Source organism: Malus domestica, chromosome 12, assembly GCF_042453785.1.
Source record: "Malus domestica chromosome 12, GDT2T_hap1".
In the NCBI taxonomy this organism is placed as follows: Eukaryota; Viridiplantae; Streptophyta; class Magnoliopsida; order Rosales; family Rosaceae; genus Malus; species Malus domestica.
In genome coordinates this window covers 7077158-7221336 of record NC_091672.1, presented here as the reverse complement: position 1 = coordinate 7221336, position 144179 = coordinate 7077158, and the positions used below count along the sequence as shown (strand labels likewise).

General features: G+C 37.5%; 11 protein-coding genes and 2 long non-coding RNA genes across 17 annotated transcripts in view; 10 read left to right on the top strand and 3 right to left on the bottom strand.

The window, feature by feature from the left end:
• Positions 1-6484, top strand: part of LOC103409506 (uncharacterized) — a 6790-nt gene extending 306 nt beyond the window's left edge. Inside the window, exons 1-13 of the mRNA XM_070809979.1 lie at positions 1-5; positions 87-191; positions 497-652; positions 1440-1556; positions 2077-2187; positions 2354-2416; positions 2700-2826; positions 4082-4164; positions 4555-4771; positions 4924-5051; positions 5619-5693; positions 5873-5993; positions 6208-6484. The exon at positions 1-5 is cut by the window's left edge and continues 306 nt beyond it. Of these exons, the coding sequence (XP_070666080.1) occupies positions 1-5; positions 87-191; positions 497-652; positions 1440-1556; positions 2077-2187; positions 2354-2416; positions 2700-2826; positions 4082-4164; positions 4555-4771; positions 4924-5051; positions 5619-5693; positions 5873-5993; positions 6208-6317 (1418 nt within the window). The 3' untranslated portion in view covers positions 6318-6484. The remainder of the gene's footprint in view (positions 6-86; positions 192-496; positions 653-1439; positions 1557-2076; positions 2188-2353; positions 2417-2699; positions 2827-4081; positions 4165-4554; positions 4772-4923; positions 5052-5618; positions 5694-5872; positions 5994-6207) is intronic.
• Positions 6485-7018: 534 nt separating this feature from the next.
• Positions 7019-11056, top strand: LOC103420209 (WD repeat-containing protein 55-like). 2 transcript variants are annotated; one of them, XM_070809978.1, is made up of 16 exons: positions 7019-7159; positions 7526-7809; positions 7912-7976; positions 8072-8159; positions 8267-8339; positions 8420-8526; positions 8631-8673; positions 8774-8830; positions 8957-9033; positions 9208-9256; positions 9346-9392; positions 9482-9555; positions 9792-9847; positions 9976-10096; positions 10203-10290; positions 10639-11056. In XM_070809978.1, exons 2-15 carry the CDS (start codon positions 7682-7684, stop codon positions 10283-10285), a joined length of 1068 nt encoding a protein of 355 aa, XP_070666079.1. In that variant the 5' UTR covers positions 7019-7159; positions 7526-7681; the 3' UTR covers positions 10286-10290; positions 10639-11056. The 2 variants fall into 2 exon arrangements, with proteins under 2 accessions (XP_070666079.1, XP_008356495.2); XM_008358273.4 differs by lacking the exon at positions 10639-11056 and having other exon boundaries at positions 10203-10533.
• Positions 11057-13382: 2326 nt separating this feature from the next.
• On the top strand, positions 13383-17320 carry LOC103437066 (receptor protein kinase-like protein ZAR1). The gene is made up of 2 exons (XM_029090456.2): positions 13383-14963; positions 16327-17320. The coding sequence occupies exons 1-2, from the start codon at positions 13646-13648 to the stop codon at positions 16962-16964; spliced, it is 1956 nt and encodes a 651-aa protein (XP_028946289.1). The 5' UTR covers positions 13383-13645; the 3' UTR covers positions 16965-17320.
• Positions 17321-34260: 16940 nt separating this feature from the next.
• LOC103437055 (transcription factor bHLH130-like) lies at positions 34261-37329 on the top strand. Its single transcript, XM_008375517.4, has 6 exons — positions 34261-35327; positions 36106-36209; positions 36293-36460; positions 36629-36694; positions 36789-36857; positions 36942-37329. The coding sequence occupies exons 1-6, from the start codon at positions 34772-34774 to the stop codon at positions 37047-37049; spliced, it is 1071 nt and encodes a 356-aa protein (XP_008373739.2). The 5' UTR covers positions 34261-34771; the 3' UTR covers positions 37050-37329.
• Positions 37330-40810: 3481 nt separating this feature from the next.
• LOC103437054 (ras-related protein RABA4d) lies at positions 40811-42998 on the top strand. Its single transcript, XM_008375516.4, has 2 exons — positions 40811-41297; positions 42277-42998. Exons 1-2 carry the CDS (start codon positions 40963-40965, stop codon positions 42719-42721), a joined length of 780 nt encoding a protein of 259 aa, XP_008373738.2. The 5' UTR covers positions 40811-40962; the 3' UTR covers positions 42722-42998.
• A 6536-nt stretch (positions 42999-49534) lies between these two features.
• On the top strand, positions 49535-51520 carry LOC139190196 (uncharacterized). Its single transcript, XR_011574268.1, has 2 exons — positions 49535-49821; positions 51115-51520. It is a non-coding gene; the product is annotated as an uncharacterized lncRNA (long non-coding RNA).
• A 25273-nt stretch (positions 51521-76793) lies between these two features.
• LOC103449698 (protein POLYCHOME-like) lies at positions 76794-79758 on the top strand. 2 transcript variants are annotated; one of them, XM_029090692.2, is made up of 3 exons: positions 76794-76914; positions 77404-77794; positions 78819-79758. In XM_029090692.2, exons 2-3 carry the CDS (start codon positions 77417-77419, stop codon positions 79200-79202), a joined length of 762 nt encoding a protein of 253 aa, XP_028946525.1. In that variant the 5' UTR covers positions 76794-76914; positions 77404-77416; the 3' UTR covers positions 79203-79758. The 2 variants fall into 2 exon arrangements, with proteins under 2 accessions (XP_028946525.1, XP_008387249.2); XM_008389027.4 differs by having other exon boundaries at positions 76815-77084.
• A 5822-nt stretch (positions 79759-85580) lies between these two features.
• Positions 85581-88842, top strand: LOC103449696 (uncharacterized). The gene is made up of 5 exons (XM_008389023.3): positions 85581-86413; positions 87099-87183; positions 87293-87462; positions 87706-87980; positions 88344-88842. Exons 1-5 carry the CDS (start codon positions 86038-86040, stop codon positions 88518-88520), a joined length of 1083 nt encoding a protein of 360 aa, XP_008387245.1. The 5' UTR covers positions 85581-86037; the 3' UTR covers positions 88521-88842.
• A 12998-nt stretch (positions 88843-101840) lies between these two features.
• On the top strand, positions 101841-104746 carry LOC103449697 (FT-interacting protein 1-like). 2 transcript variants are annotated; one of them, XM_070810003.1, is made up of 2 exons: positions 101841-101997; positions 102151-104746. In XM_070810003.1, exon 2 carries the CDS (start codon positions 102180-102182, stop codon positions 104565-104567), a length of 2388 nt encoding a protein of 795 aa, XP_070666104.1. In that variant the 5' UTR covers positions 101841-101997; positions 102151-102179; the 3' UTR covers positions 104568-104746. The 2 variants fall into 2 exon arrangements, with proteins under 2 accessions (XP_070666104.1, XP_008387247.3); XM_008389025.4 differs by having other exon boundaries at positions 101854-102052.
• A 916-nt stretch (positions 104747-105662) lies between these two features.
• LOC103423257 (uncharacterized) lies at positions 105663-107683 on the top strand. Of its 2 annotated transcripts, none has more exons than XR_011573747.1 (3): positions 105663-106463; positions 107182-107265; positions 107337-107683. It is a non-coding gene; the product is annotated as an uncharacterized lncRNA (long non-coding RNA). The 2 variants fall into 2 exon arrangements; XR_011573748.1 differs by having other exon boundaries at positions 106190-106463; positions 107399-107683.
• Positions 107684-113073: 5390 nt separating this feature from the next.
• LOC103449694 (large ribosomal subunit protein eL6-like) lies at positions 113074-115214 on the bottom strand. Its single transcript, XM_008389021.4, has 4 exons — positions 114791-115214; positions 114576-114682; positions 113675-113856; positions 113074-113394 (listed from the first exon to the last, which is right to left on the bottom strand). The coding sequence occupies exons 1-4, from the start codon at positions 115045-115047 to the stop codon at positions 113239-113241; spliced, it is 702 nt and encodes a 233-aa protein (XP_008387243.2). The 5' UTR covers positions 115048-115214; the 3' UTR covers positions 113074-113238.
• A 22881-nt stretch (positions 115215-138095) lies between these two features.
• On the bottom strand, positions 138096-139761 carry LOC139189796 (protein ALP1-like). Its single transcript, XM_070809022.1, has one exon. It carries the CDS (start codon positions 139509-139511, stop codon positions 138096-138098), a length of 1416 nt encoding a protein of 471 aa, XP_070665123.1. The 5' UTR covers positions 139512-139761.
• Positions 139762-140537: 776 nt separating this feature from the next.
• The window catches only part of LOC103415227 (bZIP transcription factor TGA10-like), an 8949-nt gene continuing 5307 nt past the window's right edge, over positions 140538-144179 (bottom strand). Inside the window, exon 11 of the mRNA XM_008353565.4 lies at positions 140538-140905. Coding sequence (XP_008351787.2) covers positions 140750-140905 — 156 coding nt within the window. The 3' untranslated portion in view covers positions 140538-140749. The remainder of the gene's footprint in view (positions 140906-144179) is intronic.

The window sequence follows — 144179 nt, the reverse complement described above, 5'->3', positions numbered from 1 at the left end:
TTGCTGTAAGCTAAGCTATTTGATTCCCTTTCTGATTCCGTTAAATTACTGCAATTCAATCTTCCGAGAAAGTTTGGTGTTTGCAGATTGTTGGGTTGGGAAAATCTGGGAGAGCTGCGGCCAGGCTTGCTCTTGCCAGAGGTGCTTCAGTTTTCGCCTTCGATCAGAACCCGAATCTGCGTCTTTTAGAGGTATGCCCAAAAATCCATTTGTCCCACTGATTGCATTGTGCATGTGTGTGCAGCTGTGTTTGTATTCATAAACAAGAAAGAGAAATTGGCTGAAATGATGAAAATACTAATCCCAATTGCTGAAACTATCAATGTTCTGGATTTTATTGATATGTCATGTATGTTTGAATTGATAATGTTGTTAATATTGATCCATATTTAAAATCCTCATTTCAGCAATTGGGATTTGTAAAACCCTCATTTCACCCAATTTCCCTGCCATCATCATGCATATTTCTAGTGGTTTAAGTTCTAGTTGGTTGCAGAAAGATCCGCTCTTCAAGAAGCAATATAACGGAATAGGTGGATTGAAAACAATCCTGGGTGAATTTGACGAGGAGCTACTTAATAATGCGGACAGGGTTGTGGTGTCCCCTGGAGTTCCCCTGCAAAACTATGGTCTTTCCTCTTTGTTGCAGTCGGTAAGTTAGTGCGTCATAATGTGTGCCTACCATGGAATGAATAAATCTAAAGACAATCTACCTATATGTTTAATTTTGAATAAGTTTAAGCTTTGGTGCAACCGTTGAATGAATAAATCGAAGACGACAAACCTGTTGGAATTTTTTTAGATCGACGGGCCCGGGGGGCTCCACTCTAACGACACCAATACTGTCCCCAACTTTACCACAAAAGGCCTCGTATTAGTTAGAGTGGAGTAATCCTGTTTAAAGTCATTGCTTTTCTTTACCTCCACTGATGTGGAACTGCTAACACGCCCCCTCACGTGTAACCCCATTTAGTGGTTCACACGTGGAGATTCACACATCGGCAATTGAAACTCAGAGGTTGGCTCCAATGGAGTCTAGACTTGTTTTCAATCTTTTCAGGAAGTGCCTCTTAAGAAGAAAGGCTGGCTCTAGGTTAAGAGTCCAAGCTTGTTTCCAAGCCCACACTTCCTTGTGACAAAACCTATTTAAAGTCATTGCTTTTCTTTACCCCCACCAATGCAAAACCTATAAGTTTAATTTTGAATAAGTTTAAGCTTTGGAGAAATATATACATTTACGTGCCTTGCTTTATGTATCATAACATTCCTTGGTTATACACGTGTGGACTGGTGGTGTACCGTTTCTGTAATCCGTTTTGAATGGATTCATTCAAGTAAAGGCATTGGACAATGCCTCATTTAGGGAAATATGCAGCCTTATTTAGTTTAGTTGTGGATTCCTGAGATTTTGTCATGAATTCTTTGCTGCTGAAATGCAGGGAAAGCAGGTAATGTCTGAGTTGGACTTTGCTGCTGAAATTCTCCCAAAAAGTGTAAAGATTTTAGCAGTGACAGGGACCAATGGAAAATCAACTGTAGTCACTTTTGCTGGACAGGTACTAGATCTTACTCTTTTTATTTATTTATGCTTACAACAACAACAAAGCCTTATCCCACTAAGTGGGGTCGAATTAATTTATGCTTATTCATGGTAATTTCAGTATCAACGTCTCATATTGTTACTGATAGCAACAGAAATCTGAACCGAAACACTTAATCTAAAGCCCAAATGAAAAATGGACAGTGAGAAAAATGCTATCATTTCTGAAGTTCACAGTATAACAACCTAAATGTGTTCCACCAATCCCCAAACTCCAAAAATGGATGAATAATCGTCAAATTCTTAGATAAGCTGCCTTGACATTGCTTCCAGCATGCATTGCTTTCAATTGGTACAAGTCCCTGTCTGCTGTCTATAGAAGCTGCAGCATCCATGCAAAGTTATGTTGGAATAAAGAGAGTTGTTAAGTAGAATACTAGGATAAATTTAGTTTCTTATATCATGAATTTATCCTGTTAAAAAATGGAGTCCTTACTATTCCTCTATAATTAATTTTTTTTCTCATATGAAGGTAGATGCTTAGTCATTTTGGAATCGAGACATTTGTTGGGGGTAACCTTGGTAACCCACTCTCAGAGGCTGCTTTCCAATGCTTACAGCCACCTTCTTCAAAACCCAAGTTTAAGGTATGTCCAATAGTCTGGGTGAATTGTGTTCCTGTGTTTGTGAAAGTGATTTTGCAATAGCATAGTTGAAAGTAATTGATTAACTAGAATTTTTGGCTCAACTTGAAATTTGAAGTAAATAGGAGGCACGTAACAGACATATACGGATGTTGCTACATTTTTCCAGGTTGCAGTTGTGGAGGTAAGCAGTTATCAAATGGAGATTCCCAGCAAGTACTTCTGCCCTTCTGTAAGTGCTTTTTTGAAAATTTGCTTTGTTGCACCCCCTTAAAGGTCGTACCCAGTGCACAAGGCTCCCGTTTTACGCAGGGTCTGGGAGAGGTGAATGTCGGCTAGCCTTACCCCCATTTATGGAGAGGCTGCTCCCAAGTCTCGAACCCGAGACCTACCGCTCATGGGCGAAGGCACTTGCCATCCAGCTTTTTTGAAAATTTGCTTTGTTGCACCCCCTTCCAGCTTTATAAATATTTCACACTTTATTTCCTCCTCCAATATAATATGCTTTTGTGTAGGTTGCTGTGGTGTTAAACCTTACACCTGATCATCTAGAAAGGCACGGAACAATGAGGGATTATGCACTGACTAAATGCCGGTTATTTTTTCACATGACTGGTGCCAAGCTTGGGCTTCTTTGTTTTGGTATGCACTTTGTCATTCTCTGAGTAAATGTATTTTGGGTCTAAAGAACTTTTCTGAAGTTATTCCTGACATCCATTGTTAGCAATTTACCCCATCATTGCAGTTTTATTAATAGGTTCCTATTAGATTATAGGTAAGGCACGAAAAAGTGAGTTTGTGTGGTTGGGTTAGACATCATGCATGATGACTAAACCCGTTTTTCTGATAGCAAGATTAAACTAGGAATGGAGAACCTGTGAAGTCGAATGCTTAGATTTTTTATTTTTTTTCCTCTTCTTTTTAAGAAACAAATTCTCAGGTTTCTATATAACTGATTTTAGAAAAGAAAATTGTTAGGTTCCTTAAAAATGACCTCAATGCAGACCCTGAAGGTATACGGATGTTGACATGTAGATGAACCTTGATCACAACAATACGTTTTACTTTCTTTCTTTGGCTTAAAAATCTACTTCTAAAAGTGATATTGGGATGACTTCTCTTTCCGATTAGCTGTGGTTTCTGTGATACTTAAAGAGAGGGTCTCCTAAGTCCATTGGATTATCTCCCGGAGTAATCCTATGGCCGCTCTTTCTTTGGCCCCATCCTGTTTGGAGAATGACCCTTATGCCAGCTTAATCAGTTATTCTCGCAGTTGAGATAAGATTCGGACTGCCACTCTCATCCATTCATTGAGTGATCCCTAGCTCTCACATTCAAGTGTTTGCTCGTCTTTTAGGCCGGTGATCTCAGGTCGGGGATAGGGAATGCAAGTTGGTCAATGTAGATCTATTTCGTGTCAGGTAGATTGTTATGTGTTGATGTTTCCATTAATTTCATACAGTTTGTTTGTTTGAGAGTTATGTACATCCCTTTGAGTCAAACTATATATGTTTCTATTTGGTTACACTGGACATCTTTGAAAGTACAAAGCACAAACGTTGTGAAATACTGCGTAGGATGCATGGAGGCTGGCAATTTTTAAAACCATGTGTAAAAGTCCTGGAAAATAGATGATGACCAGAACCTTTTCAGTTGGTTTCACTTTATCCTCATTCATCTGGTGTCTGTGTATGTATATGTGATTTGGGTGATACCATACCATTGTTGCTTATATGAGACTTGGTATATGTTTCTGACGGCTTTTCTTGCAATCTATTTCAGGAAACCAGTACTTAGATGAAGCAATTGTTGAAAGCTTGAATGAACTTAATCTTGCCTGGATAGGAGCCATTCCAGGGTATATGTTTCTGATGGCTTTTCCTGCAATCTATTTCAGGAAACCAGTACTTAGATGAAGCAATTATTGAAAGCTTGAATGAACTTAATCTTGCGTGGATAGGAGCCATTCCAGGTGTGAAAGTAAGAATTACTTCGCTTATTATTTTAGGAACTTTGCTGTTCAATTTTCAAGTAATGGACCATTATAAGTCCACATAACAATGTCAAATATTTGGAGAAATAAAGATAGAAGTCCAGCCCCACGTGAGATCAAGAGTTTGGAAAATTGTCTTATTTTGGATGGTCGTAGTGTTGCCATTTTATTTTAGAAACAGTGAATGAATTCTTTTTTTTTGGAAAGCTACGGCTCAAAGTCATTGGTGGTAAATTTTGGAATGAAACATAAACCATAATTTATATACAAGTCTAAATTTAGACTTCATTCATGTTTTCTCCTTTCTGCCTTTCTTCAGTTTTACTTTTAGTATCATATATGATTTTAATTTGGTAATGTGTATTAAAATTTGAAAGATTGACATGGAGACAAAAATTGCAAGCTTTGAAGTGCCTGCATTGGGAGTCAATTCACAACTACAATTGGGGGCAATGAAAACGATGGGGGGACACAACTTTCACAATGCTGCGGTGGCTGTTCTGTCTGTTGTTGGACTGAATGTTGGAGTTGATGTTGAAGCGATAGGTCCATGTATTGAAAAATTAAGGGCACCACCTCATCGTATGCAAATTGGTTAGTTGAAACAGATGCACCTCTCTAAGTAGTGAGCTATTTCTTTCTTCACTTGATCTTGATTGGAAATATGAAATCAAGGAGTTGGAGCATACCCTTTTTTCCCGTGGATCAAATTTATATCTTTTTCACTACTTAGTTTTGTTATGCAGTATGCAAGGATATCCATGGAGTAACCTGGGTCGATGACAGTAAGGCAACAAATGTGGAAGCAACATACGCAGGACTAATGGGTCTAAAGAAACAAAAGTCTGTGGTTCTACTTGGGGGCCTTGCGAAGGTTACAATTTATCCTAGTTGCTAAATGCTGCTTTAATCTTCATATTTGCTCAGTTGCCTTTGTTTTTTCTCCTTACATGAAAAGCTTAGAGTAGGATATCGCGTTCACCAGTCAAGTGGGGAGGAAAAGAGAGAAAATTAATTGGAGTTAGATTAATGAATTAACAGAGACATTATTTATAGTAGAAATGAAAATGCGAAGTTCTTTTATCATTTTACGCGTCAAGTTAATGTAAGAAATCTCTGTTTGTTGTGCTTGCCAAATACTCATTTGAGTACGCATTAGATAAGTCAAAATGGTTAGTGCATGTGCTAGTAGTGTTGCATCATTAGTACGTATTATGAATTGAAGAACTAGACTCTCACAGTCTCACTTTAAATTTAACTTTATTACGTTGAACTTTACTCGTAAATGAAATAATTACCTTAGATTTTAGGAGGAATTCCAATGAAATTTACATTATTTTAATAAAGTTAATGTACCTTTCTCGTTTATGTGATCTAACTTTGTTTTTTCTTCAAACAAAGTCACCGTTAAAAGTTGCATGATAATGTTTTTCTTTTGCAGGTGTTAGATGGACAAGAGTGTAATGGTTTTGAACGATTGATAGAACCTTTGAAGTACCAGAGATGTGTAATCACGGTATATTATCGTTTCCTCTTGATTTATACTTAGTTGCGCATATCAGTGCTTGTGCCTTCAAATCTCGTAGTGGTTTTCCAATATGAAACATAGTTTACCTGCATCTTGTGATAATTTTTTACCAATAAATTCTAAATATTCTCCCTGACTAATGCTAACTGTTGACCAATGTCTCGAAGTTTGGGTCTTCCGGAATGCTGATTAAGAAGACGCTGTCTGATAACGGTCTTAGCATTCCCTGCATCAGAGCCGTAAATCTTAAGGAAGCTGTCAACTGGGCTAGGAGTATGGCAGAACATGGTACGTACATCATTGCTCAAAAGTGCTAGAAAATCTGTTTGTCTATTTCCAGCCCATTTCTGTTTAATTGCGTATTAGCGGGTTCCAGTTATAAAATCTCTACGTTAAATGATTGGCATTGAGCATTGTTTTAAGAAATGTATTACCTTAAAATTTATGAATTTTAGCGACGCGAAGATATCAAGCTTATTTCATTATTCTCTGATTATCGCAGGGGACAGTATTGTATTAAGTCCAGGTTGTGCAAGCTTTGATGAATTTAGAAATTTTGAGCACAGAGGAATGTTTTTCCAGGACCTAGCATTCACATACGTATCTGGGTAAAATTTTCCAGCCAGGATGCATATTTCGTATCTGAGCTCGAAAATTTTTAATCCTTCGATCTGTACTAGTATTGTAAGGGGCATTTTCCCCAGCTGCTCTCTCCTTTAATGTATTTTTGGCAATGTTTTCGACAATTCATAAATCAATCTTTTTCTTTTGCCTCAGAACATTCTCGAATTGTTTACTTTAGAGTAAACTTCAAATTTAGCATTTATTATGAGAGTTGTCACGGTCTAGTGATATTCTTTTTTACTTGTAAGTGAGAGGTCTTTGGTTCGATTATCGTCAAAGTCAAATTTGAACCATATTATTGCTAGAGTAAACTTCATAGTTTCTCTCCGGATGGTAAAAGAATGGGGCAAAGCCAACGTAGATTACCTTAACATCTATTACGAGAGTTTTAGTCCAAATTAGGGGTGGGCATTGGAATGGGTTTACCAGCCAACCCACCCGGCATGAGTTGGTTTGTGTTGGATTTTAAAGCATTGAAACTTTACTTTTGGGTAAAAAATCCGTTTAGTGGGTGGGTTGGGTTGGGTTAAAGTATTATTAATCCGATTGAAACCGTTATATTTTGGATCAACTTGATTGGGTGTTCCAAAGTCCAAAACTATTGGACTGGATTCGAATGTGGGCCTTCAGTTATTATAGCCCAAACAGATCCCAGCCCAGTGGTTACGTCATGTGCCTTCGTTAAGTCCCCTCAAAACCCCTCCGCCTCTTCCCTTGTTGCCTGCCGCTGCACCTCTGCCTCTTCCTCCTTTTCCTCTCTCTTCGTCGGTCTCAGCGCCACAGACACCGCCGCCGCCTTCCCTCCTTCTCTCAGTCTCAGTCTTCACTGCGTAAGTCATGCTTCATCTTTTTCGGCAATAATCTTTTTCTTAATTTTCTGTGATTACTATTATTAAATTGAAAATTTTGAATTATTTTGCATAAATTGGAGGCCGAATTGATTGGAATTAATTGGATATGAACTATATTAATTTTTATGTTCGGGTTGCATGTTGAAATGATTACTCTCAGTTTATTTGATTATTTTTGGATTTAGAAATTTTCAACTTCAGTAAGCTCTCTCTTTTGTTGTGATTGAGTTTAAACATATTCTAGTTGAATTTATCTCAGTTTTGTGGTGAATTGTTCATATCTACTATTCGGGTTGGTTTCGACAACAGCTTTTAATGTCTGCATTTTCCTTTCTTTTTTCCCAGTAGAAAAGCAATCAAGTTTGTACTGGATTGAACTGAGGAAAATTTAGAGTTCAGACTGCAACTGTCGTACGGGCCTACGAACATTTTTGCTTGTATGAAGTACGCACTGATCGTTCGCTACATATAGTGAGAAAGAAAGAGGAAAGTAATAAAGGAATGGAGATAAATTTGGGGCACTTGGCGTTTGACATTGATTTTCATCCATCGCAGCACTTGGTGACTACAGGTCTTATCAATGGCGATCTTCACTTGTACCGATATGCATCTGATTCAGTACCTCAAAGGTCAATTTTCTTAAGTTTCTCCGTTATTTTTTCTTAATTACTTTTTGCATTCTTATATGATTATTATTACTATGATGATGATTGAGATGAATATGATATTAGGGTGTTGGAAGTTCATGCACACAGTGAATCTTGCAGAGCTGTTCGCTTCATCAACAATGGCCAAGGTATCATTGAGTTTTTACTTTTTAGTTATTTGATATTGTTACTATATCATAATTAGTTGTGCTAATAAGAAGTTACTGATGGATGATGATGTTAGCAATTTTGACGGGCTCTCCCGACTGTTCAATTCTTGCAACGGATGTGGAAACTGGTGCTGCTATTGCTCGCCTCGACGAGGCTCACGGGTCTCTCTCTCTCTCTCTTTCTCTCTCTCTCTCTGTGCTCTGCAATTAGTCAGCTCTCAAGAAATTCTCATTTAGATCATGACCTAACATTCCTTAATCAAATTCAGGTCTGCAGTCAATAAGCTTATAAACTTGACTGAGTCCACAGTTGCCTCTGGAGATGACGAAGGCTGTATTAAGGTCATTTTGTGTTTTGCTTGTGCTTCGTTTACCGTTATTTTCGTTGGTTTTGTCATTTTTTGACATTGCTTATTGGTCAGGTGTGGGATACCAGGCAACAGTCTTGCTGCAATACTTTTAAAGCTCATGAAGAGTACATTTCTGATATGACTTTTGCGGCTGATTCCATGAAACTCCTAGGAACTAGGTAGTCCTTCATGCACTTGTTTTTTTATTGTATTTCCCTTACTTTTGCGGCAAATGCAACCCTCAAGAGTTGTTCATTTATATTTGTTCTTTTGCATTGTTAAGTGGAGATGGGACTCTTTCTGTTTGCAATCTTCGAAGAAATAAAGTAAGGGTTTGTTCCTTTCTAGAACTGTTGTAAAATACAAGGTCAATGCTTATAGTGGATTACTAAAAGATTTCCAAATTTGGTTCTATGGTAATGACAGGTGCAAGCTCAATCTGAATTTTCAGAAGAGGAGCTACTGTCTGTGGTTATCATGAAGGTGGCATTGCTTTCTACCCCTTTGAATTTCTTCCCGTGATTTTATGATTTCATCAATATCATATATTTTTCCCTCTGCTTTTCTTCTCCTTTATTCCATGCCTTTTTCATTTGTTTTGTTGGTCAGAATGGTCGGAAAGTGGTTTGCAGCTCACACATTGGGAATCTGTTATTGTACTCATGGGGATCTTTCAAGGATTGCAGGTATTTGTTATTTTCATTTTTAATCATGTTTAAAAAGTTGAAATTCGTAATTGGTGGGGGTAACAATCCGGAAGAGATGTTGTCTTTAATCATGAAAGAAATACTTTCAACTTTATTGCTCCTCTCTCCTTCCCACGTCTGATTTTCCTTTCTGGATGACCCTTTGAATTCCAGTGATCGATTTGTTGATCTCTCTCCGAATTCTGTTGATGTTTTGTTGAAGGTGAGTTGGTCATATATACGTTTTACATTTGATGGCATTTAATTTTTGTACGAGTGTTAGTTGAATCATTTTAAAATTTCTTGTGTCAGCTTGATGAAGATAGGTTGATCGCTGGATCTGAAACTGGACTTATCAGGTGAAATAGCATGCAGAATTGATTCATTATATTTCATTGTTCTTTAACCTTTTTAGCATTAAGATTGATTTCATATAAATTTCTTTCAGCCTAGTTGGTATATTACCCAACAGAGTCATCCAACCTATTGCAGAGCACTCAGAATACCCGGTTGAGGGTCTCGGTAATGCATTCTTTTCTTTTTAGAGGGTTGAGTAACCAAAGTGTGTTTCGTAATTCCACTTTTATTGTTGAGCACATTATGTAACAGCGTATTATTCATAGAAAATACATTATGGTGGCAAACTCATTGCTGCTGAGTATAATATGGTCTCGTTGTTGAATCTTTACCATCAACCTAATGCAAATTTCTTATTTGTTTTGTGGTTGGTTAACAAGCTGTCTTGTTTCGTTTTGTAGCTTTTTCCCATGATAAAAAGTTTCTGGGCAGTATAGCACATGATCAGATGTTGAAGGTGTGTCTCTCTCTCCCCCTCTCTCTCAATGCTCTTTTATTAATCTGTCACGTTTATGATTTCAACCTACTTTCTTGTAATGATCTTAGTAGTTATACGAATTGACTCTTGACAATTGCTTAACGCAGCTGTGGGATATGGATGAGTTATTGCAAGGTTCGACGAAGCCTTCAAAGCCTCAAGCAGCTGTGGAGGACAGCGATAGTGATGATATGGATATGGATATTAATCCTCCAAAGTCGAACAAAGGTTTGTTTACATAATTAAAAGAATAGAAATTCGGTTTGGCTCCAAAACCAAGCACAATAGTCATTATCAAAAAGCATTATTTAACCGATGTTACTATCTTTTGCAGGGACAAAAAGGAAAAATGCAAGCAAAGATCGTGTTTCGGGAAGTTCAAATGATTTTTTTGCTGATTTACAGATGGAGGGTTGAATACGGTCTGTAAATTCCGGTACAACATTTTTCGTTGGAGCAAAATGCATATAGTTTCCCCTTACAATTGCTAGACCTGTTAATCAATTATTCCCATAACATGCTTTAGGGGATTATAAGATATTCAGTTTTTGTTTATGATCACTTTTATGATGTGAGGGAGGGAGGTTTTCAATTTAAGTATTTGTCCGAACCAATCTTTTGTATCTGAAGTTGTAAAAAATTCTCCGTCAGAGTTTTGCCATCAATTTGCATCCCCTCTCGAGCTCTGAATACCGGGGAAGATTATATGCTATGCACTTCAAGGCCTATCTGCTCCATGCATTTATTAACGACATTAATATTCCGAACAGACTGGTACGACATGACCGGACGTGGAGGTTAACTCGAGTTAATCCAATCAACAACAACCATGTCGAACGGGAATGAACACCGAGCATTAATCCTTTGAAATCAGGAAGCTATGTTTTGTATTGTTTTTGTAGGTGTTCAAGCTTGTATGAGAGCCAATACAATTAAGTGGGCAAAACCGAACAACAAGATTGGGTTGGGTTGGGATTTTGGGGATTGGATGGGCTCGGGTAACATATAAAACTGAACTTTTGATTTTCTCACTTGTTGGGTGGGGTTATGGTCCAACGCATCCTACTCATATCTGTGTTTGCACGGGGAAAAAGATTCTAGGTGTGTCTCTATAAGCGTTTTTATAAGAAACACGTTGAAATTTTACTCAAAGCCTATATAAAGCACATCGGGGTATTATCATTCTAATGCATCGATAAGTTTACAATAAGGGGTGTGGATAATAAGTTGGTGTCTGAGTTTGCCATTCACTATTTCGAACCTAAAACTCTTACTTACAAATGTAAAAGAATATTGTTAGATCATATTACTCATTCAAAGTAAATAAACATGTCATTAACTTGAAACTAAGCTTAACTTTGTTTATCATTTCTTAATATTATAAAGTAAAAAACACAATCAAGAAAATTCTGCATAAGGTTTTATTCTTTTCTGTCTTGAAATAAATTCTACAATAGTCCGATTTGAAATGGACAGGTGGAATCTGATTAGTAAACGTATCAACTATGGAGTATAAATAACAAATCATATCCCTATGTGTTATAATAAATGGATAAGTTTGCAAAGTGTTGAGATTAAAACAAAATTCTAAAAGATGTTAGACGTTAGTCGGATAATGGGTTGGGGCCTTACACCTAGACGGTTTAAGGAGAGTACCTAAGCAGGTCTAGATGTTTTTTCTTAATTTTCAAACGTCTATGAATTAATCAGAATAGTTACCAGCCGTTAGCACTTAAGCAGCGTTGGGCGAAATTTTTTAGAAAAGTGGATTAAAGCATATAAATCTAACCACCTACTAAAATGATGGATTTGTTGAAGTTTGAATTGAGACGAGGCATGAGCCAAACGAGTTTTGTCTTGTCACCCAAAGTTTGAGTGCACATGAGAAAACAGTATACACGGGAGACAGAGCGAGCTTTTGCTTGGATTCTCTTGGGCGGAATAGAATAATCCCAAGTCCCAACTATCAATTTTGAATCTCATAATTTCAGAATGAATTGACATAAATACCCCTGGTTGCTTGGTTAGTGGAAAGTGGAAAGTGAAAAGTGAGTCACAAAGCATGCCTATATGTAAAAATACAAAACAGTGTCATTGTCAAATGATTTTCTGACACCATCACTACATTACTCAACAGATCCTCTCCGGATTCTTTTGCTAAGGATTGTGAGGTTTTGTAAATCGTGTCCGTTCATCGTATATCGTGCGATCAATTTTTATCAGTTACTGTTTGTGTATAATTTTAAATAAAAATATATAAAATAATTTCTGATCGTACGATATACGATGAACGAACACGATTCATAGATCTTCGAGATCCTCATAAAAAGAATCCTGCGAGGATCTGGATTCCTAAATTACAAACCAGTCCCCCACACACACCCTGTTTTGGCTAAACCTTTCCCTTCCTCTTGTCACCAACGGGGGATGGTCAACTAAGCTTTCTTTTTCCCTTACAAAATTACAAAACTAAATCACAAAATTGTTCATTTTAAGGTTGATGTGGTTGAGATTTAATTAATAAACAAATCCTCAATTTCACTCTTAGCTTTTATATTTAGAGAGATTATATTCACACACCTCAAATTACTTCTTTCATACCCTTTTAATTTTTTAATATTTTTTTATCAAATGTTAGGGGTGTGTAGAAAATATTAAAAAAATTAAAAATGTGTGAGATAAGTACTTTGAGGCGTGTGAATATAATCTCTCTATATTTATACAAATATTTCATGGTAATGATTGTGTGTGGGGGCAGGGCGGGGCGGAGAGCGGGGCGCTAGCCAAGCCGCCTAAATTGAGCATCATGATATTTGGTATAAGTTTACAAATATTTCATGGTAATGATTTGGGGGGGGCCTAGCTAAGCAGCCTAATTGAACAACATAATATTTGGTATCGAACTTATTATTCAGTAGTTTCTAATTTTTAGATCAAGTTGTCGAAAGTAGTGATGATGTTAAACTTAATCAAATACATAAAATTCTGAGTGTCGCTTTGACCTTTATAACTGATTTGGGCACAACGGTCATGACAATTGCAAGTGGGAATATGATATAACATAATCCCATTGTCTTAAAAACAAATAAGCTAATAATAACAAAGGGAATAGTTGTATATCCAATCCCAAAATTCATAAATCTTCTCATTCCTCCCTCTCCTATTGCTTGTTTTGTTTGAAACTAACAAACTTTAATCACGTTTTAATTTGTTCTTAATTTTTCAAAAAGATTAACCACCAAATATTTTAAATATGATAGTACTTAGTTACTCACTAGTCAGTACTCTTTATACTTATTTTTCTATTTATCCCAATTAAAATGCCACATGATCTTTGTGTATTAAATTTGTAAGTTAAATAACGTGTAAGTTAATAATTGAATTATTACTTAAATGTTGATTAATTTATTTATTTATCATCGTAATACATTATTTAATTTCCGTACTATTGATTGATATTTTTTTAATTAGCTAAATCAGTGAGTATAGATAAAGGAAACCAAAAAAATTAAATAACAAATGTTAGACATTATGGGGATTTGCAGGTGCTACTGAGTGGTACAACAACACTGGTCAGAAAAATTCAAACCTCCCCTCGAATTACACAATTCTCCACAAATTCAAACTCAAGCTCTAAAACCCCTTCTTCTTCTTCCACCTTCTTCTTCTTCCTCCTCCTCCAGTCTCTCTGCAACTCCAAATGAACCAGTAGAGAGATAAATATATATAGAGAGAGAGAGTGGCATTGCCAATTTCCCAAAAATTGAAAGAAACAAAATGATGCTTCTTTTGCTGCATATTGCTCTATTTCTGGTTCCTGACGTGGTTCTCTGTCTCAACCCAGATGGGCTCTCCCTCCTCGCACTCAAATCCGCAATCGAAACCGACCCGACCGGGATCCTCGACTCCTGGTCGGAATCCGACCCCACTCCCTGCCACTGGCACGGCGTCGTCTGCACCCGCAACCGAGTCACCGACCTCCTCCTCGCCAACAAACGCCTCACCGGCTACATTCCCTCCGAGCTCGGCCACCTCGACTCGCTCAAGCGACTCAGCCTCTCCAACAACAACTTCTCCAAGCCCATACCTGCCCACCTCTTCAACGCCGCCGCCCTCATTACTCTGGACCTCTCCCACAACTCCCTCGTGGGCTCAGTCCCGGCCCAAATTGGAACCATCAAGGCACTGAAGCACCTCGACTTGTCCTCCAATTTCCTCAATGGTTCACTCCCCGAGTCTCTCGCCGAGCTTCCCTCCCTCGCTGGAACCCTGAACCTCTCTTACAACAATTTCTCCGGCGAAGTTCCGGCGTCGTACGGAAGGATTCCGGTGCTCGTGAGCCTGGACCTCCGGCACAACAACCTCACCGGAAAAGTGCCTCAGGTGGGCTCCCTGGCGAACCAGGGCCCCACCGCGTTTTCCGGAAACCCTAGCCTCTGCGGGTTTCCGTTGGATATTCCGTGCCCGGAAGCTCAAAACCCTAATTCCTCGAAAAGCGGAGGTCAGGATGTTCAGAAACCTGTCGACCCGGATCCGAGTCTAGTCAGCGGGGCGGAAGAGCGGGAAAATCGGAGCGGCGGTTCGGTGACGGTTCCGATAATTTCGGGCGTTTCGGTGGTGATCGGGGCTGTCTCGGTATCGGTGTGGCTGTTTCGGGTAAGAAGCAGGGCCAAGGAGGGCAAAACGGGAAAGGAGAAAGTAGTAAAGGAGGTAGCTGAAGTGGTGGTGGTGGAAGAGGGGGAAGGGCAAAATGGTAAATTCGTGGTGCTGGACGAGGGATTCGGGTTGGATTTGGAGGATTTGCTGAGGGCATCGGCGTACGTGGTGGGGAAGAGCAGGAGTGGGATTACGTACAGGGTGGTCGCCGGGAGTGGCGGGAAGGGACCTGGTGCGGCGCCGTCGGTTGTGGCGGTGAGGAGGCTGAGCGAGGGTGATGCCACGTGGCGGTTGAAGGAGTTTGAGGCTGAGGTGGAGGCGATAGGAAAGGTGGTCCACCCCAATATCGTGCGCCTGAGAGCATACTACTACGCGAGTGATGAGAAACTTCTGGTTACTGATTTCATTCGCAATGGCAGCTTGTACAATGCACTCCATGGTAAATTCACCCTCCCTTTTGTTTTTTAATTTATTTTCAAATCTTTGGTGTATTTTTTATCTGAATATAATATTTTGTATTTGATTAAATTAAATTTGCATATTCAAAAGTTCCAAAAATAAATCGTTATCTATGTATTAATCTTGTAAAAGCGGGACCTACATAATATAATATAATATAATAGGGGTTGAGGTGATCATGATCCCGGGTGTATTAAATATTAATTACTTGGGCTACAAGTTCGATGAAGGATATTATTTGTTTTATTTTGTTTTTGTTCTCAATGTTATTGTACGATGAATAATTTGCGTGACACGAGTATATTGTCACGATGATGTCCCCTTGTCAATAATACAAGAACACAATGAGATGTTTTTCTGAAAATCCTTGCATCATTGACATGGAATGTCACCGTGGTGGTATGTCCGAACCAAACAACTCCTTACCCTATTGTTGGCAGGCTAGCTATCTTTTCAGAGAACAAATTGGTAAAACTTTATAAAACATTTCAGACAATGATATGATGAGTCCCAAAAATTACTTAAAAAGTTAAAACCTTATAGATGCCATATGCAATCAATCAATTTTTGAAGTTGGCTACATAACATTTGAGTTTGATATCTTTTTTCTTCGTCCTTCCCTTAGGATTTGAAATCACTGTATTCTCATAAGCACGCATAACTGTTTTTCTTTACGTGTCATGTGACGAGAGAGATACTAGTAGGGGAATGCACCCGGTTGCGCCCGAAATTTCCCGTGACGTGCAATACTTTAGAATATTTACTTGTGTTACTGCTTATGTACTGAAAATATTGCAGTGTGTTTTGTCTCAACTGGTTCACAAATAGGTTAATCTCCTCAGAAATGCATGTTACCTAGACATTTATTCACTCTTCAAATCATACACTTTTGTTCCTATTAAATATCTGTGTGCTCAGATCCAAAGTTATTTAAGACTCCTTCAGCAAGACTGACAAGTTTTCAGAGTTTTTAATATGCAATTTCAAGTAATTTGGGCGCCACTGCAATTCTGGAGCAACATTTTTATAATTTGAAACAGCCTACACATATATACTGTATTTGTTTTGTGTCCTTTGGGAAGTGATTTTCGCAACCATTTTTCTCCCCTGCACACCCCTGTTATTTTTTGGCCGTGGGACTAAGTAAATCAAATGAGAGTTGAGGGACAAAAATGAACACGGGTGTGCGGAAGTTAGTTCTCTGTGTGTTTATTGCACAATGAAACATTCAGTTGATGAAGATTTTACCTCCAAATATTTTAACATCTGTTTTTCTCTTGCAATATAGTGACATAAGATGTTCAAATATGCTCAAACTTGTGTGGTCATGTAATTCATTGCAGGGGGACCATCCAACTCATTGCCGCCATTGCCGTGGACGGCAAGGTTAAAAATTGCTCAGGGGACTGCAAGGGGTTTGATGTACATACACGAACACAGCACTCGAAAGTATGTTCATGGAAACATTAAATCGACAAAGATCCTTCTCAATGATGATCTCCAACCTTACATATCCGGGTTCGGACTGGCACGACTTATGTTGGGTACCTCAAAGTTCACAACTTCAGCATCCAGAAGGCAGAACTCAAACGAATCCATAGTGGCCTCTGGTTTGGTTGTTCCAACTTCTTCAACCATTTACTTGGCACCCGAGGCTCGAATTTCTAGGAGCAAGTTCACTCAGAAATGTGATGTGTACTCCTTTGGAATTGTGCTCTTGGAGATCCTGACTGGTAGGTTGCCAGATGAGGGGCTCGAAAATGGTGGCAAGGGACTTGAGAGCCTAGTCAGGAAGACATTCAGAGATGAGCGCCCCTTGTCTGAGATCATAGACCCTGCACTTCTGCAAGAAGTTTATGCAAAGAAGCAAGTTGTTGAAGCGTTTCACATTGCCCTAAATTGCACCGAGCTTGACCCTGAACTGCGTCCTAGGATGAAAACCGTCTCCGAGAGTCTTGATCGCCTCAAATTGCAATGTTAATAGAAAGAAACAGAGAATGTAAAGCTGACTGCTCATCCGGAATTGGTTGTGGTGCTGAAAAATGGGTTCAGATGGGCGTTTCAATGTATGTTTTTGTCGAGTCGATCACTGTTAGGAAATCCATTAGCTTAATGGGTTGGATGTATCATGTGTTGTGTAGTTGAATTATTGCTTGTTTGAAGATGATAAATTCAACGGGGCCGGCGTGTTCTTAGGTTGCCGGCAGTCTGGTGGAACGGGACGAGAAGAGTATTTTCGGCCGTTTGTTTCTCTTCTTTAGGACTTGTTTTTGCCCTGTTCTCAATCCCTGCTTTTGCTCAGGTTGAAATTTCTAATGGTTAATGTTGATTAGCACCTGTGTTCTTCGTTATGTTTGCTAATTGCTAATGTGGTTTAGGGTAAAGGAAATAATTTTTTATTTTATTTTATGGAGTGGACTGTTAGGGGCACCAACTATCATCCTAAACTTTTTATACCAATTGATGTAGCACATAACATAACCGTTGTTTATACTTGTAAATAACTACAGTTCATAATAAGCTCATGAAATGCCACCACATGAGTTCGCATTGCACTTTTTTTGAAATTGTATCAATTCATACCTTTTGCCTCTTTAAACGTCTAATCATTCGTCAAGTCAATAGGTTATTTGTCAATATGGTGCAAATGTGGCTTCCACGTTAGCTTACATATGCATCTCACGCTCACATCATCATCATCAAGTTAACGAATGATCAATCCGACCAATGACATATATTGATACAATTTTAAAACATTATGGTGCTAAAAGAAAAAAATTCATATTTTACAGCTTATTTTAAAAATTATGTCATACTTGGTGTAAAATGTAGCTAAATTAATAAATTCACAATATAATTTGACAAAAAATAAATATATTTACAACATAAATACATTTTTTTGTCGGAAATAAATAAAATTAATTAAAAAATGGCTCATAAATCATTGGCAAATAACGGGCTTAAATGGCCTTATCCAAAGCTAGAGGCTACGAAGCCCAAAAGGCTTTTTTTTTGTCACAACCAAAAGTTTGTAATGTAAGTTTGTTGACGTGGGTCGGGAGGGAGGCCGATGCATTATGTGTGTGTTTTTTGACAAGCGCTAGAACATTTACAAAGATATTCTCACAAGAAACATAGAGCTCTGTTAGAAGTGCCTTTAAAATGATCGAAAATATTTTTTGTAAAAATATTTTTGGGTTCTAAAAAAACTTTAAGTGTTTCCTACAAGAAGCATATAATTGATGTTTCTTTAAGTGTTTTTTCAGGATTCACTTGCATTTTTACTAAGGATTTGTTCCAAAAATATTTTTATCATAAGGGCTTTTAACCATTTAAAAGCACTTTCAAATGAGTTCATGATTTATACACATACATTTGTTTTTCTTTATAAAAAAATTAGTTGATAAAAATAAACAAATGTGTGCATGTGGAGAAAGAATGTATGAAAAATATTTCGCTTCTCCAACGATGCATTAACTCAGCTACAAGAAGTCATGGTGTTTCACAACTGAATACCAAACTTTCAATAAATATGCCTTATGAGCATTGAACTTGAGAGCTACTTAAACCAAATTAAAAACGACTGTCGCTAAACCAGCTGGTCATATAGAATGTTTAATAGTTTATATACTTAACATGTGTTGTCACTCAATATTACAGTTTAGTGTTATTCATTTTCACTTGTAAGTAAGATGTCTTAAGTTTGATTCTCGCCAAAGGCGAATTTGAACCACATTATTATGGCTAGCTCAGTATGAAGCTTAGTCCACTTCCCCACCTCTTCATGTCAATAATATCGTTTGTTAGGGCAATAATGGATAAAGTTTGGCAAAAGCGGAGATAATATAAACACATAATCTAGATAGAGGATGTCACCAAATCTAATGGATTCCCTAAATAGAAATGGCTTTATATATATATCCTCATTCCTGAACAAGACATGGGAATCACTGAATCAAATGGGTTTTAACTTTTAAGCCATTTTAATTTCTATAGTTCATGCCTCTTTTGGGTCGCCACTCCCCACCATCCCATTCTCTCCTCCCAGATACAGAAACTGAATAAGTGATTTTCCAACGACCAAATGTGCAAACTCTACTTAAATTAAAATCCCTTTTTAATAAGATATTGGTTTTTTCTTGTAAGGTGGGGTGGATCATTCAGCTTACTCGGGACACAGTTTGGTACAAAATATCTTATAATATAAAAGGAAGGATACTGAAAAATATCTCACTTCTCCACTTCTGCCTTGTTTATTTAACAACAACAACAACAACAACAACAAAATTGGAAAACTTAAAAATAATAAAAGTTACGAAAGAAAATTAGATCAACTAGTTCCATTTAGTCGATCTGATTGTTTTTTTTTTTTTTGAACAAACGATATTATTTACACTAAAAGGGTGAGAAGTAGGCTAAATCTCATAATAGGTTAGCAATAATATGATTCAAATTCTCATTTAGCAAGAATCGAATATAAGACCTTTCACTTACAAGTGAAGAGAAATACCACTAGACTATAATATTAAATGGCATCTAATTCTTGATTTTCAAATATTTGATTACATATTTCAAATAAAAACTTATGCTTTTTATTTAAGGAGTAAAATGATTTTCTTACTCATATTTTTGTAAAGAATGGAATCAAGAATCAAAATAATTTCAATTCTTATTCTTGTAAATAAATCATAAATTTATATTACAACACATGATGCACTAATTTGTTTTTGGAGTATAGAAAAATATAGAGGATGATTCTCTCTCCTCTTAATTTATATCACTTTTCTCTTCTAATTAAATATTTACGGTTAAATCACGTCAATATCTTATATTATTTTTTTATAAAGATGATAAAATAAAAAGTAAAATGTGAGACGAGAAGATGAAGATGAAGGGGAGAGAATAAAAGGGGAGAAACCTACTTCGAAAAATTTATGATGTTTTTGTTGTGTGCTAAAAAGTTGAAAAAGAATAGGGCAGACTTCTTGAAGAAAATGCTGCTTCACGTGGCCTTGTTGCCCTCCACACAAACATACATTTACCCTTTGGCCCCCTCAAGGCGTCTTCTTGCATCTCTCATTATCATTTATTATTTTTTTTAAGAGAATTGTTATTGGTATTTTAAAAATTTTATTCTATATATTGCAAACTTTTCATATTTGAAAAAACAAATATTTGTGAGAAGTGTATAATGAAATATTTGAAATGACAATAATACTTTTCTTTTTTAATTAACTTTTTTTTTTTCTTGGTTTACTTTCTTTACTTCTATTATGATTTAATATCACAGGTAACACGAGAGACAATGAAGAGGGGGACCACAAATAAACTCACAAAAAGTTTGATGGCGTAATTCAACTTTATTTAAGCATAGTTTAGTAAATCTAAGATCTTGATTCCATCCAACAAGGTTTTCATGAAATTGTGGTCCTTCACAGCATATGGTCTAGATTTTTCTACCTATCTTAATGTTTAATTTATTTTTTTAAATCCATTTTATCTGTTTAATGAAAAGAATGAGAAAGTTACTTTGCACATTGGAATTTTACTGTCAAAAAGTGAAGTAATTTTCGATGTGACTATCACATGATGTTACGAATTAGCTAATGTTAGATCATGTGATGTTACGAATCAATTGAAGAAAGGCATTTATTCATTGATAACATATCTTAGGTCTAATTAATATATATATATATATATATATATATATATATATATATATATATATATATCTTAGATCCATGAAGTATCAATTATGTAGTTCATCCACATTATAATATATAATTACATCACAAAAATGAGTAATTTTGCAAAATATTGTTTTATAATAAGATGTGTATTTATTTGTTAATATTATACCTTAGGTCTATAAGATTTATGTCACATCCCGGGTCGGGCCCCCACCACATTCCGGGCTCGACTCCACTGTACCACGAAATTGTCCGTTTTGAGCCCTGACCACGCCCTCACGTTTTGTTTCTGGGAACTCACACAAGAACTTCTCAGTTGGTCACCCATCATGGGATTGCTCTCGCGCGAACTCGCTTAACTTTGGAGTTCCCACGGAACTCGAAGCCAGTGAGCTCCCAAAAGGCCTTGTGTTAGGTAGAGATGAGAATATACATATAAGGCTTACAGGATCTAATCCCATGGGCGATGTGGGATGTTACAATCCACCCCCTTAGGGCCCCGACGTCCTCGTCGGCACACTTCCGGTCAAGGATTGGCTCTGATACCAAATTGTCACATTCCAGCCCGGGCCCCTACCACATCTTGGGCTCGACTCCACCGTAGCACGATATTGTCTGCTTTGGACCCCAACCACGGCCTCACGGTTTTGTTTATGAGAACTCACACAATAACTTCCTAGTGGGTCACCCATCATGGGATTGCTCTCGTGCAAACTCGCTTAACTTAGGAGTTCCGATGAAACCCGAAGCCAGTGAGCTCCCAAAAGGCCTCGTGCTAGGTAGAGATGAGAATATACATATAAGACTTACATGATCCACTCTCATGGACGATGTGGGATGTTACAATTTGCTTTTTCGTTCGCTCATGTCAAATTCAATAAGAATTTGGCTCATCTGACACGTACACATCACGGGCATCTATGCTAGGTGTTGACATGTATATAACGATACAGTGTCACATAACATGACCATTCCACCCAACAAATTGATTTTGTTTTAAAATGAACAAACATAACTATGTCATTATTTCATATCATAAAGATGTAGTAACATTACATAAATAATATGAATGTCATTTTACGTGAATAATATGAATGTTATTACGCTCAAAATCTATAAAAATATAATTACATCGTTCATTTATGTTTATACCATATTTAGGGTCTTGTATTCAGATCTCGTACAAATACTCGAGGGACTTAAATGTAATTATGTGATAAAAGAAGGGGCAAATATGTAATAAGTGAGGAGTCCTTATTCTATAAAAGGACCACTCACCCTCATAATTAGGGGAGGCCAATCTCTTAGGCCATGGAAGGGCTCTCTCACCCTCAGAAGCTCTTTCCATCTATCTCCCTCACAAACAGATAAATACATATTCAGTGTGGACGTAGCCCAAACCTTGGGGTGAACCGCAATACATCTTGTGTCATTTACATTACTTGCAGATTCACGGTCGGATTTACGTTGTTCCAAGACCTCCGGTTTTGTGCATCAACATTTGGCGCCATCTGTGGGAATCGATACGAAAAGTTGTGTCGGTTCTTTTTCATTTTTTCACCTCTGCCGTGAACCTGCAAGATCATAAAAAACCCAGAAACAGAAAAGATCCAAATATCAAACGCTCATCAGCTCTCTCTCTCTCTCTCCTGCTTTCCCTGTCTGTATTTTGCTCATTTTTCATCAGCCCAGTCCTCCATCTTCTTTTTCTTCCTCGTCAAATCGATGAGCTCCTATTTCACTTGATTCTCTAAATCTCCGACTGATCAGGTGAAACTCTAAGATGGAGTGGACGACGGTCCAGGCGTGGATCCAAGAAATGGAGCAGTTGCGATCGCAACCCTATACTGTCAAGAGTATCAGTTAGTTTCCGACTTGATCGAGCTCCGAAACCCCTTCTGTGATCTAGCTCGCCGCCACTCACTGAAATCCGCTTGAGCTCTGCGCCCCTTTGTTTTTTGCCGCACCGGAAGGACATGCATAGCCGGTAGTCGCACAATCGGCTATTCAGCTCGGTTTTTCACTTTCAGATTTCAGCTCTCTTGCTCGCCATGGTCTCCACCATGGTCGCCATCTACGTCGCCGACCGATTGTGGCAGGATGCTGCCGATAGGGTTTATTTGATTCAGAAGCTGGATAAAAGAAATGGTCAGAGTCAATGTGCTATAGCCGTAGACGACACACTTTAAATTATAGATTGCAGGTACATTGATTCAATCTATTCTTTGATATCACCACCGATACGGCCTCTCCATCTCGAATGGACGAAGAGCAAGTAGTAGTGGATCCTGGCAGCTTCTCTACCCAAACCCAGAAGCCAAAAGCTTATTTTTCCCCAATCTGTCTGAATCCTAACCCAGAAATGTAAATCAACCCTCAAACCCTCAGAATTTACCGAATCCAATTGGAAGACGCAATATTCTGGATTCTGGGTTCTCCTCATTTTCTCCCAATACCTCAAAAATCCCATTCGGGTCCTTCCAAAATCCCACATTTTCGAGTAGTATCTTCGTTACGGGCTCCAAGCCTCTTGCTTTGAGCTTTGGAAATGTTGTTTCAGGGAAAAATATCAGTGGGTGTGGTGTATTGGGGCTGCCAACGGTGAAAAGTTTGTATTCAGGTTGCGGCAGGTTCGGGTTGATTTGTTTGTTTGGTACTCAGGCTGCTGTGGAGCCGTCGACGTGTGACGGGCTGACGGTTGATCAAATCATTGCTAGTGAGTAGCCGATTATGGATGAGGATGAAAGTGATTGGAAGAGTCATGCTGTTGCAATTGCATAGTCCATTCATCTTATTAAGAAATGTTTGCAGTGGAAGAAGCTGCTGATTAGGTTAGATATGTTATCAGCGGAGGTGAATAAGCTAGACTTGTGGAATGATCCTGTACACGCAGGGAAGATAAGCCGTAAGCATGTTTCTCTTTTGGGTAAAATGAAAGAAGTGCACGCATTTGAACGGGAATTGCTTGAATATGTAGACATGGTAAAGCTTGCATGTGAGGAGAATGACGCAGAGCTGGAATCGGTGGGCCTTCAATACTTCTCATAGGCATGTTATTTCATGGCTTGTGCCGCCTTGAATAATTAGCATTAAGTCTTCAAGCACTCATGAATAAGATAAGAACTGGTGCAAGGTTCCCTCTATCTGCAAGTGCAATGGATGCTCTCTGAGTCGACCAGGGCTGGGGTCAAGGCCAGCAGTGATTGGGTCATGGACAGCATGGGCAAAGGGACAAGATAAGATTCTTCATCATGAACCTGCCCATTTTCTGAAAACCAACTGTCGACCACCAACTTCTGAATCATGCATGTTCCTCTTTTCTGAAAAAAAAGAAAAAAAAAAGAAAAGCAAAAGCAGAAAGCAAAAGAGAAAGCAAAAGCAAGGAATAAACACCCCACCAGAATGATGTAATTTATTTTTATTATCTTTCGGAGACATCTGTATAAACCCCATCAGAGGGTAATATGTATAAACCCTATCAGAGGGTAATTAAAAAAAAAAACGGCAAAGCCCAAAATAAATGGGCTGGAATGTTGTGTGGAGAGCGAAGGCCCATAAGCCTAAAATAGCACCAACCAGGTCATCAAAAGTACGCCCAGTACTCCACAATTATTCGGCAACCCGCCGTTATTACCACCAACCAGGTGATCAAAAGTACGCCCATTACTTCAAAATTATTCGGCAACCTGCCGCTATTACCACCAACTAGGTGATGAAATGTACAACCCGTACTTTCCTTCATGCCACCAACCAGGTGATCAAAAGTAAGCCTAGTACTCTAAATTATACATGAGCATTACTCATGTCATTCATACATAAACATTCATGAGCATCACTCATGACAATCATACATAAACATTCATAACCATCATTCATGTCAACATTCATGAGCATCACTCATGTAACATTCATGAGCTTCACTCATGACAACATCCATGAGCATCACTCATGTCAATCATCATAAACATTCATGAGAATCACTCATGTCAATCAGCTTCAAAAGCTTCATTTACAGAGCTCTAGCTTCAAAAGCGTCATTTACAGAGCTTTATCTTCAAAGCTTCACTTGCAAAGCTTCACCTACAAAGCTTCAGTGCAAGGTATACAAATACCGCCTCCGAACAACCGCCACTTCGGCCCATACATGAATTCAATTCGAAGTCTTCAGCTAACAGACTCTATTGACCAAAGACTTGGGGGACTACATTATGTATCATATATTGGGCCTCAACTGGGCCTCATGAAAATACTTGGGGAACTTAGCTCATTATCTATGTACTGAGGAGCGAGCCCTTATTCTATAAAAGGGACTCCCTCACCATCATTAGAGCAGCATCAACTCTAGCCTATTATTCATGTATGGAGGAACGAGCCCTTATTCTATAAAAGGGACTCTTTCACCATCATTAGAGAGCATCGTCGCCTACTGAGCAACTGCCTCACCGCGAGCATCAACTCTAGCCCATCATTTATGTATTGAGGAGCGAGCCCTTATTCTATAAAAGGGACTCCCTCACCTTCAACGCCACAAGCTGAGCTAACCAAGGCAACATAAGCCACGAGTCGAGTAGCCTCGTAACATGTGCTACTCCTAGTTGAGCATCATTTCAGATTGAGCACCGCCTCATATCGAACATCAGTTCAAGACAACATCTAGTTACTTCGGCCCACACATGGACTGAATTTCAAGTCTCCAGCCAAAAGACTCTCTTGACTGAAGACTTGGGGGACTACTGTTTATACCATATTTAGGGCCTCGTATTTAGATCTCGTACAAATACTCGAGGGACTTAAATGTAATTATGTGATAAAGGAATGGACAAATATGTAATAAGTGAGGAGTCCTTATTCTATAAAAGGACTCCTCACCCTCACAATTAGGGGAGGCCAATCTCTTAGGCCATGGAAGGGCTCTCTCACCCTTAGAAGCTCTCTCCATCTCTCTCCCTCACAAATAGATAAATACATATTCAGTGTGGACGTAGCCCAAACCTTGGGGTGAACCACGATACATCTTGTGTCATTTACATTACTTGCAGATTCACGGTCGGATTTACGTTGTTCCAAGACCTCCGGTTTTGTGCATCAACAATTTATATCATAACATGTAATAATATCATTTGAAAGAACGATAATTAATTAGACTAAAAATTACTTCAAAAGAGGAAGCACAAAGAATAACAAGTAGATTTGTAATAGACGACTCTTTTAATGAATACCTATATCTGATTACCTAAAAAGTTGAAAATGTAATTTTCATATACTTATTATATCATTGGTGGAATAAGATATATGTAATGTTGCTTGCAATTCTAGGTGGTTAGTCACTTTTCTAAGCACTTGGATATATTCCGAGTTACATAGAGTATCCATCTAGATTGATAATTGGCTTTTATTTTTACAATAATTCTTGCTTAATCAATAATCAAAATACGATATATATGACGTGATAATATTCTTGCATTGTTGACGATTCAACTCAAAAAGATTCACAAGGGACAACTTAATAGATATTATATTGAGAATTTCTAACCCAAAAGTAAAATAAAGAGTCAGTTGGAACTTATTGATACTACTAATTAATAGGGAAGTGCTATTCATATATCCCCTTTTACTTCCAACACATCATTGTTAATTTTTGTTCATTGATATTCTTCAGTTTTTTGGATCCGATGGCCGAAAATTGAGAGGGGTGTGTATGGGGTAAAAGTTGGTGTGTGAATAGCACCACTCTAATTAATATTGCAGTTTATTGATATTTATTTTCACTTGTAAGTGATAGATTTTAGATTCAACTTATAAATGACGAGTTTGATACCAGTTAATTAAGATTGTCTTATTGTGCGGTCTAACGCATAACCCTATTACTAAATGCATTGTTGTGTAAAAAGAATAATGTCAGGGAGATCAAATTTTTAAATCAAATGATGTGTCACCACCAATAGGAAATAAACACGTTAATCAATACTTAAGTAATAATCCAATAATCAACATCCACACCATTTGATTTACAAATTTTGGTTTAGAAATTTAATTTCCTTAGCATTACCTGTGTAAAAATATTCATAGGGAAGCTTTTCATAGCGGATAATGCCATTCAGTAGCCTTCAATATTTCTAAGATGCTCCCTCTCCTTCTCTGTATCATTTATCTTGGTGATTTTTAGCAGAGCATGTGCTTCCTCTATATATATATATATAGCAGTTTAAGTGAAGTTTTAAGGGCTTTCATCGTAAACTCTTGATAGAAAACCACTTGAATTCAAACGCAAAGTTTTACCTACTAAGTATGAATCCATATCGAAAAGAGAAACTAGCAATTAACAATCTAGGAAGAACTAAAACTTCACAATAGTATAAAGAATAAGTAAAAGCATCTCCAAACTCTACCACCACTTTTGAGTACTTATTTAACGACTTCAAAAGAATATTGTCTCCAATGAAAGGTCCTTAAAGTATAATCTCTAAATGTAAGGACTAAACAATATTAATTTGGTTTGAGTATTGTGGCCATTGATCTAAACAGTAAGAACAAAAAAAAAAAAAAAAAAAAAACCAAGAATTTGTCTCGACTGTTGTTTTTCCATCCTTTGAAAAAAAAAAAGAATAAGGTGATGTTGGGTCACGCGTGACGCAACTGTCTAGTGAGTGAGAGAAGCTGATTTGCAGCCCACGTGGGTGAGGTTTCTGCCCACTCAAAATCAACCTCGGGCACCACTACGGGGTCCCTATAGAGTCTCCATATGTGAGGATTTTTTTTGGGTACTCAAGTGAGTTCGTATACTGTAGGAACTTCTCCACCTTGTTGGAAGTCTTATGGTCCTCATATATAAGGACATGCGGTGGTAAGGACAACTTTGTAGATTCCTATTGGAGATGCTCTAAGAGTGGTTTATGCTTCTGTCGCCATAGAGGAATAAATTCCAACTTCTTATTTTAACAAGAAACAAGATATCTATAATACAACGAGTTTAGTCATCTCATCTATAACAAAACTAAGCCACCACAAATTGTCTACTCTTAATTAGGTATTGTCATATTGAACTCACAACTAATTACCATTTTAGCATCCACATGAGTCATTTATTTAATGTAGACCGAGTTTGATAACTCTTTCAAATTTTAGAAACAGATTGCACTACTTACGGCAAAAAAATTCTTCAAAAGAGGAAGCACAAACAATAACAAGTAGATTTGTACTTGACGACTCTTTTACCAAACATAAAAATTTGATCCCTATATTTGAATTATCTAAATATTGACGACTCTTTTAGTGAAAATAAAGAATTCGATACCTATATCTAAATTGAAAATGTAATTTTCATATTCATCATATTATTGGTGGAATAAGGTATATGTAATTGTTTGCAATTCTAGGTGTTTAGTCACTTTTCTAAGCACTTATTGGATATATTCCATTTTAAATAGGGTATCCATCTCGATTGATAATTGCCTTTTATTTTTACAATAATTCTTGCTTAATCAATAATCGGAATATGGTATATATGACGTGATAATATTCTTGTATTGGACTCGACTCAAGGATTCACAAGGGACAACGTAATAGATAGAATATTGAGAATTTATAATCTAAAAGGAAAATAAAGAGTCAGATGGAACTTATTGAAACTACTACTAAATATTACGGTTTATTATTATTTATTTTCACTTATAAATAAGAGGTTTTAGATTCGACTCATAAATGATGAGTTCGATACCAATTAGTTCAGATTAGCATATTGTGTGGTCTAACTCATAACCCCATCACGTAGTAAATTGTTGTGTACGAGATATGAGAAATGCTCAGAAGACTTTATGAAAAGTGGGACTCTCTAAAGATTCTCTGTCACCTCATGATTTTTGTACAATGTTTTACAATATTAGCACGAGAATTAACTTTAAATTGTGAAGTGGCAGAGAGTCCCTAGAGTCCCTGACACACCCCGACCTAGATCGAGGCATGCTGGCCGTCACATGAGGGTGACGCAACCATGTGCACAGTGCGGAAACAATATTAATATAAGAAATGCGAATAATTAAAAACCAATTGACTAAAACACTAGATAAGATAAGGTGAAAGTGCGATATTAAAAGTGACTACACATAACCAGAGCGTAGGTAGAATAAGTGCAATCCAGTAGGACGAATACTAATAATACAACACCAAAGATGGTCTTACATTTATGATAATCTATCAGAGTTGCCGTGAATTCCTTGTAAGCCACCAACGAGCACTCATACCTAAAACCTGGAAGGGCGCAAAACAGAAAGTGTGAGTGAGCAAAAACAAAGCTTTTCAAAACCATTTCATGTATCAAAAGTAGTAACCCATCGCCGTAAAACCAGTATAATTCCCAGAAAATAGTATATACTATTATATCTCAAAATCATATTCAAAATAACAACCCACCCAATATACCATGTCAAAGCTCAGAAAGAAATAAGTAAGCCAGGTGCAATAAATCAATATAAAATAGTATGCCAGCCGGAGTCACCTAAAGTGACCTGTACGACTGGGTCCACAACTCATCAATCAAATTTTGCACACGAGTCGGAACCACCTAATGTGGTCTGTGCGACATGCTAGGTGTAAATAAATACGCTCAAGTGCTACGATCACGTGAAAGGCTGTGCGAAGTATCGCAAGTCACCTACGAGTCAAAACCACCTAAAGTGGTCTGTACGACAGGCTGGCACCTGCTTTGGATCCAAGGTGAGTGTGTGGTGCGGGAGGTGAACGATCATGCGAAGGCTAGGCCCTGTCCTCGGGCGGAGCACTAACACCGGGGTGCAGGATAATAAGCTCGAAATACATCTTAGCACTAATATATCCACTACCATCACTACCATCAATAGACTCACCTGAAGCTTACTTGAGCATCCATAGTGTCGAGCAACAATATATATATATATATATATATATATATATAACCATACTAATGCACAATTAACATAGAGAGCATTTGACATGGCATTTCAAAATATCAAACCATTGAATTAAGTTTTCTGGGAAAAATACCAAGTATATATATATATACTGAAAACCAAAAGGCCACTCACTGATATGTAGAAGGGTCGTAACCCCCGAGCCTTGCTTGACTGCTTTCGTCCTCAGGATAGGTCTCACTTATATGCAAAAAAACTATATAAACGTTAATTTAAGCACATAAACAAAACAAGGTAATAACTTCTCATACATTGCTCAATTGAGGTGTTTGAATATACCAATGTGATTTACGCAACCCCACGAACATCCCCATATTTTTAGAAAAAAATTCCGATGTCCCACGCGCCGGCCAAGGCACGGCCAGACACGCCGCCCACCCGCAGGCACATGCCTGGCACACTTACGGATTCCCTAACGGCGTTAGGGAATATTCCGTTAAAATCTAGAATATGCCGTTAAATATACCTGATGCCGTTAGCATATTCCATCAACTTTGATAGAATATTCCTTTCCTTCAACCTCAGCTCGCCGGAGTCCGGCGCCGGTGACCTCTGCAACTGCCGGTTTCTGGAAAAACTTCTAATTGTCATATCTTTTTCAATTCTTAACCAAAATTCACGAATTTTATACCAAAATGAAGCTTGGGATGAGAGGAACAAAACCTTACCACTTTTAGATCCTAAATCCACCGGAAACTTGCCGGAAAAACCCACGATGATTCGGCCACCTCTGCAACTCACAACCCGAGCTTCCTGACGTCCAAAACACTTCAAACTTCTTCCCTAGGCTTTGCAAAGACGTTCTAAGGCTCCCTAGCACCCTAAAACTCGACAAAAAGTCCACGATCACGATAAGTGAACAGTGCACCTCAAGGGAGCTTCTTGGTTCTGAAGTTTCAGAAGTCCCCACGTCGAACTAACGGTATGGATGAGCTCCTGGACTCATAAGGAACACAAAGATCAACTTCTCAGCCTCGATCCGTGCAAGGAAATAATGATTTAGCAAATGACCGTACGATTGTACAGAAATGGAAGAAAATCCGGGAGGGAGGAGAGAGAGAGAGTCAACGGCTGATGTGTATGTGAGAGTGAAAATGTGTGGTCCAGGTTGGGTCACCAACCAAAAACAAATAAAACTTAAAATCTAATTGGTCCAAAAGCTAAGGAAGAAAATGGATTGGTCCCAACCTAGTTCAATTACACCCTCACCACGTAACGTTCAAGAGTAAATTAGTAACTTCCATGCTCTTGAGGACAAAATAATATAAACATTCGGGACAGGTTGTCACAGTCCCACTTTGAAGGTGCCCCCTTAGCATTTCTCAAAAGATAATGTAAACACGAAAATTCTGTAACTAATGAAATGAGAACACGTGTACAAAGTAGATTTGTATTGATTTGAATTTGAAGGGTTTCAATCTTTGTTTACAATTTTCCTTTGATTCAGTCTTCAAATTTGATGTAAATAGGTAGGTTGTTGATCCAAGGGTCATGATGACTTGATTTCAGATGAACGATTGAATGATTGTTTCAAGTTTTGAGCTTGAAACGATGCGTGGATAGTCTTCACCTCAGGTTTAGGGCTATGGCAAAGGGAGTGTTGATGTAGAATTTCGTTGATTCAAGGGTCTTGGCAACTTGATCTTGAATCGAATGTCGTTACAAGTTTTGAGCTTGCAACAAAGTCTTGAATGAATCGGCACAAGTGCTTGTTGATTCTTCAAGGGAGTGCTTTGGCTTTGGTTGAAAGAAAGCTTCGACTTTGGTTGTGCGTTATTTGAAGAGAGCTTTGGCAGCGTATTAGTCTTCAAAGATTTGGCAGAGGTTCTCCCTTTGTGAGAATTTCATCCTTGAATGTAGAAATTGTCGACCTTGAATGTAGAAATTGTCGACCTTATGCTTGTCTTTGGACCTTATATTTATAGATTTCCAAAGCTTGCCTTTGGATGAATTTGGCTTTGATTTGTGTCTTGATTCGTCCATGGGAGAATTTAGGCATGTTTTGTATCTTGTTTTCAGCCACTTTCCCTTACTTGGCCAAAATCTATAGGGCTTGTTGCCTATTTTGTGAGCAATATTCAATTCTTGCTTGTTTTGTGAAGATGCTTTAGCTTTCTTTCCGGTTTTAGGAGCAATTTGGGCCCCTTGCCGATTTTAAGGAGATTTCTTCCTTGTGCCGAATTTTGGGAATGTTTTACACTTCCTTTGCTTGATTTGTGCCACATGTGATTGATGACTTGTCCATTTATGATGAATCATATGCCACGTGGAGCTTTGTAATGCATCAATTGTATGCAACGAAATTTACATGTCTACAGATATTCATGGGGAAACTTTTCATAGGAGAGAATGTTATTCATACTAAGAGTGGCTTATGCTTCTGTTGTCGTAGAGGAATGAATTCCAATTCTTTATTTAACAAGAAACAAGATATATATCTATTATACAACGAGCTAAGTCATCTATAACAAAGCTAAGCGACCATAAATTGTCTACTCATAATTAGGTATCATCGTTTTTTATTAGTACATCAATATTTTTACATTAGGTATCATCGTTTTGAACTCACAACTAATTACCATTTTTGCATTCACATGAGTCATTGAGTTCATGTAGGTCGAGTTTGAGATCTCTATCTATTTTTAGAAACTTATTGCACTACATTCATGTACTTAACTTCTACTAATGGTCATATATAATATCTAGATGCTACAGTACATCTAACTGTTAATGAGTGATTTTACCAAGTGAAGTAGAAATGGATTATCACTCAATCCGATAGTTTAATGACACTTATTTTCACTTATAATAAGTGAAAGATCTTATGATCAACAATGTGGAAAGTATTCCAAACTATGAGCATCAAGCTTTGGAATCAGTATATTATATTTTAAGCAAACACCAAGATATAAAACAAGAAAGAAAAAGAAAGAGAGAGCATGCATTTATCAAATAACGGATGTATTTTCGGAAAGGCAGCGTCTGCAATTTTAGAGGCAAAACCCAAAGCCAAAGCCAAAACTGAATACGACGACAAGAACCAGATGCAGCGCGGAATCTGGTGCTCACGGGACTAATGTTCACGTCATAGTTTTGGCCCTTTATCCATGTCAAATGCCAAAGCCATCTCTCCCATACCTCACAAACTAACAACCACATGAGAAGAATCAACCGATTTAAAAATCATTTAACAGTTTAATTAACGTTGTTGTAGTATTAGTGATTAATTGAAACATATGGTTCATTTATTTGTTGGATGACCATTAGATTACTAACTGATATTGAATTCAGTTAATTTTTCATAGAGATGTCTTTAAAGGATTTTTTAGAAAATAGATAATTTGAATCATCGTTCAACAATATAAAATGAGTAGGAGAAAGTCAATATAAGAAGGTTGCTAGCATTCTACGATTATTTTTATTAATTGCCATATCAGCCAAGCACGCACATTGACTTGTGGTTTTAGTATTTCCCATGCAAGAATCTATGGTCATTAAGCATATGATAAAACTTAACTATCTCGTGACACATGATTTTTTTTCTCTTACAAAGTGTAATAGCATGGATTGAGTTTTAAAATAATTAAACTGTACATGGTCAGAAATACAAACCAGTTCTTTTTACACAAACGAGTAAACGAAACGATATTCTCTAAGCTATTTTTTACAGCTGGTTAATTAATTCAACTTATAACAAAAGTACGCACCATCCTATTCTAGCAAAGGTCTTTGATCTATATCACGAGTTTAGTCTTCGTCTCTGAACGATCTACTAATAGATTCTCTCATCTTTGAATATGTCATTTGTTGCACTAGTAGTCAGTTACATTAACTCTGTCTTTTTCGTTAAGTTGAGGGATAAAATAGGAATTTCATCCAAAAACAAGAAAATAATTTTTTTAAAGAGAGATTTGGCTCCTCAAGGATTGAGGAGGAACTTCTCCTTAAAATACCTCGTGATCACAACACTTTGTACTTATGATCAGACTCCTTAAGGATTGATTAAATATCTTAGTTTTAGTTGATTTTTTTGCAAAGATGATTTTTATATAATGATTTATAATATAAACGATTCGATAATAAATATGAAATTTTGGGAATCCCATGAGGCATTTTGAGGAGGAACTTATCTTTAACCTTAAGGAGCCATCCTCTTCTCTTTTTTAAATAACTTAGATTTTTTATTTTTTTTGCATGAAAAGACCACTATACACTTAAATTTGATAGAAAATAAGACACATTTGACGGAAGGTCTACTCATGCAACGCAAAGTTAAGTTAAAAAACGAGAGAAACTAATATGAGAATTCAGAGACAAAAACTAAACGAGAGGTAGAATTCAAGGTCCTTGGCTACCACACACAACCTAAAAAATAAGTATTGTGAACTTGTGTAAATGTCTATTTGAAGATAAATTAATCCAGCACACTATTTCTCTCCTTCTGCGTAATCAAATTTACTTTTGTCCTTTAATATATTTTTCTTTGTGGATTGGATGTGCATCAATAAAAAATGAACGTATAAATTACATTGCATTCTTCAAAATGAAAACTAAAAGATATGTAAAAACAAAAGGGAGGAAAACCCACAAATAGTAAGTACTAAAGTAGAAATCTACTAAAAGAGGCAACAAAAGCAAATGTTCGGTGGAGAGATCAGATATTGATAGCACTCTGTACTTTTCCATTGGCCGCACCCAACTCGTATCACAGACCAGAAGACGAAGCCACAAGCTCTCTCTCTCTCTCTCTCTCTCTCTCTCCTCAGCTCAAGATCTTCCTTGCTTTCAGAGCTTTGAAAAGCTAATTTGAGGCTTGCACTCAATCTCTCTCTCCCTCTCTCTCCCTCTCCCCACCCTAATCCCTGCAAGTCTGCATCTTTTTCTCTCTACTTCCATTGCGATACAGACCTCAAGGTTCCATTTAATTACGGGGTCCCTGTTTATCTTCTACTTCTAGCTACTCTCTCTCTCAGTGGCTTACGGTTTGGTCAAGCTTAGCTTTTTTCCCTCCGGTTGCTTCTTCCACAAGATCTTATCCCACTCTGCTTAAAAACAAAGCTTAAAAATTTTCTCTGAGAAAGTGAAAGAAAAAAGAAAGAAATATTCTCAGAATTTTCCCGGAAAAATTACGTGAGCACTGAGGGCAGCAGCGTATGTATAATGGTCCTCCAGCATCCAATTCTACCTTGACCCCATTAATTCAAATTTCCACTGTAGCAAGCAGTGCACCGCCATTCATGGATTCAAATACCCACCAACACAATTCTGGGTTGCTCAGATTTCGCTCTGCTCCGCACTCCCTCCTCTCCAATTTCGCCGACGGCGGCGATTCGGGGCTTCACAGTAAAAGCCCAGTTGAGGGTTCTTCGGAGTCCGAGAGATTGTTCTCCAGATTCGCGAATTACAGCCATATCAACGACTCAGATTCCTGGCCGTCGAGTTTTCAAGAATTTGACGACAAATCCGTGGTGACGGCAACGGAGGCGGCAGTGTCAGCGATCCGGATGAGCTCACAGGGAGGGTATTCTGGGCTGCTGCCCCCTCATTATCCGAGGCAGAGCTCGTTTAATGGCGGATATGGGTTGGCGGGTTCCGGTCCAATGGAACGTCATCACACTCCGGCCAACAAGTCAGTTCATTCGAATTCAAATCTTGTTAGACAAAGTAGTTCCCCTGCTGGGCTTTTCTCCAACACCTCTCTTCAAAACGGTATTGTGTTTTCTTCTGTCTTTCATTAGCTTATGACTTTTTTAATCTGAGCGATATCGTAATCTAATCTAAACTACGAGTAGAGTAGATATATTAAAACTCGGGTATTCGAAGGTGATTATCATTTTTTTAGTTTCTAAATACTTTGACCGTTGAAGCTGCATGCATTCATTTTTTTACCATATCATTGTATGATTCCTATTGTTTGCATCGTAGATTCGATATCCGAGTATGTTAGTTTTGGAGATTTTTATTTTGGTTTTTGGTAGTAGACATAAGACAGACATTGATTTGAGAAGCACATTTGCAATTTGGTTACCAAAAAGAGAATGAGTTCCTCTCTCTCTCTCTCTCTAGATAGTTGTAAAATAATTACTATTTATAGGCTATTTGTAATGAGGAGTGTGGAAGTTTGAGTTTGGTCAGTCAAACAAACATGTTCTGAAAATGTTTGCTTTCGTCTATGGATGTGTAGGATTTGATTGGTATTTGAAAAGTTAGATGGGAACCTATGGGGTGTTTGATTTTCTAACTTCATACTTAGTTGGAAAGAGCATCGCGAAATATAATATATTGCGGAGGAGTGAATTAAGCTAGATATTGTGTTTTCTTACTAAGGAAACCCAAAATTGATCCGGATTAACAGCTGATAAATTCGGATTAGAAAGCTAGATATATTATTGTCTTTCAGTAAATTGCAGATGATGTCGCCACTAAAAAGTTACAAGGCATGGTACTAATGGAGATTTCAGCGCTTATCCTTGATTTTATGTTACAGGATTCCCATTCGGAACTTGGAATGACTCATCGAATTTTCCAGAGAGTTTAGATGGCATGAGAAGAGACCAAGATCATGATGGGAAATTATTTTCGGTTGATCAGGTACTTAATTGGTGTATGTGGTTTGAATTTCCGCAAATTTTTGTTGCATATTTAACTCATTCTGAATAAACTTTCATGGTTAGAACGGAGAGCTTGAAAACCGGTTTCATGTATTATCCCATCACCTGAGTTTACCAAAAACTTCAGCAGACATTGCCATGGAAAAGTTCTTGCAACTTCAAGATTCTGTACCTTGCAAAGTTAGAGCAAAGAGAGGTTGTGCCACTCATCCTCGAAGCATTGCCGAAAGAGTAAATATTTTCCTATATCTGTAGCCAGCCAGCTAATATTTGTTGTTAGTCAGCACATTTGTTCCTCATACATATAATTAGTACATCCACCATGAAACTTCATTGTGGTTTTTCCGTTTTAGTCTTTTGCTCGAACATAGATGATGCTAAGCGGTAGTTTGTTTACAGGTGAGAAGAACACGGATCAGTGAACGAATGAGGAAACTACAAGAACTCGTCCCGAACATGGACAAGGTAGAATGTCACATGAGCATTTTAGCCTCGAATCAATTCTCCAATAATTGTGTTCAGAAACTCATGATATTCAACTTTTTTAAATTCTTGGCAGCAAACCAACACTGCAGACATGCTCGATTTGGCAGTTGATTATATTAAAGATCTTCAGAAACAGTTCAAGGTACCAAACAAGTTGAATCGAGAAATATTGCATTGTGGACAAAGCATCATCAGTTGGTACTCACAAAAGTTTATTATTTTGCAGACGCTTAGCGATGTTAGAGCAAACTGCAAATGTTTAAACATGCAGAAGCCGGTGTCGAATCCGGTGTCGAATCAGGAAAGTGACGGGGGAAGTCGGTTGAAAGTTTGAAGCCACACAATATATTCTCTTTTATGCAGTGAAGTTCAACTAGAAATTATATCCAAAAAGAACTCCAAAGAAACAGGTAGAAGGAGCCGTTAGATAATGTAGTTTTTGATGGGGTGTGATGTAGAAGGTTGGTAGAATTTCCACCACAAACCTGGAGGGGACCAGGTCTTGTAACCTAAACGAGCAGTTTGAGTTCCTAGCTATCACATAATTAATATATGAAATAAACATAACAAGAATGTACAGGACAAGTTCTAAGAATGAAATCCTTTGATTTCAATTTTTTTGTTTGCATATCATTTTATGCAAGCCATTTCGGACTCCCCCTTTTTCCACGCATTTCACTTCTTTTTCTTGCTCGTGGATCAAACGAGAATTAAGGAATTGAAACAAAAAGAGGAGTACATGAAGAAACAACGGGAACATGAAATCAGTATTTGTTTTGTTAGTTAAGTTAGACATTTCATTATGTGAAATCAATAAACAGGTAAATATCAAATTTGTTATGTCGCTCAAACTCATTACGTTGCTTTTTATTGTTTATCTTACGTAAATATAGATAATTAAATATTAAACTTGTTAAATCTCTTACAAATATATACTGACGTTGCATTTAACATGAGATTTGCCACAATAAGCTATCGAACTTATGAAAAAATATGTTGTTTTTGCATCCGGAACAACTAAATATGTGATTTTCTGTAATTAAGGAAATTTCAGATCATTGTGATGAGATGGATAATGAAATAATTTACAAAATTCTGGAAGTTGACGTAACTTAAATTACTGGTGCATGTCTCTTTATTTGGTTACAGACTTCTTTTGTCTTTTTCTACTGAGCCTTATCCTGTTTTGAAAAGGACTGTATCAGACTTGAAGAGTTTGCTTGTCCTTATTTGGAAGAGACAAAGGAACAGTCATGTTTCTATGTAGCCGGAACTTAAGAATGTAATGATTCTGCTCTCGATCGGCTCGTTTGGTGCTTACAGCTGTATACTCCATTATATTCAACCAATGTTAAGGAAGGACGGGTTTTCGAATTTTATTCGATTGAAAGTAAAAGGTTGACTATTTACGAAAAAAACTTATTTTTCTCAATAATGTCATCTTATTAGGATAACTTGTAAATTTAGAAAGTTTTCCATCATTTATAACGTTAAGATATTGAATCTGATAAGTTATCCAATACAATAAACATCAAAAGTGATCATATTTTTAATAAGTAACTTCATAAGTAGAACATACTACTAGGTTGCCAACCTTGCAATTTGTAGAGCATGGACTTTACCCGATTGAGGGGTCGCAAGCCTTGTGAGGGAAATGTAATTTATGTTTGGAAGATGTTGACTTCTATTATTTCCCAAATTTAGAATCTTATTATATTATGAAAAATACATGACCACCCAAGCTTTTTCAAAAAAGTCCTCCTCAAAATATTGTGCGTTCAATTCACGATATTTTGAGCTTATGATTGGAACCGTGTATATTATAATTTAATATGTAAAAATTATCTCAGTAAACATAATAAAATATGAGATAGTTTAGTCATCTAACTGTATAAAACCATAATGTCAAAATCAGTAAAAGTATTATAAGTCGTCAATCTATTTGCTACAGTTGATTGACTAAATGACCAATTATTCTATAATCAAGTACAAAGGGTTTTGAAGAGGACCTCTATCAAAACTTTGAGTAGCAAAATATTGTTTATAAATTTTGTTTTTCCTTTACACTATGTTTGGATGAAGAAATTTAAGATTACTAGGGAATTTTAAAATGACGGAAATTGAAATGACAAGATTTTATTTTCTAGAATTTGTCAATTTTCTTGTTTGGTTAACCTAAAAGAACAATGGAATTGGATATGGAATTTGTTATTTTTAAACTCTCAATAATAGAAATTGAGAAATGATACCTATTTACATGGAATTTGAACTTGGGAATTGGAGGTCCCAAATTCCAAGTTTTTTTTCTCACACGAAAATTCTAAATTTCTATGTTTATGAATCTAAACAAGGGAATTGATGCATATCAATTTATAATTCTGACTTTTATCAAAATTCCAAGTTTATTTCCTTTATCCAAACATACATAGTGTTAGTCTTTTGAGGAAAGGAAAACTCGTAGTTTATTTATTTATTTAGTAAACTAGAAATAGCATTTCAAGGAAAAAGCCAACAAATTACAATAAAGCAAATATACAAGAGGTCCAATTACAAGAAAATCACAAATAAAAAATATATGAACCTCAAAGCCAAACAAGACAGGGCCCAAAACACACTTTGAAACCCAAAAATAGAAACACACCAAAACAAAGAACCTATCCTCCTGCTACCACCAACCCCGCTAGAACAGTGCCTCCCAACCACCGCTAGCCAACATCCCCAACGGTTGCTAGAAATCAACTCCCCAGAAGTGAAGAAGAGGGAGATTATGGCGTCCTGCAACGAGCACCCCTTAGTTGCGTCCACAGAACGAAGCAAGCCAATAGGAATGGGTGACCCATTAGTGACAGAGCCAATAAAGGCAAACAAAGTGAAGGTGGTGGTGCAAACACCCAGCCGAAGCTTTACACACTTTCCAAAAGCACCACAACAAAGCGCAGTGAAGAAAAGTGTATGCAGATCGGATTTGGTGTAGAAACGATGAAGTGTGGAGCAAAATAGGAAGATGATTGAGAAAAAGGGAGAATCGAAATGAGAAGGATTGATGAAAAACATGGAAATGGATGGACGCAAGTAGATCTGGCATTTTGGACCCGACCCGACCTGACCCATTAATAGTAGTATTTGGGTAGATGTTTAACCGGTCGAGTCGTTAACGGGTGAACCTGTTAAATAACGGGTCATTTTGGATCAACCTGTTAGACCCGTTAGCATTCGTTAGTTGAGGATGTTTTAACAATTTTAATAAAATCTTAACAACAAAAAATAAACTCTATGCAAAAAAAAAAAAATAATAATAATTGTTAACGGGTGAAACGGGTGACCCGTTAGTTTAATAGGTTGCGTTCGGATGACCCGTTAGCTTAACAAGTTAGGTTCGGATGACCTGTTAACTTAACGGGTCGGATTGAACCCGATCCAAACCTGATAAACCCAACCCGTTTACAAGTCTAGACGCAAGGAGTGGAGGAGAAAGGGGATTTGATGTGGGGGTTTAGAAAGATGAAATCAACATCAATTGGGTTTGAAAGACAACAACAATCGAGATGGAAATCAGGTGGAAAATGAAGAAAATGGAACCGGAAATAATGAAAAAAAGAAAAAAGAAAGAACTAGGGTGGAATGGTACCAACCCTGGAAACGGCTAGCCTCGGCGGCTACAACAAGGTTTGACAAGAAGAGAAAACACTCACACACAAGTGAGAAGAACTCTCACGAAGAGAGAAGATCAGGAAAACTTGCAGTTAGATTGACAAATGAGAAGAAACATTATGCAACTCAATCATGTTTTTCGATTGCAATATATAGAAGAGAATCGAACTTTGTACATTTTACTAATCCGAACCTCTTACACCACGCGCGCTACCGATAAAACACTCGAAGAATCTGTGTAGACAACAAAAAGTTTGCCGAACTAACGACCCAGATCCAGCCACTTGTACCGAAACTATTGTACCAGCAAGTGTTAAACTCTTCTCATAGTGAACTTAAAAAACCGTTAATGGGACCCGCACTAGCCGATGGTTTCCCGCCTCTTCCTCCTCTCTTCCTCTCTTTCTTCCGCAAATGATAAAACCACAATTGTCCACCCTCCAACAAACTCTCCTCTTCCTCTCAAACCCTAATTTTACCACAATTCCCATTCTCTCCCCCTCTCTTTCTCTAATTTCCCCAACCTACCCCAACCCCTGCTGCTGCAGCCAGCACAAGTTTTTCATTTCCAAGTCGATCCAATAAAATGTACCCACATGATTGATCTGAAAAATTTACCATTATCAATTCATGTAATTTTATTATTTTATGTTCCAAACTGTGGGGTTGAGAATCAATCGGTTGGGAGTCCGGTTGTGGCTAGAATGTCGAATTTATACGGAGATTATAACCAGAAGATTGATTATGTGTTCAAAGTGGTGTTGATTGGAGATTCAGCGGTGGGGAAAACACAGCTGCTCGCACGATTTGCTAGAAATGAATTCAGTGTGGACTCGAAAGCCACGATAGGGGTCGAATTTCAAACAAAAACACTTGTTCTCGATCAGAAAACCGTCAAGGCGCAGATTTGGGACACGGCTGGCCAAGAAAGGTGCGACATTGCATGCCTTAATGATCAATATTTTTGTTATATCTACAAGATCTTTGTTTTTTTTTTTTTGAAATTTAGATGCTGATGGGAAAATTGTAATGTGATTATTTTTAACCAATCATAATGCATGCTCATTTCTAGGTTTTCGGATTTTCCGTTCAATGGCAACCTTAAATTTTCTTAAACAAAATTACGATTGACCAAAAATATACAAGGCGGTGAGTGATGATCGAAAAATTTGTAAAAATTTGGTCTAGCCCTTGGTCTGAAAAATATGAATACTTTGTGAGTAAAAAAAAAAATTAAAGATATATAATGATTCTTTAGGCACAGTGTAGGGATGTAAGTTAAACTCATCTCGCTGCAATGTTGGGAAACCTAGTCTGAGATAGATATTATGCCCTAAAGAGTATTAGTGAAATGGGCGAATACAAATTTTTATGTATAGATTTAGAGGTTTGTAAGTAACCTTTGGTTCATACGTGTCCCTTATCAAGTCTTCGATTTTATGCTTTATATGTGCAAAAATGCAAGTTGCACACTTGTTTGTTGGGACTCTATTAACCCACTATGTGTGGATGGAATGATCACTGAGTTAGATCTCATTATTTGCTTTTCTAGGATCGCTTTCTTGTTATGATCAGGTGTGACTGTATTTTGATGTAGATGTTAATATGAAACATATTTATGCTTATCTCTTATGAAGGGGGATCACTTAAATGACAACTGCAAATGGATATATCCATACCTTATGATTGTGTGGAAGTTATGAAATTCATGATAGATGAAGCTGCATTCACAATGAAACGGATGAGAACTTGAAAAGGAAATAAAAGTTTGACGCTCTTGTTTTTTTTGGTTTCTTTAATATGGTGTTGATTTCCATTTGAACATTTAGTTTGTGCTTATTTCCTTGGGAGTTTGATTTTACTTACAATGTCATACCCTCCTAAACTCATCCCCTCTAGTCCCTCTTCAGGTACAGAGCAGTCACGAGCGCATACTACCGAGGTGCAGTAGGAGCAATGTTGGTTTATGACATGACCAAGCGTCAATCGTTTGACCACATGGCTAGGTGGTTGGAGGAATTGAGGGGGCATGCCGATAAGAACATCGTTATAATGCTCATCGGCAACAAATGTGACTTGGGGAGTCTTAGAGCAGTGCCAACTGAGGATGCACAGGAGTTTGCTCAAAGAGAAAACCTATTTTTTATGGAAACATCCGCTCTTGAAGCCACCAACGTTGAAACTGCGTTTTTGATGATCTTAAGGGAGATATACCGGATAATGAGCAAGAAGACGCTTGCTGCTAGTGACCTAGACGGCGGAGATTCAGGTCTCCTAAAAGGAACAGCAATTATTGTTCCCGGTCCAGATGGGGATGGTTCTAGGAAGGGTGGGTGCTGCTTCTCCTCCACTTAATTTTATTGAACTTCATTTTCTCTTTTCAATTTATCGTCAGGGAAATATGTTTCGTTTGGGCTCCTCCATCCATTTGTAGGAAAGGAGATTGTAGGTTATGTATGGCAGTGTTTGATTGTATTGAACAGATGAGGAACCTACAAGCCTAATTTCCAGAAAACAGCCTCCAATTGTATCTGGAATTGGAAAGCTGTTTCTTCTATTTAGAATTAATATAGGAACTTTTGTACAAAATTTCTCAGAATTAAAGTTTGGTTTGGATTTGGTCGCTTTCAAAGGCAGAATTCAAGTATTTATCTTTTATGTTTTCATGCATTTTCATATAAGAAAAGCTTTAGGGTGCGTTTGTTTGACTTCATTAGCCTTCACTGGACTAGACCAGACTACTCATTAGTGCAGTCCTGTGTTTGTTACATGGTGGGACCATGTTTAATGGGATTGAAGGGGCGAGTCCCCTAACTCTCTCACTAAAGGATCTTAGCGAGACCCCCCAAATACCATGGGACTGCTAAGACCCTCGCTGCTTTCTTCTTCTTCGCGTCGCATCCTTCTCTGCTTTCTTCCTCGCGTCGCGTCCTACACTCACCAAACTCTGGCAAGATCACTCACTAGTCCACACCACCTCCAATCTCTCTCTCTCTCCTCGCCCTAAGCCCAGAACCACAAATGAGACCTCAGATTCGACCTTCAATTGGAGAACCCACGAGCTTCGTTTTCAATTTGAGAGAACTCCGGCGATTTAAAGTTTTCAAATTCGAATTTCTGGTCCTGAAACAAGTGAGCTTGAAGGATTTAATTTTTCTGGGATTTGATTTTCCGTATGAAGGATTATAACTATGGAGGGTTTGTAGAAGTTGATTGGATTCTAGGTTGTGTGCTTTGCGTTCTTCCTCTCCTTCTTTTTTTTTTAAACTTTATTTGTTATGTTCTTTGAAGCTTTAGAACATTTGATGGATTCTATTAATTCATTGCATTTGGTTTGTGAAGGGATACCATTTAGTTCTGATCAAATTGAATGATTTCTTGACTTTGCGAATGGAGTCGTTGATCAAATTTTGAATGATTTCAATTAGTTCTGATTTTTCTGGGATATCAAATTGAACGATTTCTGGTTTTTCTGGAATTTGGGATAAGCATTTGTTATTGGAAGTTATACAGTTTCCAACGTGCAGAGGAGCACCGAGAATTTGTGAAGAATATGCCATTTTTTCATATTGATATTTTTAATAGAAAAGAAATTAAAATATATTATGGGTAGTCCAACTTCTTAGTCCGACATTGCACCAAACGCTTTACTAAGTTAGTCCAGCTTAGTCTAGTCTAATACAGTTCAGCTTAGTCCCTGAAGTTAGTCTAGTCTGAGATAGTCCAGTGCAACAAACACACCCTTGAGGTTTAGGAGGAGCTTCTCCTCAAAATACTTATAGGCTTATTCACAGAACTTCGTGCTTATAATCGAAACCATCCATATTATATATCTTAGCAAATAGATAGATGATTCATGATCGTTTTACCAAATCCGTTTATCTATTTATACAACTTGATGACTAAACGGCTTAGTTTTATTGATTTGTTATAGAGATGATCTTTGCAAAGTGATTTATAATATGAACTGTTCCGACTATAAGTATGAAATTCTATGAATAGTCACGAAAGTATTTTAAGAAGTTCCTCCTCAATGCTTTAGGAGCCAAGTCTCCCCTCTGTGCATGTGCCCTGAAAGCACAAACAATCAGAAAGATGAGTACCAAAATCGACAAATGCAGAAACACAGACAAGTCACCGAATAAATGTCTATTTCTTAGAATGCGAAGGCCAGAAACCATTACAAATCATAATGCTTCTGTCGACTCGAATGAGTGAAACCACACATATGCACTGAGCAAGGTCTGCTTCAGAACCCTTCTCTCAAATAAGTCAATTAAATCATTGTTCATTCTACTTATAAACATTATGCATCTATTGATTCTATTCCTTTCTAGATAGTATTCAAAATCGAACAAAGTATCAGAATCTATTTTTAAAAGCATCGCTTTCGAGTCTAGTGAGCGTGCGTCGCCTTCGAGTTGAGTGAGCGTGCATTGCGTTTGAGTCAGATAGGCTCAGTTCATCTTTTTACCATTCGTAGTTCATTGTTAGATGTAGCTGATGAGTAGATTTTATATTATATATTTTACCCTAATCTTAGTATATTTTGGTTAATATTTTGGAAGAATTTTGATACTTTGAATTGTATTTTCAATATAGGATTTTCGACTTCCTCTGGAGCAAAACAGGACCAAATGGATGAATTTTGGAGTAATTCCAGTTGGAGGACGTTCGCCAGTCATTTAGCTTGATCGTATCAAAATTTGGGATTTTTCCACCAAGCGGTTATTATCTGGCGATGAAATAAAGAAGCAATGCGCAGTGCTGGAAAATGACGTTTTTGGGCTTAAATTGCGTTTTTGGAGCCCAAAATGACATCGGATGGGTTTGTGGCCTTCTGGAAAAGTGTTTAGAATATTTCAAACATTAAATCCAGCTATATTGGGCCAGTTTTGGAGCAGCTTATGGGCCAAAACGGGACTGTTCAGATTTTAGACGAATTTTATCATTTAATTTAGGGTTATGTTTCCTATGGTTTTTGGGATGGCTTGGAAAAATATATTGCTTAGCCGTCTACAGTTTTAAACTACGCTTTCTTTTATGCAATTTTGGAGACAGAGAGAATTGTTAGGGTTTTGGAGACTTTTTACTTGAAGGTGCTTTCAATCCTTTTCTTGAATATATTTTATATGATTTCAATTATGAATATGCGGAACTAATTTCTTTTGCTAGGGCGAAGCCTTAAGCCTTAGCATGAATATGTGATTTTTTATTTAATTGCTTATGATTGATTGCATGCGTACTTTGAATTATTAATCACCGGAATAAAAACTATCTAATTGTTTTAATGCCTGATCACCATTAGGATTTTTAGAAAAGTAATTTGATGCAATTTTGGTCGGAAGGTTCCCTGAAATTGACGCTGGCTTCTTGTGATTAATAATTGTAATTTCGCTTAGGATGAATATCACGTCTTAAGGATTGCATGGTTTTTCAAATGATTTTTATAAAGCATAATGAGTCTTTCATGTTCATATTTGATCCGAACGTCCGGACGGGTTGCATGTTAGATATACATTCTATGTTGGAGGTTCCAAGTAGAGTATGAATTAGGAAAATCTAACCTTCAAAGTGGCATGTGTAGATCATAAGTAATTGGTACAAGTCCATAGGATTGCTAGGTGATGGTGGATCCCTAGTGCTTTCTTAATTTTATTCTCACAAAACTGTTTTCTTTTCTCTCTAGCTCTAATATTGCAGATTGTTTATTTTAATTCATTAATTTCGTTTTTATTTGAATTAGGTTATAAAATCAATCATTTCAATTTCTACTCTACAATAATTAAATGGAATCTGATTAGTTCGAATTATTTAATAATCCCTGTGGAGACGACCTTGCGAGATCCGTTTATACTACAATAACCTTGTGATTCTTGCAAGTAAATTAAGAAATTTAAGCCCGTTCACATGAGTAGTAAAAATCCCTATCAAGAAAATCTTTCGTAGTGTAGCTTGTTCTTTCTTGTTATAAAATGTTTTCAATTTCCTCACTCAATGTTATTTTTTAATTTCTCGTGTTTTGCACTTTATCATAGTTTTTATTTTCTCGTGCTTGGATTAATTTATTTTCTCACATCTTACAATTTATTTCATAGCAAATTTACTTTCTCGCTTTCTTCTTTTTTTTTTTTTTTTTTATAGCAATTAGAGTATTGTAATTTAATTACTTATAAATTTGGTTCATTCGACCAACTTGTTTGGGTTGATGCGATTCACCTTCCCATGCATCTCATCTTATTACATCAACCAATAAATTCGTTCCACTCCACTTTCACGAACAACACCCATTCTAAAGTCCTGGCACCTAAGGCATGAAGAACCTTAGACCAAGACAGGTTCTTTCATTGGTCACAATCGTTTGAAAGAAGTCAAACAAATCGCAACCAAAATCACCAACAACTTCTCTTTACTCACTTGACTTTAGGCCACAAGTTAGCACACCTACAACACAAACGAGGAGGAGTAAGGTCATCTTCAACTGAAAAGATTATGTTTAGCCGTCGTCTAAATAATAGCCCCGTAATAAATTATTTTTTTAATGAACAGGGTTAGACCGAAGGAGGCTATTTTTTAGCCCCCTCAATAATTTACTATTTTAAGTTTATTTTTTAATTTATTGGTTAATTGAATTAAACTACCATATTAAAATAAGGTTTCTGGACATATTTTGAGTGTCACTTGTCGTTAAATGAATAAGCTCCATATTTCTTAATTCTTATCATTATATAATCTCAATAATTTTTTTGAATAGGATTTCAAGTGACACATGTCACTAAAGTGAGTAACTCTCCATATTTATTATCTTTATGTAATCTTAAAGATCACAATTTAATTGATTCAAAGATCACAATTTAATTGAAATACATTAATTCAACTTAGACATTAACCAAAGATCACAATTTGGACATTATCTTGCATGTTAACCAACTTAGACATTAACTCAAATATCACAATTTAATTGAAATACAACTTCTTAAATTTAAAGACTACAACAACTTAAATATTAAAGAGTACACAACTTAAATATTAAAACTACAACAACTTAAATATTAAAGACTATAACAACTAATTATAATAATGATCTTCATCCGCCATTGTAGAGTTATAGTCAGATGTTGTAAACAACTCCTATCGGGCTATAATTTCCCTCTTTTTCCTATCAAAATATGCCTTACTCATTGGAGTATAATTCAGTGTCCTTTTTCATGTTTCTATTATCCATCTCTTCTTGTATTTGTTTTACTCGTTCTTTGTGTCTACGCTTCTTTTCTTCCGCAGCAATGACATTTTACTCTGCCATTCATTGCAATGAGGAGGCCATTTCCTCTTGAAAGGCTAACTTTTCCTTTTCCTTGCCATTTTCCTTCAATTTTCTAGCCTTGTTTCGTTTCATAGCCTTAGGTATGGAAGATTGACCCGGAGACGAATTTTCTAGCCTTGTTTCTTCAATGGTAGGAGATACTTCTTCATCCCCAACTAATTTGAAGAAACATTTCCGAACACTGGCGTATGACCAAATCTTTCTTAAGGTGGATCTTGAAATAACACTCACCCTTTACAAATTTCCCAACAACCTTGATGAGTAAAGGGTTTTTTCATGTCATCCATATACAATTGCTTCGCTTGCCGTTCCTAGCAAATATAATTACAAAAATTATAGGAAATTAATTTATGAAATTAAATGCAATATACTTAAATATTTAAAAGAACTTGTGAAAACACTTACTTCGTCGTATAGATTAGCTCCGCTTTCATGTCTCTTTTCAGACGTTATTGTTGCTTGTGCCATTTATTCAACCTTGGATGAAGATGTTTTTTCCATCGTGAAGAACAACTTTTGTGATTTCTGGGGTTCGGTGGAGTGATGCCTTCGTAGAACTCATAATACTTTTTAGACGTACGAGACCAAATGCCTTCACTTGTTTGAGAAATACTCTTGACACTATCTTCCAAGACCTATCTATAAGCCTTGCAAAGAGCTTCATATTCTTTTCGGGTCCAAGCCTTTCCTTTGGTTGAAAACATGGCAATTTGAAAATTATTGAAAAATTTAAAAGAAAGATTATTGGAAGAGGTTAGAGAATAGAATGTGAAAATTTGAAATAAAATGAGGTAAGATAGTATGAAATGATGTAGAAATGACTTAGGTATTTATAGGAAAAAAATTAATTAATTTTTTTTTAAATTTCGTCTAAAAAAAAAATCAAATTCCAACAGCTGCATGACGTTAGGATGATGTCATGTCATCATTGGAGCAGATATGGCCTTTCAAATTTCGGGCTGGCTGGCTTTCCTTGGCCAGTCCGCTAGCCATTTGGCTGATTTATGGCACAGTGGGTCCCAATTTTTTTGGGTCCAACCCTTCATTGGAGATGTGTTTTGTGTCAAAAGGGGTATGTTTTGGCTTATAGCCCTTTGGCCGATCCGATTGGAGATGGCTTCAAGTCATCTCTAACCGACCCGGCCAAAAGGTCACAGATCAAAATATAACCCGTTTTAACACGAAAATCATATCTAACCGAGAATTAGGGCAAAGGACTTGTGGGCTCCACCTGACCAAAAATTAGACATCAGGTCAGCGGGTTGGCCAAAATTAGCCAGCCAGCCAGCCCGATGCAGCAGCCCAGCCATCGGCATTTATCGATTCCATTCCATTTGTCAGGTGCACTTGGTGTTCCACGCTGCTTGAGGGGGACAAGCTCTAGCGTCGGATATTTGCAATAAACCCTGTCGATTACGGAAGAACTTGGGTTTGCAACCAAGTTTTTGCCCAATTTATTGAAGGAAGAAAATAAAGGTCAAGTTCGTGCCTAGTTTCCCGTCCAAAATTAGGAATGGAGACGTGATGTCCTCCTGAATTCATGGATGAAAAACCGTGAAGTGCAGAGGGAAATCAGAAGAAAAAATAATATAAAAGGCAATGATGGTGCCGTGTGAGAAAAAAGGTATAAATAATCAAAGCAATAATGCATCATTGCTTTGTGATGATGCTGTGTGCGTGTGTGTATATATTATATGCACATATATATATATATATACATATTGTACATATACACACGTTGGATATCACACAAAGTATCAGGACAAATTTAATATTCCACTTAGGCCATTTCCAATTGAAGGAGGGTTAGGTCGCCTCTCTAGCCATCTAAGAAACTAAGGGGGCGTTTGTTTGGCCTCACTAAGTGGGACTGGACTAGACTGGATTAAGTATTTAGTGAGTCCCATGTTTGGTAGGTAGAGGGATTGAGTTTAATGGGATAAACCCGGACTCGCTCAGACAAAGTCCTTCGCTAAGTGTTCTTAGCGAGGACCCCCAATTTTCACGGTACTACTAAGCCCAGCGAGAGGGAAATTCGTCGCTCGTCTACGAGAGAAGACATCCTACTCCTTCACCCTCGTCCTCCTCGCCCTCCTCTGCGTCCTGCTTGCCGTCCTCTGCTCCTCGTCAGGTAAATTTCGAATCTGACGATTTTCTTCTTCGATTTTCTTTTGCTGATTGTGAACGAAACGACATCGATTTTGTTTGGTAAATTATTACTGGGTTATGAACGACTTCGTTGTTTTGGTTTGAAAACTTTTCAATAACTGATATGGGCAGTTGAAAATAAATTAGGGTTTTCATTTTTAGGTTCAACTTGATATTAAAATTTGGGCTTTTACTGGAGTGGATTTGATATATATATGAATTTCATCATAATTTGTTCTGCCATCGTTGAATTTCATCTAATAATTGATATGTGTATATAGTCTATGATTGTATGTGTCTGTATGTATGTATGTACTGTGTGTGTGGGTGTGTCCTTCCATATGGGTATGCTGATTTTGGGTGTGTGTGTGTGTCCTGGAATATTCAGCATATTCAAATCCTTGCAATTGGACCGGAGTTCATTGTTCTGATTTCAAGGTGACTTCTATAATAAATCTCAATGGACTTAATTTGTCTGGCACTTTGTCTCCAAGCATTTGTAATCTTCCTTACTTAACTGAATTCAATGTGTCCAAGAACTTCTTCTCTGGTCCTTTCCATAGTGAGCGAAGAAGGTGGGTTTAACTAAAACGAATCATGCTCTGAAAAATATCTTGTTTATCTACTGTAAGTTGGAACTAATGGTCTTGCTTCAATTTCCTGCATCTAATGGCTCATGTTCATGGGTTGTTTGTCTTCTTGATTGATAAATCATATTGCAATATATGTGTGAAGCCCATGAATACTGGGGCTTAATTGCAGGAAATAATCTTACCGTTGCATCGTGATCCTGTTTTGATCTGGGTTCAGATTTTCGTTTGGGAGATGCATCCTTATCTTTCTTTGTTTGAGTATTCATCTACTGTGATAATTGGAGTTTGTATGTATAAATGAAGGAGCTCCATGGCAAAAATGAATAGAAATAGAGCAACCTCAAAAGCTGTAAATTGATTGCTCAAAGGCTAATTTTTTTGTTAATTAGTTAGATATCCAGTACAAACAGAAAATAGAATGAGCGACTTGTTTCTTTTTCGACTTGTGATAGCTACATATTCGAATGCCTTTATCGTTTGATTATGATTAAAATATCTTTGTTCAACCCCTACTTCTTGATTCAACAGATTAAAAAGACCAAATAAAAAAAAAACTATAATGCTTAATTCAAACTAAGCATACGAGTATTCTCGTTTGATCTCTAATCCTTGTTTCCATTTGTTTTTACTTGATTTTTTGTACTTCTATTTATTCAGTACGATTGGTGGTTGTGATCTTTTAGGCATGGAATTAATACACAGAAGGCAAGTCCATTGAAATGCTCGAGACATCAGTAGGAGACTACAGTAATCCACATGAAATTTTGCGGTTAATCCATGTGGGTCTTTTATGCGTGTGCGTGCAGCGAAATCTGGCAGATAGGCCAAGCATGCCAGCTGCAGTTCTGATGTTGAGTGGTGAAAGTGGATTGCTTGAACCTGAAAAACCTGGTTTTTACAGTGAAAGGGATCTAGATGACAACAAAGTCGATCCTTGTGTAAACAAGGTTACAGCTTTTTCAGCTAATGAAAACACTTTTACCCTACTCGAGACTCGATAGTTGATATTTCATGTTGCTGTTTATTTCATCATAACTTAATCTGATGTCTATTGAAGTGAGTCAAGTCAATCAAATATTTCTTGAGTAACCTGCTTATACATTTTCTTGCTTTACATATACTTTGATATCAGCGGTGACTCGATTGAAGAGGAATTCAATTTGATTAGATGATACATTTGAATTTCTGTGATTTGGATTCAACAGATTGTTCACTGTATTTTCTAATATTTGCTGCAGTATGGGATGTACTAATGGCTTTTTTCTTTTCGGTACAACTTAATTAAACACGGTTCAAAAAAACACCAACATGAAAGGTAATAAGGCAAACGACAAAGCAAACAAAGTTGCAAAACACAACCAAAAAAAGCAAACAAAGCTTTAACTTTAATCTACAACTTTAAACCAAAGGTGAATAATTAAGAAAAGCATTCTGAACCATATCCATTGTTGAGAGAATACTTTTTTAAATTGATGTTTGGAACAATGCTACTCTTGAATCATGTATATTTCTTTCGTTGGCAAAAAAATTTGGTTTTTGTATTTTTATTAAGTCTCACTCTCATCCAATATTATTAATTTAAATAATATCTTTAATAAAAAAAAAGAAATTAAAATAGAACAATAATGTAGTCGTAGTCTGAGCAAACACCAAACTAGTGAACAATACTGTTTTCATTATCTTGCTTCTTAGTCTGACACTGCACCAAACGCTTCACTAAACTAGTCTAGCTTAGTCTAGTCTAAGCCAGTCCAGCTTAGTCTAGTCTAAGCCAGTCCAGCTTAGTCCCTGCAGCTAGTCCAGTCCGAGACAGTCCGGTGCAACAAACGCACCCTAATATTTTAAGAAACAGTGCCATGGCATATTTCTTATCATCTCCAACCGAGGGGCCAAAATGTCATAGGCCAAACATAGCTCTGTGACAAAAAATCATCTCCAATCGAGGGAGCTAAAGGGTCATAAGCCAAACATAATTTATTATTTTAATTGAATTAATATGGTTACTTAAATTAAACTACCTCAATAATATTTTGAGATAGAATATCCATTTCGGATAGGATTTTGAGTGACATGTATCACTAAAGTGAGTAACTTTGCAGATTTCTTGTCGATATGGAATCTCAATAATTTTACGTCTCAGATTTCAAGTGTCACGTGTCGATATGTGAGTAACTTTCTAGATTTCTTGTCGATATGTAATCTTAATCATTTTTCGGATAGGATTTCGAGTGTCACATGTCGAGATGTTATTGGTTGTGGAAATTTTAGATAGGATTTTTATCCGCGTGACACTTTTTATCTTCAGCTTCCAATGTCCATAAATAGGGTGGATATTGGGCTATAATTCACACACTTTCAACTTTGCCCTTTCCAATATCTCTTTCAATTCAAGTTTGCAATGAATTCCAACTTTAGATCCTCTTCGGATTCCAACTGGGGGTCCTCATCCAATTCTGAATTGGAAGATAAATGGGTGTAGATGAGACGAGAAGATGAGGAGTCCAATGAAGAGATGAAGCATGGTGTAACACATCATATATCACAGCCATGGCTGGGGTCATGGCATGTGAGCCAACTGAAGAACAACCTCAATGTGGTGGCTCTGTTGCTGGTTGCTCTTATAAACCACGAAATAGAGAGATGACGCATGAGACTTTGATGAACAACTACTCCAACTCTAACTCGATGTACACAGAAGAGGATTTCAAACGTCGTTTTCGGATGAGGCGTCATGTCTTCGAGCGCTTACTTCATGATGTCCAACATGTCAATCTATACTTTTGACAGAAGCTGGACATAGCAGGCCGCCCTGGTTTCTCACCTTATCAGAAGGTTTCTATTGCACTTTGAATACTGACATATGTCTTCCCAGCTGATGTGATGGATGATACATATGGTATGTCTAAGCCTACATGCCTTCATAATCTTGCTGAATTCTATCACACAGTTATTCAGCTTTACAAAGAGAAAAACCTTCATGAACCAAATCAAGTATATTTGGATCGACTCATTCGCAAAGGTGAAGACCGTGACTTTCCGAGCATGATAGGGTCATTAGATTGTATGCATTGGCAGTGGAAGAACTATCCCACTAAATGGAAATGAGGCTTTAGCGGAAGATCGAGAAAGCCAACAATTGTGTTAGAGGTGGTTGCCTCGTTTGACACATGGATCTAGCATGCTTTCTTTAAAGTCCTAAGATCCCAAAATGACATTACAGTTCTTGGACTTTCACCCCTTTTCAATAACCTGACGAAGGGTAAATCACCTCAACTTGACTACTACATCAACGGGTGTCAGTATAATATGGGGTAATACTTGGCAGATGACATCTACACAAAGTGGGCGACACTTGTCCAAGCAATTGCAAACCCTGTGGATGACGCCCAAAGGTGGTTTACCTTACACCAAGAGGCATACCAGAAAGATGTTGAGAGAACTTTCGGTATTCTACAAGCACGGTGGAAGATCATCAAGGAACCGACAAGAGGGTGGAGACGAGGTAAATTGAACTCCATCATGATGTCATGCATCATATTACACAACATGATTGTGGAGGATAAGCGAGATGACTATATTGATGGAGAGTTTGATGACGACCAAGATGATCAAAATAGGTCAATGAGGGTTCGTGCAAAAATATATGATGGGCCTAATTTGCCTTTGGATCCAAAAACTAGTAATATCTCTTTAAACGAGTACATGAGGCGCCATAGGATGATACATTCGCCTGCCACAAACAAGTACCTACAACATGATATTGTTGCACATCTTTGGGCCAAAAGAAGCATGCAGTAGGCGTCTAAGTTTTATGTTGTTCAATTTTTTTTTTAATGTTGTTTAAGTTTGAATAACTTCCCAAACTAGTACTAGGGTGGAGATTGTGTTCTTTAATGTTGTTTAAGTTTAATGTTAATTAATGTTGTTTAATAATGTTTAATGTTATTTAATGTTGTTTAATAGTTTAGGTAGTTATAGGAAAAAAAATTAGAATTTTTAATTTTTTTTTTAAATTTTGTAAAAAAAAAATAATAATAATTCAAACCCAACGGTTACCTAGCGTCATCGGCCTAGGGCTGGTTGGCTGGCTAGTTTAGGCCAGCCAGTTGGCTTGATTGGACAATTGTGGCTCAGTGGGGCCCCCGAGCCATTTGGCCAAGCCTTTGGTTGGAGACGGTTTTCGTGTCATTTCGAGCTATTTTTAGCTCTATAGCCCTCTAGCCAGATCGTCAATCTCCAACCGAAGGAGGGCCAAATGGCTCTCTTTAGCCCAAAAGCCCTCCAAGAAATTATATTTTAATGAAAAATGCTAGACTATATTTCATATCATCTCCAACTGAAGGGGACAAAGGGCCATGGGCCAAACATAACATAGTGACAAAAAACCATCTCCAACCGAGGGGCCAAAAGGTCATAGGCCAAACATAATTTATTATTTTAATTGAATTAATATAGTTAATTAAATTAAATTGCCATATGTGGCCATTTGAAAATTATTGAAAAAATCGAAGGAAAGATTATTGGAACAGAAGAGAAAGTGAAGAATTGAAATAAAATGAGGTAAGATAGTATGAATGGTGAAAAGTATGTGAGAAATGATGTAGGAAAAAAATAAAAATTAAAAAAAAAAACATTCGTCCAAAAAAACAAAAAAAAAAGAGCTAGGTTAAAAAAAAATGGTCAAAAAAATAAAAATTGGGCTAGGCTCATCGGGCTGGCTGATGGTTTTGGCCCGATGGGGCCCACAAGCCCTTTGCCCTAACCCTCGGTTGGAGATAGTTTTCGTGTCAATTCGAGCTATTTTTAACCTTATGGCCCTTTGGCCGGATCATTGTAGGTGGCCTTAGGCATTCAAATTAAGCCCAATTCTTTGCCTATAAACACTAGACACTTATTCATAAGCGGAAGAGAGCAAAAGGTGATAGAAATTGGGTAGTTCACAGGTTCGAAAACGAATGTCGCTTAGACTATCGATCACAATATGGTGTGAAGGATATGAACAAAGAGTGAGTATGGAATTGAATGAATCTCACAGAAAAGGATTTGACAAATATATAGAGATAGAAATAATCTTTATGGAAGAGTTGTATTCTTTAGGGGAAGTTATAACTTTTCATGTTGAAATACAACTGTTCATATCCTTTTGGAATTAATTAATTAATTATATAAATAATTATATTATTTCTTTTATTAATTAATTAACTTATTTCACTACAATCATATTATATTAGTACACCAATGTTATGGTGTACCTTCACACATGATTACACATATTGTGAAAACCATGTTATCATAATCATATTCTAACATCTCCCACTTGAATATGATGACATAAATGGTTTCCTATTCTAATTTGTTTCTCAAGAGTATTACTTATAAAGAAATACAATGTAACATCAGATCTGTGGCTTCTTTACCTGGTGCGCACCATTCCACTTTATCTAATAACATTTGACTCTTTAGTAAAATGGCATCATATCTAAGTAACTAGGAAAAACAATCCTTACCCGGTTACAAATGATGACTTAGCCCCGCACTATACTCCACAATGTTATATAAATGATTTCTTGAAGCTTATTACGAATTTTACTTTCAAGATGATTATTATAACCTGGTTACCTCGCTAGTGCCCTCTATTTTTAACCGACCAAGTACTAAAGAACCAGATAGAGTCACATTTACTTGTCCATGTTTTAGGCGTCCCTAAAACCATACAACGATGCCCGCCACACGTCTCACACTACAACACATCTAGATGTTTTGGAAACCCATTGTAGTCACATGCTCTCTGAATTTTTCCAGAGACAATCCCTTGGTTATCGGATTGGCCACCATCTCTTCGGAGGGTATGTAGTCGACCTTTACCTCTCATCTTTCCACTATATCTTGTATATAGTGATATTTAATATCAATGTGTTTTCCTTTGGAACTATTTGCTCCACTCTTTATTAGAAAGATGGCAAACTTATTATCACAAAACACATTGACGGGCTCCTTAGTTATACCTATATTAAAATTATCGATAAATCGTTTAGCCCATACTACAATACTTACTGTTGTGCTACAAGATATATATTCTGCTTCCATGGTAGACTTTGTAACACAATCTTGTTTCTTACTTAACCAAGAAACAACCGTTCCACCAAACAAGACAATGTTACCACTCGTTGACTTTCTGTCATCCAAATCGCCTGCGAAATCTACATCACAATAACAAACTAAATCCACATCATTTAATCTGAAACAAAGTTTCATAACTTGGGTGCCTTTTAGATATCTAATAATTATCTTTACTGCCATCCAATGTTGCTTTCTAGGGTTGGATTGATATCTATTTACCAATCCAACTGCAAGACATATGTAAGGTCTTGTGCTAGTCATAACATACATCAAACTTCCAACTATTTGGGCATACGGAACTTTTTGCATATCAATGATGTCTTGCTTCTATACTAGACACATATTTTTGGAAAGCATCATTCCTTTACAAACAGGTGTACTAACTGGCTTGCAATCTTGCATATTAAATCTTTTAAATATGTTATCTAGATAATTTTATTGATCCAAATAGAGCGTTTTGGCATCTTTATCCCTAGTAATTTTAATTCCTAGAACATAAGATGCTTATCTCATATCTTTCATTTCAAATTTGGATCCCAAATATGACTTAGTCTTTTCAATCATATCTACACTACTACAAAAGAGGCTATACTGGCGAAGCAAAAATCGACAAGAACTCCAATTTTTGTTGGAAATTTGGTAAAAATCCGACATAAAACCATGCAATGTCGGATTGGAATAGCGACAGCACTACTAGCGTCATGAAAGGGCTTTGATGTCGGTTTGTCCGCTTAATCCACCACGAAGCAGTGTCGGTTAAAAGTGACACTGAACTTTATGTCGGTTAAAAGCGACGTGCTCTTCTGACGTGATGGCGGTCATAGCCGACATCAATTAGCAATTAAACTATAAAATATCCAACCCACTGCCGGTTTTAACTGACATTGTGATGAAATTAAACAAATAAAATATCTCGATGTATTAAAATATGCAAGCTACTAACAATCCTAACCGACATCTGCTAACAATTAAATAAATAAAATATGCAAACTTCTAACGGTCTTAATCTACACCACCTTTGTTACTAATAAATATATAAAAAGATCTGTCTTTGCTTTCGTTTTCAATTAATAGTGATTAAAAAATTATATAAAAAAATAATAAATTTCATGTATAGGCCAAAACAAATTCTCGCCTCTTCCATTTTCAATGAACCATACTAACGGTCTTAACATGCTTCTTCCGCTTTATTTATATGTCAACGAAAAATCAAACAATTTTAAGCAAACTTCATATTAAAAATAAAATTTCTACGAACTATATATTAAATTCAAAATTAATAACATTTCTTAAAAATGTACAACCCATACAAATTCTTGCCGCACTCTATTCCAGTATGCCACCAACTCAACCCACTGTGCAGCATTCACATCAGGAGGAGGGTGGCTGCGCACCTCGGTTGCTCTCTTAGTATAATACGCTTTTTTTAAAACTTATTTCTATATTTTTTGTGTGCATGCTCCGCAACCTGAAGCGTCATGTGGTGGATCATAGGCATTTTTGCTATATCTTCATCTTCAAAAAAAAAAAAATCCCTACATCCATGAAAAAAACGTCAAGCTAATTAATTATCATTATAATCATTGACCTATTCTTCTATTTTGAAGTAAAAAAAAATATATCTAGACCTTTATTCTATTCCAGAAAACTTCCTTATCTTCTTCCTTAATCTTACGCCAATCACTCGTCAACGAGAGATTTTTGTAATCTCTAACCTCCCGCTACATATTTTGAAAAAGCATTATAATTATCACTATGCATTTTCCAGATGAATCAAACGAACAAAGCTGTTTTGTCCATTTGGGATTAAAAACCAAGAAACAAAAGTAAATTTTTAGTTTAAGCATAATACTAGTTTAAACACAAAACAAAAATTGAAATTAATAATAATTAAAAAATGAACCAGCTTCAAACTCTTCCTATTCGAAATGGAATTCCTTAGAACGTTGATCTTCACTTTGTTGATCCATAGCAAAAGTTAGTGGAAGGAGAAAGAGTAAGGCTGAAATGGGGGAAAGAGAGGGAATAAGGATGCACAGGGCATAACTAAAGAAGTAAATGAGAGAGAGGGAAATGAAAGCACAGAAGTAATAGGGAAGAAAAGGGTTTAAATATGGATAATAAGTTGGCGTCGGTTAAGACTGACCGTGGTTGTAAGTGGCGTCGAAATATGTACACTTTGGGTCGGTAAAAATTGACACGCTGAGTTAAACGCATGTAAATGCACGTAGTCTGACACACTTGACTAAAAGGCAAGTGGCGTCGAAATAGGAAAATATTGCGTTGATTAAAACCGACTTAAGCCTGACAGACTTGACAGTGATTGGAAGTGGCGTCAAAATAAGAAAATTTTGTGTCGGTTCAACCAACGTGAGCCTGATAGACATGACAATGATTGCAAGTTGCGTGGAAATAAGAAAACGTTGCGTCGATTAAAACCGACGTGAGCCTGACAAACTTGACTATGATTGCAAGTGGCGTCGAAACAAGCGGGAAAATTCCCGCCCAAAATATTTCAATTTAACACGGGAGAGAGTATATAAAGGCCATCAATCTGTTGCTTACAACTGACACTGAGTTTCAAAATATTTAAAAAAAATAAAGGGAAATTTTATTCAGACCCATTTATCCTCTTTCTACACCCAACTTATAGTTTTTAATCTTGAAATTCCGAATTTGCCCAACAATTTTCTTTCTACACCCATAATGAAAAAGAAGACATACCTTTGCTGATCTCAGCCATCAAAGATTTTCTTCCTATCAGTAAAGAATGAACCTGTAAAACACCCCGAAGCGCTGAAGTGTTAAGCCTTCTGCATTTCGCTTGAAAAAACAAATAAATAAAATTGATACCAATTATTACAGTTGCAACCCCTAGTAGTAATACATGTTCAAGCTTGAATCACAAAAGATTAAACTGACTGATATTGTTGTTCAAAGCTTGAATCCCTCCACTGCCATCTTCTTATCACCCACAATGAAACCCCAAAGATCTTAGCCATCAATGTCCATTTCCCGACCTTTCACCGGCCACACAATAGGTCTCTCTTCCATGCAGTCCTTCTAACATGTCCGAATTATGTCGAAATTGTTGACGTGTCGAATCTAATTGTGTTGGACCATATGTTAATAATACGATTAATTTTTCCAAAAAAAATATATATATTTACATGTTTCTTTTCGGTGTGGGTTGTTGGGAATAATGTTCTAATTTCCAAATTGTTGTGGGTGGTAAGGGAGGTGGCAGTGGCGAGTTGGGGAGGTTAGAAACTGGGTGGTTGAGGTTTGAAGAGATAGAATGGCTGGAGTTGCCTATTGCTAATTTATATATATATATATATATATTTTTTTTTTTTTTTTTTTTTTTTGTGTTTGTTGGGTGTAGAAAGAGAATTATTGGGCACATTTGGAATTTCAAAATAAAAAATAATAAGTTGGGTGTAGAAAGAGGATAAATGGGTCTAAATAAAATTTCCCAAAAATAAAATCTATGTCTGTCAGAACTGATATAAGCTTTAAAATATTTAAAAATAATCACAAGTGTCGGCTAGAAGCGACACCTATTCCGACACCAACTTTATGTCGCTTAAAAGAGGCACAGTTTTTTTTTTAATGCGACACCAGTATTTAAAAATTATTAAAATCTATGTCGGTTATAAGCGACATTAACTGTTTACGTCGGTTAAAAGCGACATGGACTATTTATGACGCTTACAACCGACAGTAAATCCGATGTCATGTTCAGTAGGTGTTGCAATTGTCTTGTCCATCAGTATATTATATTAAACCGACATCATCCACTGAGACAATAAGGCCCTTTTGTAGTAGTGCTATAGAGTTACCTGCAAGTAAGATGTCATCTACATATAGTGACAACATACATAAATTATCTTGGCACTTCCAAGAGTAAACATAATGATCCAATGAATTTATTTTATAGCCCATTTCCATAATGGCTTGGTGGAACTTTAAATACCGTTGTCTTGATGATTGTTTAAGGCCGTACAATGACTTTCTTAATTTATAGACTTTTTTTTTCATGTCCTTTGACATGATATCTTTCGGGTTGAATCATATAGATGTCTTCCTTCAAATCTCCATTTAAGAATGTTGTTTTGACATCTAACTGATGAAGTTCTAAATCCATTCTAGCAACAATTGCCATAAAAATACAAATGGATGTAAACTTCACAACTGGAGAGTGAGTGTCCACAAAATCTATACCGGGTTTCTAAGTATAACCCTTAGCTACAAGTCAAGCCTTAAACTTATCCAGGGTACCATCTGATTTATACTTCTTACGAAGTGCCCACTTACAATTGATGGGCTTTCTTTCATCAGGTAAATCAACCAATTCCCAAATTTCATTTTTCTGTATGAAATCTAGTTCTTTCATTCATTGCTTGTTGCCATTGTTTAGACTCAAAACTATCCATTGCTTCTTTATAATTCCTTGGGTCTAGATCTCTCACTGAATTATCTACCTTCTCAAGATTGAAAACAAAGTGGTCTTTCAATTTTCTAGATGGTACCTTTTACTTTTACTCCCACTGATTTGGTCATTTCTCCCACTATTTATATCTTTTATGATAATATCATGATCATCATCCGTGTGTGTGTCATGATCGACATTGTTATGATCACCATGTTTACATCTCCCACTTGATCATTGCCAATGTCATGTTCATGAGACAAGTCTAAATCAAGATGGAAATCTTGATCATTCGTAGGAGAATTTTCTTCTCCCAAAGATTCCAATTCTTGTATTGGATTAACCAAATCAGTAGTTTCAATAAAAGTAGCATCTCTACTTTTGATCAATCCTTTGTCAGGATGATAAAACCTATATCCAACACTATTATCAGGGTTCCAAAGTTTTTGCTTGTAATTTATCTCTTAATGGCTTTGGAATGAGGACACGCACTTTACAACCCCAAACTTTTAAGTTTGATAAATTGGGCTTTTGCCCATGCCATAATTCATATGGAGTTAGTGGCTTCGCCTTTGTATGAACTCTATTCAATATATATGCTGCAGTAGACAAAGTTTCACCAAAAAAAATGTAGAGGTAAGTCAGCATAAGACATCATATCCATTAGAGTTCGATTTCTTCTTTTTGCGATTCCATTTTTTTGTGGTGTATAAGGCATAGTATAATTATGCCGTATACCATTCTCTTTGCAGAAATCATCAAAGGCTTCAAATGTTTTACCTCTATCACTATTAAGGGTCTTTGTGGATCTTCCCAATTGGTTCTCTACTTCTACCTTGAACTCTTTAAACTTGTCTAAGGCATCATTTTTATAATTCAAAAAATAGACATGTCTATAACGGGAATAATCATTGAGGAAAGTCACAAAATATTTCATTCCCTTATGGGTTTTAGTTCTCATTGGTCCACATAAATCTATATGCACTATCTCAAGTAAATTTGTATAAGTCCAATGCTAAGCAAATGATTTTCTAGTCATTTTTCCTATAATACATGATTCACATGTATCAAAATCATGTGCATTTACTTGAGGCAACATTCCATTTTTACTCATGCGTATCATTTTATTTTTATTTATGTGACCTAAACATAAATACCATAAAATATGAAAATTTTGAACAGTAGAGACAAAGGCATACTCGGAAGAAATGCTTTTATTAATACAAACTGAGTACATATTATTGACTCTTATTCCCCTTACATAAATATGACCTTTTTTTTCCCAATAGTGACAACACCATTCATGAACCTTGTCTCAAAACCTTTCTTTTCTAGGACAGAGACAGAGACAAGATTCATCCTTATATTTGGTGCAAATAGAACATTTTTAAACACAATGGTAGATTTACTATTGTTGATCTTGCAGTCTCCTTCACCCAAAACATCGACATTAGTATTGTTGCCCATGTAGAGACGATGTTCTCCTAGTGATTTTTCCTTGAAATTGATGAAGCAACTTTTGTCCTTACATACATGATGAGTTGCTCCTGAGTCTATCCACCATTGTCCTTGATCTTCAGCAATAAGTGCTTCGGAGACAATCAAAATCAGTTCTTTAGGATTATTGTTGTTCTTGTGTCGTTTTGGGCACTTTTACCTATAATGACTAGTCTCTCCACAATTGTAACGTGCACTTTCATTTCCTTTGAACTTGTTCTGCTTGCAATGTCCAAATTTTTTAAGTTTGGGCGCTTGTTACTACTATGTGGCTTGTGCAAGTGTTGCTTGTTTGTTTGAGAATGTTCCACTATGGGGAGGTTGGCTCTACCTTGTCTAGTTTCCTTTTTCCTAAAACTTTTACGAACTTCTTCAATAGCCAGCATTGCAGGCAACGTATCCATTGTTAATTCCACTTGACCATAAATCATGGAAGTAACTACATTTTCCCAAGAATTTGGGAGGCTACCAAGAAGAACACTAACTTGCATTTTATCGGAAACTGGATGGCCATCATTAGATATGTCTTTTGCCATTACCTCCATTTTAGTAATATGATCGACTGTAGAATCAGTTTCCTCCATTTTTGTCCCATTGTCTTTCTCAAGCAATAACTGAATGTACGTTTAAGATTTAGGGCCATACTTCTTTTCAAGTACATCTAAGATTTCTTTGGCCGAATCATATTCTTCATAGAAAGGTATTATTTTATCTTCCATGTAATTGAGAATTATGGTCTTAACCAACTTATTATCTTCTACCCATTTATTATAAACTCGAGAGGGACCAAGGGGTCTCCCATCTTTGATAGTGTACAAAGTCTTGTCATGGGTTAAAAGATAAGTGAAAGACGAGTATTTGTTTGGGCGATCACGTCGATAGAAGGCTCGTGGATTTCTTGCTTGTCTACTTGGCCAGACATGATCAATTATTTCTTTATTTTCATGCACAAAAGCATCATCTTCTCGTTTAGTGGATTCTCTTTCAATTCTCAGTGGCCTTGGTCTCCTTAAATTTCTTACAATTGAAATTTCTCTTTGTGCCAAATAAGGATATATAAAACCGTAACAAGTATTATATTGATCCAAATGATTGAGCACTCTAACTCTTGGATTCCTAAAATTAAACCTTTGCTTCCATTTTTGGTCTTTGTGACTGTTATTCAAAGTATTCCACAAATCAACCTTATGAGTAAAATTATTAGGGTGAACAGGATTAATAAAACCTAAATTTGGTTTAATCGTAACACCCAAATGAGTTGGAAAGGGTTCCAATTGCAGCTGTCTCAAATTTTGCCTAAAGGAAGAGCCCACTTCAAAGAATCTGTTGACTTGACTTTGTGATGGACACCAAACTCTATTATTGCACTTAGTTTTTTCACGTGCACTTTCAGAGTGCTCAGAACCAAAAAATCTCCTATATTTTATTTGTTTCCCATGTGAAGCCTCCTAAAAAACAAATGCTTCTTTTTTATTTTCAAAGCAATTCCCTTCTTCTTCTTTATTTTCAAAGCATTTCCTTTGGGAAAAAAACAGGTTCTTCTCTCTGCTATCTCTGGGAAAAACTTCGTTCCCTAGCCCCGCGGATAATCTCGAACAGCAGAGACAATTCTTTTTGGAGGATAATGGTGTTGTCGGCATGGTTTATTACCACGAGAACAGGAGACCATGGTTGGAGGACATGACCATGGTGGGAGAACACGACCATGCTGCTAAGTGTTATGAGTCGATGGGATGCTGTGACGAGTCCACGATGGAAGGCGAGACCACAACGAAGGCAGAGGGCGTGAATGGTTGATTTATTGAGCCCAAAGTCGCGAGTTCAAATTCGAATTTGCAGTAATCTAATAACAACTTCGAATCAGACTTAATGTGCAAGTAAATCCCTTGGGCTTGGTGACCAAAGTGTAGGAAATCGATCAACACTTGTAGTTTCAATTTCTTGTGCAGATTCAATTTTTATAGTCAGCAATGCCAATTGCAATAAGTTTATTGAGGTTCTAATAAGACTGAATACCCTTTGGATTTCTGATAATGGTAAATATATTCGGGGAGTGAACTTAGTGAATTTGAATGCTGAAATGGTTCAATGACATATTGAGTTTTGTTCTCTGCCAAATGAAATGGTGTAGGGGAAATAGTTCAAATTGTTGGGTTAATTCAGGCCTGGGTTCAAACGGGTTGTAGGATGGGATTTCGAACAAGCTATAATGTTTGAATGGTTGGGTATTTTTGTGAGTTTTGGATTATGCAGGAAAATTCTCAGATGCTGATTTTGAACTTTCGATCAAAATCGGTTCAATATTTTTCTTGTCCACCAACGTCCTCTTCCCTAATTTCTTCTCAAGTTGAAACTTAGTAAGAACGTTGTTGGATTTGTTACTTGATGAAGCAGAAGTCTCAAATGTAATTCAAGACGGGGAAATTATTATGATTCATGAAAAAAAATGGCCTTGATACCAATGATAGAAATTGGGTAGTTCACAGGATTGGAAACGGATGTCGCTTAGACTATCAAATCACAATATGGTGTGATGAATATGAATAGAGTGTGTGTATGGAATTGAATGAATTTGACAGAAAAAGATTTGACAAATATATAGAGATGGAAATAACTTTTTTGGAGGAGTTGTATTTTTCGGGGGAAGTTATAACTTTTCATGTTGAAATACAATTGTTCATGTAATTTTAGAATTAATTAATTAATTATATTATATTATATTATATTATTTCTTTGATTAATTAATTAACTTATTTCACTACAATCATATGTATATTAGTACACCAATGTTATGGTGTACCTTCACACATGATTACACATATTGTGAAAACCATGTTATCATAATCATATTCCAACAAAGGGAAGCAAGTCGAAACCCATACATTCATAAATCCCTCAACAAAGGGAAGCAAGTCGAAGCCCATACATTCATAAATCCCTCAACCATAACCAAATCCAAATCCGAATACCCAACATGCTTGCTCTTCATCAAGCTCGTGGAGAATCAACAAGCACAACTACACGTGCCGGTTCAACAAACCCCCTTCGATTGGAGATGGATTTTTTGTCAAAGGGCTATGTTTTGGCCTATAGCCCTTTGGCCCCCTCGGTTGGAGATGGTATAAAGTATGGTATGGCACTGTTCATTAAAAAATAATTTATTACAGGACTACAGTACTAAACATGCCTCTTTGACCTTCTTTCGGTTGGAGATGGCCTAAGAGATCCCTAAATCCTCAGCCTGTGCCCGGGGTCAATTTTGAGACCAACATCTTTTGGCATGCTTGATAGGACAAAACACCAAAACGTCGTTCATGTCAAGCAAGTGCATGATCTCGAAATGGGCATGCAACAATTTTACCAATATGTTTCTTTCCTTTCAAAAATAAACAAAAACTAGTTTGATTAGTGTACCGTGAGGTTTTTAGGAGTTGAAAGAGAGGGAAACAGAGAGAATGCCACTGCTTGAGATGGGTAAAGGGAAAACTGAGAGGCAAACTGAGATAACTTCAATTTTTTGAATTGTAGAGTGCAAGCATCCGAAGACGGCCGAAGAATTTCTCAAGTCACCACCTCCCAAGGTTTCTTCTTTTCTAGTCTTTCTTTCTTTCTTTCTTTCTTTTACGTTGGCTTTCTGGTTTGGTTTATTTTTATTTTATTTTTCATGTTAATCTACTTGGTTGCTACGAAAATGTGATGTGGAAGATTGAAAATTCTTGACTTTGGCTCTTTGGTATTTAGCATAAGATCTTATTTTCACTTTCATTCTTATTTATAGAGTGCATTTTAGTTATTTATACAAGAAAGTGGAAGTTTTCATAATTAAAAAGGCTAAATAGCCTAAATGGTCCCTGAGATTTGCATAACTCATCACTTTGGTCCATAACATTTCAAATCGATAAAAGTGGTCCCTGAGATTGTCCACCATCCATCATTTTGGTCATTCCATTAAAAACTCCGTTAAGTATCCCGGAGCTCTTGGCCGGAAGTTTTGGACAATTTTCAAAGCTTTGTAACTCAATCGTTTCTTAACCAAATTCGACCCATAATATATCAAAATGAAGATAGGAAAGTGTAGAATAAGATTATTCCTGTTTGGAAGGCCCATGGCTGCCGGAGATAGCCGGAAAATAGCCTCAAAGTTGACTGGTCCGAAGAAAAACTGGAAAACTCGTCGAAACTGGGTAAACTTTAAATGTTCATAACTTCTTCAATACTCAACAAAATCAAGTGATTCAAAAATGAAAATCAAACTTCTCGACGAGATGAAGAGAATGGTATTTTTTTATGGCTAACTCACCGTGGTTTGGCCGGAAAACGGCTCAAAAGGGGCTGTCTTGGTTTCAAGTTGGCCACTTTCAAGCCGTTTTTCTGCCAAACCACGATGATTTACACGTCTAAAAAGGTACCATTCTCTTTGTCTCATTGAGAAGTATGAATCACTTGATTTCGTTGAGTATTAAAGAAGTTATGAACGTTTAAAGTTTACCCAGTTTCCGGCGAGTTTTCCAGTTTTCCCTCGGACCAGTCAACTTTTAGGCTATTTTTCCACCATCTCCGGCAGCCATTGGGCTTCCAAATAGGTATAATCTTATTCTACATTTTCCTATCTTCATTTTGATATATTATGGGTCGAATTTGGTTAAGAAACGATTGAGTTACGAAGCTTTGAAAATTGCCCAAACTTTCTGCCAAGAGCTCGAGGACACTTAACGGAGTTTTTAACGGAATGACCAAAATGATGGATGGTGGACAATCTCAGGGACCACTTTTATTGATTTGAAATATTTGGGACCAAAGTGATGAGTTATGCAAATCTCAAGGACCATTTTGGCTATTTAGCCTAATTAAAAATAAAATAAAATTTTAGTGCTAGGTAGTCCAACACTGCATTAAATATTTCTCAATTTTAGTACTTCTTAGTCAATGCCAAGGCAATCCAACTTAGTCAATGCCAAGGCAATTCAGTTTAGTCATTGAAGCTAGTCCAATCTGAAATAATCTAGTGCAATAAGGGCCCGTTTGTTACACATCTTTCTGAAGGAATTATTTTGAAAAACATGTTCATTTGAGCAACATCATATAGTATGCAATTAACAATTAAAGGCGGAATCATGCTTGCATGCACTCAAAAACAAAACATTACCATGAAATTCAAAGCCTAGTAGATTGGTGAACCAATAATCAACTCAAAACAAAGTGAGTTGAAATTATTACCTTTGTAGATTCCTCTTTGCATAAGCAAAGGCTAATCACCCAAAGAGATAGGGCCTTCATTCCTTGCTTCTTAGATCCATGGATTTGGATGGAAAAATAGGTTTCTCCAAGTTCCCAAAATAGGGAACCTCTAAGTCTCTTCACCAAGGTTTGATTGTAGAAGAAATGAGTGACCTTGGAGTAGTAGGATTGCTAGATGTACCCTCCAAGGTGTTGGCCTCTTTAGAGAGAAAATGGAGAGACAATTCTCACCAATTTTCCCCCAAAATAAACCCTTTTTCACTTAATGAATATTTGGCTATAAAGTCATTTATATAGTCACTTCTTTAAGTGACCTAAACAACCAAAAAACCCTAATTCATCTTCATGGCCGGCCATATAGAGAGATTTGGGCTTTTGGGCCTTAATGAATCTTTATTCATTAAATTGTCATACAACTTAAGTTAATGGGCTTGACGTTCGAAGCCCATTGGGCCTTAAGGTCCAAAACTATCCCGAAGTCATTTAACGAACTTATTCGTTTGATTAATTAACATATTAATTAATCATTGCCATAAATAAATGATTAAACCATTTAATCATTCTTACTCATTTCCGTTTAATCTTCAATCTCTACCTTTTATGGTGTGCGATCCATTAGGTTCCTTTTAGCGAGGTAGTGGGCGATTAAAACCATTTTACATCGATTGTGAATTGAAACTATTTTCAATTCTCCCTTTAGTGATTACACACGTTTAGGGCTTCCACAAACCATGAGTGACACCTAGCAGCATATCATGGTTACCCAAGCTAATCAGAAGAGGATAGAGAACCTATTCAGTTCGGGATTACAAATGCAATACGGTCTTTCTCTAATCTAATACTCTTGACCACATTGTTTGGTATGATAGTTTATTTACTCATGTCTACTATCCAATGTAAATCGTTTGCTTATATGATTTCCTTGAATGTGATTTGGAACGCATTCCCTAATCTCATTCATACTCTGGCCAGAGATTCCAAATCATATCATAGAGTATTCTCCCTCAACTGTTTGAAGGTTAGAGATCCCTTGTTGCGCATTCACTTGTCTCCATAGCTAAGTGGCTTAACCCCAACGATGCCGTGGACACCCCGAGGGGGTGACTTTGACATAATCAAAGATCAAGGACTTAACCACAAGACAACTGTGATGCCTCAGGTCAAAGGACTACTTTGCATTATCCCAACCATGAGTTCTTATGTGACATGGTATATGAGAACTCTTCGTTGATCACGTTCAGTGTACTCATTCTCTATTGAGCACCTACGTACTTGTCTTGATGTCACACACACCAATGACTCGAGACTAATCACTCTCCCTGAGAGAAGACATAGTACGTACCGATCTTTACGGACTGTCAATGCCCAATTGACAATCCTATGATCAGGAACATTTAGGATGTGTCTACGAAAGAATGGTCTCATGAATCTAACTTCATTAGATTACATTCTCCCAATCACATATTCCTTGGACTTTATCGTTTAAGCATATAACATTTATATGAGACGGCTCAAACAATAATGTATGCCCTTTATATGTAAAACTAGATTAGTTTAACATGTGAAATGTCCGTAAAGTATCATCACATGATTGGCTTTAGGGCACATTTCCAACACTTTCGTCCCGTGTTTGGAGCCACAAGACTTGTTGGGACTATAGTCCCGTGTTTGGAGCAATAAAGTATTAACTTAAATGAGACTTTCCTTGACTAGCAATCCCTCCGCATCTCACTAAATGGTGTTATCTAATCCCGAGCAGAACATTGGTATTAAGCGATACTAACAGAGAACGGCCTTTAGCTTCGTCTTCTCCGCTTTCTCCCTCTTTCTACGGGGGTTAAGCATCATAGTTGTTGCTCTCTGCTTAAATTACTATTTTATCTGCATCGTTGGCAATTTCGACTGACTTGTTCCCAAAATCAACCTTCTCAATAACTTCAACGACCTTGTTTGTGTCGTCTATAAAGTTTGGTGGCATATTTTTTCTGCTCTTCCTCATGTATCATATGCAAAGATTTTTATTTATGGGTCAGTACAATTTGCATAGCTTTTCAATTTGAGAATTGTTGATTCAACTTGAATTCTTAAGTTCGCATGTAGAAAAATTGGCGTGTTAGTGGAGGTCATGATGACACTACCATCGCTGGAGTCACCACCGAGAAGTGAATCTAGAGGTTGGCATTTTGAAAATTGGAGAATGAGGCTTGGGTCTTGGAATTGAGAAGGCTAAGATTTTTATAGTATGATTTGGGGATTTTGTTAATTGGAGGGCTTTGATGTGATACCCGTCCTAAATTTGTCATATTTTATATTATTAAACGTATAAAATTTCCAAATTGACCTTGAGGCATGAACGTTGACTTTCATTGACTGCCCCGATGTAATGCTTGTGACTAATTTTCTTAGTTTATTCTTATAGTACACATCACCACGAACTCGTGAGTGCAAACATATTCGAATTTAGATTTTTAATGAGGATGTTACGTTACGAAACGTCGAATTTTTATGGATATTTTGCGTTTCATCTTTTGTGACCTTAATTTGTGAGCCAATGGGACCCACTTTGGATCTTTATCCCTTTATTCCTCCCTCTTACCCGTGAGTTACCTTCCCCTTTATGCTTTCAGTTAACTCTCTCTATCACTCTATCTCAAAACTTTGTCATTCTCTACACTATCTCGGCCTTCTCCTTTCTTTCTCAAACTAACCCTCTTCGAAGGCACCGCACACAACAACAACAACATCAACAAAGACACCACCACCATCACTTCCTCCTTGGGTGAAACCATGAACTCAAAAACGAAGAAAAACCCTCCAAAACCTTCATACTTCGCTGCACAGGGAACTCACTATTCACCAAAGCTCTCCGGCGAGTTTCCACGTTCTCTAGCGAAGGTAAGCCTTGAACCTCGTCTGAAAGTTGTAGATCGTGTCTTGGTGCATGTTTGGAAGTAGTTTTGAGAAGTTTTGGTGATGTTCGGAAGTAGGAAACTCACGGGGACAGCTTCCCCAATTTTTAGGCAAGGATCGCCACTTTCGAGGTATTTTCCGACCAAACCACGGTGAGTTAGCCATCGAGAAAGGTACCATTCTTTTCGACTAAGCCGAAACAAGATACCCGATTGGAAAGTCAATGTGGACCTTAAAGTAGGTGATAATCCAGTTTGGTAGCAGCTTACCAACTTTGAATTGGAATCTTAACTAATAAGGTGTAAAGAAAGAAGTCTCGATATTCATTCTGACTTCTGCTCGCAAAGGAACAAGATCTGGATTTTACTAGGGCGAGCGTAGCTGTAATGACATGCCCCAAATATTCTGCACTTGAAATCGCAAGTAATACAAGAATAATATAATAGATAACTGGAGTCCCATCTCATCCCTAAGAGAGACGGATGCTCCTCGACCTTGCCAAAAGAAAACATTTTCTCGAGACAGAGATATGACCTCGCTACCAGAGTTTTCGTTCGTAAGGCTAGTCGGTTAAATGGATAAGTAATCCTTGTTCCTTTTGCCTTGATGCCTTCGTCTTTCGGCTTCAGGTTCATAGGTGGATCAAAGTTGTATCTTATAGATCCTAGTTCACTTTCTAATCGCTTTCGGGGTTAGTCTTCAATGACATGAAGCTTTTGGTTGCCTAACAAAGGTAGATTAATTGGTAGATTAATTAAAGAAAGATTGCTCCCTATTTGAAAAGGGTGATCGTGAGGCATCCAGTATACCTCATTAGCAACAAGTAATGGCAAAAGAGTGATCGGCGTCAAATCGGATACAAACCTGGGATTTGGCCATTCTTCTTGAGGGTAAGAAAGCTATAGGGCTTAAGTTGGTCTATAAAATGAAGACTCACTCTAATGGCACACTTGAGCGGTACAAAGCTTGTCTAGTAGTGAATGAAGTGATCCAAAAAAATAGGAGTTGGGGAGGTTAAGCTACTACTGGCTTAGCTGCCTAGCTAATAATAACTTGTAGCATTGAGCTTTGCTCTTTGTCATCTGTGCCTTTAATAATGAATTCTGAAAAAAATGATGTGATGTCTACATCAAGAAATTGTGGAAGCAAAGAAAGTCCCCATACCTACATCGAAGGCTTCGCATCTATCCAAAAGAGAGCCTTTTTCTATAGGGGTGCTAATGCTTTACAAATATAATATCAAGTAAGGGCTCCTATTCTGTTTTACGAATCTAACTAATCTATACTACTAATAACTATAGTCAAACTGGGTATTCTAGAGGGAACTAGCATAGTGTGGTTTATATATTTTGTGCTACTAGAACCATAAGCCGCACTATACTTGATTGAAGACTTGTTGTACTCACTTTGATGTATGATAAAAAAATGCTAGCTGTTGTGTATGCACGGAGGTTTCTTTTAATAATATCTTTCTCTTTTGCCTGTGAATCCCTTCTCTTTCTTTTCATTCCAGTAAAAATTCTTATACGGTCTGGCTTGTCCATTAATTTTGCAAAGCCTTCGATGTTGGTATGGAGACTTTGTTTGCTTCACGTTCGCTGAACAAGCCTGCCAGTTAGCTAAACTTTTTTGGTAGTTCGAATCGCTATGCTTCACTTTATTAAGGGAAGCCAGAGCCCCAAATAATTGCCGCTCAACAAGAATAAAGATGGACCACAAAGTGGCTCCTCATGCAGTGAATACTGTTTTCCCAGGTGCTAACCTCTCCTCACTTTCATAGCAAGAAGGCTATAGCAGCGTTTTGGGCTGCACAGGATCCTGAAAGTCGTATCAAGGAGTCTTTTCGATTAGTTATATATAAGATCGTGAAATCACCTTTAGAATAGTCATGATAGAGTGAATCAAACAAAGATGTGTTCAGCTTGATTTGTTGGTGCAGTCACTTCGTCAAAGCCAAGGCAATCTCGATTAAGCTAATTCTAGTTTTCCTACTAAATCTTTTTTATAGTTGAACGGTAAAATTGCCCCAAACCAACTCTCATCTCATTCATTCAATGCGCTCGTACGAAGAACCGGCAACCACCACTCATCAATTCCATTTTGGGGCCACCCCTTACTCTCCCTCGTCTTTACTAAAGATCAAGGAGTACACTTCTACTCCGGCTAATAAGGGAAGATTACGAGGAAGCCTTTGACTTGGTAGACAAGATGAAGTCTATTCGTCTCATCCTCTTTAGAGCTAACAACACTCAAAATTCTATTTCTTGTAGTGAGTGAGTGAGTCCTTATTGACTTGAGCAATTTTGATCACCTAGCAGGCCTTAAGTTTGGTAGGTATTACGTGTTGTGGAGGGAATGCACGTAGCCAGTTGGTTCTCTGCCGCTTTAGCCATCCCCATAAAAAAGAATGGAAAAAGAGAGAAAAAACCTCTTGCCATTGCTCTTCACTACTTTCCCATATATGAATATAAAAGTAATGCTATCTTATGGCACCTGATCATTTAAGTACCTACAATATCTTACGGCAGCTAAAACAAGTAACCGTCATCGGGCGGTGGCTTACTTCTAACACCCATTCTAACAAGAAAGCAAGTAAACCTTTCGAATTGGTGCCTCTATCTATAGTTGTAAAGAAGACATTATCAAGCTGGTTTTGAGCTGTTTCTCTTTCAGAGACTCTCAATGACACAATTATTGCCTTGGTTCCCAAAGTTCCCAGAACCCACCTGCAACATAAATTTTGCAAACCTGGGTTAATTCCATTTTCCACTGGACGAAGGAAAAAATAAAAAGATAGAATACGACGGGTTTTCTAGCGTATAAAGTAAGGTGAAACCTTTACTTTGGGGGTTTTGCCTCATGATTTTCTTGGCAAGCATTTGACTATTGATGTGTCCTCTGCACGCACTTGAATGAGCTTGTTCAACAATGTGAGCTCCAGATCGGCATGAAACGCTAAGGTAGCTTGCTTACTTAGTGCTTGTGCTAAAGATTAGGGTTGCTTTCTTGGTGACACTAGTTGGAGACTTTTTACCTTGACATTTGGTCGGTAGGGCGTGGTTAGTTCTGAGCTATGGGCAAGATTGACATAGGCATAATTTTCGCTTGACATCTATGTCAGAGCAAAGAAATGGATGGAATAGGAATTCTCATTGATCTACTTAACTCAGTGGTTAGAGTCTTCCATACGACATCGGTTCGCGAGAATGAACGAACCCAAATGATTGTTCTAGCCTTGTAGCGTACGTTGGTGGCAAGGAATGAGGCATTGGGACCATATTACAGTGAGAGATGAGCAAAAATCTAAGGCTCTAATTCAAAATTATCTAGCTCACCCCAAATCAATAAGGCTCATTATCACCCTACATGAGTCCGAATGCTATGTTGAATATGCGATATACATTATAAAGATGACCATCCAATGATACAATGCGGACTAGGAAACTTATAGACTACATTTTCCAGCCAAATAACAAGTGATCATTGAACACATACATACTTTTAAAAAAAGGTAAAGCCAACAAACATATAAAATAGGTGCTATTGCGACTACATATATGACATTTTATAGGATATCCGGTTTCACCGTTGAATGACCTGTTTTATCCCCAAGCCCTCGTATAGTAGGCTAACAAATGACGACGACAAGAATCTGTCAGCGATCCCAAGCACATTACAACTTGAAATTATCATCTAGGATTTTAGTGATACGAACCTGTGAGAAGAACTGAAATATAGATTTTTCCAGTACGTGCCAATATAACTCTTACTTCTTTCTTTACTCTTTTTGCTCAATGCATGGGCGTCTCGTTGAGAAGTATGATTTTTGTTCTTGAATCACTCGATTTCATTGAGTATTGAAGAAGTTATGAACGTTTAAAGTTTGCCCAGTTTTCGACGAGTTCCCCAGTTTTCTCACAGACCAATCAACTTTCAGGCCATTTTCCAACCAACTCTGGCCACCACTCGGTCCCAACTTGGTATGAATCTATTCTCCATATTCCTAACTACATTTTGGCATTTGAATCACTCGATTTGGACTTGTATCGAGCTTGGAATGGGCTCTTGAAGTTGGAGGAAAAATTTGGGAAATTCCTAGATTTTCGAAGGTGGCACGTGGGCGGTGTGGAGGCTGCCATGGCTGGTGCATGGAGCACACATGCCTCCGCCAAAGGTTTTGCGTTCCGCCGCTGTGGACGGTAGCGACCATGGCGGCAGCGACGAATTTCCAGCCAACTTTTCTGGCGACCCATCTCGACACGTGGGGTAATGCGTGGTCTGGAGGAACCTGAGGTCCTTCTTCAGGTTTTTCGACATCCTGAATCCGTTTAAGGTGTCTGTTTTCCCAAATTCAATCGTTTTAGTAGATTTTTATTAATTGGTCCCTTTATGTGCTTAAGTGAGTTTGTTAGTGGCGTTTATGTCCTCCCTAGTTCGAACGACTCTTCTACGACGGAGTATCTATGAGTGGACCCCTTCCAAAAATGCATGATTTTATTACTAGAAATGCATACATGAAAAGCATGATTTTATGACTATGTTTTATGAAACGTTTATTGAATTATCAGATTTATGCTTATTGAAATATCATGCTTTATCGAATTTACATTACTGAGATATCTATAAATATGATTTATGATATGAGGGTTGAGCTATTAAGCTCCGATGAGATATATTTTGGAAAGATTATGTTCATAATTTTATGTGCTTACTTTGTGGATATTCATACATAGTGCCTTTGGGCGGGCGATGTAGTGCCTTCGGGTTGAAGATATTTATATATGCCTTTGGACATACGATGTAGTGTCTTCGAAAAGAAGATATTTATATATGCCTTCGAACGGGCAATGTAGTGCCTTTGGGCAATTATGATACAAGTACTAAACACACTATTTATGGTATATGTGTTTACGAAGGTTTATGACATGCTAGGGCTTTTGAAAACCTATTACTTATTATGCTATATGAGTTTTCTAAAAGTGGGGGTTAGTACGTTTGAAGAGTAATTGTTTTAGTATTACATAAATATAAACTTGGTACACTCATGTTTTGTTTTGCGCCCCCTCAGGACTTAGGAACGAGGCATACGACCAGAGCTACGAGGCGTTTCCATATCAGTGAATTTGTGTCCTTCTCTTTGCGTAGGATATCTCTTGTAATCGCACTTTTTAATATTTCTTCCGCTTGTATTTTGAATTAGCAGTATGCTTTGAACATGTCAAGCATTATCACTTTTAAATTGTTGGCAGTTCAATATTATATTTTATTAAGGTTTGTACTTGATTACTATATTGTGTTGTTACGCATGAAATTTATATGCATGTTTTACATGTTCTCAGCATTTGCATTCATGAAATGGCTTGCGTCACTTTTGGGTGTCGGCCAGCACGTGGCCACCCTGCTGTCCTTCCGATACCGAGATCAGGGCGTGTCATTTGACCTCCAAACCACGTACTGACCCCATCTCCCAGTGCTTAATCGAAGAAGAAAATTAAGAGATTGATGTAGGATTTGAGGTTAGAAATTTCAATTCAACAGAGAGAAAATCATGGAGAAGAGAAACGAGATAGTAAAAAAGGAAACGGAAAGAAAATGTGGTTTGGATCCAATCAACTCTAGAATTGGATGGTGATTGCCCCTTTTATTATTAATTTTTAAGGTAAAAGAGAATTAAAATATAGTCCGTAACTTAGTCCGACACCGCATCAAATGTTTCATCAAATTAGTTCAGTTTAGTCTTTTCTAAGTCAGTTCAACTTAGTTCTTAAAACTAATTCAGTCCGAGATAGTCCAATATAACAAACGCACCCTAAACGTACCTTAAATTCGTTAGCATATTTGTGTAGGGAAGTTGAAAAAAATTGTTTGTGTTGGCTTACAAAAAAGAACAAAATGGTTTGTGTTCGTTGAAAAAATGAATAAAATTGTTTTGTGTTGTAAAGAGAGAGGTAACAATTAATTAACGGGTGTTATGAATTGATAGATTTAAATTGCACCAGGAAATAAAAATCCCGCTCATTAAGAGAATTTGAAATTTGAACATGCTTGGACGGTTGGGCAAAAAAACAAAAAAGAAAAACTGAAAATGTTTGTAACACGTGCGGAAGTTTTCAAACACACGTGTGAAAATTTGGGGATTTTGTTGGTAGGTCTATAATACCGCCCATTTTTCCAGTTTGAAAATTTGCCATTCGCTCTCCCTCACATGCCAAAAGCATCCTCCTTTTCTTCTTCAAGTCTCAGAGATCCTCCCACTCTACGCTCCAAAACCCTAATTCTCATCCGGGTAAACTCAATACTTTCTTCTCTAATCGATTCCCCTACTACAATCGCACATCTGGGTCGCAATTAAATTTATCATTTCTGATAAGAATGTCATCTGGGTTCGCTTACTTTCGCGTTTTCTTGAGACCATTACCCCTCATTTTCTTAGAAAGTGGAAGATTTTTATGGAAAGTGAGAGCTCTTCTCTTCTTTATGCAAATCTAAACTATTTGTGATGAAAATATCATCTGGGTCAGTAACTTTTTGAGTTTTCTTGCGATAATTAGTCTTGATTTTCTGGGAAAAGTAGATCCGTTCTCTTTTTGCCAACTGTTAAATTTATGAGTCGTGATAGAAGTGTCATCTGGGTCGGTGAAATTTCGCGTGTTCTTGCGATGCTTCCCTTTGATTTTCCCGAGAAATGTTCGGTTTTCTGGGAAAGTGAGAGGTTGTCTCTTTATTTATTTTGATGTGAAATCTCTGGATCTGATTTCCCACTTTTCCTTTTCAGTTGAATCGTGAAAATGCCTGAAGCGAGAGATCGATTGTCAAGGCCGGTTGACCTAGCCACAGCCTATGCACAGAGGTTGGCCGGCAACCGGAGAGTATACATTGATCTGCCAGAGCAGACTATTTTAGCCTTTTCTCCTCCGGTGAGACTACCAACAGGCTTGGGGATTGGAGCTACCGGAGTTGTTGGTGTAGGAGGGCTCCCTAGGAGCAGTTTGAGGACTCCAAGAACTGTGACTGGGCGTGGTCGGATCTCATTTAGGTTGTCAACGGTGGACAGAGAGAACACACCGAGTGGGAGTTCTCACCGGAGAAGGGGCCGATCTAGTAACAGCGTGTTGCCTTCTTGGTACCCGAGAACCCCTCTCCACGATATCACTGCTGTAACTAGGGTATGATCACTTTCTTGACCATTTGTTCATATTGCTTGATTTGTTTATTCAGCCAAGAATATAATTGGATTCATTTCATTTCATGATTGATTAATTAATGGGTTTCAATTTCTCTTTCTAGTAGTTGATATAAGTGATTTGACTCATCTGTTATTGAATTAAAGGGTTTCAATTTATGGCCTCAATAGTATTCACATTTGATGTGTTATCTGAGGGAACTTTGTGTACTTGTTATATGATTGTAACTTAATTTTTCATACTTGTTATATGATATGCAAATAATTAAATTATGAATCTGGTTTTGCCTTCCGAATGTTGCTCAATCAAAATCTCCAAAGATTACAACTTTTCGTCGTTATGTTTCTGTCTTCGTGTTCTATGAATAACTTCTTCCAATTGTTCAGTAAATGTAATTGGATCCATTTCTATTCATGGTTGATTGTTATATAATATAGTGATTTTGTCTAACTAGGGCTGGGCTTGATTCTAATTTTATAGCAATTGATTACTATCTTTTTATCGCTTAGTAAGAAGTTGAATAAAAGAATTTTTTTTTAATTTTTTATTTCTATGGTCCCTTTTGTCTTGACTAGTTTTTTCAAACCTGTTATATGATATTAATATTCTTGTTACTCTTTCCGTATTTGAATTGTTTCGTTTTCCTTGAATTTGTGCAAATTTTTAAACCTCAGTTTTGACAACCCTTGTAGTTTTTCCTTTCTCGTGTCTCTTTCCTTGTTTACAATTGATAGGAATTTTAACTCATGATTTTCTGTTGATTGTAAAAGAGTGTTTAGCCCTCCTTGGTTTTTGAATGTGCTCAATCCTAATCATAAAAATTCTCCTTGCTTTTTATCTGTAACTTCAAATTGTTTGGGCAATGCCGTTTATCAGTGGAAGATTTAATCCAATGTCCTGTCTGAGTTTGTGGTGCAATTGTAAATGATATTCGATTGATGTTTTTGAATCTTTAGCATATAATTAATAACTGGTTCACATGTCTAATTGGTATACTTTTGATTAGGCTATTGAAAGGAGAAGAGCTCGTTTGGCTGAGAGCAATGGCGAAAACACTGAGGGTCAAGCTCCACAAGACCAGAATGCCCTTGATCAGTCTCTTCCAGTGTTAGGTGCTCAATTTGATCATGGTGTTCCTGTGACTCCGTATTCAGCTCTTCGTACCAAGCGCCGCTTACCTCCTCCTGTTGTTAAAGTTCAAAAAATTATAAGGGACGTCAGTAATCAGCCCTCTGAAGGAGAATTTCTTACACCACAAAAGAAACTAATGAACTCAATTGACATGGTGGAGGAAGTGGTCAGGAAAGAACTTGAGAGGCTTAAGAGAACGCCTAGCGCCAAGAAGGCTGAGAGGGAGCAAAAGGTCCGAACTCTGATGTCAATGCGCTGATTTGTTTTCATGAAGGAACATCAACATTAGCTATGGCACATAGAAAATTGGACATGGACCTAAGCAGGTGAAGACATATCACCTTCTTGTGATACCTACATAGTGAGACATATCACCTTCTGGTGATACCTTTCTGACCCTCAGTGTGACTTTTATCATCTTCCGGTGATATTGCTTGTCATCTACGGATGACACCTATCTTACATTTTCTGTTGATATTGCTTACCATCTACTGATGACACTTTAACATCCTATCATCTTCTGGTGATGACTTTACACTGGCTGAGCGCGTTTGGTTTTTGTTTGAAGCTTCATGTCTAGCAGGTCATAGTGAAGTGTTGAGTTATCACTACGAAAGCTCTTTTTTGTGTCTAGTTGCCATCATTCTTTGATGGTTTCTGGCTTTAGATATATATAGTTGGAACTGATGTATATAGAGGCCATAGAACAACTCTTTTTTGTATTTGAGCAAATAATTTCTCGTGTGCAGTACTTTACTTTTCATGTATGATGATTGATATGAAAAGATTTGGGCTTTTTAGCAATTGCTGTTTAATTCCCCAGTGCTTCTTGAATCTGATGTTCATACGAGAATGTGATGCAAATGACTTGTTGCTTGTTGGAAGCAGTCTCATCGGACGCTCCTGATTGCTGATTGCTTTGAACTTGTTAATACATTACCGCAGAATTTGTTAAGCAATCGTCTCTAATTGCCGGTTGTTAAATATTCACTATTTTACATTGGTTGGAAATTCAAAAAGTAGACTTAAGGTTAGGTTTGGGATTGCTTAATTTTTAAAAAAAGCTGCTATGAAAAAAAGTTAGAAGTATAAAATGTGTTTAGTAAATATAAAAATAACTGTTTTTTTTCAAATTTCGGGACAAAATAAGTAGAAAAGTTTGCTTCCTAAAACCTGCTTTTTTTTTTAAAGTAGCGGGTGAACAATAAAATTTAAAGAAACTTACTCAACCCAATAATACCCTCTCCGTTTCTCCATCCCCCTCCCTCCAATCACATATGGGTTGATGCTGCATTAGATTGGGGGACCCTAGAGGGGAAGATTGGGTGCTTCGAATCCCCATCACTGAAAGTGAACTTTTTAGCTTTGGTATAGAGAGAGAGATTGTGTAAAGGGGAAAGTTAGATGCGTAGACCGTTGTGGAGGTGGGGTGATTTGGGTGTGTTTGGGCTGCGGTGGGGCTGGGTTGGAATTTTTGGGGTATGGTAGTGCGGCTAGGCTAGGGATTTGGGGTGTCACCATCTCCAAATGCTTGAGGGAGATGGCACCGGTTCATAATTGAAATAAAAAAGGTAGTGCTTTCTCAAGAAGAGGCACTGATGCGAAAAGGTTTTTCAAGGTTCTGATGTGATAAGTTGTTTTGAGGAAGATCGAGAAGATAAGATTTTAGATAAAATAAATTATTATTTCAATATCTAATATTATACATTTTTCAGTCATTTAATATAGTCATATCAGTTTTATGTAAAAATTTACCAAACAATTGATTTTGCTTTTTTTCAAAGCACTTTTACAAAAAAAAAAGTTTACCAAACACTTTACTGCTTTATTTTACAACTGTTTATTATCGCTGCACAACATAAGCAGTTTTTTTTTTTTTTTAAAAAGCACAGCAATACCAAACTAGCCATAATTAGTAGCAATATGAGCGATTTTCAGATAAATCAACCAACGTCTAATAGTGGACTTAATTGAATTGAGAACCATCATAGCGAGTTGACATGAGTTATTAAATCTATGATTGTTCTGCTCCCTCCAAACATGATACACGGTTGCAGCAAGACATAACTTGAACACAATCGATGATAGAGATTTTTCCTTCCAACGGTTAGCAGCCCATAGGACAAAAAAAGGCCAAGGACGCCTTACCCAAGAGCTATCGCACTTGAACACACACTGAAGACCAAATACCATTAGTAAAAGGACACTCCAAGAAGAGGTGGCAACGGGACTCTATAAGCCCTAGAGCAGAGGACGTAAGTGACAGGAGCCGATAGAGCAAAAGTCAAAATCCTATCCATAGTAGAAAGCTTGCAGTTTGTAGGTTGTATAATGGACAATACAAGGGTCGATTAAATTGGACATTAGCAATTCAAGTGATTGCAGAAACCAAATTGCAAAGCTGGAAGAGTATTTTGGTACGGAGAATCACCATTAAGAAAAGATAAGAACCAAACCAAAGGAAGAACAAGTAGTAGTAGTAGTAATAGTAATACTGGATGTTGGAAATGGTGGCCATAAAAGCACATTTTCAATAAAAGCACTTGTTTGCATTTGCTTCTGTTTTTGCCGCATTATGTAATTAGATGTTTGGATTTAATCACTTATCGATTCTCTCCTCCCGTCGGGAGGGAGGGAGGTGATTTGGGGCCTAGGGTTTGTGCTCCCTGGGTTTCTCCTGTTATTCACTGAATTAATCCAATTTCTTGCAGATTCTAGTTCTTGTGTGAAAATGATCATTAGTCTTTTAACCAATCTTGTGAATTGGAGAGTCGGGGGAAGCGTGATTCATGAGACAAGAATACAGGTATGGCAAATCTCCATGATAAAGGAAAGTAGTTATTATTGTTTGCAAATTTGGTTAATAAATAACTGGATTAAGCTTAATGTTGATTCCTTTTTGAACTGTCAGCGTTTCGATGTTTGTGATTGGTTAGTGTGTTTTGATGATGAGTGGCTAACCTTTAGCTTATGGAAAGGGTTTCCCTTTAATAGGATAAGTGTTGTTTTTGCTAATTTAGTGTTGCTTATGATGTTACATCGTTTGAGTTTACCGGGAAGCTTTTTCTGCTTTATGGTGAAGCTCAATTGGCGTTTCTGCTCACCTTTTTCTTGCATGCGTGCGCTTGGGTTTCTTAAACGGTTTATGTGCTTTGAGTTTCGTCTAGTTTCGAGGGTGATTGTGCTTAATGATAGAGACAATGATCCCATTTATGTTAGCTACGAGAAGCTTTTTGAAGTCTGTTTCTATTGTGGGCGGATGAGGTTGGAGTTCCATAGATGTCCTTAGGAGTTTAAAGGCCCTAGGCCTTCTTTCCTCATTGATAGGCTCTTCAAGGAGGAACCTAGAGTGTTCCCTACTAATGTCTCAGAGGTGTCAACTAGAAAAGATGAGGTTCAAGAGGATATCATGATCTGCTTCCCCCAAGTTGCCCTTTTTGAGGATGATTGTTCGGATCTAGTTCATGGGTCTATGGACGAGGGTGAGCCTGATCAGGAGAGTTGGACACATGTGCCATTCAAAAAGAGAAGTAGTGTCACTGAAGGGAGAAGTGGCAGGTTTTTAAGGGACAATCGAACTTTCAAAGAGGTTACTCGTAGAGCTAGCCGAGAGAGAGGTGCAAATGACCATTAAGGTTATAATAGGGAGTTGATTGTGAACCTGGATGAAAGCCATCTTGGGGTAAGCTATCCTTTAAATATTTCTAGGAAAATTAATAATTGTTGTACTCAGCATGAGATACTAGAATACAGGCACAAATCCATAATTGTGTCAACATATTCTTTTGCTACAGACTGATTTATTATTTATTAATATTTATTAGACACAATTTCTAACATTTGTGTCGTAAAAAGGAATTTATAATTATTAACTGATTTGTCTGAAGACCCACTAACTTTTGGATCATAACCCTAAGGACACAATTGTTGGTTTTGTGTTACTGCATGAAGGACTTTTAATACAGTAAAAAAATAAACATTTATGATAAAGCCAAATACATATCATCAAGTATCCAAAACAAACCTGCAAGAAGATAACAATCTAAAAAACAGTTGAAAAAAATAAGAATCTAACAAACATCTCCAATTCTAACTCCGCAACGTTGCCTCTCAATGATGTAGAACTTGATCAAATTTAAAGAAACACAAGTGTATGAAGCAACCTTCTATTTTCCATAGACAAATTAGTAAAGGAGTGTGGAGATTTTATATTAGAATACAGGCACAAATCATAATTGTGCCAACATATTCTTTATTAATATTTACTGGACACAATTTCTATTATCAGTGTCATAAAAATGATTTTATAAATATTAAAATATATTGTCTATCTGAAGACCGAAAGAGAATTAGGTTGATTCATTATTTAGTAATATTTAATGGACACAATTTCTAACATTTGTGTCATAAAAAGAAATTTATAATTATTAACTCATTTGTCCACTAACTTTTGCACGGATCCTAATAGCACAATTGTTGGTTATGTGTCACTGCATGAAGAAATTTTAATACAGTAAAAAAATTTAACACTTACCATAAAACCAAAAACCATATCACAAGTATAAAAAAACTAACCTGCAGGAAGATAACAATCTAAAAAGCTGTTTAAAAATATACGAATCTAACATGCATTCATTGCAGCTGGAAATGATTCATTGTAAATCTAAAACACACCACTTAGTACTACGGTGTAGTGGTATTCTTCTTTACTTGTAAGTGAGAGATCTAAGGTTCGGCTCTCGCGAAAAATGAATTTGAACATCATTATTGCTAACTTATTTTGAGACTAAAATATTGCACAGTAATAAGCAGCTCCATACCATTATTTACCACAATTTTATAAATTTTAATTATTGGTGTGCTAGAGGAGGTAAAGACAAAGGAAAAAACACATACAATGCTTCTGACAAATAATTTTTATAGACACAAAATGTTTTTTGTGCCCATCTTCAGTAAAAAAAGTTCTCATATGACCCCACTCGGCACGGTTTCCATGCCCATTACTATTTTGTGTCTTCTTTTTTTAACATTGGGCACCATAGATGGTGCCCTCTATGGAATGGGAACTGTTTAAGCTTTTTGGTGGTCAAACAGACACACAAATCTCAATTGTGCCCTTTGTTTTGTATCCAAAACTCATTTTTGTTGTAGTGATTCTTGATGAAGTTTCCCCAGATTTATACCATAAGATTATTAAAAGATATTCTTGATTAAAACAGAATGGTTATACAACCTATTAATAATCCTCAAATTCCACTGATTAATCCAACACGATGGTGTTGCCGTGTACATGCAATTATATGCAGGAAAAGTTATGCAGTTTTCATTGAGGTTCGGTGTGATGGTGTTGCCAAGTGCACAATTTGGCATCAAAACCGCAGTTCACATAGAAAACCAATCTCTTTTTGTCGTGAAACATGAGTATGGAAATTGAGCAAAATTTAAAACATGTCATTGATTCAAGACATCAATTTTGAGGGTTTACTGAGTAGGTCTTTAGTTGTATTATGACCTGCTCTGATATCAACTGTTAGACTTTATATATTTCATAAACAACTAAAAACACTAACCTGAAAAAATCCATAATTTATGCTCAATTTATAAAATACTCGAAGTCAACATGACATGTAGGAAAGATGAACCATCTTTATGCAGAATAGACTCAACCATGTACTTCTCCTTATTGTGGCTATTTGTATTTGGACCATTTTAAGTTGTTAAATGAAATGCATTTTTATTACCAAAAAATAAAAAAACTTCTAAAAAAAGTACTCATAAATTTTATTATTATTATTATTTTTTAAATCTTCAGTATAAAAATAGGAGGTGAATTGTCTGCCCTCCTATTTTCATACTCTTCTCATCCCCTCCTGTTTTGTGTGGTCATGATTAAGTCACTTCAACATTTTATATTCCTATTACTTTTTGTTTTATAATTTTTATAGAAAAATTAATATAAAATGTTGACGTGGTTTAACTGTGACCACACAAATAGAAAAGGATGAGAAAATTATGAAAGTGGAAAGGCAGACAATCCACTTCCATAAAAATATGACCCTTTCACTATAGGGACACTCAACATATACTAAAAGGGCATTAAAAAAAGTAGTCTTGCACATCCTATAACTGTACTTTTAGACACTCTTTCAATGCTATGTCATTTTCACGTATTTCATGTCAACATTTCAAATTTAACAACCAAGATTTAAACTATTTCTATAACAGCCAATTCTCTATTTATTTTTTTATTTTTTTTGTAGCACACTTATTTTGAAACAATTTTTAAAAGTGTCATTAGAAAAATAGATCATTATCTTTATCTTTAAATTGGAAAAACAATAATAATAGAGAATAACTTATGTGAATGATATGGAAAAAAAACTTAAATAAAATGATTTAAATGCTTCCCTTGCATCTCGTTCAATGATACATTTACATGTAAAGAAAAACTTACACGTAGTAATTCGCAATTAAATATAACATGTAAAGAAAATTAACACATATAATCCATTATGAAATTAAAATACTAGGAAATTGTGAATTGGTTCAATGTAAAACTTTGTTATCACAAAAAGCAAGCACAGAATAAATTAGGAATAAAATAACAAGAATGGATAAAGAAGCATGAGGTGGCACTGGCCCCAATCCACCTTGTCAATCCCATGTTTAGTCTCAGCCCACAGTTTTTGTTTTGTTCTTGTTTTTGTTTTGGTTTGACCCCTTCGCTTTCGCATTTTGGATCTCCTCCACTCTCTCACCACCCCTTCTCCTCTCATCTCCTTCTGTCTCATGGATTTCTTCTTCTCAGTCTTCCATTGATTTCTTCACCGCCCATGCCTCTCGATTCTCAATCGCCACAGTTCCTGAGTGTTTATTTCGATTTTTTAAGTTATCTCTAATCTGTTCGTCCCCAAATCATGAATTTCAGATGATTAAATTCGTAAGTTCTTATTTTTCCCAACACTCTCGATTCTGGGTTCTTCTCTGTTTTTGAAAATTTGCATATAATCCGATCTCGGTTTTGTTTAAATTGATCGAAAGAAACCATTTTTTGTAAAAATTTTGGTGTTTAAATTTCTGGGTTTCTCTGAAAAATGGTGACTGTGAATCTGGGAATGCTCCATTATGTTCTGGACCATGTGTATGGTGCATTCATGCACAGAACGAAGATAAGCCCTCAATTTTTTTCGAGAGGGTGGGGCGGCTCAAAGCTTGAGTTGCTTGAGAGGATGATAAAGCAGCTTTTCCCAGAAGCAGCTGGCCAGAATTGGCCTCCCGCTGTGATCCAACCCACTTGGAAAACTGTTTGGGAGAGCAAGACGGCTTCTCTCAGAGAAGGGATCTTCAGGACGCCTTGTGATGAGCAGCTTCTCGGTGCGTTGCCTCCTGAGAGTCACCGTGCAAGAGTTGCATTTCTTGTTCCGAAGTCGGTTCCTCCTCAGAGAATGGCCTGTGTTGTTCATCTTGCAGGTACCGTCGCAGTTATATCTTTTTATACACTGATAAATTAGGATTGACATTTTGGGATTAATGTATTATTAGTGGGTCATTTTATTGTTTCTGTTTTGGTTATTACACAAGAATGTAGTATATCAAATCGTTAGTAAAGTTTTGGTAGGTTGGATTTACACTACCGGTTTGGTTTATCGCTACAAATATGAACTTTGAGCCTAGCTTACTGATGAAATGCTGTTTTCGGCCTCAAGGCAAGTAGGGGTGAACTTGGCACTGTTCATTGTGTTGAGCATTGAAGTTTTAGAATTAGAAATCAAATGCTAGGAATACGATTTGTTTATTTATTTTAAAGGTGTACAATTCAAATGGGACTGTCTTCGACTTGTATACTTCTCTCAAAGTGTCTAATATTGAGTTTATAGTGTAAACTAGTTTTGGGAACTATATTTGGAACTGTTCGTTTTTTCCTTGAAAGATTGATGAATATGGCTGTCGAATGTACTTGGTTTGTTTCTCTCAAGTATGCCATTGCTTTTGAAACTATATTGTTGATTGGGAAATGTGAACTATTTCAAACTGCTCAGTGTCAAATATTGGATGATCACCTAGACCAACTTCTGATAGAATTCCTTTGTAGTAGCACTTAATGGAATTTCTTATTTACCCTTTTGCGTTACAATTTGCGATTTCTATTTTGCAGGAACTGGGGACCATACATTTGAACGAAGGTTACGTCTTGGTGGACCGTTGCTGAAGGAAAACATTGCTACTATGGTGCTTGAGAGGTATGAATTTATTCTGCATAGTGAGACACCTTCTGTAACTGATATCAGAGTTTTACTTGATTATTATTTGTAGTTTCCAGCATTTGATTAAGGTTGATATCTATTGCAGCCCTTTCTATGGGCAAAGACGTCCTGTAATGCAGCGTGGGGCAAGGCTCTTGTGTGTTAGTGACTTGCTTTTATTAGGAAAGGCAACCATTGAAGAAGCTCGCAGTCTCTTGCATTGGTTGGACTGTGAGGCGGGATTTGGCAAGATGGGTGTTTGTGGACTTAGTATGGGTAAAGACTCAACTCCATCTCTTGCTATAGCTTGGAAGAAGTGGTTCCCATCTTTCTTCGGTTTAAATATATGTTTCTTTAAAATTTAGACTGGTTTAGTTCCTATCTGCTTGAAAGCTGAAGCTATTTTTAGTTCTGACTTTGGAATAAGTCAATGAACTTTTCCCGAGAACTAGAACACTCGCAAACTTCATTTAATTATTTTTCTTTTGGCCCAAATTATAATGTTTCTGTGGAACCTAGGAGGAGTACATGCTGCGATGGTTGGATCACTGCACCCTACACCTGTTGCAACCCTTCCTTTTCTTTCTCCACACTCAGCTGTTGTGGCATTCTGTGAGGGAATATTACAGCATGCAACTGCATGGGAGGCACTGAGAGATGATCTTGCAGTGCAGAAGGCTGCAATGACTCTCGAGGAGGTGAGAGAACGGATGCGTAATGTCCTGTCTCTCACAGATGTCACACGCTTTCCGATTCCAAAAAATCCTAATGCTGTGATATTTGTTTCTGCCACTGTAAGTACTTATGAGGTTACCTTTCTACCCATTTGTTATTAACCCATGTTTAAGATTCTGTTAACGTTTTCCCATTTCTTAATAGGAACCATTTCCCATTTCTTGATAAAACTTGACCATTGTATAGAACTCCTAGTCAGTCATTATGGAATTTAAACGTTCTGCATCAGTAACATAATCGGTTTCCAGGGTTCAAAGTGTTTTCCGTCTAAATTGTGATGTAGATAAACTGACCTCCATCATTTAACGATGATAAAGACATATCGATATGGTTTGCAATAAAGTAACATTTTTTTTTTTCTGTTGGTTTTTGTGCCTTGCTTAGCTTTACCAGTCTTTCCTTTAACTGCACTCATGTTTCAGGATGATGGGTACATCCCGAAACACTCTGTGCTAGAGCTTCAAAAAGCTTGGCCGGGTTCAGAAGTAAGATGGGTCACTGGAGGGCATGTCTCATCTTTCCTTCTCCACAATGGTGAGTTTCGGAGGGCCATTGTTGACGGACTTGACAGATTGCCATGGAAGGAGTCTCCATTGTGACATTAGCATCACTTCCGAAGACGACCCTGCACGTATTCTGATGTGGTAATCTTCACCTCTAATTTACACCAAACTTGTAAAAAAAACTGGATATAATTGACATTTGAAACACCCCCATAAAGAATTGGAAAACGGGTTCTTCGTTCATGAAATATCCATTTCCTGATGTGTTTTCAATCATCTATTTCCTGTTGTATCTGATTTCCGACGTGTTGAACAATATGCTGGTTCAGGAACATTGTATAGACAAGATATACCAGCGGAGTTTATTATGTTTCTGTTTTCAACAAGTAAATTATCCGCCAAAGTGTTTTCGCTCAAATTTTTTCTTTTGAGGGATTATTCGCGATAAATGTTTGTGTTCTATATGCAGTGGCAAAGTGCATAAACGAATCTTATTAATTCCTTTTAAATGCATAAACGAATCAGTAGGTAAATTAATTTATATGTAGGTAATTACATGATTCAACCAATATTAGTTGATTCAAAATAATTGATTGTAATTAGACCCCCAAAAAACAAAAAAAAAGTGATTGTAAAAGGAATTTACGAAATATGCCTCATATTTTTTTTTTTTGGAAAAAGGGAAATTAATGAAAATGACTTGAAAACTTTGAGTTTTAATGATAAGGACAAAATAAAGGGTAAAGTGAATAGTATCAGAAATTACTTTTTAGTGTAAAAATATGGTTTTTCGTTAAAGTGAACAGTGCCGCCGGAAGTTTTTTTTATTAAAGTTCTCTTTTTTTAATCTTTGAACTAAAATATGACAAACTAACCATGCACACCATGCACAAGTGAAATGACGAAAATACTTGCATATAAGTTGTAAAAACTCACAAGTGATGACGTCATTTTCCTGATTTCGAAGAGAGTTGTGAGGTTTGGTGTTTGGGTTAAGCTAAGATTTGTGACGTGTATATAATGCGTATTTTTAACTATTCACGCAAAACAAAATTTCTCCTTCTCTGTTATTAAACTCATGTGGAAATTTATAGTGCATATTTAGTTTTAGAAAAATTCTATTTCCGTTTTATTGTTGTGCATGTTGTGTGCATATTCTGTGCATATCTCGAAAATTATATTTTAATCAAAAGTTAAAAAAAAGGGTCATTTTTAGCAATTTTCCTTTTTTTTAGGAAATTGTTATTGGCACTCCAAAAATCTTGTTTTGCACTCCAAATTTTCTATAATTAGAAATAAAAATACACTTGTGACGTGTAGAATGAGATTTTTGGAGTATTAATAACAGTTCCCTTTTTTTAATATGGGTAAATTAATTTATGTACGTTACTAATATTTATGATACAAGAAAGGTAAAATTTCCATATGGATTTAATTGCTTATCATAATTAGGGTGAGTAATAACATTTATTGATATAATTAGGATTTTGTGGCATAAGTTGTAAATATGTTGTAATAATTGGTTATATATTTATTTACATGGAAATCTATTTAAAATTTAGGTTTTATTATTATTATTATTATTATTATTATTATTATTATTATTATTATTATGAAATCTCGTCCCCGGATTTCACTACTTAAAATTACGTATCTTGTATTTCGTATTCATATTTGTAGTTTCGACGCGTTTATATTACATCGTATAGTTTTTTTTCGATAAGTTAAAGGGATGAAATCGCCCATATTGTATTAAATGAGATTCCTTGTTGACGTATTTGATCCTTTCATAATTTTCTAGATTTCTTTATATATTTGGATAGTACATGTCGATACGAACGTGTGAGCACAAATGGATTGTAATTTGGAGTTATAACGAAAGAGTTATTAATGAATGTAGTTGAGGGCAAAATGGTTATTTGACCATAAATCTGGAAGGCTCCAAATTTTGTTGGAGCAGTGCGATGGTGCCATGTGTGTGGCCAGGATGGTGAGTAATGAGAAATGGACGGAGGAGAGAAAGGAGAAAGGAGGGAATGAAGGGGGGGACTGACCAATCAGAAAGTAAGGAAAGAAGGGGAAATGAAGGAGAAGGAGAAGGAGGGGAATCGAACCGGTTCTGACACACCCGACCTTGATATTCATCAAACACCAGGGTAGGTACGTGTTGGCCTACACCAAAAGGTGACGAAGCCATATTAGGATGCATGAGAACTAACAACAATTAACCAACATAACTTGTAAATTTAATTATCATGAATGTGCATTTATGGAACGTGTTCAGAGCATACAGCTAATCCAAGACACAAATAAAGGATAATATAAAATTGAATGAACAAATGGATATGTCCTACACCAAGAGGACTCGAAGATGTCGATGCGGGAGTGCCTTGACACCAGGATTGTACGTCTCGATTCTAAGTCCCGAGAGGGCGTAAAACAAAACATGAGTGGATCAAGTTGATATATAAGTAATACTAAAATAGTTAATCTTTAACGTACTAACTCCCAGGTTTAGAAAACTTGTATAGCATAATAAGTAATAGGTTTTTCCGAAAACCCTAGCATGCCATAAAACCTTGCATAAAAACATATATCGTATATAGGTTGCTGAGTAGTCGTAGCACAAGGCATATATATAAGTATCTATATATAAACATATATCTTCATTCGTTCGAAAACACTACATCTCCCTACCGAAGCCAAAATAAATATCTTCCGGCCGAAGCCAATATAAATATCTTCCACCCATAGGCACCAACCAAACGCCCGGCTGTAGCCAATATAAATATCTTCCTCCCGTAAGCACCAACCAAACGCCCGACTGTAGCCAATATAATAAAATAGACCCGTAGGCCCCTACATCACCCGACCGAAGCCATATATAGATATCATTCAACCCGTAGGCCCTTACATCACCCAACCGAAGCCATATAGAGATATCATTTGCCCGTAGGCAGTATCATTCGAAAAATTACTAAATAAGTACATAAACATAAACATAATATTTCTAATATATATATATATATATATATATATATATATCTCAAATGGAGCTCAGTAACTAAAACATCATATCATAAAGCCATGTTCATAAGTAGGTATATAGTCATCAATCATATATACCACAAAGAATGTAAAGTCGATAAAGCATGATAATTCTTAAAGCGTGAGACCAAATTACTTGTAAACATTTTATAAAACGTAGTCATCAAAACATGTTTTTCATGTATGCATTTCTAATAGTAAAATCATGCATTTTAGAAGGGGTCTACTCATAGATACTCCGTCGTCGAAGAGCCATGCAAACTAGTGAAGATGGAAACGCCATAAACAATTGCACCTAAGCACATAAAGGGTCCAATTAATAAAACTCTATTCAAACGATTGAATTTCGAGAAACGAACGTCATAAACGGATTCAGGACGTTGAAAAACATAAGGGAGGACCTCGGGTACCCCCATGCGCCGCCACAGGATGGCGGCCTTAACGGCCACGCACCATTTTGGGTCGTTGGAAAGTTCACCAGAAAAGTCGCAAATGCAGCTGTGGACAGCAGTGGAGCACAATACCTCTAGTGGAGGCGAGTGTACTCTACGCGGCCTGGGATATGGGTTGGTTTCTCTTGGGTTGGGTTGAGGGTTTTGGGCCAAGGGTTTAATGGGTTTAGGCTGCAAGGTTGAGCCTGGGCCTAGGTTTGGGTTTGGACTTTAGGGCTATTAAACTTGGGTTGAGTTTAGTGGGCCGAAGGCCAGAGTTTTTGGGTTAATGGGTTTGGATGGGGTTTTGGGCCTGGTAGATTAGCCCAAAGGATTGGGCTGGAGGACTTGGGTTTTTTGGGTTTGGGTCAGTTTGACCTGGTTTAGACAAGGAAGAAAGTCGAAGCTTCCCAAGCTCTGATCAACCTCGATTCTCCACTCTAGCATACAATCTAACCACCAAAATAAAGACTAACAAAAGTAGCTTAGGATTATACCATTTTCAGGTCCAGCCTTGGCCGAGAATTGGCTTGAAGTATTCGAAACTTGTCGAGTTTCTCCCAGTTTTTGCACCAGTTTCCATGGTGCTACATTCCTGATCTACACTTACAGAGGAAGAAGGGGAGAGAGGGAGATGATGGAGGTCCGAGGAGGAGAAGGTTGGTGTGTGTTTAAGTCGTTGGAAAGAAGATAGTACAAATAGGGGGCTCGGGGGAAAATAAGAGAAAAAGAGAAAGTGAAGGAAAGAAGGAAAGGGAGAAAATGAGCTACCAGAGAGAAAGGAAGAAACATTGAGTTGGGGGGAGACAATCCAAAACAAGTGGGCCTCAACGGGCACACACATTAAGACCAAAAGTAATCCCATTTAAAAAATATCTAGCCCATAAAAGGAAATTACCAAAATACCCTTGTTCCAAAAATCTGTATATAAATATCAGGACGAGTTGTTACAGGTTCCCTCTTCGACCCATGATTCGGTTGTGACCAGTGAGTTTCTTCGACGAAATTTATTGTTTTTCCGACAAATTGGGCCAATCCACCACTCCCAATCATCATCTCGACCTTTCTTTTACCATTTCCACACCAAATTCGAGGAGATTGGGTTCGGGATTGTGGAGAATTACACCAGTGGGTGCGACTGGCTTCAGGGTGGCGATCCATCAAATTCGAAGGTAACTCCATCAACCACCACCACAAAAGGCTCCCTCAACCTCAGAAACAAAGCACAAGCAATGGTGGAGGCGTTGAAGCTCGTTTTGAGGTCCAATCGAGCACACCCATTTTAAGGATTTCCAGCGGATAAGGATGTTTTCAGGCATTTCTCGGTCAAATTGGACTTCGGCCTAGGTATTAAAATTCTTCCCCTTGTTGTGCTCTACATTCTTGCAAAATTTGGTAATTTTTAGAGTTAGGTGAATTTTTCGACGAGTCGTGACGGCGCGTGGCCAGTGGGCTGATAATGCCTCTTTAAGTTAAATTTGATACCGTTATATCAGATTTGATATCCGTTTGATGTGATTTGATTGTTTATACCTCGTTTCATTAGGGTCCGCTACTTGACTATTGTAGAGAGCGACGATCTAATAGTTGGATCATCACCAAACTTTAATGTGTTATAACACATAATATTTGAGGACAATAGGAACTTATGGATCATGAATCTAATGGACGGATCTTCCCGAATTGGATTTCTATGTTTGTAAAATCAAACGTTGACCACCACATAATCTTAGCGATTGGCGGAGATCCAACCGATGGATCGTAATAAAATTTTAATATGTTGTTCTAGAAGAGTAGTGAGGCTCTTGGGAAGTTACGGATCAAAAATCTGATAGGCAGATCTTCTGGTTTAGATTTCTAGGGTTGTGGACCCTACTCTCGACCTTGATTGACGATGCTTTTTAGTCAACTAGCCCGAGTTCTTCTAGCGTGTCGATTATCTTAGAGTGCGGTTGAGATTTCATGGAGCTTGATGGGCTCATTGTGATGACATGGTTGATGTGTGACTCAATTCGCGTACTAGTGGCATCGTATTATATTACACTTGTTTATTAATTATGTTTTGATTTGTGCATTGAAATTTGTATGATTGGTATGATGTGATGAAATATGAGCGCTAGTAGTGGATCGTTAATCCACTGTCATGGGGATTCGTTGCTTCGATATTGTTTCATATCTTGCTTCATTAACCTGTTCTAAACTTAGTACTTGTGTTTTGTTTCATTTCATTCGGCCTTCTAAATTGAGTACTTAGTTCTTGTATTGTTTCTTCTAGCCATTGCTATATTCCTTGGATTTCCGCTCGATTCCGTTGAGTGATCTGGAACTGGGTTTCCGTTAAGTAGTCTGGAATCCCTCATGATCCGTAATTCTGTTGAGTGGTCTGGAATCGTATTAGCTTGGATTTCATTGAGTGGTTCAATATGCATTGTACTCCGCGATTTCGTTGAGTGGTTCGGAATCGTATCCACTCGGATTCCATTAAGAAGTCTGGAATCCCTTCTACTCCACGATTATATTGAGTGGTCTGAAATCATATCCTAGTTTGGATTTCGTTGAGTGGTCCGAAATCCTCTTTGGTGTCTTGGTTCCGTTGAGTGGTCCGGAACTCGATGTTGATGGATTTCGTTGAGTGGTCCGAAATCGCATCATTTGACTTGTTGGTTCCTTGGATTTGATTTCAGCTTCAGAGATGTAGGCTTTGGCCGAATTATATCGCGTTAGCCATGCATTTCGGTGTATGGTATGTGTTATTGATTGATGTGATTGTGGAATGGTTTTGGTTGTGATTGTTGTCATTATGACTAGACTCGTTGACCAATGTGGCTAGAGATTCATTTTGCGCTTCGTTGAATGTTCCTCGTGATGTTGCATGCCTGTTGTGTGGTATTATGTTGAGACATAGTGATTTATGTGATGATTGTTCGAGTGTAGTGAATGACGAACTACGAATGGCTTGATCCCTGTTTAAGGTATGTAGGCAGTCTAACAAGGAGGTTAGATGCAACTATAAAGTATACCAAAAATTACTATGCATTTTGATTCTCGAGTTGTGCTTTGCCATATCACGGAGGCAGGTAAGTTAGAGATACATGTATTTGATGATGTCACATGTCGATCTTGGATGAATGTCAGGATCAAGGCATGACAACTTTTAGTGGTATCAAAGCTTAGGTATTAGGTCTAACTACCTTTACCTGTGGATGTTAATCATTGTGTTGTGAAATTGGTATCGTCTTTGATGACATGGCTATGTTGTAATTATTTTTTTTACGTGGTGCATTGAAGTTTGAAACTGTCGAACTTGAGGTTTGCTCAATCCGAGAATAGATGAAGTGTGAACTTCATTCAGTATTTTTTTATCAGCAGAATTATTGCGGTGTTGAGTTGGTGGGGATGACAGGGAAATTTTGAGGACAAATTTTTTTTAAAGGGGGAAGGATGTGAAATCTCGTCCTTGGATTCCACTATTTAAAATTACGTATCTCGTATTTCGTATTCATACTTGTAGTTTCGATGCATTTATATTGCGTCATATAGTTTTTTTTCTCGATAAGTTAAAAGAACGAAATCGCCCATATTGTATTAAACGAGATTATTCATGGACGTATTTGATCCTTTCATAATTTTCTAGATTTCCTTATATATTTGGAGAGTACATGTCAATACGAACATGTGAGCGCCAACAGATTGTAATTTGGAGTTATTAATGAATGAAGTTAAGGGCAAAATGGTCATTTAACCATAAATCTGGAAGGCTCCAATTTTTGTTGGAGCAGTGCGATGGTGCCATATGTGTGGCCAGGATGGTGGACAATGAGAAATTGACGGAGGAGAGTAATGAAAAATGAGGGAATAGAGGAGGGGACTGACCAATCATAAAGCAGGTAAATGAGGGGAAATGAGGGAGAAAGAGAATAAGGGGAATCGTACCAATTCTCCAACGAAATTCATTGCTTTTCTGACGAATTGGGCTGATCCAACACTTCCAATCATCATCTCGACCCTTCCTTTACCATTTCCACCAAATTCGAGGAGATTGGGTTCATGATTGTGGAGAATTGCATCGGTGGGTGCAATAGTCTTTGGGGTGGCAATCCATCAAATTCGAAGGTAACTCCGTCAACCACCACCATCAAAAGGCTCCCATCAACCTCATGAACAAAGCCCAAGCAGTGGTGAAGGCGTTGGAGCTCGTTTTGAGGTCGAATCGAGCACAACCAATTCAAGGGTTTCCGATGGATCGAGGGTATTTTCAGGAATTTCCTAGCCGAATTGGACTTTGGCCCAGGAATTAAAGTTCTTCTTCTTGTTTTGCTCTACATTCATGCAAAATTTGGTAATTTTTGGAGTTAAGTGAATTTTCCGGTGAGTCGTGGCGGTCGGCTGCCGTATGCGGCGACGCGTGGCCAGTGGGCCAATGGTGCATCTTTAAGTTAAATTCGATACCCTAATTTCATATTTGATATCCGTTTGATGTGATTTGATTGTTTGTACCTCGTTTCATTAGGGTCCGCCACTTAACTATTGTAGAGAACGACGATCTGACCGTTGGATTGTCACCAAACTTCAATGTGTTATAGCACATAATATTTGATGACAATAGGAACTTACAGATCGGGAATCCGACGTACAAATCTTACCGAATTGGATTTCTAAGTTTGTAAAATCAAACGTTGACTGCCACATAATCTTAACGATTGGCGAAGATTCAACCGATGGATCATAATGGAATTTTAGTATGTTGTTTTAGAAGAGTAGTGAGACTCTTGGGAAGTTACAGATCGAAAATCTGATAGGCAGATCTTTCGGTTTAGATTTCTAAGGTTGTGGACCCTACTCTCGACCTTGATCGACGGTTGGCTTTTTAGTCAACTAGCTTGAGTTCTTCTAGCATGCCGGTTATCCTAGAGTGTGGTTGAGATTTCATGGAGCTTGATGGGCTCATCGTGATGATGTGTCTGCTCGGTTGACGTGTGACTCGTTCGCGTACGAGTGACATCGTATTATATTATACTTGTTTATTAAGTATGTTTTGATTTGTGCATTGAAAATGTTTGTGGAATGTGATATGATGTGATGAAATGTGAGGGCTATTAGTGGATCGTTAACCCACTGTCATGGGGATTCGTTGCTTCGATATCGTTTCATATCCTGATTCGTTGATTTGTTCTAAACTTAGTAACTGTGTTTTGTTTCATTTCGTTCAACCTTCTAAATTGAGTACTTGGTTCTTGTATTGTTTCTTCGAGCCATTGCTATATTCCTTAAACTTCTGCTCGGTTCCGTTGAGTGATCCGAAACTGGGTTTCCGTTGGGGTTCCATTAAGTGGTCCGGTTCCCTGCTCTGTCTGGATTTCGTTGAGTGGTTCGGAATCCCTCATGATTCTCAATTCTGTTGAGTGGTCCAAAATCGTATCCAGCTTTTATTTCATTAACTGGTTCGATATGCATTGTACTCCGCGATTTCGTTGAGTAGTTCGGAATCGAATCCACTCGGATTCCGTTGAAAGGTCCAAAATCCCTTTTACTTCGCGATTCCATTGAGTGGTCTGAAATCGTATCCTGGTTTGGATTCCATTGAGTGGTCTAAAACCCGATGTTGATGGATTTCATTGAGTGGTCTGAAATCGCATCATTTGACTTGTTGGTTCCTTGGATTTGATTTCAACTTCAGAGATGTAAGCTTCGACCGAACTGTGTCGCTCTAGCCATGCATTTCGGTGTATGGTATGTATTATTGATTGATGTGATTGTGGAATGATGTTGGTTGTGATTGTTTTCATTATGACTAGATTCGTTGACAAATGTGGCTAGAGATTTATGTTGCGCTTTGTTGAATGTTCCTCGTGATGTTGCATGCCTATTGTGTGGTATTATGTTGAGACATAGTGATTTATGTGATGATTGTTCGAGTGTAATGAAGGACGAACTACGAATGGCTTAATCTCTGTTTAGGGTAAGTAGGCAGTCTAATGAGGAGGTTAGATGCTACCATAAAATATACGAAAAATTACTATGCAATTTGATTATCGAGTTGTGCTTTGCCATATCCCGGAGGCGGGGTAAGTTAGAGATACGCGTATTTAATGACGTCACGTGTCGATCCTGGAAGAATGTCAGGATCGAGGCGTGACACATATATATATATATATATATATATATATATATATATATATATATATATATATTGAACAAACAATATTTTTTACACTAATAGGGAGAGGGATGGGCCTCATAGTATACTAGCAATAATGTGGTTCGAATTCGCCTTTTTGAGATAATCTAACCTAAGACCTCTCACTTAAAAGTGAAGAGGAATACCACTAGACCGTAGTACTAAATGGCTAAATTTAAGGTTTATTTGAATGTTTATAATTAGGTGGGTTTTTGTTTGAGCCATTTAGTACTACAATCTAGGGGTGGGCAAACGGGTACAGGATTGGCAAGTCGAGTCCAATTTTTTTTAGAATAAACAGGGCTTGGCGGGTTAGTGATATATACATGGCAGGGTGGATCCAAATCTTCAGACCCACGGGGCCCTGGACCAGCCCATTTTTATAATGCAATTGATGGGTACTGCTAGGGGAATAGAAACCTACCTATTTGAATGAATGGATTGGCCTATTCCTATAATAATAATACAATGAAATTGGGCCCGTTTCTACAATAATGATACAAAATGAAATTGAATGAAGGAAATTGCCAATTCAATTTCCTCTCAGCCCTTTTTCTTTCTCATTTTGAAACCTTCCCAAGCTTCTAGAGCCTTCTTCCTTCTTTGACTCCAAACTAAAAGCCACCAAGTTCATACGTCTCTCATTTCTCTCACTCTCTGCAAGTCCAAAAACCATTCTAACATCACCAAACTTCTTCAAATCCCTTCATTTCTAACCCCAACCTGCTCTTAGTCCCTCCTTTGATTTTATTGAAATCTCACTCAAATAGACGAAGATGGCACATGGTTCCAGATCAGAGAATTTAATGGGCCCTAGATCGACGAAGATGGCGACAATGATGGCATGAGGGAAGTGCTTTTTATCATTAGACTTGGAAAAGACGGTGTTGAAGGCGTCGTTGTCCATGGCTGACAGTTTTGTTGTTGGGCATCTAGGTTTCACGACGCTAGAGGAAGACAACTTGAATGACATCATTCCCTTATGTTAAACCCATAGACCTGGCCCGAGCTAGCCCGTTTCAAACAAACCGGGTTATGTCCGGTTTCAACTTCAGAAATTTCAATCCCCGGCCTGCCCCGCCCCGTTTCATTTTAAAGCAGGTCTGGTCTGATCCCTTCAAATTTAGGCCCGACCCTACCTGTGCTCACCCCTACTACGGTCTAATAGTATTCCTCTTTATTTGTAAGTGAGATGTTTTATGTTCGATTCTCGCCAAAGGTGAATTTGGACCATATTATTGCTAGCCCATTGTGAGGCTAAACCCACCCCCTCCCCCTTAGTGATATCATTTGTTTCAAAAAAAAAAACCAAAAAAAAGGTGGATTTTTGTTTGAAGAATAGGAATTTCAATGGTCTATCTCTAAAGAACCCTAAAATAAAACTAATCAGCCCAAGTGGCCCTCTACCAAACCCATAACCCTTATTTTTGGATTTGGATCCCATTCGGATCCAAATATTAGGAATCCTAGGGATTCTCACATCTTAGCCATTTATCATGCGTCGTGCGGTCAGAAATTATTTAACTTTTTTTATTTAAAATTAAACACAAATAGTACCTGACGAAAATTAACCGCACGATATACGATAAATGGTTAGAATATGGAGATCCTTAAGATCCCCACAAAGTGAATACGGAGAGGATCCTCTTCCCTTATTTTTAACATTGTTTGTTGGTTCTTTGCAAATTTAGAAAATTCATTTTCTGAAGTTTTTTCAATCAATGTCGTCGAACTTTCATCCGGTCTCTGCTTATAGAAGAAAGCCTTCAGGTTTGGATCCTTTTGTTTTTTCGGGTTCGGGTCAAAATGATCTCATATTGCTATATCCTTTTCGTGGTTCCTAAAAATTTGGTTTAAAGTTGCAACCAATGCATTATATTACATGATGAGTGCATTCATAATTCTAAATTTTTCAAAATTCTCATATTCGTTTTGTGAGTTTTGGGTACTTAAAATACAACGTTTATGTTTCTTGTCTTCCGTGACTTGAAATTGGTGATCTACCTTCTTTTTTATTATTATTACAAACGAGAGTGAAAATGAGAGTATGATCTTAAATGTATGGATAAACGTTCATCATTATTACTTGAGCTACAAGTCTTTTCAATATTTTTTGTATTATGCATTGTTGGTGTATCTAAATCAACCCTAGTTTTCCCTTTTTTTGGTGTTATAGCTCTAGTTTGTGCATGATCTTGTGGCTAATTTCTTATATTTTTGTTTTTAAAGTTTCATGATGGCCAAATCATCTTTGGCAGTTAAAAACTGGCGCTGTATATCTTCTAGCAGTCTAGTTATGAGGGAATAATAACTCTAAATGCTTCAGTGTATGGCATGCACTAAATAAATGAAATATTGAAACTCAGACTAGGATTGTTCAATGGCCACATATTATTCATACAATGGTGCATGCTAAAAAATCTCTTGAAAATATCTCAATCAAACATTCATTATCTTTCCAAAGGGAAAGGCAGCAGAAGAAGATTATTTCTGTAGTGCTCTTCTTAACAAAGCATATGAAGTTCTGAATAATATGATGAATATATAACAAAGTTTTTCACATAGATTGTGCCATTAATTCCCAAAACTAACTGACGAGAAATTCTTGCATACGTTTATAAAAATGTGTAAATAACATCTCTCGCATTAACCTATCTTCCGACTAGCACGTCAGAAAGTTTCCATGAGAGCAAAATTGCGTACATGCACTCGTCGAATGCAATAATGCATCCTAACCAGTAGCCAACTAAAAAACTATCGATTTTTTTCTAAGAGGAGAAAAGCAACATTTTCAACCCTAAATTATATCTAAATTAAAGAGAGAATAAAGTAAGAGAATAATGAACAAAAGCATCTTTGTGTGCAAGGTGATCTTCCTTAAGCTTTCTTTCTGCAAACTGCTTTTGCTTTTCTTTTAAGCTCACCACACTCCTTTAAGCTCTCTCTTTAATCATCTGTATCTGTTTTGCTTTGCATACATTAGCTTTGCAGCAGAAAGAAGAGAACTGCACAAATAGTCCAACTGATGTACTTCAAGCAAAATTACAAGATAGCACTGGTCATGCATGCTGGATTCTTCAAAACAACCAAGGTAGGGTGAAGGGTAATTTGGGCTGTTCATCATGAAGTTTGACAATTTAAATAAAAAAAGGGGGGAGAATATAGGAAAGAGAAAGTTGCACTAAAATCACAATGTTTTGAAACTTTGGAGTCCAAAAGACCACCTTTGTCCTCACAAGTGGGGCATCTTTTTATCTCTTTCCAGAAATATAGAACAACTAATTAATCAACTCTATTTGTTTTCTTTACAGTTTTTTTAGCAGTGGCATGATTTGGTCCATTACAAAATTTAAGCATACAAATAGTAAAGAGGATCGCTATTCAGACTCTTTCAAAAGCAAGTATAATGAGACTTATTAACCCATATAGTGATTGCCTAAATATTTAAGTTGCAGCTTGGGCTCGTTATAGCACAATATGATAATAAAGAAGAAATATTAAAATCGGATGTTAGTATGCCTCGCTTGAATTTGCTTTTAAGAGGTTTGGATGGTGGTCTAGATAGTAAATACCTTCACTATCACACTTCCTCCATGCCATAGTCATTTTCAATCAATACTTTGATTATTCTTTATCCAATCAAAGCTAACAGAATTCCTTTTTGGTTTACATGACAGCAACCAAAAAGGCAATTCCAAATTGGTAGTGGAGGTGGCAGATGCCCTAAAAGTTAGAACACAAGAAAATGCAGGATTCTGACTTGCTTGTAGAAGGTGACTCTTAATACCACAGAAGCAGAATTCAAGAGTACAGTACCTTAAGCATCTGTAAAGCCGGGAACAGCTCAAATTCGCGGTCGCAAATTTTACTCTAAGACAAGAATCATCGGCTAGAACATACAAATCTAACCGAGAAGGTAAGGATTATCAAAAGAGAAACCCTTGGGATTCAAGGTTTTCTTGTGTGCTAAGGTAAGAGGAACCTGAAATCTATATCTGAAATAGAGCTAATCTTCTGCAGATATTTTCTATAATTATTACTGATGTGTAACCGTATATGTGTTTTTCAGGTACTAGAGAAGCATACAAAGTTGCACCAATGAAGTCACAAGCAGCACCTAACCAAGAGGACTACAAGTTGAAGGACACGAAGCCCCAGCTCGGGGAACGATGGCCACATGGAGGACTTCGCGGTGGAGGAGGGTGGATAAGCAGCGATAGAGCTACGAGCACTTACGATCTCGTTGAGCAGATGTTTTATCTATATGTAAGAGTTGAGAAAGCCAAAGATCTTCCGACAAACCCCGTGACGGGAAGCTGTGATCCATATGTACAAGTGAAGCTGGGAAATTACAAGGGCAAAACAAAGCACTTTGAGAAGAAGACAAACCCTGAATGGAAGGAAGTTTTTGCATTTGCAAAGGAGAAGATTCAGTCTTCGGTACTCGAAGTTTATGTCAAGGATAAAGGGATGGTGGCAAGAGATGACTATGTTGGGAAGGTGGTGTTTGACATGCATGAGGTGCCGACTAGAGTTCCACCAGATAGCCCTTTGGCACCTCAATGGTACAGATTAGAAGACCGGCGGAGAGATACTAAGGTTAGAGGAGAGGTGATGCTTGCAGTTTGGATGGGTACACAGGCTGATGAAGCTTTCCCAGAAGCCTGGCACTCAGACGCTGCTTCAGTTCACGGAGAGGGAGTTTTCAGCATTCGCTCCAAGGTTTATGTCTCGCCGAAGCTGTGGTACCTTAGAGTTAATGTAATCGAAGCTCAGGATGTGGAGCCACACGATAGAAGCCAACCACCACAAGCTTTCGTCAAGGCTCATGTCGGAAATCAAACACTTAAAACAAAGGTATCTCCAACCAGGACAGCGAATCCCATGTGGAACGAAGACTTGGTCTTCGTAGCAGCTGAGCCTTTTGAAGAACAGCTTGTGCTTACAGTTGAAAATAAAGTGAGTGCTGCAAAAGATGAACATGTGGGAAAAATAAACCTGCCGCTGACAATCTTTGAGAGGCGGTTGGATCACAGGCCAGTCCATTCACGTTGGTTCAACCTCGAAAAATTTGGTTTTGGTGCTTTGGAGGGAGACAAGAGGCACGACCACAAGTTTTCGACCAGAGTCCATCTCAGAGTCTGTCTTGAGGGTGCTTACCATGTACTAGATGAATCAACCTTGTACATAAGCGACGTGAGGCCTACTGCCAGGCAGCTATGGAAGCATCCAATTGGGATTCTTGAAGTAGGGATCTTAAGCGCGCAAGGACTTCTTCCAATGAAGAACAAGGATGACAAAGCAACAACAGATGCCTACTGCGTAGCCAAGTACGGGCAGAAATGGGTGAGGACCAGAACAATCATCGAAAGCTTCAGTCCCAAGTGGAATGAACAATATACATGGGAGGTCTACGACCCTTGCACGGTGATCACACTGGGAGTTTTCGACAACTGCCACCTCGGTGGAAATGAGAAACCAATTTCAGGCAGTGGAGCTAAAAATGACTCGAGAATTGGCAAGGTGAGAATTCGGCTATCAACCCTAGAAATGGATCGGATTTATACAAACTCTTATCCGCTTCTAGTCCTACAACCATCCGGATTGAAAAAAATGGGAGAGCTCCAATTAGCAGTAAGATTTACATGTCTTTCACTAACTAATATAATTTACCTCTACGGCCACCCCTTGCTGCCAAAAATGCATTATCTGCATCCATTCACTGTAAATCAGTTGGATAGTTTGAGATATCAGGCAATGAACATTGTAGCCGTGAGACTTGGCAGAGCTGAACCACCACTAAGGAAAGAGGTTGTTGAGTACATGCTAGATGTAGACTCCCACGTGTGGAGCATGAGAAGAAGTAAGGCTAACTTTTTTAGAATTGTCTCACTATTCTCCGGCCTCATCTCCATGAGCAGGTGGCTTGGTGAAGTTCGTCATTGGAAAAACCCGATCACTACTGTTTTAGTCCATTTCCTGTTTTTCCTACTGATCTGCTACCCTGAATTGATTCTGCCAACTATCTTTCTCTACATGTTTCTCATCGGATTATGGAACTTCCGCTTCCGTCCAAGGCTTCCGCCTCACATGGACACTAAACTTTCATGGGCAGAGGCAGTTCACCCGGATGAATTGGATGAAGAGTTTGACACCTTCCCTACGTCTAAGGGTCAAGATGTCGTGAGGATGAGGTACGACAGACTAAGAAGTGTGGCTGGAAGAATTCAGACAGTGGTTGGAGACATTGCAACTCAGGGAGAGAGATTTCAGGCGGTCCTTAGCTGGAGAGACCCAAGAGCAAGCAGCCTGTTTGTATTTTTGTGTCTAATTGCCGCTGTGGTGCTCTACGTGACACCATTCAAGATGATTGCTCTGGCTGCAGGCATTGTTTGGCTAAGGCATCCTAGATTCCGAAGCAAGCTACCTTCGATTCCAAGCAATTTCTTCAGAAGATTGCCATCTCGTGCAGATAGCATGCTCTGAAAATCACAAGGAGGTAGACGAGGAAATACTATCTAACTAGCATGGATCTTCTAGTATTTGCTAATTGATGGTTGTTCTGTTGAAAAAGAAGTTTCTTGGAAGCAAGGCAATAAATTTTTATCCTGCACTGTTGTATTGCGGGTTTATGAATAATATGAACACGCAAATAGCGTAGTAAATTTGGTTGTGTTTGGGAACTTATGTACATTTATTCGGTTGACTCCCATCTCAATCTATCCTCGAGTCAGAGAGTTGATGAGAAACAGGTGAGGAATTGATCCTTCAATTGTTAGCTATCAGAGGGGAGGGAAATTGGTAAGAATCGGACGCTGCATCAGGATGCATAGACATAATTGTTTTCCGTTACTACAATAAAGTACTATCCCGTCCCAGACATAAATTGACATTAAAACTTTAAAGCGATGTCACCCATAACTTAACTAATCAATTCATTTTTTCCTCCAAAAACGTTTGATGTGATTTTCACGTCACCTTTTCTAAAGATACTATCTTGACGTAAGTTCATGTGCAATTACGTTGTCCTTTTGGGTAGCTTCAATGCCACTCAAATTTTGGAAGCACCCCTAGATTTTTAATATGAAGTATCGGTTTTCTTTAACACGAAATCGCTATTGAAGCCAACAAAGTATGCGACAGCATCATCAAACTGAAATTATGTAACGTTTTAGTAGTCAACAACCAAAATATTAGACTTGCAGCTAAATACTAGAAACCATGAATTTTATTTATCCAAATCTTGTAATTTTTTACAAAAGCTTCATTTATGCTTGATAGTATAAACAATTTTTTGATTCGTCTACGGTATTCAGTAGTAACAAACTGAAATGTCAATTGTTGTAAAAAATTTGTTCCCCCAAGAATCTAGATTTTTAGATCCCCACGAGCGTAACAATATTTTACACTAAATTCAATTAAAAACAGAAATAAAAGGCAACAGCAAACGGCCATTAAAAATTTTCAAAAATCACCACCCGCTTAGCTTTTGAATTGAAGTTAACGGCTATAAACTAATACGCGGAGTCTCAAATCTAAACCCGCCCTTTATTTGCTTCATTAATTCGTCATCTACCTCTCATTCACTCTCGGATGACAAATCTCCTCTCTCTCCCTCTCTCGCTCTCTCTCTCTCTCTCTCATCAAATTTCAAGTTTCAAGCGATCGATCAATGGCGTTTCAGCGTTCCTCGTTCTCATTCCGAACATCGGACTTCTGGGTCTCTGTGAAGCTGCAGGGATTCCACGCCCGCCGGACCCTAAGTCCCAATTCGTCGGCGAGCTTTCTCTCCGTCAGGACCAGATTCATCAAAAGCGCTTCCATACCCATGTTCTGGATGAATTCCCACTCGGTCCCGACCGGTACGCCACGCTTCGTTTTTCTCCCCGCCAACTCGTACACTCAGAATTGCACGCCCACTTACGCTCTCTCTCCTCTTCCCTCAGCCTCGATCCTTCCATCTACGAGGCGTTAGCACCCTATATCAAATCTATGGCCTTGAAACTTGCAAATCGTAATGGCTCGCTGGGATTCATCATGGCGGCTCAACTTGAAATCCTGTCTATTGATTATGTCGACGACCTGTTCGATGATTTGTCTGACTCAATGGGTTTACTTGCAATTGGTAGTAGCAATGGAGGTTTGACCTCATCATCGTTCTCATTGGATTTTGTGGTTGAGAAATTGGGGGCGGAGAGAATTTTTGAAAGGGGTGATGGCGACTTGGGTACTTAGTATATGTTTGGAGGAACTGTCGGACGGGAAAGTGAGTGAGCTCATTCGGATGCCGTGCTCTCACGTCTATCACCCATCTTGCATCCTTCGCTGGTTCAACATGGAGAAGAAGACGTGCCCCAACTGCCGATGTCAATTCCATGCCCAGTGAGTGACCCAGTTTTGCAGCCGCTTTGTCAAATCCAAGTTTGTGGTTATTAGTAGTGCAGTTACTCATCAATTCTTTAGTACTCATTGATTCTTTTTTTATAAGTTTCTTTATGTGTTCTCAACTTTGTAAATCCTTTGTACAACAAAAAATCGTAGAAATTTAAATAGTTGTCCGTCTGTGCTTACAATTTACATAGAGACCGGTTTTCATTTACTATTTATTTGTTACGATAGGTGTCTGTTTGTTTTAGCTTTATCTCTGCTCCTGTTTTCCTTGTGGATTTCTAATCCATGCTGTTATACAATTTCTTTTTCTTGAGTAAAGATTTCATTTTTCCTTTGTTTTCAGAAAGAAGGGGGAAAAGGTTTTTTTGGTTTTCTTATAAAAACTGAAGAAGTAGAAACTGTGCACTTATGAAAAGGAGGAGGAATGCAATATACATGATTTAATCTTGATCGTTTGTCATGATATATTATTATATTGATATGTTTATGTATGAATACTCTTTTCGATTAAATACGTTAAACATTTTAGCTGACTTCTGGTGGACTCCGAATGTGTTTTTAGGAGTACCTTTTTAGTTGATTAATCTTATTCTCTAGTCGTATATGAATATATTATTGCAATAGATCTTCGGCCACTTTGAACGCTGAGCTGGAACTAGCATTGCTAAATCAATTTCAATTGGTCTGACCAACTAAAATATGTACTCAGAGATCTTCCAGTAGAAAGAAAGCATGATACCATGGCTGGTTCTGGTTTTGAAAAAGCGGAGGACTGAAAGAAGACTTATTAAAGGTAAGGAAATTGTTACCTGATTTGCGGTCAAAGCAGCTTCTTGTAATTATTACTTTTTGTTTCCTTTGTAGTTTTCTCCTGGAAATTTGATCTCATAAAGAATACTTTAGTAAAGTTTCATTTCTTCCTGAAGCATAGAGAAGAACATCCTTCAGATGTTGGGTTTCGACTTACGTCATGGATCTTAGGTCTTTGTGTTCTATCTGTTTCGTCATTATCATGACAGCAAAGATGTTCTTCCTTGTACAAGATCCCTCATTGATACTCAAGCTTCTTCTGGTGAGGAAACTTCTACAGTCTGCTGCTTTGGTTAGATGTCACTTCTTAAATGCCTTCAACCACACATGAATGTTGAACATATTTTGTATTCGGAAGATATCAACGCCATATGGTTCCCCATCGAATATGGTGTTTTCCATGTTTTTTCGTATGTTTGTGGTGCTTTGATACTATTACCAATTCACATGTTCTCTTTGACAGATTCTCAAAAAATTTCCTTTGTTGAGAGACAATAATGTCATTACTTCCTATGCTGCTAAGCTACCGCCTATCAGTATTAGCTCTCCCCTAAGACCATCTCCAACTCTGACCTAAAACCCAAAAATATTTAGCCCAGAAAATTTAGGTTTTAGCCCAGAAACAGTTTTTCTACTCCAACCCTTTTGGCCTAAAATTTTAGCCTTAGATTATCAAAAAATGAATTAAGGCTAATTTTTTTTTAAAAAATAACTTTTTTTTGAAAAAAAAATTATGTAGACTATCCTAAACTAATTTTATGAACATTTTAACCTAAAAATATTTAAATTTCGATAAATTTTGAAAAATCACTAAATCAATACATGAAAATCATGATAAACCACATAAACTTAAAAAAAAAAAAAAAAGACAATTAATAAATCTCATAAACTTAATACATTCGAAAACTCATAGACTAAATAAACTTAATACAATCGAAAAGATAATTAATATCCATCATCTTGACTTGGTGGTGGACTTGGGTGATAGTCTTGAGATGAATCATCATCTTGAAATATACTCCTTTTGGCATTCCTTCGTAAAATTTCTTTTTGCTTACCACGTAAGTATCTCTTTCTCTCTGGAGTGTATTTGTCGAGGTCCTCCATTATCAAATTAGTTTCGTACCTTTCTTGCTCCCTATCCCCTTCTTGCTTCATGGCCAAAAACATTTGGGCCGATTCTTCTTGCCGACGACGCTGCCATTTCGCTAGCAAATTGTGCACATATCGGATCTTGGGACTTCTCTTTTCTCTTTGCTTCCTTTTGCTTATCTCTACCTGAGGGCCTTGGCAAAGAAGAAGTTGGGCTCATTTGGTCGATATCTTCATTGTCGGCAAAATTCACACTTTCATTGACATCATTTGGGGGTAGGGTTTCATTATGAAATAATCTTTCACATTGTTGACTCGCACCGGTTCCTCACCCCGGACAATCCTTGAGGATGTTCCAAGCATGATGCAACTTAAAAGCTTAATTTTTTGGTGTAGTTCTTGTCTTGTAAATTGCCCTTGCTTTGTCACCTTATGCAACAAATACATAAAAACAATTAGTTGCAAAATACTATTATGTACATGACAAGTAAAATATCAACAAAGAAACTCACAATTTCTGAGGCGCCCCTTCCACTAGGCATGTCAACCATGGCTTTCTCCAAGTTTCCCTTCCACAAAGTGCACGCTTTGTTGATAATCTTCCACCAATCATAAACACCACCAACTTCCCTTCGACCAGCGTTGGAGTTTTCATGGAACTTATCAACGATCTTACCCCACAAATCCTTTCTATTTTGATTGGTGTCGACGGTACCATCTTCACTAACAGAAATCCTTGCTAAACATAAAGCAATATCTTCATCAAAGGTCCAATTACGACATCTAACATGCTCTTTTGCCATCTTGAAAATTTTGGAAATGATAAGAAATGGTAGAAAGAAAAATTGGAAGAATTGTAGGAGAAAGGTGAGTTTTGTGTGGATGTTTGAACAAATACATAGGTATTTATAGAGTTTTTGGTTGAATTTTAAGTTAAATAATTTTTTTTAATTATTTTAGCCGTTGGATTTAAATTTGGACCGTTAAATCTTGTCTGTAGCATCTTTCGTCTTGTACCATTGGATTTTTTACCGTTAGATTTGATTATATTCGATCTAAGCCGTTTGATTCAATATATATACATAAAAAACTAAAAAAAAAAAATTTGAACTTGGATGATATAAAGTAGCCAACAGCTATTTTTTGCATTGGGCTTATGATATAAAATAGCCAACAGCTACTTTTTGCATTGAAAGCTGGGGGAACACCCCCACGTGGGGTTGCTTTTCTTTAGCAGAAATGTGGAGCCCATTTTACTTTGTGGCATAAAATGTGACCGGAATTTGGCCCCCATTTGGGTTTTAGGTTTTAGGTTTATTTTAGGTCATGGGTTGGAGTGGGTTTTGGGGGGGGGGGAAATGGGGAATTTTAGGTTATAAGTCATGGTTGGAGTTGGTCTAAGAGAAACCAACTTCTGTCAGCAAAGCTAAAAATGACTCGCGAATTGGCAACGTAAGGCCATCTCCAACCGAAGGGTCCAGAGGGTCAGAGGGCCGAAAATAGCCAGAAAACCGTCTCAAACCGAGAGCTAGGCCAGAGGGCTTTGGAATCTGGGAGGGCCCCACGGAATCGGAGAGGGCTAGAGGGCTATTTTTTTTTTAATGTTTTGTTATTTCTGTAGGAACCGACAGAAATACATGCTATTATTTAATATAAATGTATTATTGTCGGTTATAACCGACAAAAATAAAATTTATACTAAATAATAGCATGTATTCCTGTCAATTATAACCGACAGGATTTCTTAAGAAAAAATTCAAATGCAACGACTAGTAGCCGTTGCATGTGTTTTTGTTTTTTTTTTTTTTACAGTTTTATTATTATTTTTTATTTACAAAATTTTTCATATAACTTCTATTTCACAAAATTTATTTCTTTTTTTTTTAAATTCCATTTTTTCCTATAACTTCTATTTCACAAAATTTGTTTCATATTTTTTTTAAATTCCATTTTTTTCCTATAACTTTTATTTCACATAATTTGTTTCAAATTTTTTTTTAAATTCTATTTTTTTCCTATAACTTCCTAAGCCATTATACAACATTAAATTAAATTAAGTAACATGAAACAACATTAAACAATATGAAACAATATTAAATAACATTAACCAACATAAAAATTATACAACATGAAACTTAAACAACATTTTAAAAAACATTTAAGTTGTAGTTTTTAAATAATAAATTATGTTTGGCCCTATGACCCTTTGGCCCTCAGTTGGAGATGATTTTTTGTGATAGGGCTAAAACGAGCCCTCTGGCCCTCGGTTGGAGACGGATGTAAATATGGCCATGTGCTGTTCATTAAAATATTAATATCTTGGAGGGCCATATTTGCCTCCGTCTCCAACTGAGAGCCAGAGGGCCAAAGGGCTCGTTTTAGCCCTGTCACAAAAAACTATCTCCAACCGAGGGCCAAAGGGCCATAAGGTCAAACATAATTTATTATTTAAATTATTGAAAAAATATTGAAGGAAATTATTGAAAAATTGAAAGAAATATTGCAAATGAAGGAAATATTGAAAAATATATTGAAGGAAATATTGCAGATGAAGTGAAGAATTGAAAGAGCTTCACCATATTTATAGAAGTAAAAAAAGGTTTAAATTAAAAAAAATTTTTTGAATACAACGGCTAGCAGTCAGCTAGCCGTTGTTTTCAAATTTTTTCAAACTATATGTGTCGGTTATAACTGACACTAATACTAATTAATAAATATCCCAGTTGTCATTAGCCTTAATTCATTATATTCTATACTAGTCCTGTCGATTTTAACCGACAGGAAATCCAACACTTCAAAAAAAAAATTGGCCAGCCCAGGGCTGGCTGGCTGGCTAGAAGTGGCCAGCCCTCCCCGATTCTGTGGGGACCTCCCAAATTCTAGAACCCTCTGCCCTAGCCCTCGGTTGGAGATGGTTTTCGGGCTATTTTCAGCCCTCTGGCCCTCTGGACCCTTTGGTTGGAGATGGCCTAAGGTCATCTCTAACCGAGGGCTGGCCAGATGGCTCGTTTTAGCCCTTTGGCTCTCCAAGATTCCGCAAGATATTAATATTTTAATGAACAGTACAGGGCCGTATTTGCCTCCGTCTCCAACCAAAGGCCAAAGGGCCAGAGGGCTCATTTTAGCCCTGTCACAAAAAACCGTCTCCAACCGAGGGCCAAACATAATTTATTATTTAAAAACTACAATTTAAATTCAAATCCAACGGCTAAGTGACCTCAACATGACGTAGGCTTTTAAGTTTTATGTTGTTAAATGTTTTTAAAAATGTTGTTTAAGTTTCATGTTGTTAAATGTTTTTTTATGTTGTATAATTTGTATGTTGGTTAATGTTATTTAATGTTGTTTCATATTTTTTAATGTTGTTTCATGTTACTTAATTTAATTTAATGTTGTATAAATGGCCTAGGAAGTTATAGGAAAAAAAATAGAAGTTATATGAAAAAAAAAATATGAATCAAATTTTGTAAAATAGAAGTTATAGAAAGAAAAAAATAGAATTAAAAAAAATTGAAACAAATTTTGTAAAATAGAATTGAAAAAAAATATGAAACAAAATTTGATTCATATCAAAAGGGGGAAATGGGAAAAAAAAGGAAAAAAAGAAGTTTAAATTCCTATAAAAAAAATTAATACAATGGCTACTAGCTGTTATATTAAAAAAAATTCAAACTGTTAGTGTCGGTTAACCGACACTAATAGTAACTAAAAAAAAATTTGCCTGAATAACTATTACTGTCGGTTATAACCGACAGCAATGAGAAAACTATAAAAAAAAAATAGCTAGCCCAGGGCTGGTTGGCTGGCTGGCTAAAAGCAACCAGCCCTTTGGCCCTTTGAAATTCCGTGGGGCCCTCCCAGATTCTCGAGCCCTCTGGCCTAACCCTCGGTTGGAGACGATTTTAGGGCTATTTTCAGCCATCTGACCCTCTAGACCATTCGGTTAGAGATGGCCTAAGAATCCGCTTATCAACCCTGGAAATGGATCGCCTTTATTAAATGCAGATATGTGTAAAATACATTCAATAAAATATCTGACTATCATACAGTAATAGTACCAAGTACTAATACTGTAACCAGCCCCCGAAAAGTGAACTACTAACCAAATTTCCTAATTTAAGTAGGGCCATCACATCTGTCTAACTTTTTAAAGGTTTCCGAGTGTTTGGGGGCATGATACACATTGTCTATGGCCATATGGATGAACCCTGTTAATCTTTCATGCCCAAGATGCAGAGTAAGGCGAGTGTTTTTAAGCTATATTAAAATAAGATATTTTATTTACAAGTGAAGAAAAATATCATTAGATTGTAGTACAAAGTGGCAGGTGTTTATTATTAATTATATTGTTATCATCATCAGGATTGAACCCCTTTTATCCTTCATTTTGTGAAAATAAAAGTTAATTGCCTTCCTCTTAAACCCCGTCTCTCGGGTCCGAAACCTGCAAAAGAGATGACACCATATCAATTGACTAACATTGATGTGTACAACATTGTGAGACCCAGACCTGAAATGGTATAATCATGCCCAATTAGTGTGTTTGCCAAAGAGCCTGTGTCCATCGATTCTTTATTTGTTATGATCAATTCCGGCATCTGAAACTCTGTATATAGTTACTTTGCGATCATAATTTATTCACGATTGAAGCGGATTAAATTTGCTTTTACGGAATAATACCTATTTGTGTGCAAAGAAGTAGAAGAAATTTGCCGATTTCAAATGATCCAGTGAAAAATCAAAATGACCCAGACAACATCTTTGATATGCCGGTAAAATGAAAATACAGAGTATGCCGATAATCTGAAACAAACACGTCCAAGAGCACAAAAGGATCCTAAAAAGTAGTATATGAGATAATGGCCTAATAGACAAGCTCATGAGGCTTCATGCCTGCCTTCAGCGAGAACCTCGCCGCTAAGTATGTCTTCAAGTCTGGGACAGCCTCAATGGACTTTATCAATGATGCATCCACACTCTTCTGTTCATCTTTCCTTCCTTGTGGGAGCACACTCTTTTCCTACAATTTATTGTTTGGAAAAATTTTAAGAGACAACATACAATATTGCAACGGAATCAGGCACAGTGAACATTATTCTCCAACAGTTTACAAGTCGACAATCTGTATAATCTTATCCTTTCATCTCAGGGTATTCCGTTGCATGATAAATATAATACGCAAAATTAGAAGACCGCGATTGCACTGCCACATTGAACTACTTTAAAGTCCATGAAGACAATAGCAATAATGGAAGAGAAGCATGAATTTGTTATGTAAATGAAGAAACAATAAATCTTACCTCTTTCTCGGCCTCAAAAAACTCTCCCTCGCCCTTCTTCTTCTTCTTTTCAACTTCCTTTGCAAAATATTTGTCATCAAACTTTTCTACATTCACCCCAGAAATGTCAACCTTGGTGGAAGTGCCAATCACATAAGATTGATTAACACGTCTCAAGGGAACACCATTAATTTTAAAGGGCCCTGCAATGGATAAAATCAATACTCATGTTAGAAAGAAACTTAACAAGTTTCGTGAAGAAGCATGCAAGCGCCAAAAACTAGAAATACACATTCAATCGTGAAGAATCACGATTGAATGATGCAAGGTGCAGAGATCACATTCTCGAGAAATACACGTCTACATGAATCACACTACACAAATTGATACTCTTTCCCGCAAAATATTCCTCTTTCATGCATCAATCATCGTCCAATAACAATTTTGCTGTGTGATACAGCTTCAGAAGAACAAATCTAACACCACATCACTCACAGTACAAACTACCCTATTTGAACATACCCCACTACAAAATATCCTGTTCAATGGGAGAGGAGCATTCCCCCAAGTGCATAAGCAGGGGGTGGTTTTGCAATATTTTACAACGAAGGGAACCATCATTTCTGCACCAAATTTGACTGATGCTGGCTACAAATCAAGGTTGTTGGCATTTGGCCTAAACAGTACGAGGTTATTACGCATTTAGAAACCTATATTGACTGGCATTCAAGGATTCAAATGTATCAAATGGTCGGAGTGAGTTTATCAAACTTGTTATTCAGAAAATGAAAAAAATACGACATTACTTGTAAAGTAGAACAAAAAATAACAGTAAGAATACAACTATTCAGCTAAAACCGAAAAGAACTCGAAACATAAACACCACAGGAAGTGTTTCATGTAAAACGAAAGAAAATCTCACCAGTAACAAGAAGCAACCCAGATGGAAGCTGCTTAAGAAAAACAACTCTCTTGCCCTTAAACCTCCCAGCCAATATAATCAACACCGTCCCTGCTGTAATACTAGCCCTGCATTCAATCAACCAAATCAAATAATTAAAATTAACCAATAAATTAAACCCATTTTTCTATTTTTTTTTAATTTAAAAAAAAATGAAAAATTTGAGAAAATGGAACCTGAGCTTGGTGGGTTTGGGCTTGCGTTTGTTGACGAGTGGCTTCTTGACGTCGTCAGCGGGGTAGAACTTCGGGGGCTTCTCGGGTGCGGTCTCGGCCGCCGGCTTCGGGTCATGGCATGGGAAAACGCCGCCGTTTTTGGCCTTGATAGCCCAGAGACCACGCTTGTGGTACATTTTGGACCTCGAGAACTTACCCACCCCACGAACCAGATCTGGGTTTCGGGTCTTTCTAGGGTTTCTTGCTTTTGCCGCCATCGCCACTCTCACAGTGTTTCTGTCTGAAACCTGGAGATGGAGAGGTGCGGGTTGAAGTAAAACCCTAACGGCGGTTTAAACATTTAATTGAATTTTTTTTTTCATTGGGCTCACTGGGGAAATGTGGGCTCTTTATCAATCTGGCAAGGCCCAAGCGTTGCCAACCTTTTGCCATCTGATCGGGTCCGATCGACTTAGCATTTTCAATGAAAATGTAAATTGTAAAAGTTAAATTATAACTGATGGATGATGCGGTAATTTCAATTTTTAGAGCTTTGGGAGTATTTTTTTTTTCACCATCCTTTAGTGCGGTATGTGCTTACCACCTTATTTATTATCGTTAGATGAATTTGAATTTCGAGATTCCTATAGTGGATATGCACAAATTTCAAAATTTAAATTCATCTAACAATAATAAATAGGATAAAATGGCAAGAAACTCTCTCCAAAAGCCATCAGGCGTCAAATTTGACAACTAATGTCAATTGATTTAATTTTTTTTTTATCGGGGTGATACAATTCATAATAAATGTTGTATCTTTCAAATATTTCATTGTTTGGACTGAAAAAAAATTATAGAAGGACATTTTTAGTTAACTTATTGAGTGTAGCAAAAAATTGCATATAAACGTGAAATTGTGACAAAAGTCATCAAATATCATTTTGATGTTTTACATTTGACATCTTCTTGGACATGCTTTATGTCAAATTTAGAGTTTTTCCAATTAAATTGTCAAATATACATTTTTTTATTAGTATAGAGCTTTAAAAGAGTGTATTTATTTGAAAATTTATTAAAATAAAATTTTTATTAGCTGAAATGCTAGTGGAATAAGGGAGTTACTATTAAACGAATCAAAAAATAAAATTGACGTTGCCTTTTTATTGATGTCAAATTTGACTTTTAATCACAAAGGCTTCAAATTCAACCAGCAAATAACACTTCCGTTAGAAACTTTGAAGGATTTTTTTTATGTCCAATATGCATATTGACATCTCCACCTAGAATTTAACATCCCCTTTAAAGATGCTATTAAATTCAAATATTAGGATGACCAGATGTAATTTTTTCTCTCAAATATTTTTCTTTAGTCATTTAATAGAAGTATTACGTCTTGAAAAGTGCGAGTAAATTGATGGTGGTTCATGCCCACGTTTTGGCATCCGGGAAGACTAACAGACAAACTTGATTACCGCGGATTAAAATGTAAACAATTTGAGGGTCTGCCAAACAGAAAACTTCGAATGAGCAAGGCTAGGACGTTGAACATAACTCTTGTACCTATCAATCAGTTACTTGCCATTTCTAACATAATATGTTTTAAAATGTGATATATGTGGATGACGCATTTGAAGTTATTCTTAGCATTTATGTCGTTTTCTAGGGTCATAAGTAGAAGAATTAGGTGTAAGACTAAACTTATCATAAATATAAGTTAAGAGATTAAGCTCATGAATCACAAATTTATACAAGTATTAAAATCATAATTTGATAAACACAATGACAAACTAACTCGTAAAAACAGTAGAAGAAGAAGCCAAAGCAAACTTCTAAACAATGCACTTCTCCTCTCTTGCAAAACCAAAAGTACTCAAACCAACAATAAGTCTTAGTTCAATATTGAGCGTATGTTTTGTGAGAGCAATGACCACTATTTATAATAGATTAATCCTAATAATTCACATATTAGAATCACCATAGGATACCAACTATGAATCCAAATATATTATGAGTGCATCAGCAAAATAGGCTTCCAGTCTCACAAGGACTATGATAATCTATATTAAATCCTACAAGAATTAGGATAGTTTTAAGTTTTCTAGCAAGACTTTTCTATGTCGATCGAAACATTACGACTAACCATAATATTCAGTTTCATACTCATGTTCTAACATTCTCCCACTTGAGTATGAAACATGTTTGTACCATACTTGACCAATCTCGAAACTACTGAGCACCGGTCAACGTTATACCGTCAAGGACCTAGAAGAGTTTCCTTCCAACCAGGAGGCCAATCACAGCGTGACCCGTGTCGACATCAGAAGCCAATCATAGCGCAACACGTGTTAACATCATAAGCCAATCACAACACGACACGTGTCAATGTCAAAATGAAACTAGAAACTCTCTTCTATAGATAGAGATCATTATCTCATAATATTTCCTAATGTCATTTGTACTAAATCATTCACTTGTACTCACTAAAGGAGAGCTTGAACCTAAGTACTTGTGTAAACCCTTGACAATTAATGAGAACTCCTCTACTCCGTGCACGTAGCCAATCTGGGTGAACCACGTACATCTTGTGTTTGCTTCCCTATCTCTATCAATTTACATACTTATCCATACTAGTGACCGAAGCAATCTAGCGAAGGTCACAAACTTAACACTTTCTGTTGTACCAAAGTCCTCACTGATTTTGTGCATCAACATTTGGCGCCGTCTGTGGGAACAACACTTATTCCTACTCTCTTCAGCTTTGCCAAGCTGATTTCCACCATTCGTACACTCTCTTTTGACCAGGCATCCATCTCCAACATAGGGAGCGAAGGAAGCCACAACACACAGAATGACACCCCTCTTGCACCTAGTGCGAAAAAACGAAAGAAAGAAGGAAAGAGGGTTGCTCTTTAAGCTAAAGTCGATGAGCTAGAAGCTCAAAACAACAAGATAGCAATGAAGAATGAGGTCCTTCAGGAGCAGTATGAGAAGCTCTTTGAGACGCTCCATGAAACTATGCGTACTCAAACACGCGAGCTTGTTGCCCCTGTGGACATCAACCATCATCTGGGTGCCGCCCAACACAGAGGGTCACCTTCCTTCGACATGGGTATCCCTGATGAGGAGCGAGTTAATCATCACAACATTGATCAACATGAGACTTCTCTCAACCCAGCTGTTTTGACCCGAAGCAGGAGAAGTGGAGGAAGACACCTCATTGCAGAAGGGTTGGAGGGATCGAAAGCCGTTTATCGTGATTGCCGAGACTTCCTAAAGTAACATCGAGAGAATCCCCTCCACATATGCTCGAAGATCAATGACCCAAGGGTTTATGAAAGACTCGGTCCCCTCCTACGACCTAGGCCAGCTACCAATCTAGGGAAGGAACGACATGTCCTAGAGGAACATGAAGGTACATGGGACTCAGAGGTATTCCGACAGACTCGCCTTAGAAGTCAGTACGGCGAGTCTAAGGAAAAATCACGCGCCCTTGCTCAAACTTTCCTACTTCCAAGAGGCGATGGAGACTTACGAAAGAAAATCCCAATGGTACATGACTTCACTCAAGACCCCCTTGTCCTACAGCTCCATGAAGAAGTAAATAAGTTGAAGGCTGAACGTCAGGCCGAGATACCTGACTAGAACCAACCCAGGCCTGGCCCTTTCACAAGGAGGATCCTCGACACCCCCTTCAAGCAAAGACAAAACAAAAGCTTGGTCTACAACTCTATACTAGAAGGGAGGACCCAATTGAACACCTTAACCTCTTTGAGTCCACCATGGCATATCGGATGCACACCGACGAAGAGTGATGTCTTCTCTTCCCCTCCACCCTCTCTGTCGGAGCTTTAAATTGGTATTGCCGTCTTCCACCTAAGACAGTAGACTCATTTGAGGAACTGAGGAAACTGTTTGTCTCTCAACACATCTTTTAGACCAATCGCTTGCATTCTGCAGATGACTTGTACACTGTTTGCCAGAAGCCGGACGAGTCACTATAAGAATATGTTGGTCGTTTCAGCCATGAGTATTCTCGCTGCGCTGAGACAGATGACAAGACCGCCCTCAAGGCCTACGTGATTGTTTCTTCAAGTACATGATCAATGCCAACACTTGGAAGACTTACTCTGAGGTGATGGCACATGCTTACAACCATGCCTCCGCCGAGGCAAGGACATATTAAGGGAAACCCCCCACAACCACCCCTTATCAGCAAGTAGGGAGTGGAAGCCAGATCCAACCAAATGAGAAGATCTCAACCTTCCAAACGGCAGCGGTGCCTCCCCCTGCCTTACTTAATACTTTGCCAAGTCAACAGACATACCAATCTCAGGGCAAAAGGAAAGATTTCCATCCTCACCAGTCTTATTTTAGTAAAAGGAGTAAGGGACACTACCGCGATAACCAAGGGTATCGCCATGATAATCCCCGACCTTAGGCAGTCAACACAGTGGGTCAAACACGTATCAGGACAACCCCTACCCTGAGGTATGAGGCATACATACCTTTAAACGCCACATGTGTGGCCATTTACCCCAGTATAGCACACTTGATACCGAAGCCAAAGTCGAGGCACCCGGATTACAAGCCCACGAATAACACGGGCACGTTTTGCTGCTACCACGAGCATAACGGCCATGACGGCGAGAAGTGTATCACATTTTGTGATCATATTGAAGCTTTGGCACGTGAAGGAAAAATTGATCAATTCCTTCTTCACCCTCCAAGGGATAACCGTAACCAATGCCAGGTAAATGTGATATATTCCATAAGTGGTGGCACACCCATATCTAAATCTTCTAATAGGGCCATGAAAAATAGTGAACGAGCTTTAAAGTCTGGCCACTAAGTGTTTCACGTGGAAGACATCAGGGGAGGTAAGTATCAAAAGCCTAACCGAGATCCAATATGTTTCTACCCTGAGGAAGAAAGAGGTATCATCTACCTTCACAACGACCCACTGATCGTGGAAGCTCACATAGCCAACTTTGAAGTACGACGAATCCTGGTAGACACGGGGGCTTCGGTTAATATCATGTTTGCTGAAGCTTTCAGGGCACTTAATGTAGCTGAACACTTGCTCGATCGCTCGATTTCCCCTCTGATAAGCTTCTCCGGTGATATCGTGCAACCTTTGGGGAGCATACACTTACCTTTCACCATTAGTACAGGCCCTTACACAGCTACCATTACCACTAACTTCCTGGTGGTTGATTGCCCAACGGCGTACGATGTCATCTTTGGACGCACATGCATCAATGATCTCAAGGTCATGGTATCCACACATATGTTGTTGATGAAATTTCCAACCCCCTATGGAAATGGTTACATCAATGGAGATCAACTTAGTGCACGATCATGTTACAACACTTCGGTCAAGCAACAGCACCTGTCTGTGCCCAAGGAAACCCTTTCTATACATAACCAAGTCATAAAGACTAGCCCAGACGAAGCCAACTTGGATCTTCACAGTGGCAACAGTCAACCCGACGATCCTCAAGATGACTCTTTCACCCAGCAAGCACAACTCGTTGAAGAGTTGGAGAATGTCTATATCTCAAAAGATTATTCGGATCGCATGGTGAAGATTGGTACCACCTTATCACCACCCATTCGATTGACATTGATCTCTTTTTTACAAGAGAACACTGAGGTATTCGCCTGGTCATACGAGGACATGCCAGACATCTCTCTCGATATAATCTGTTATCGCTTAAGTATTAACCCCAAGACCAAGCCAATGAGACAGAAGCGAAGATCTTGTGACGCTGAACGGTACGAGGTAATAAAGGCAGAAGTTGAAAAACTCAAAGGCATAGGCTTCGTCCGCGAAGTCAATTATCTAACGTGGGTAGCAAATGTTGTCATTGTTAAGAAGAATCCGACCAAGGAAAGTCTCCTGCTCCAAAAGGTCTTATGGAGAATGTGTGTCGATTACACCGACCTAAACAAAGGATGCCCGAAGGATAGCTTTCCTCTTCCTCTCATAGACAGACTTATAGACTCTACGGCAGGGTGTGAACTCCTGAGCTTTATGGATGCTTACTCAGGATACAACCAAATCCTCATGAACCCTCCAGACCAAGAACACACAACCTTCACTACTAACAAGGGACTATATTGCTATAAAGTCATGCCCTTCGGCCTAAAGAATGCAGGAGCGACTTATCAGAGACTGGTCAATTCAATGTTCGTCGAACAGATTGGGAAGAGCATGGAAGTTTACGTTGATGATATGCTAGTCAAAAGCAAACATGCTGACCAACACATCACCAACCTATCTGAAACTTTCACCATTCTGAAGAGGTAGCGAATGAGGTTGAACCCCAACAAATGTGCCTTCGGCGTAGGCTTTGGCAAATTCTTAGGCTTCATGATAAGCCAACGAGGCATTGAGGCTAATCCCGAGAAGATCAAAGCAATCCTCGACATGAAGGAACCGGTAACTTCAAAAGACATTCAGAGCCTTACTGGTAAGGTGGCAGCCTTAACTAGGTTCATCTCTAAGACCACCGACAGATGTGCTCCTTTCTTCAAAGCACTTAAGGGAAGTAAGAAGTACATTACATGGACTGGTGAATGTGTTGAGGCATTCAAAAACCTCAAAGACTACATGAGTAAAGCCCATTTGCTCTCCAAACCTGAGGTTGATGACACTCTCATTATCTATCTGTCGGTATCGGCTTCAGCAGTAAGTTTCGTTCTCATTCGAAAGGATGGTAATGTTGAATGGCCTGTCTACTACGCTAGCAAGGCCTTACAAGATACGGAGACATGATACTCTAACATTAAGAAATTGGCTCTAGCATTGGTCATGTCTGCTCTAAAACTTCGCCCTTACTTCCAAGCACACTCCATCATCATGCTTACCAATCATCATATTCGACAGATATTCCAAAGTCCTGACATTTCCGGGTGAATGATCAAATGGGCGATAACATTGGGTGAGTTTGACATCTCCTACCAACCAAAACTAGCTGAGAAGGGCTAAGCAGTGGCAGACTTCATCGCCAACTTCACATATTCTGTTGACATTGTTTCTACGCCTAAAGAAGTGGTTTCATTACCCTCAGAAGCTCAGAAAATAAAACCAACAGCCCTAGCATAGAGTCTATATGTTGATGGCTTGTCCAACCAACAGGGTTGTGGAGCAGGACTAGTCCTTACGACCCCTGACAAAGTGGCGATGGAGTATGCTCTTCGTTTCCAAGGCGTCGAACAATGAGGCCGAATATGAAGCCCTCTTAGCAGGCTTACGTTTAGCCAAACACCTTAGGGTTAAACGAATTGATATCTTCAGTGACTCCCAATTGGTGGTTAACCAGGTCACTAACAACTTTGACGCTAATGATAGCTCTATGGCAGCATATCTAGCACAAACACAATTGTTGCTCAAGCATTTCCATTACCAGATCACCCAAATTCCTCGACCGGCAAACAGTCATGCAGATGCTTTGGCTCACCTTACCTCAGCGGTGGAAGACAAGAATGGGAGAAAAATTCAAGTCAAATTGTTGGCAACATCAAGCACCATGGTTGCGGAAGTGTGCAACTTATAACAAGGAGATAGTTGGATTACCCCGATTTATAGATTCCTTGCTCATGGCACCCTTCCAAATGACAAAGTCCAAGCTAAGCAGATTCGATTCAAGGCTACTCATTACTTGATCATTAATGACCAACTCTACAAGCGGGGTTTTAACCTACCGTACCTAAGATGCCTTACGCTTGCAGAGGCGGAAACTGTCATTCGAGAAATATATGAAGGAGTCTGCGGAGATCATGCTGGATCTCGATCCCTAGCACATAAGGCTGGCCAACACTCTACCAATATGCCATCAGAATATCCCGTTCATGTGGTAAGTGTCAACGCTACACAACTATTCCTCATTCCCCTCCCGAGCCGCTCACTCTTATGATCAACCCTTGGCCCTTCGCCCAATGGGGACTTTATTTGATCAGCCCAATGCCTGCAGGGAAGGGCAAGGTTCGCTATGCAATCGTTGCAGTTGACTACTTCACAAAATGGGCCGAAGTAGAACCCTTGGCAACCATTACTGAGGCAAAAATAGAAGACTTCATATGGAAGAACATCCTTTGCAGATTCGGCATTCCCAATGCGATAGTCACTGACAACGGGCGACAGTTCGACAACAATAAGTTCAGGATGTTCTACTCTAAGTTCAACATCAACTTATGTTTTGCCTCCCCAGCTCATCCCCAGTCTAATGGACAAGTTGAAGCCATCAACAAAATAATCAAGCGAACTTTAAAAACTAGCTTGGACAAGGCTAAATGTTGTTGGCCAGAATTTGTACCCTAAGTTCTTTGGTCATACCGCACTTCGTATCGGACATCAACAGGAGAAACCCCATTCTTACTTGCCTTTGGTATAGAGGCAGTTGTCCCAGTTGAGCTTGAGCAAGCAACGTTCCGAGTCCAGAACTACGTGCAAAGCGAAAATGACAAACAACTTACCCTCAACTTAGATCTAGTCGAGGAACACAAAAACCAGGCTCACTTGAGTAATGTCGCCTACAAACAGCGCATCTCCAACTACTATGACTCAATGGTCAAACCTCGTTCTTTCAAAGTGGGGGACTAGGTATTAAATAAAAGATTACTCTGCGATATAGTCCCGAATGAAGGAACACTTAGTCCAAACTGGGATGGACCGTTTGAAGTTGTTGACATCAGTCGCCCTGACTCCTATAAGCTTAGAAGCTCTGATGGCAAGACCCTTGGCCATCCATGGAACGCTGATCATTTGAAGTACTATTACAAGTAAACTCATAAGCTTCAACCGTTCGACATCCTATGTAACGAAGACTATTTGGCATGAATTCAATAAAGAGGTGATTTAGACAACTTGATCCTAATCCTCTTACATTCCTAGCAATGAAACACTCGGGTTCAAAGCTTCAACATGAATGCTTCCAACATGAAACAAAGTCTAAGTATATGTCAACAAGACTATACAAATAAACGAACAGCTTCACAGTGTATCCGTTCAATCATACATTCCAACACATTCATACATAAGCCAACTGTACTTTGAAAGGGTTCAACATATTTTTTGTCATTCAACACTTGCTACAATATGCCTAGACACCTTGCTCTTATTCTCACCAACCAGGTGATGAAATATGAAGAAGGAACTCATCTTCATACCACCAACCAGGTGATGAAATGTACAACCCGTACTCTCCTTCATGCCACCAACCAGGTGATGAAATGTACAACCCGTACTCTAATATCATTTGGCAACTTGCCACTCATGCCACTAACCAGGTGAAGAAGGAACTCATCTTCATGCCACCAACCAGGTGATGAAATGTACAACCCGTACTCTCCTTCATGCCATCAACCAGGTGATGAAATGTACAACCCGTACTCTAATATCATTTGGCAACTTGCCATTCATGCCACCAACCAGGTGAAGAAGGAACTCATCTTCATGCCACCAACCAGGTGATGAAATGTACAACTTGTACTCTCCTTCATGCCACCAACCAGGTGATGAAATGTACAACCCATACTCTAATATCATTTGGCAATTTCCATTCATGCCACCAACCAGGGGAAGAAGGAACTCACATTCGTACCACTAACCAAATGATGAAAGCAACTCACCATTCATTCCACCTACCAGAAGACGAGTGGTACAACTTGTACATGTGAACTCCTAGCATTCACAAATAATAAAAAACCCTCAAGCTTGACAACTCAACTAGGGGATCACTTATGCCTAACAAGAGTTATAGTCACCAACAAAGTCTTATTGCAAGCCAACAACAACTTCAGTGCATGGCATACGAAGATTAAGCTATTCAGCTCTCTTGCATCTGCTTCAAACATTTCCCCTCTGTAACAATGCAAACACTACAACTCGTAGAAAGCTTCACACACTCTTGATCAAGATAGTATGAAGCAAAACCAATTTATGGTGCCAACAAGAGCTTCATCAATGGAGGGCAATCACAATTCTCAAAAGCTTCACACACTCTTGATCAAGACAGTGTGAAGCAAAACCAATTTATGGTGCCAACAAGAGCTTCATCAATAGAGGGCAACCACAATTCTCAAAAGCTTCACACACTCTTGATCAAGATAGTGTGAAGCAAAACCAATTTATGGTGCCAACAAGAACTTCATCAATGGAGGGTTACCACAATTCTCAAAAGCTTCACACACTCTTGATCAAGATAGTGTGAAGCAAAACCAATTTATGGTGCCAACAAGAGCTTCATCAAAGGAGTTCAACCACAATTCTTAAAAGTTTCACACACTCTTAATCCAGATAGTGTGAAGCAAAACCAATTTATGGTGCCAACAAGAGCTTCATCAAAGGAGTTCAACCACAATTCTCAAAAACTTCACACACTCTTAATCCAGACAGTGTGAAGCAAAACCAATTTATGGTGCCAACAAGAGCTTCATCAAAAGAGTTCAACCACAATTCTCAAAAGCTTCACACACTCTTGATTAAGACAGTGTGAAGCAAAACCAATTTATGGTACCAACAAGAGCTTCATCAATAGAGCGCAACCACAATTCTCAAAAGCTTCACACACTCTTGATCAAGACAGTGTGAAGCAAAACCAATTTATGGTGCCAACAAAAGCTTCATCAAAGGAGTTCAACCACAATTCTCAAAAGCTTCACACACTCTTGATCAAGACAGTGTGAAGTAAAACCAATTTATGGTGCCAACAAAAGCTTCATCAATAGAGGGCAACTACAATTCTCAGACCTTCGAAGCAAATTCAATTTATATGGTTCATCCAAACCTTCGACTACTACAAGGTGTGGCTTGCATCACAATCTCTTGCTCAACAGTGTGGAAGCAAAATTTGTATGTGTTGTCTTTCCCACATTTTCAAATTTCCAGTTTCCCAAAAAAAAAAAAAAGGGAAATTCAACAAAGCTTCATCAATGGAGGACAACTACAAATTCTCAAAAGCTTCACACTATCTTGATCAAGATAGTGTGAAGCAAAATCAATTCATGGTACCCAACAAAAGATTCACCAACAAAAGCTTCGCCAATAAAAGCTTCAACTCCAAAGCTTCACCTACAAAACTTCAACTCCAAAGCTTCACCAACAAAAGCTTCATCAATGGAGGACAACTACAAATTCTCAAAAGCTTCACACTATGTTGATCAAGATAGTGTGAAGCAAAACCAATTCATGGTACCTAACAAAAGCTTCAACTCCAAAGCTTCACCTACAAAGCTTCAACTCCAAAGCTTCACTTACAAAAGCTTCAACACAAAAGCTTCACCCACAAAAGCTTCACCTACAAAAGCTTGACCCACAAAAGCTTCACCCACAAAAGCTTCACCTACAAAAGCTTCACCCACAAAAGCTTGACTTACAAAAGCTTCACTCACAAAAGCTTCACCTACAAAAGCTTGACCTATAAAAGCTTGACCACAAAAGCTTGACCCACAAAAGCTTTACCTACAAAAGCTTGACCTACAAAAGCTTGACCCACAAAAGCTTGACCTACAAAAGCTTCAAGCTTGACCTACAAAGGCTTGACCCACAAAAGCTTCACCTACAAAAGCTTGACCCACAAAAGCTTCACCCAAAAAAGCTTCACCCACAAAAGCTTCACCTACAAAGCTTCAACACAAAAGCTTCACCTACAAAAGCTTCACACTATCTTGATCAAGATAGTGTGAAGCAAAATCAATTCATGGTGCCCAACAAAGCTTCAACCTTAAAGCTTCACCTACAAAGCTTCAACACCAAAGCTTCACCTACAAAGCTTTTAAAAAAAAAAAATCAAAAATTCAAAAATTCGAAAATTCAAAAATTCAAAAATTCGGAAATTCAAAAATTTGAAAATTCGAAAAAAACAAAATCGAAAAAAAAAATTTCGAAAGAAAAAAAATTGCCTAGGCTTCCTCTTCTTTGGGCCTAACAACTTTCATAACAAATACATATGAAGAAGGAGTTTTGGGCTACCACTTAGAAAGGAAATGCCTCATTCGTCAACTCCTTCGACCGGAGACTTGGGGGACTCCTACCATATGCTACTGCACCTTGATACTCGGAAGTCTCACAACCACTCAGTGACTTGGATTTTTCAAGTCTCCAAACGAGAAGTTTTCCTCACTCAGGAAATTAAAGGAGCACTACCTCAACCTACATGCTTTACTCACAAAGCTTCAACATACAAGTTTCAACAAAAGGAAAAATTCAAAGAACTTAGTGAAGAAGGCATTGGTGTATTTAACACAATACGTTGAAATGAAGCAAATCTTGTTTATTGATATCTTCGATAAGTTACAAATATGTACATATACATGAATCAAAATAAACAAACAAGAGGGAGCCTTCACAAAGGTTGCTCAGGAGAAATCTCAGCAGTCGGCAGAGCCTCAGAAAAAGGAGGCACCAAAGGGTGATTATTCGGAGCCTCAATGCTAGGCAGAACCCCAGAAGGATGAGGCACCGAAGGTTGATCATTTGAAGCTTCATTACGCGGTACAGCCCCAGAAGACGAAGGTAATTAATGCCTTTGGAACAAACCCACAAATCTCTGATGATCAAGTAAAATCTGACCATCAGATTCCTGCAACTAGTCGAGCTTCCTCTTCATGTTTGTAGCATAGTCATGTGCGAGCTTGTGCAACTGTTCTCATGCTTGAGCCCTCTGATCTCCTGTTTGAGACTTATCACTTCAGCCGCCAATGATTCAACTTGGCGGGTTCGAGTAAATAGGTGTTGGGCCATATTAGACACAGAACCTGCACATTGAACACTGAGAGCAAGAGAATCCTTAACAGCCAACTCATCAGACCGTTTGGAAAGTAGTCTGTTATCTTTGGGAGTGAGAAGGTTCTTGGCCACCACCGCAGTAGTCATATCATTCTTCATCACAGAGTCCTTAACGGTAATAGGACTAGTAGGGGATAAGAAAGATAGGCGCCATATGTTGTCTTGAGAAGGCATGGCTGCCTCTTCACCAAAGTTCAAGTCAAAATGACGGTCGGATGGGCCAGACATTCTCAGAAATGATGAAGGAGAAATGAGGTGCAATAAATCTCTGAAGTAAGGGGAAAATTCCTACAAGCAATAACTCTCTGAATGTACTCCTTGCACACAATTGACGCCCTTCTAAAAGAAAGGGCAACAGGGCCGTTGGTTCAAAAATCGAAGAGGCACCACTCTTCGGATTCCGATGAAGCACCACTCTCTGGATTTCGAAGAGGCACCACTCTCCGGATTTCGAAGATGCACCACTTTCCACACGCAACATCAGCTCCTCGGGTACCACAGATAACTTTGCCAAAGATATTTGACAAAGTTTAGACACATAAATTTTGAAGGTCCAGCTACCTTATTATTACCCACAAGGGTAAAGGAACAGTACCACTGCTTGATAACTAGAAAATCCCAATGTGTGTCAACCTCTGTGCTCCATGGCAAGGCAGACTAGCAAAAATGCCCAACCTTTACTCACATTCGAGAAAACACTCCCAACAAGATTGCTTGCTAAAAAATCGAAGATGAACCACTCTCCAAATCTCGAGAGTCAGACTCCCAACAGGATTACTTTCTCAAAAATTGAAGAGACACTGCTCTCCGAATCTCGAGAACCAGATCCCCGACAGGATTGCTTGTTCGAAAACCGAAGAAGCACTGCTCTCCGAACTTCAAGAGCCAGATTTCCTTGGATAAAGTTTTTCTGCAATCTTCACACACAACATTAGCTTTCCAGATACCACATACCACTTTTTCAAAGTGCTCTGACAAAGTTAAAACACGTGAAGCTTGTAGCTCCCACTACATTGTTACGACCAAGAAGGGTTAAAGGAATAACACTACTACTTGTTGTTAGGGAGACTCCTATATATGTCGACCTTCATCCTCTACAGCCAGGCAAACCTGCAAATAAAAAAAAATGCTCAACTTTTCTTTACATCCGAAATGGCACTCTCAGCAGAGTCTCTCGAATTACTCAGCTTCTTTTCCTCCCGATAATACTTATGCAAACAAGCCACACCAGAGCAAGAGTATCTCATATCATCAGGGTTAAAAGCAAGAGTATCCCATATCATGTTTTTTCCCTTTCTTTTCCTTTGGCCTTGTTCTTACCTGCAAGACAAGGAGAAAGAGAGCAATTAGTCAGTACTTGGAATCAAACTTCCAATCAGGAACTGACTGCCTGGAACCCCTTGCCTGATTACTTACCTGGCATTGCTATCGAGTACTCATCTTCAACATCTTATGCTTCCAGAGAAGATACCACATATGCCTGAGGAACAAATAGGACAAGTGAGAAGGATACAAGAAAGCATGTGGAGACAAGCGTAACAAAACACGTGCCGATACATCCACTACTTTGTCAACAACAAAAATATCCCATATCATCAGGGTCGAACGTACTCTAGATTTGATGGACTTGTTTTGACCCTCAAATTCTTGAGTCGACCTTATACTCTGGAGGGAACTAGAAAACCCTCTAGCCTAGTTCAAGAATAAGCCTGTGGAAAGTTACTTCTTCAAAAGCAAAAGTATCTCATATCATCTCTTCTCCATTTGCTTCTCCTTATCCTTGGTGCTATTTACGACACAAAGAGAAGGAGAACAATCAACCGGAAGCCGAAGTCGAACCTCCGATCCAGGTTGCTTGCTTGGAAGTCTGATTGCTTACCTTGTATGTTACCTCATTCGGCAAATCTCCTAGCTCGGCAACTTGGGGGACTCCTCCTATAGGGTTTGTATCGCACTTGACCAAGCTCGAAACTACAAGTAAGCTTCAAGTGAAATTGATACATTACCTTGTGCATCTTTATCGGTTAAAGATACCACCCCTGGATGGAGGAAAAGTACTTCCAGAGAAGATGCAACATCTACATATGAGACAGATAAGGCAAGTGAAAATTATACCACACTTCGGTACTTAGAAGTTTCGTGATTACTCAATGGCTTGGATCTTGCAAGTCCCCAACCAAGGAGCTTCCCTCAATCGGGAACTTAGGGGAGCACTGTTTGTACCATACTTAACCAATCCTGAAACTACTGAGCACCGGTCAACGTTATACCGTCAAGGACCTAGAAGAGTTTCCCTCAAACCAGGAGGCCAATCACAGCGTGACACGTGTCGACATCAGAAGCCAATCATAGCGCGACACGTGTTAACATCAGAAGCCAATCATAACACGACACGTGTCAATGTCAGAATGAAACTAGAAACTCTCTTCTATAAATGGAGATCATTCTCTCACAATATTTCCTAATGTCATTTGTACTAAATCATTCAATTGTACTCACTAAAGGAGAGCTTGAACCTTTGTACTTGTGTAAACCCTTGACAATTAATGAGAACTCCTCTACTCCGTGCACGTAGCCAATCTGGGTGAACCACGTACATCTTGTGTTTGCTTCCCTATCTCTATCAATTCACATACTTATCCATACTAGTGACCGGAGCAATCTAGCGAAGGTCACAAACTTAACACTTTCTGTTGTACCAAAGTCCTCACTGATTTTGTGCATCAACAAAACATATTAATCACACAGTCTTTCATATTCATAGAAGTGATCACCAAATCTTTTGGATAACAAACGCTTAACTTCACATACAACTTACCTATGCATTTTAAAGTATTGAACGTAAGAATATTTTATGTTACATCATAGAATTAACTCGAGAGTCACAACATACTTAATTTGCACTTTGTAATTATGTGAACCAATATAGGAAAACCAAACTAATTTGCTCCCACTCATCTAGGCCATACTTAACACAACCAAGTTAAGTACAAGTTAATAGCAACTGTATTAACTAAAAATCATTCCAATACAATGAATGACTAATTAGAATTCATATGGAAACCAAATTCGTTTCCTTTTGAATGCTAACCGACATAATAGGATCATTCTCAATACTTAAACAAATTAAGTAACACAAATAATTCAACCAATTGCTTCAATAAAACCATAAATTGGTTTTCAAGCATCCAAATGAATTATAATGGCCGGCCTAAATACTCAGCCTTATGCTTACATTCGAAAGTATGATTCTCACACTTAAGTAGAATGAATTATAAAACCATAAGCAGACTGTACTGCATAGCCAATAAAGAAACCTGAGATATGAACCAATTGGTTCCGATTCCTCACCAATTGCATAATCTCAGTTTAGTCATATACACCTAAACCATTATGCAAACATTCTATGTATCAAAACATAGTCACAATCCATTCGGAAAAACTTATCTCACATAAACCCAAATCACTAGTTTCAACAATGATCAAAATCATATTAGCAAGCACAATATTTTTGCATTCAATTTGATCCAAACTAGTTCAATACCCATCGAGCAAGATCAACCAAAATTTGATAATGTCTGGATATAAAAGCACAAGTCATCTCGATTAAAATGAGATAATCAAGATCTCAACTTTTTAATAATAAGATTTACATATAATGATTCTTTAACAAGATTGACATGTATCATAATTCAATCTAATCCAGAAATAAAACACAACAATACTAATTGATACTTCAAAATATAAAACAATTCCACTCGATAGAAAACCCATAATTTGTCAAAATTTCAAAATTAGTATCTTATGAATTTTTTTTAAATCGCATCAGATATGAATTAAAGGATACATACCAATTAATCAACAAATTTTCAATAAGAGTAGCAAAAGCAAATGAGAAACGAAAATTTCAAACCAAATCTTGCCAATCATTATCAAGTGAGAGAGAAGTAGGAACCCAGTACAAGAAAACCCCAAATTTCAATTCCAATGCTCAAATAATAAAAAAAAATGACATCAATCTATTGTTTAGTTAGACTAATAGGGTGTGCAATTCTTTTTGGTTCCTCGTTCAATACATGATAGCTTCCTTAGATATACAATCATATTTTGTTTTGTTTAAGGAACTTAAGATAATCATCCAACAAAATTTAGAATACTTATAGATTTAATACATAAAATCAAATCTCTTACACTTACAATATACCAAGTAAGATGAGTTCCACTATCACAGCGAAATAGAATGCATTCATCATGCCGATACTAATGTGCATTCATATGTTTTATATGATCACACACAAAAAAAATATGATTGTATATCTAATTCATGCTTGCCACATATTTGCATTCTTGCCGACAATAAGGCTTCACCAAACAATTTATATCATTTCATACAAGGTATAAATACAAGAGCCTTCATATGTTTTCAGTTATACACTGCATAGATTGGCATTAACGAACCCAAAGATTCCAAACTCCATCATTCATAATTTTAAAGTCGTCATCATGGATACTTGTATAATCCAATTTTGCTTTTCTATAATAATTCAAACCAATCAGACCCACATAAAAACCATAGGTATTTGGCAGCATCAATAAGTCAAATTATGAACGTTAATAAATCAAATTCTATTATCATAATTCAAAATTGAAAATCATGCAAGCTTCCAAGTTTCAAGCAAGTCAATGAGAAATCTTACATCTGCTTGAGACAACAAAATAGCAGCAAAACAATATTTTCCACCCAATCTAATTACACAGGCTCTAACTCAAAAGTAGAAGAGCATATGTATACACCAAATATTAGTCTACTGAATCTTTATGCAGAAAAAGATAATACATATCATATTAATCACAAGATTACCAGTTCCTTAAAATGATAAAAAAACATAACTGCAAATACACAATTTGCATTCAATTTGATTTTCATTGGTGTTATATGTCGAAAGTCATTCAATGATGCCAAATAAAATTTTATAATTCTATATCTCAATTAAAATTGGCCGATCAAGATTTCAAAGAGACAATATTGACCGATTGAATAACTCTACCCTTACAACAACCCTATATGTATATCCCGGTATATAACCAATCTTAATACTGAATAACAAAAGGACCCTGTGAGTTGTGACAATTTACTCTTGACTTATATTTTTACAAACTTCTATATGAGTTTCACTTATAATATAAAATTCCTACAAGTAAAAACATCGTCACTTTTATTTGTTTAAAACCCTAGAAATTTCTTTGCAATCCAAGGTCAGTTCCGGCTAAACCATTATGCCTATTATTGCTTTAATTTTAATACTATCAATTTGAATTCAAGAGCAAAAACCTTAGGCTCTGATACCACATGTAAGACTAAACTTATCATAAATATAAGTTAAGAGATTAAGCTCATGAACCACAAATTTATACAAGTATTAAAATCATAATTCGATAAACACAATGACAAACTAACCCGTAAAAATAATAGAAGAAGAAGCCAAAGTAGACTAACAATAGGTCTTAGTTCAATATTGAGCGTATATTTTGTGAGAGCAATGACCACTATTTATAATAGATTAATCCTAATAATTCACCTATTAGAATCACCATAGGATACCAACTATGAATCCAAACATATTATGAATGCATCAGCAAAATAAACTTCCAGTCTCACAAGGACTATGATAATCTGAATTAAATCCTACAAGAATTAGGATAGTTTTAAGCTTTCTAGCAAGACTTTTCTATGTCCATTGAAACATTACGACCAACCATAATATTCAGTTTCATACTCATATTCTAACATTAGGACCATGAGCCCGTCAAATAATTTTGCAAAAATTATAACCAACCGAAAAGAGACACATGAATATTTGAATGGATAATGCACTCCAACCGGATTTTATCAATAAATAGATCAAGTCAATAACAAATTCATACAAGAATACAGGGCAATATATTAGAATGTACTATTACCTCTAGCAGAATTTGCATCCACAAATTATTGCTTTTATTGAAAATTATGAAAAATACTCAACGCGTGCTTTAAAATCTAAGTGAAGAAAGCTCATTTCATCCAAAATCTTCCTTCCACCTATTGTTTTTATTTATTTATTTATTTTTTTTTTTTTTTGAGTTTTCTTTGAACAACAAAAGTTGATACGCAAAAAAGTAGGAAGACCAACAACGATCAATCCTCAAAGATCAAACGCAACAGCAACCATGGCACATTGTTGTGATATAGCAATACTAGGACTAGCGTGACGTAGCTAGATCTCGACCCACTAGACCACAACGCACCACAAACCCACCAGGCCGCGATGCACCAAGTATAGGGTCGCACCGACCAACGACCTAAGCTTTGGCACATCACAAATCACAACCTGCTTATTACATCCAAACGCCCAGTGAACGAGTTTGTTTGGGCCCGCTTAGTTCCACCCCCTTCTAATAGATTGTGTCATATTATGTTATGCCTTATTTAAATGTGTCGTGTCCATGTTGGTGCTCATGTCAAACAATTCTTTTGACATTTAAGGATGGAAAGAATCAATTAGTATCAAACACGTCACTCATGAGATTTAAACTTAAAACTCCTCACTTATAAGTAAAAAGTAATATCAATAGACCATAGGGCATTCAATGTGTGGTGTTAAGGCTTCCTAGTTGGCATAATTTCGCATTTCGGACTCTACTTCACAACATTCCAACATTTGTCTTTATGAATGCTTTGTTGTTGTTATGAAGATTGAACCACATTTGTGCTTGTAGTTGTTGAAAAAAAGAATTGTGAGACAAAATAATTGTAATTGTTGAAAGAAAAAAAACCTAATGATCCAAATAATAACATGTTAATTACATTTGAAATTTATGAAGATTTTTGTGAGGGCTTCTTGCCAAGATTTCAACTCTTGCCTTGAATCTTCTCGACAAATTTTGTATGAATATTCTTCCACATTTGTTGCACCGTTGTCTCATTTTCCGTGATAGGGTCATGAGTAACACGCACCCAACCCTCAAGTAAAGCAACGTCTTCTGCGATCGACCAAATTGGCTTTTGACTCTTTTTTTTTTTGGGAAAAAAAATTGGAAAGTGGAAAATAATTAATATACAAGATTGTAGTAAAAAAAATGTGCAAAGTGTCCCAACAGTAACATTTTCAAATTTTTTTTCCATTGGAAATTCAACAGCCCATACCAACCCACATCAACGAGCCGTTCGGGCTTTGCTGTTAGTCTATTGCAGTGGGGCCCACCACTGCAGTTGTTGTCGGTCTCTTGTCGTTTTGGCGCATGTTACACACGTCTAATAGAAAAAAAAATAAAAAAAGTGGCTAGCACCAGCCTTACCGCTGACGTAAGGCCGAGCTTATCTTGCTCGGGCTTTTGGACGGGCAGTGGCCCACCACTTGCCCTTATCAATTTAAGTTGGTGAGAGCAAGTCCAGCCATTGGACTTGGACGAGGGACAGGCCCCATGTGGGAGCCCGAGGGCCAGTCAATCCAATTCCAGCGTTGAAGGGCCCGAGTGAGGGTGGGAGCCCGAGCTCAAGGCCCGTGGAAAATCGACAGGCCTGTGGCCCGAGCCCAGTGACGTCAGCGTGACGCAAGGGCTGGGTCCGACCCTTTTTTTTTATTTTTTTTGTGTCAGGCGCGTGCCCCTCACTCGCGAGTGGGGGCGCGTCGCCCGACAAGATTTCAGGCGCAAGTGGCCGCGTCAGTGACCGTTGGGAAGCCACGTGGCTTAAAAAAAAAAAAGCTGATTTAATATCAACCGTTCGATCTGAGATCAACGGTTGATATTAATCTGCTTTATAAATTTAAAAAAAAAAGAAAAAATAGTTTTAAAATTAAGAAAAGTTACTGTTGTGACACGTGGCACAATCTGGAGTGTTGGAATTCAAATTTTTTAAATCCAACGGTAGAGATTAATTATTTGAATAAAAATTTTAAAAAAAATGTAAAAAATCCGAAAAAAATGTAAAAAATCTGAAAAAAAAATTGTAAAAATTTGTTTTTACTTTTCTATAAATACCACTTCTTCTCCATCTACCTTACACCACAATTTCATATTTTCTCAACTACTTTCAATTAAATTCCTATCTTTCTCTCAAAGTTTCAATCCAATTTTTTTCCACAAAATGGCTACTGATGCAGGTTCGAATTGGTCGCTTCTTGAAGATGTTGCGTTGTGCACTAGCTGGGTTGAAGTTACTCATAATTCCCTTACGGGTAATGAGATGCAATTGCGAGAAATGTGGAGTTTAATTCATACCAAATTTGTTGAGCAAATGAGTGGGAAAAGAACCAAAGAATCGATATCCAATCGTTGGAAAATACTTAGTCATTCCTTTACTACGTGGAGAGATGCCTTGACACAAGCTAGTAATAATGTTCGAAGTGGGGCAAATTATGCGGATGAGGTAAGAATATATTATAATTATTTGTTTGTATTATTATTTTGTTACCTAATTTGATTATAATTATTTGTTTGTTTCATTTATTTGTTACCTAATTGTTTGTATTATTTCTTTGTTTGCCATATTTATTTGTGACCTAATTTCATTATTATTATTTGTTTGTATTATTTATTTGTGACCTAATAATTTCATTATTATTATTTGTTTGTATTATTTATTTGTGACCTAATAATTTCATTATTATTATTTGTTTGTATTATTTAATTGTTACCTAATAATTTCATTATTATTCATTTGTTTGTATTATTTATTTGTGACCTAATAATTTCATTATTATTATTTGTTTGTATTATTTATTTGTGACCTAATAATTTCATTATTATTATTTGTTTGTATTATTTAATTGTTACCTAATAATTTCATTATTATTCATTTGTTTGTATTATTTATTTGTTACCTAATAATTTCATTATTATTATTTGTTTGTATTATTTATTTGTGACCTAATAATTTCATTATTATTATTTGTTTGTATTATTTAATTGTTACCTAATAATTTCATTATTATTCATTTGTTTGTATTATTTATTTGTGACCTAATAATTTCATTATTATTATTTGTTTGTATTATTTATTTGTGACCTAATAATTTCATTATTATTATTTGTTTGTATTATTTAATTGTTACCTAATAATTTCATTATTATTCATTTGTTTGTATTATTTATTTGTTACCTAATAATTTCATTATTATTATTTGTTTGTATTATTTATTTGTGACCTAATAATTTCATTATTATTATTTGTTTGTATTATTTAATTGTTACCTAATAATTTCATTATTATTCATTTGTTTGTATTATTTATTTGTTACCTAATAATTTCATTATTAATCATTTGTAGCAACTTCAAGCACAAGCATGGTATGGTGCCAAAATCAAATCAAGAAACAAATCATTCACCCGGTGGGAATGTTGGAATATTGTTAAAGATTGTCCTAAATTCAAAGTTGTGCCTGTTGGTCCAGAAGTATGCATGAATAGCATCCCTCTACACAGCACCCCTCCACACTCTACACCCGATCATGGCCCCCATGATGATGAAGAAGATGGAGAAGAAGTGCCTGAAACGCCCATTCCTGAACAAGCGTCGGGGTCGACCCGTTATCCAATTAGGCCTCTAGGTAAGAAGGCTTCAAAGAGGAAAGGGAGTGCTTCCAAGAATGATTATGGAAAGTACATGCAAGAACTTGCTCGTCAAGGTGAATTGACGTTGGCGCGGGAATTGGCGAAATATGAAGCTGACAAGGCTAGAGATGAGGCAAAAGCTGCAGCTATTGAACAAGCATTTCAAGCTGAACAGAGGGAAAGAGAGCTACTTAGGCAAGAAAGGGAGTTGCTTAGAGAAGAAAGAATTGCACAACGAGATCGTGACATTATGAACACGCGTTTAGAAGGGATGTCTCCAAATTCTAAATATTTTTGGCAGTCGGAGAAGCGAGATGTGATGCAAAGGAGGCGTGCAAGAGAAGCGAGATCAAGACAAGATGGTCCTAGCACAACAAGACAAGATGATCCTAGCACCACAGATTGGTTAAGTGGTGAGGAATAGGGTACTTTTGTAATCGGAGCCCATAGTTTTCCAATCACTTTGGGTTGTAATTTATTATTTATGTTGTTTCCATGTAATCGGAATAGGGTACTTATGTAATTTATTATTTATGTTGTTTCCATTTTATTGAAGTTAGTACTTTATTAAAAGTGAGAGTACATGTATTTAATTTCGTAATATATTTATCCTAATAAAATTGCATAAACATACCAAACAATTCACACCAAATAAAATTACATAAACATACGAAATAATAAAAAACTCACTACAAAAAACACACCAAATAAAATTACATAAACACACCAAACAATTCACAACAAATAAAATTACATAAACATACGAAATAATAAAAAACTCACTACAAAAAACACACCAAATAAAATTACATAAACACACCAAACAATTCACACCAAATAAAATTACATAAACACACCAAATAAAATTACATAAACACACCAAACAATTCACACCAAATAAAATTACATAAACACACCAAATACAAACAAACATACTAAATAAACTTAAGTATCTTCAGCTTGTTTCAATGCCCACTGGTGCTCTATCAAGTCAATTTGTCGATCAATGTGCATAGATGACCTTTGAAGTGCAGTATATCGTTGAATGACCCTTTCATTGTAACGTCCATCCCTTTCTAATGGGTCGTGTTGCACGGGTTCTTCGGTGGCATCATGCGCAAAATATATCCGTGTTCTTGAATTGTTCATCGTGTCTGCCTCTGGCTCATATTCATCAACCGCATCATAATCGAACTCATCTTCCACAATCATGTTGTGAAAAATGACGCACCTCATCATGATGGATCGAAGTGACTCTACATCGAACATTCTGGCAGCACCCCTGACGATCGCCCAACGAGCTTGAAGGATACCAAAACAACGCTCCACATCCTTCCTGCACCCCTCTTGACAGGTTGCAAAGTGTTTTTCCTTTGCACTTCGTGGACGTGGCACTGTTTTGACAAATGTTTCCCACCGTGGGTAAATGCCGTCAGCTAGGTAGTATGCCCCTTCGTACCTACGTCCGTTGACGACGTACGTGACTTTTGGTGCCTTTCCTTGCAGGACGTCGTTGAACACTGGGGATTGGGCAAGGACGTTGAGATCATTTTGAGCCCCCGGAACCCCGAAAAAGGCGTGCCATATCCATGTATCAAAAGATGCCACTGCCTCCAAAATGATAGATTTTGATCCTTTTTTGTCCCCATATGCGCCTTGCCATGCACTTGGACAGTTTTTCCACGTCCAGTGCATACAATCGATGCTTCCTATCATCCCAGGAAAACCTCGCATCTCGCCCTTCTTCAGAAGCCTTTGCAAGTCCCAGCGAGTAGGTTTTCGGAGGTACTCTGCGGTGTACAAAGATTCGACTGCTCCGCAAAACCTCATCAGGGCCTCAAGAATGGTTGATTTCCCCATCCTCGTTATCTCATCCACTTGGTCTGCAGATGCTCCATACGCAAGCATCCGCAACGCAGCAGTGATTTTTTGCTCAGGCAGGAGACCCATAACACTACAAGCATCCTTCTTTTGTACAAAGTAAGAATCATGGTTGCAAACATCAGTCATGATTCTGTTGAACAAATGTCGTTCCATTCTAAAACGGCGTCTGAAGTACGTATCAGGAAATGCACTGTTATGGACAAAGTAATCGTCCAACAGCTCTTCACCCCGTCGTTGCCTGCTTCTATCAAGGTTTCTTGAACGGTTGGGCCTGCATATCTGAGCAACAGTCTGGATGACTCGACGGGAATGTGAGGCTCTGGCCATTCTTGTTTCGTCATCTCTCCTTCTACGCTCCTCATCCTCTTCCATCTCATTTTCGGCTATCTGAAGGTTGAGCATTCCTTCAGATTGGTTAAACAATTCTTCCTCTTGCTGATCGATTTCCCACATCATCCTTGATGAAGAAGAAGACATTGTAATGATGGATGGTGAAGAAGAAGCAGAAACTATGATTAATGAGATAGAGATGTTGAGAAAATTGGTGTGAGATTTGTGAGGATGGATGGTGGATTATATGGACGATTCAGAAAGGATTGGATTGTAGATAAGGCCACGTGGCATGCCGTCATTCGTTAAAAATCTGATCGAAATCTATCCTCAAAGATTCTGAAAAGATAATGACACGTGGCACGATCGTATTGGATAAAAATCTTATCGAAATCGATCTCCAATAATTATATTTTCGGATAAAGACACGTGGCGCAATTTTGAACGAGTTAAAATCTGATCGAAATCTATCGTCAAAGATTCTCAAAAGATAACGACACGTGGCACGATGACATTGGATAAAAATCTTATCGAAATCCATCGCTAAAAATAATTGTTTTTTTATAAAATGACACGTGACGCAACGAGAACGATTTAAAAAATCTTATCCGAAATTACAAATAATTTTATTTTGTATTATTTAAACAAACAAAAAAAACTAATATTTATTGCCTATTGCCAGGGGGAGGGCTCCAAGGGTGGAGATGCAAATGACAATTACTGTTCATTAATGTCAGTTACTATTCATTTAAGGCAGTTACTGTTCAAAAGGGTGGATTCAATAGTGGATTGCCAGGGGGGAGGGCTCCATGGGTGGAGTTGCTCTGAAGATGGCTTTTTGGGTAGGAGGGCATCTTTTGGGCCCTTGCTCGTGCCTTCCACCAACTGGTGGGCAAGGCATCCATGCAGCAACGCTATGGCAACCTGGACGTTTTGAGTTTCCAAGTTTCAACACCCTCGGCTTCTCTTCTGTGTGTACTTCACACGAACTCATCAAAACATAAGCAACAACCAGACCATCTTCGATTCCATTCGTCAAATGTACGATTTTCTTAATTAATTCTTTTCTTTTCTTCTTCCCACTATTTTCTTGGTCAGCATTGGCTGCTAATATAACCATATCCCCTCTGAATTAATTTCCATACCCAATAAAAATTAACAAGATCTATGATGGAGAGAGAGTAAATTCTACAACTGCTTGGAGTTTAGTCTACTTTTAATTATATCTATACATCTCTCTAGTTAGCTAGGAAAGAGGTAAAGCGATGTCATATCATATTAAGATGACATTAGTCGATGAAACTGTAACTAATTAACAGAGGAGAGACATGCATTGAGCTAGCCATTACAGTTGATATGAATTGGGTAGCTTCGAATATTCTAATTTATGACTGATCTTGTCGAGGACGAGCCATCCAAAGGGAGCTGAGAGCTCGGAGACGATGGAAGTACTCAGCAATTGCCAGCAAACACCTCGCTGCTTGACGGGTCGTCAGAATTTGTTGAAGCCGGTGAATCGCCTGCTGCCTCAGATTATCAGCCTGTAAGTTTCACTTAAATTATTAGATCATCATAAACATCAAATATATTGTTAACTACATTGAAAATGGTACTATTAAGCTATCCAATTGCAGTTGATGAATGTTTAGAAGGAAGTGAAAGCTTGTATATCTTCTGAGTTGCAAAAAATTACAGAAAATGAGAGAGCTTAAATTTTTTACCAAAAAAAATAACGAATTCTACACACAAACTCTTCTAAAACCTTTCATTCCACCGTTCAATTATAAACCAATTTCTACCACACATATTTTAGAACTCCCCTTCAATCTCAACTTGGGTAACTAAGCTTGAGATTGAAACTGTGCTTAACAAGACTATGAACACTCATGGACAGAGGACTATGAAGAGTGCTGCATTATTGTGTCATACAAATTGCTTGTCACAACGTATTTGAATAAATAAATACGTATTATACATGGTACAAGAATATCAACCTAGATGAGATTACATCTCATATCTTTACCTAAGCAGACAAGTTTGACTTTGTGATATACAATAAATAAGAGTGATTGACGACTTTGTTAATTAGCTAAAGCATAAAAAAGTCATTAGTTAGGAAGTTAATGAAGTATGGGGTGAGATCATTGGTCCGCCCGCCGCCGGGGGGAAGGAGTTAAGCTAAATAATTTTAGTCAATATCAGCATGTTAAGATGTCAATTATTAATTGGCTACATGAGTCTTGAAGAAGTGGTTAATATGCCCTAACCATGATAGTTACTCTCTTAATCCACCTACTATTAGATTGGTGAATATAAGAATATGATCTTAATTTATTTATTTATTTTGTTGGAAGATTATTGAAAACCAATAAAATGATTCAAACTCATATCACCATTAAAAATATAGGACCTCAATTTGATTTTCAAAAAGGAGAGCTATATTTCAATTGAATTGAACTTCGCTACCTGCTCAAACATTACTCTCATTTGTATGAGATTATTTTATGACATTTGGAGGGATTTTTTCTCTCTACTAAAAACCCTAATATATGTACGTGTGTGTTGGCTAGCTATGTATAAGAGCCTATTATGGTTATCTCTAGAACAATCGGTCAAAAGGAAGTTATGGTTAAGGGACTAAGTTGGCTTGTAAGTCAAACGGTTAGGTCCATGATATCATACAAAGATATGGATCTACGGATCTTAATGGACACCAGCATATTATGGGTTATTGCCACGTAACCAGATTTGATGGTTCAAAGATGCAGAGAAAATCAATGGCTACTGATTTTCTAATCTAGTTCGGTCCTTGATCTTGGTCTCTCACTTGCTAGCCCTTTCATTTTATACTTCTATAGTTTAGTTGGAATAAGAGGGTTGGTCGACCTTGGTCCTTGGTCTGTCCCTTTCTTAGATTATGCTTTGCAAGTTGACAGGACGTGTTTTTTTTTTTCTTTTGTTGATGGAGTATATATGTACGAGTACACTGCACGCTAGTTGTCTATGCTCCAACGAAAAAAAAAAACTATTTCTTTACCCAAAGTTACACATAAAAATGCTAAAATTTGTTGGGCAACTTAATGTTATGTTCGTCAGACAATCGGCCTACAATTTTTCCAGAAATTGTACGCACATAGTATGAAAGCAAGCTATTGCGGTTAGTCCATGAGGTGATTGGGTGGTAGGGCGATGAAAATAACTAGGTTAGATCCAAAATTCAAAATTATCCAAAAAATATTATATAGTTCATATTTTGAAAAGAAAAAAAATAGTATATGAAAACAAAATATTTTACCCAACGCTATTAACACACAAAATATAGCACATCATTGGTTATGTACCTTTCTAGATCCGAGACAGATCCAGGATTTAAAATTGGGGTGGGCTGAACTTTGAAGCAAAATGTGATTAGTGTGAAAGGAATATGTCAAAATTTTGGCAAAAACTTGTGAATCACAACAACCAATAAATAAAATTCAAGACTGAAACTCAAATTGCTAATTTTCTCAATCCTTTCAATCCTTAAATCTCTAATAAATCAATCAAAATCAGAAATTCATACTTCGTACTGGAGCAATTAAATAACAAGATTAAAACATTACAGAGAAATTGAGGAAATAAGGAAGAAAGAAGAAGCGCAATCCAAGGGCAAAAAGCTAATGATAACGCCTGGACTAGAAGAAGAAGAAATCGTAGGAGAAGAATCAGTAGAAGAAAATAAGGAAGAAATAATGAGGAGGAAGAAAAACGAAGGCACGTACGACAAGGAGGACTGGAGATGATTCGGGAAGAAGATAATTGGATAATGGGCTGGGCTGGTTGGGTTATAACTAGGTAATAGTTGTTGGACGAAGATTACTGGATAAGAGGTGTTCACTTATATGTTAGAGAAGTGATTAGTGATCTAATCATTTTTACTGATATGTGTTCTTTTGCAGATATATGTTGCATTAAATATTATGTCGTACGTTCTAACTTTTGAACTTAATGGTATGGGCTAGTTTTATTGGAAACCTAAGGACACGTATGTCCCTTTCAAGAAATAATACATGAGAAAGAAGCATGCAGATAAATAGATTCCATGTATCCACCAGCCACCTCATGAGAGTGAGATATGGAGTCGTTCGTGGTGTTGGGGTAGGTTTCCAACCAAAATCATTGAAGGTCCCCCATTCATAAGATCATTTGTTGGGGACCACAGTCAAGATCGAACGGATACAACTTCATGCCTCATCAACATGCAATTAAGAAAATAATCTATAATATAGTTTCAATTAGTGTTCTAAAAGTTTCCACCTACCACTATCTAGGCTCCGTTTAGGCGTTAGGCGGCTAACCACCATCACGATTAATCCTTAGAACGGCTTAGGCGCCTAAATCGTGACTCTCACTTAGACAGAAAATAGATAATTATTTTGTATTTTATTTGTTCAGTAAATTGTAAGAGAATTGTTAGATACTTCGATGAACACACATTAAATGCGTGTTCCTCATGTTGAAAATATGCTCTAATACTTTATAACTTATATATAATTTATTTTGCAAATTATGTATCCCAATACAATTTTAAATTTTTTAAAAGTATAAGTAGACATTTATTTTTATGTTATATAATAAATTTAATTAGAATTGAAAAAAAAAAACCATCTAGGCCCCCGCCTAGACCCATGCCAAGATGCCTAGGCACTAGATCCTTGTCCACCTCCCAACTAGCGTCTAACACCTTTTAAAACTTTAATTTTAATTAGATGTAAAACAATTAGGGCAGTGATTGGCTAGTACGAGTACTGATCTCTAATATATTTTTTTTTCGAT

Excerpts from the sequence above, each read along its gene's own strand:
- LOC103449696 (XM_008389023.3), top strand. The coding sequence starts at position 86,038 with ATGGTGACTGTGAATCTGGGAATGCTCCATTATGTTCTGGACCATGTG. Across the intron at positions 86,414-87,098 it reads CTGTGTTGTTCATCTTGCAG|GAACTGGGGACCATACATTT; the intron begins GTACCGTCGCAG and ends TCTATTTTGCAG. Across the intron at positions 87,463-87,705 it reads TGTTTGTGGACTTAGTATGG|GAGGAGTACATGCTGCGATG; the intron begins GTAAAGACTCAA and ends TGTGGAACCTAG.
- LOC103437055 (XM_008375517.4), top strand. The coding sequence starts at position 34,772 with ATGTATAATGGTCCTCCAGCATCCAATTCTACCTTGACCCCATTAATT. Across the intron at positions 35,328-36,105 it reads CAACACCTCTCTTCAAAACG|GATTCCCATTCGGAACTTGG; the intron begins GTATTGTGTTTT and ends TTTATGTTACAG. Across the intron at positions 36,695-36,788 it reads TCGTCCCGAACATGGACAAG|CAAACCAACACTGCAGACAT; the intron begins GTAGAATGTCAC and ends AATTCTTGGCAG.
- LOC103437054 (XM_008375516.4), top strand. The coding sequence starts at position 40,963 with ATGATTGATCTGAAAAATTTACCATTATCAATTCATGTAATTTTATTA. Across the intron at positions 41,298-42,276 it reads GACACGGCTGGCCAAGAAAG|GTACAGAGCAGTCACGAGCG; the intron begins GTGCGACATTGC and ends GTCCCTCTTCAG.
- LOC103449694 (XM_008389021.4), bottom strand. The coding sequence starts at position 115,047 with ATGGCGGCAAAAGCAAGAAACCCTAGAAAGACCCGAAACCCAGATCTG. Across the intron at positions 113,857-114,575 it reads TGGGTTGCTTCTTGTTACTG|GGCCCTTTAAAATTAATGGT; the intron begins GTGAGATTTTCT and ends TATCCATTGCAG. Across the intron at positions 113,395-113,674 it reads TTTTTGAGGCCGAGAAAGAG|GAAAAGAGTGTGCTCCCACA; the intron begins GTAAGATTTATT and ends AATAAATTGTAG.
- LOC103449698 (XM_029090692.2), top strand. The coding sequence starts at position 77,417 with ATGCCTGAAGCGAGAGATCGATTGTCAAGGCCGGTTGACCTAGCCACA. Across the intron at positions 77,795-78,818 it reads ATATCACTGCTGTAACTAGG|GCTATTGAAAGGAGAAGAGC; the intron begins GTATGATCACTT and ends ACTTTTGATTAG.
- LOC103449697 (XM_070810003.1), top strand. The coding sequence starts at position 102,180 with ATGAAGTCACAAGCAGCACCTAACCAAGAGGACTACAAGTTGAAGGAC.
- LOC103420209 (XM_070809978.1), top strand. The coding sequence starts at position 7,682 with ATGGAGATAAATTTGGGGCACTTGGCGTTTGACATTGATTTTCATCCA. Across the intron at positions 9,556-9,791 it reads ATACCCGGTTGAGGGTCTCG|CTTTTTCCCATGATAAAAAG; the intron begins GTAATGCATTCT and ends TTCGTTTTGTAG. Across the intron at positions 10,097-10,202 it reads TCCTCCAAAGTCGAACAAAG|GGACAAAAAGGAAAAATGCA; the intron begins GTTTGTTTACAT and ends TATCTTTTGCAG.
- LOC139189796 (XM_070809022.1), bottom strand. The coding sequence starts at position 139,511 with ATGTCTTCTTCTTCATCAAGGATGATGTGGGAAATCGATCAGCAAGAG.
- LOC103437066 (XM_029090456.2), top strand. The coding sequence starts at position 13,646 with ATGATGCTTCTTTTGCTGCATATTGCTCTATTTCTGGTTCCTGACGTG. Across the intron at positions 14,964-16,326 it reads CTTGTACAATGCACTCCATG|GGGGACCATCCAACTCATTG; the intron begins GTAAATTCACCC and ends AATTCATTGCAG.